Below are 128,297 nucleotides of genomic sequence, written 5' to 3'. Positions count from 1 at the left end.
CGAAATCAATTACTCCCTATAATAAAAAAGAGAAGTGATTTATGATATAAAAATAGGAAAAGTTTATATAGAGCTGAGGATCTAAACAATCAAATTCAAGCCTACTTCAAAAATTTTACTAGAAGAGGTTGTTTTGATGCCTAAATATCCTCAAATTGATCATACCGACATCAAGATGCATGGACATAAAAAAAAAAAAAAATGGATATCAAGTTTTGGAAATAGTGTATTTTGTAACACATTTTTGAACCGTCAATTTTAAAGATTTTTATAGATCTCTCGATTTATGAAAACTATTTTTTATGCTTTAAATTATATAAGGAAAGATGAAAATATCTTTTAAGGTTATCACAAATATTTTCAGTGTTGAAACCACATTTTTTGAAAAATAATTGACAAAGACTTAAGAAAGGGATTGTATAACTGTGAAACTATTTATTTTATGTATTAGGTCACAAGTGCACATAACCATCCAATGTAAAATTTGACAGCTTATCACCAAGTTTGAAACTTTTCTTTTGAATTTTGTGCTTAGATATCCAACGTTCAAAAAATAATTGTGGTCCTCATATACCAAATATAAATTGGTCTTATTATGTACTTCTCCATTAACAAAACAAAAATTATCTAAATAACCTCAAACTCAATTTTAGTATCCATGAAAGTTAAATAAAATAAAAAGCAAAAAATTACCTCGATGCATTATTCTCTCGGGGTTAGATTCCTCAAGATTGTAAATTCAAAAGTTAAATCGTAGGCTTTCTTTTGCCACCATATTGGTGTACTCTTGGATGCTCATCTTACACATTTACTTCAACGTTTTTTTAGCTGAAGTATATAATTCATAGTGTATACTCTTTGGTCGTTCATAAGTATGTTGTCCGACTTTATTACATGGATAAAAGTGGCCTTGCAGTTCATTTGATCTCTTTCCTTGTTTTCTTTTTTTGAATTTTGGATGGTGGAAATCCTCCTTCGTAAACAATCACTTATTGGTGATCCATTGTAATTTGCTCCTGTTAGGTTGCCATTGGAAACGCCTCTCTTTATGTATGAACTGTGCAGAAAATTTTTATCCCTAAGTTTTGCTTGGAGCCCATTAGCATAATGAGCAACCTTTTGTCCGGTGTTCTTAAAAGAAAATTTGTCCTTTTATCCTAATGCTTCTCATTATATTGAAGAAAGAAAATTTTGTCTTTTTATCTTAATACTTTTCATTATATCGAAGATTTTAGTGGTCTTGAAAGAAAATTTGTTCATGTCTATGAGAAGGTCAAACTTTTTTAATTATTTTTCAACTTCTCTAAGTAAGAAATTTTGGCCTTTTCATTATAAATGTTGACCTTGTTCCACGTGACCGCATCCTAGAGCTTGGTTGCAATAAGTTTGACTTTCGTTACAAAAATTTATTCCACTCAAAGAAACTTTCACCCAAACTCAACTAGTTCATAAAACTATTGATCCAGAGCTTACAAAAAAGTTGAGGGGATGGACATCTCACAAATGATCTACAAGTCGTGGTTTTTGCCTCAAAATTTGTTAGTTTGTTCATTAAGTATGATATCAAGCCGTAGAGCCGGCCATCGAGCTTGATTCATCCCTAGGTCAAGCTTTGGTCCTGGATCTACTGGGTTGTGAGTAGGGTTGGGGCATTTATAGCAGAAAATACCTTGATATAACGTCCCAACCTCCATTCCCACTAATTAGCATATCAAAAAAGAAAAAAGAAAAGAAAAAAGAAAAAAGAGAAACAAGAAGGTGCTTCAGTTGAACTCAAAAACTTTCCCTTTTGTCGTTTAGGAATCATCATGGAAAGCTCGCCTGTGTACTTGCTAAAGCTCTTGCAGGTGCATCAACTGAAGGCACAGAGGGCGTCGGGCCTACTAATGAAAGCACTACGGATCACCTTCAATCCTCACATAGGAATTAATCGAGACACCTCCATTGAAAGATAGGTGAAACATATGTTAGTCTCACCTGCTTGGCAACTTAGTTTGCATGATCCTCCACAGCACCTTCAACTGCGGTTTTTTCGAATCCCACAAAAATCTCCAATTAGGACACTGCCCTAGGTGCTGTGACCCTGCGGCTATTGAAAGAAGGACTAAATGTGATATTGCAGGAGGATATATATATATATATATATATATATATATATATATATATATATATATATATATATTTTTTTTTTTTTTTTCTTTTTTTTTACCCCTTTTCTTTTCTTTGGGAAACATATCACTTATTACAATAACTCTTGCTTCAAAGAAAATAAAACTAACAAATTCAAGATCTTAAAAACCTTGATGTCACTAAACCAATTTTTTTTAATCAAATAAAATAACCACAATTCTTATGCTTGAGAATATAAAGACTATATAATTAAATATGGTAAGAAACAAAAGAGAGTGCCAAAGATTGCCTCGACCTTTTTATACCCCGCACCGAGTCACCACCATTCGATGGTGCTGGATCAATGATTAACCTTAATCTCAAACAGGGAAAGTAAAGACCAAAACCCTCTAATGGAATTATGAACTCTTCTATTACAAATCTCAAATCCTTAGGTGAATCTCCTTATCAACCTAGTTTGAGAGAGATATGCTTCTTTTTTCTTCTACAACCCTATAGTCTAAAACCCTAATGAAAGATGAGAAATCATGAGAGGGTTGAGAGAGCCTTCATGAGAGAGATATCAAAGATGAGAAAGTGGGACCTGCCCCTTTGGGTCTCTTGAGAGAGAGAGATAAACTTTCTTGAGAGAGATATTCTAAGTGAGGCATGCCTCCATTGTGGGATATAAGAGAAAAAGATGGAAATTAGGTGTAAAAGATAAGGTGTATAGATTTGGGTAGGGATCAATCCTTTTTTATAGTGCTTGAACAAGATTAGTGTTCTTTAGGGTTTTTCTTGATTTGCCTCTTCTTGTGAGATTAAATATGAACCATTGATCTTGGGTAACTTGTGGAGTGAGAGATTTGAACTCTCAATTCTATAGATGGGCCATCAACATCATAGAAGGTGCTAGAACCTTATCCTTATTCCCAAACCATTTCTAATCAATAGAAATTAAATAAAATAATTGCATTCATAATATAGTGCTTATCAAAATTATGCACAAGCCTTATCATGCTTTCCAAAAATCCTTTGAAAGCTTCCTCAATGAAATTTTTTTCCAAAACACTTCAAAGCTTTCTCTTCAACCCAAAGCTTGAACTAACACAAGGAAAGTCTTATTAGGGGGCGTGCCACCCTAAGTGGTACTTCATAGGCCCCATCCACATGTAATGGAGCCCATTAACATATTGGGATTCTCATGCAATGTTAAAATTATTAAAATTAATAATATGATTTTTAGAAATCCATGAAATCAAAGTTGAATGTTTAAGTCAATCTAAAATCACTATCTCTCTTTTTAAAAATCCAATTTTGATAAATAAAATATCCAGAGATTTAGAAAAATTCAAACAACAATTCTAAAAATCACATATCATTAAAACTCACACAATTAAATTTATTAGATGGAAAAAAGATCCATATGGTCTAAGAATTAAACAAATAAACATTGGGGCACTTCACCATCAACTGTGGACTACGGTTCACACTTGCTTTATCAAACCGACCTAGTATTTCCCATGACCCACAGTCCATGCAAGGCCTCATTAGTGGGTCACCAAAGTCTGGGCAGTGAGCCAATGGGTCATAATCACAATTTTTGGATTTCAGGTTCTCCCCTAGAGACATACTAAGGTCACTTTGACCTGATGCGACCACAGCTCCTATGGCGCATAGAGGTATCTCTCGCATATTCATAAACTTCACCCTGAAAGATGGTTCGCTTTCTTGAAAAGGACAATCATATATGCATGCCATGTCATGGCTTGCGAATGAGGCTGTGCTCCCATATCTGAAGGCCACCATCATACACAAGAGTCACACAGTCCCTTGGCTCACTCATCCGTGCATACTCTGACCTCATTAAGGGATGACCTATTAGAACATTTATCGGATAATTTTCTATGCCTAGAGGTAACATATGTTTTTCCCAACTGACTGGCTTACCTCGTCAAGTTCAGTTCAGTATCAGCAAACATCATTTGCTTAGTATGATCCACACATGACCACAATCCCACTGAGTTCATATTCCATTATATCAAAAATATTTATTACAAGCACACATAAGGCCTTTAATGACCACATTCATCTAAGTGCCATATTGGCCGATTCAGACATCCCCTAGGAAAGGAAGTCTTTCCCCATTCAATTTGATAAGGATGGGAATGAGTCCTTGACTTGAATTTGATCATAGTGTCGCAATGAGAATGATCAATAAGAACCTGGTGCGGAACACATCTCACGTTGTTGGCTCCTCGTTCAAGAGGCTCACTTCAGAATAACAATGATGAAATTAGCCCTAGCTGTTACAGAGAACCATGAGGCTCGACAGAGATATGAGGCTTAATATAAGAAACCTAGCCATGGCTGTAAATGAATTCTTGATGCTGAAGGGTGAGACATCAAGAGGACCTTATCACAAAGCTTGTGCTCCACTTGGTGAACTTTTCCACGATTACCCATAACTGTCCTTAGAGAACAGTGTTTCATGATGCAGCTTGACAAAGCCGCAACCGAATAAAACATCTTGGTAAAGGAGATAACTAATCTTGAGATGAAAATGTAGGTGATGAGGCACCATTAAGATGACCTTATCGCAAAGCTCGTGCTCCACTTGGTGAACGTTTTCACGATTACTCGTAACTGTCCTCAGAGAACAATGTTTCATGGTGCAACTTGACAAAACCGTAGCCGAACAAAACATCTTGGTAAAGGAGATACCTGATCTTGAGATGAAAATGTTGGCGATGAGGTACCATCAAGAGGACCTTATCACAAAGTTCATGCTCTATTTGGTGAACTTTTCCATGATTACCCGTAACTGTCCTTAGAGAACAGTGTTTCATGGTGGAGCTTGACAAAGCCGCAGCCGAACAGAACATCTTGGTAAAGGAGATACCTGATCTTGAGATGAAAATGTAGGTCTTGAGGTACAAGGTCAAGGAAAATGAGGTTACCATGGCAAGGATAGGGTAATTATTTCATCAGGAGAGGGGAAGAAATTTGTAAGAGTGCAACTTGTTGAAATCCCTGCCAAGCAACTATGTTGGACATAGCAAAAATTGCAACCATGGCAAATCCTAGGACTGAAGATGTCTTGGGTGCTACTGAAATTAAGCAACAAACCCTACTTCACCATTCATCCTTAGACTTTCTTATTTTATTTAGTTTTTTCCATTGGCTTTGTAAAGATCCTTTGTTTTGGCAAAAATATTTACAAGCACTGTATTTTACCATAGACCAAATAGTATTGGCCTGTTTGTCACCTTGGAAACATCAATTATGCCTTTGATTCATATCTTGGATATGAATCTTCTAGGAGATACAAATGCAGGTTACTGCATAAATATTGTTTCTATGACTCTGTAATTGATGCATCATCTAAACCCTACCTTTTATGACCTGTTGCATTTGGTGCTATAAAAAATCATCCACATAAAGAAATCCCATAATTTGTGGAATTGAGATATTCCTATATTATATTGGATTGAGATATTCCCATAGGGATTGAGATTGATATTTGATAAGTTTCATTAAAGAAATAGAAATCCAAAAAGAATAAGACTTTTGCATGGATATATCTCATGGTATTTTGATATATATATGTAATATCAGTAGGAAGGTTATATATATGGGATGAAATTGTAGAGAATTTGTGTGCCCTATTTGGGTCACCATATGTGAATGATGGTTCTTCTGGAGAAAGAGGGAGCTAGAGCCTAATGTGCATAAGATGCAATTTTCTCTTAGAGAGAAGAAAACTTCTTTTGGACAGAAACATTGTGATGATGTCTCTTTAGGACTCTCGAAGATTGAAAGGCTTATTTGTTTTTTGTAGAGAAGTAGTTTCCGTAGAGGTTTTGAGTTGTTTCCCCTTCTAGTGAGATAAAGTTTCGTTTGCTCTCAAAGTTAACATTGATCTAGCTATGGAATAGAGATGAGAGATCGGTATGATGCCGTTTAGGAGAGCAGGTTTAAAAAGGTTTTCTTGACTATGATTTTGTTGAGGTTTGTTCCAAAATCTTTGATGTAACTTTCTTTGGTATAGTGGATTTCTATTTACCGTGCCCGTCGATGTAGCCCTCTTGGGTGAACCACATAAATCTTTGTATTCTTGTTGTATGTGCTTCATTATTTATTTCTCATACTTTATTTGTCAAATATTAACCCATCAGCATGGTACTGTTTGGGAGAGTAGGTTTAAAAGGGTTTTGTTCGAATGTAATTTTGTCGAGGTTTGTTTCAAAATATTTGATGTAACATTCTTTGGTATAGTGGATTTCTGTTTGCCGTGCCTGTAGATGTTACCCTTTTGGGTCAACCATATAAAGCTTTGTGTTCTTGTTGTATGTATTTCATGATTTATTTCTCATACTTTATTTACCAAATATTAACCCATCGAGTTTAAAGCTTCTGCACGCACAACAAGTGGTATTAGAGCTGTGGTTTGGGTTTTCGGTATGGCAGTAAAGGTAAAGGTTTCGAATGCAAGTTTTGAGGTGGAAAAATTTGATGACAAACACTATTTTTCTTTAACAATGATGAAAAAAATTATTTGGCTAATGATGAAGAATCCATGAAGCTATCCAATAGATGTTGTCATGGTGAGCTAGTGATTTTGATATCAAGATAGAGATTGTTAGATTTGGTGCTATAAAAAATCACCCACATAAAAAAATCTCATATTTTATAGGATTGAGATATTCCCATATTATGTGGGATTGAGATTGATATTTGATAAGTTTCCTAAAAGAAATAGAAATCCAAAAAGATTAAGACTCTTACATGGATATATCTCTTGGTCTGTTGAAATATATATTAATAAGAAGTTTATATATGTATGAGATGAAAGTGCAGAGAATTTATATGCCTTGTTTGGGTCACCATATGGGAATGGTGGTTCTTCTGGAGAGAGAGAGAGCTAGAGCCTTCTGTGCATAAGATGCAATTTCCTCTTAGAGAGAAGAAAACTTCATTTGAACATAAACATTGTGATGGTGTCTCTTTAGGAATCCCGAAGATTGAGACTTATTTGTTTCTTGTAGAGAAGCAGTTTCCATAAAGACTTGTTTGTTTCTAGTGAGATAAAGTCTCGTTTGCTCTCAAAGTTGTTCTCTTCCTTGACATTAGTCTAGTTATGGAATAGAGATGAGAGATCGACATGATACTGTTTGGTAGAGCTGGTTTAAAAGGGTTTGCTCGATTGTGATTTTGTCGATGTTTGTTCCAAAATCTTTGATGTACCTTTTTTTAGTATAGTGATTTCTGTTTGCCGTACCCGTGGATGTAACCCACTTGGGTGAACCACGTAAATCTTCGTGTTCTTGTTGTATGTGTTTCATGATTTATTTCTCATACTTTATTTACCAAATATTAACCCATCGGGTTTAAAGCTTCCGCGAGCACAACAAGTGGTATCAGAGCTGTGGTTTTGGTTTTCGGTATGACAGTAAAGGTTTCAAATGCAATGTTCGAGGTGGAGAAATTTGATGGCAAACACTATTTTTCAGCAAGAATGAGGAAAGAATTTATTTGGCGAAAGATGAAGAATCCATGACGCTGTCCAATGCATGTTGGCATGGTGAGCGGGTGATTGTGGAGATTGTTGGATTTGGTGTTATCCAAACTCACTCACATAAAGAAATCTCATATTTTGTGGGAATGAGATTCGAATATTATGTGGGATTGAGATATTTTCATAGGAATTGATATTGATATTTGATAAGTTTCTTAAAAGAAATAGAAATCCAAAAAGATTCAGACACTCGCATGGATATATCTCTTGGTCTTTTGAGATATAAGTAATATCAATATGAGTTTTGTAAATATGGGATTAAAGTACAAAGAATTTGTGTGCCCTATTTGGGTCACCATATGTGAATGGTAGTTACTATGGAGAGAGAGGGAGCTAGAGCCGCCTGTACATAAGATGCAATTTCCTCTTAGAGTGAAGAAAGCTTCATTTGGACAGAAACATTCTGATAGTACCTCTTTAGGACTCCCGAAGATTGAGAGGCTTGTTTGTTTCTTGTAGAGAAGCAATTCCATAGAGATTTTGGGTTGTTTTCCTTTCTAGTGAGATAAAGTTTCATTTACTCTCAAAGTTGTTCTCTTCCTTGACATTGGTTTAGTTATGGAATAGAGATCAGAGATCGGCATGGTGCCATTTGGAGAGCAGGTTTAAAAGGGTGTGCTTGACTGTGATTTTGTCGAGGTTTGTTCCAAAATCTTTGATATAACATATTTTGGTATAGTGGATTTCTGTTTGCCATACCCATGGATGTAGCCCTCTTGAGTGAGCCATATAAATCTGTGTGTTCTTGTTGTATGTATTTCATGATTTGTTTCTCATACTTTATTTACCAAATATTAACCCATCAGGTTTAAAGCTTCCACGGGCAAAAGCTCTGATACCACTTGTTGTGCGCAGAAGCTCTAAACCCGATGGGTTAATTTTTTGGCAAATAAAGTACAAGAAATAAATCATGAAATACATACAATAAGAACACAAAGATTTATGTGCTTCACCCCAAAAGGGCTACATCCATGGGCACGACAAACAGAATATCAAACATCGACAAAAAATCCAAATCTAGAAAACCCTTTTAAACTACTCTCCCTTCTGTCTCTTTACTTTTGACAACCATTACCGACAACACCAGATAGAGACGCAAAAGCCACGAGAAACTTACTTTCTCACTAACTAAAAAGAGAATAACCCAAAATCTCTATGGGACCCACTTCTTTACAAGAAACAAACAAATCTCTTAATCTTCGGGAGTCCTAAAGAGGCACCATCACAATATTTCTGTCGAAAGGAAGCTTTCTTCTATCTTTTAGAGAAAATTGCACCTTATGCACAGGAGGCTGTAGCTTCCTCTCTCTCCAGAGGAACTACCATTCTTATATGGTAACCGAAATAGGAAATATAAATTCTCTATACTTTCATCCCATATATATAAACTTCCTATTGATATTACATATATATCAAAAGACCAAGAGATATATCCATGCAAGAGTCCTATTTTTTTTGAATTTCTATTTCTTTTAGGAAACTTATCAAATATCAATCGCAATCCCTATGGGAATATCTCAATCCCACAAAATATGAGATTTCTTTATGTGGGTGATTTTGGATAGCACCAAATCCAACATGAGTACGGTTTCTCTTCATGTGGTCACCTTAGAGTAGACAATTATTCTGTTAAATTCATAATAAATATGGTCATATTTTTTATATATATTGGATTCTGATTATTGATAATTTCTAGTTTTTTTAAGGGAATATTACATATAGCTCCCCCAAATTGGACTTGCTAGACAACATCTTCCTAATCAATTTTTTTATCACAACTTTTACTTAAAACAAACTTTTATAGCAAATACCCCCAAGTTAAAAAGTCATAGTTCTTTGGATGAAAATGCCCTTGTTTGTATATATGGCTTAACATCCCCGTGGGACGCTCAATGACCAAAAACGGTCCAACACATATTCCTCCCGGATCGGTACCCATGTCAATAGGCTCATTGCCAGACCGCAACAAACATGTGCCCGATCGATGGTATCTATTGTTGGGCGGACCGAGATCAATACACCTACTGCCAGACCACCATACAACTTTGCCAGACCGACGACACATTTTGCTGGACGGAAAACACACAATGCCGGACCTAGTGCACCTCCTGCTGGACTGAGTGCACACTACGTCGGACTGAGTGCATAATATGCCGGACCGAGTGCATACTAAGCTGGACTGGGGCGTGGATACTTAGGGGAGGGTATTTTGAACTTTATTTAACCTTCTTTTTGGATTGGAGGGTACTTGCTAAAATGTTTGTTTTCGAATAAAAGTTGCAATAAAAAATTTGATTGGAGAAAGGTTGCCTAGAAAGTCCAATTTGTAGGGGCATATGTAATTTTTCCTTTTTTTAATTTTAAATTATTTTAGAAGAGTAAATTTGGTAATTACTCTATTTTCCTCTTTTATTGATCTCTTTCCTAAATTCTTATATTGGTCTCTAACTGGAAAATTAAAGGCTTGAGTAAGATAAACTTATGGGCCGTTAAGACGGTAAAACTCACTAGAATAAGCGAAATTATTGAACCAAACGAAACATCAGACAATGAAACCAAAGACAGATAAAGCCCCCAAACTATTAAGCTGCTCCAAACCATAGAAAGAGCGGCGAGCCCAAGAAAAAGGTCAGATTAAGATAGGCTAGATTCTAGCAAGTATGCAAAAGAAACCTAATATATATATATATATATATGGGAAATGATGAGGTTAGCTCACTAGCTCACAACTATATATGAGTCCAACTGTCTAGATTGAATCTAGGCCGATCTAACGGTCACGACCTTATTTTATATTTTAATTTTAAATTTTTTTTACAATTCAAATTATTTGAAGTTTTAAGTGTGTATTTTTTAAAAGTTGAATAATCCAATAAAAATATCAAACAAATAATTTACAGAAAATATATTTACCAAAATACCCTTAAAACATTTTAGATGTATTTTAATCAAATTAGTTTTTTCGAAATATTTTTTAATATTTTTATTTAGTGCATCTTGATGAAAAGAATGGACGTCTAAAATTTTATGTGATTTATATTTGTAAAAAAAAATTAAAATTAAAATACGAGATGAAGTCGTGACCGTCAGATCGATCCATATTCAATCTGAACCGTTGGGCTCATATGTAGTTGTGATTTATTGGGCTAACCTCAACATCTTCATATATATATATATATATATATATATATATATATATATATATATATTCTATAAATAAGTAATGACTATTGAGTGTCTAATATCACATATACAAGTGTGTTTTCCATAATGCAAACGATCGATATCTTGTAGGCTTGCTTGGGTACCTAGATTGGACTCTCCATGATAAAGCTTGCCCTTATCCTTTGTTTGGGTAACACATTCACACGTGGATAGTTGAATCCCGGAGAGTGGCCAATCGACGTTTTTGGGAAAAAAAAAAGTGGAGAATGCTATTCCTCCAATATAGGTGGAATAGGGCTATCCATGGTTTTTTGGATTGGCTAATTCTTGTCGGACTTGAAATTTTACAATTCATTCAAGTTAATTTGAAACATTGAGGTCTGTGAATCACAAAGACATCTTTTTTTAATATTATATTATATAGTGCATATAATATAATAAATTTTTATAATATCTATAATAAAATATATATTAATAACATAAATACATAAATATGTAATTTATATACCATAATATAATATGTAATAATTGGTTGGACCTAATTTTTCTTCCCGCGTACGGTAGGAAAAATCCCCTCTCAAACAACCGCGGAGGGTCCGCGCACGTTGCACACGTGCTCTCCTGTGCAAGGATAGGAACCAACAAAGAGAGAGATTTTATGACAAATGTGCGTTTAGGTGCTTACCTCATCGTTTTGGGGTTCGGGACACACCCGGGAAATTTGCCCTCTTAGAACAATTACAAAGCCCTCCAATTGTCTGCTAGCGCGGTTTGGACACAGACTCTCCTCATGCTTTTCAACTCGTTACTTCGTTTTTTCACGCTAGAAACTGCAATATGGACTCGATTGTACTCCTCTATATTGGCTTGCTCGAACGAGGGTTGGCTGACAAAAAGAAGGGATAAGGGAGAAAGGTGATGAGAATTCCCCCCTTCGCGTAAAATGCTATACGCTCGAGTGACTAGGGCAATCAAAGGATTAGAAGTCTTTTGACTTATCGGCCCAGGAAGACTCCTCCTGAGTGATTGAGGGAAAGAGCGTATGCATCTCTCACAACTTAACTCGACTCTACGGAGAGGAAGTTAGAGTGATGATATGAGGGTTGGAATCCTTAGGTTGACTCTGAAAGGTATAGGGTCGAGCATATGTCGGATAATAGAGTGCTATACATTACTGCAGGTTTGTTGTGTCTACGCTAGAGATGCGAGGGGAAAGAGACGAGACCGTGCGTTCTCCGCGAGCACGGGTTACTGCATGGGGCGATAACAAGTGAAGAGAGAGCAGAAAGAAAGAAGATGGAGAGAGAGAATGGAGCCATACGACTAGCAACAGCTAGGGATAGTTTCTCTCTCTGAAAAGTTTTCTTTCTTTTTGGCCTTAGATCCAAGGGTTAGGAGCAAAAGACAAGTACAAACGAGCTTGATGCCTTTATTTCATTAATGAATGATTTGGCCTTTTTACAATTGACCGAACAGGGGTGGATGCTCAAAACTAAGATTAAAAACAATTGAAAGAAATTACCTTAGAATTTTGAATTTAGGAATAAAGACCAAAATACCCTGAAACTTTTGTGCTAATGATGAAACCATCCATATCTGAGGGGCCTTTCACCATTGCCAGATCTTGGAAGCTTTTTTGAATGCTTGTGGCAGTGATTGAGACGATCAATCATCATAGTCTTGACGCTTGTTTGATTATGAAGAGTTTGATGCCTTTTGATTGTCGTGAGACAGACTTTTTCCCAAGAGGTAGAAATCCGGCTAGATCGTGAACTTTGGCCATCACTGCAACGCGATCCATGGTGTTTTGAGTCTTTATTTTGATTGTAAATTAAAGAGGAGACTTCCACAATTGTTTTGCCCCAATTTTATCCGTTTTGGTTCTTGCTTGAAATACTTTCTGATTTAGGGAGATCGTCAGAAAAAGGGATTCCAGAGACCGGTCGATCGTGCTTTCTTCATCCTTGGAATTTGCGATTTATCTGACCTTAGATTGAAGTAACAGTTATACCAGTTTGCAGCCCTTCTTGATATGATCTCATCGGACTTGTCTTTACAACAATCTGATGTACAGATCTTGAATATATTGCTTCACGAAGTTTGATTTGTCTTTTCTTCAAAAGCTCTGATTTCCATGGTTTCAAGTTCGACTTCTCTCTAGAAAAACTTTGAATCAGGATCATGTCACGACGAGTGCCATATGTCAAAATGACCGGGTCATCGAGACCTATCTTGTGTCCGAATTTGAGCTTGCTCTGACTTCAATCGAGCGACATGTAGGTGTTTGCAGGTCATCCCGAGATGCGAAGATCACAACTTTCATGATTAGGGACTGGTTTGGTGAGGCTACACCGCAATAGTATACAATCTACTCGTTCAAGGTAATTTGGGCCCAGAATGTTCCTAGGATGTCCGATTGAACCCAAATTTGGTCCTTAAGGGTTTTTCGACGTTCTGGATGCAACAATGGTGGTTTAGTACTGTTTTGAAGCCCCTAGCTCAATGTTGTAGTTGTAAGGTCTCGTTGTGGCGTGATTGTACTTTTTCCAACGTTGCCTGGTGTTAGGCTTATTCTGCAGTGTTCCTTTAGTCAGGCGGTGTCTTAGGTATCAGTAGGACTAGGTTGTCACTGGCCCTCTTCTTATTTGCTCCAAGGATGTAGGTACATCAAAAATGACGTACAACTATAATGTATTTTATATTTATTTTATACTTTTCCACCCCTAAAGAGATAATAGTTTCGTTATATAATATAATACATGATATTTTATATAATATAATATATGATATTTTGTATCAAATATGATGCAAGTAATATACAAAGGGTGTGGTTTGTATAGGGCTTAGGCTCTAAACAATCAAATTAGAGCCTGCATTCAAATAGTGTCGAAAAATGTGGTTTCACTATTGAAAATCTTTGTGATAGCCTTAAAATATATGTTCATGTTTATTATAAAGTTTAAAGCTTCAATAATAATGTAGATTGAATGATCTATGAAAACTTGAAAATCTTAAAAATTGACAGTCCAAAAATGTGTTACAAAATTCATTATTCCCAAACTTGAATTCCATTTTTTTCTCCTGTCCATGAATCTCGATGTTGAGATCATCAATTTGAAGCTACTTTGGCCATCAAAACAACCTCTTCTAGTGAAATTTTTGAGGTAGGCTCAAATTTGGTTGTTTAGAGCCTCGGCTGTATATAAACTTTTTCCATATATAAATTATATATAATGTATGTAATATGTATACTATATGTAGAATGTATTAATTATATAACATATATGTAGGAAAAGTCTTAAAAACGCTTATAGGTGAATTGTTACAGTGTTTCGTGCCCGTCACGGACATGCTATGTCCGTAACGGTTTTTCCTAAAAACCGCCACAGAACAACGGGAGCCGTGGCCGTCCCCCTGTATGTTTTGCGACAATTTTGTGTGAAAAAATCCTGTCACGGATATTCTATATATGTGATGGATTGCCACGGATATGCTATGTTATGTCCATGACGCCATTTAATCCACGCCGTCCGAAAAAATCGGATGGCGCCGAGCCTATGAGAAAAAATACTGTTCATTTTTGCTTAGTGGCGTTTTGTAGTCTCTTCCATATATATATATATATATATATATATATATATATATATATATATATATATATATATATATATATATATATATATATATATATATATATATATATATATAAGGTTGCAACAGTAAACAATCCAATTAAGGCACACCTTAAAATTTTATCATAACATGTAATTTTATTGAAAAAATTCTTAGTATTATCTTAAAATCTATTTTCATACCTAATTAGAAAATTTTAAATTCCAAAAATGGTTGAAATCAATAAGATCTATAAATATATGAAAATCTTGAAAATGGACGGTCTAGATAATATGTTGCAATATGCACTAATTCCGATATTCAAAAACTTTTTTTTTTTTATTTTTTTTAATTTCATAGATCTTGATGTCGAGATGATTGATTAGAGGGTTTTTCAACATTAAAATCATAATTCCGATAGATTTTCGAGGTACATATGTGATTCTACATTTTAAGGTTGCAACCTTACGGAAACCACACCCATATATATATGGGTGTGGTTTCTATGAGGTTGCAACCTCACCTTCAAATTTTATTTTTATCATTACATATAATTTTGATGTAAATTTTTTTTAGGATTATCTCAAAATCCATTTTTATATCTAATTATAAAATTTTAAATTCCAAAAATGGTTAAAATCAAGTAGACCTATAAACATATGAAAATCTTGAAAATGGACGGTGTAGATAATATGTTGTAAGATACAGTATTTCTGAGACTCAAAATCCTTTTATATTTCAAAGTTATACATTTCGATGTCAAGATGATCAATCACATGGTTTTTCAACATTAAAACAAACTTTTTCGATGGATTTTTGAGGTGCATCCGTAGTTCTTTGTAGTTATACAGTTTAAGGTTGCAACCTTATATAAATTTTTTCTTCTATATATATATATATATATATATATATATATATATATATATATATATATATATATATATATAAGGAAATGCTAGCGTAGGACACTAGCCTACAGCCAGTGTTTGCAAAATCGAATTGGAATGGTTAACCGGGCATGGGGTTGGGAGCGGTTTGAAACGAAACCGGACTAATTGGGGTGGTTAACTGTTCAAGTAGATTTTTTTAAAAAAATGGGTAAAAAACTCCCAAAAAAATAAAAATAAAAATAAAAAATAGAAATACTTAGATTAAGTGTATAATATCTTATTACATATATTTATCTTACAAAAAATAAAATTGAAACAACTTTTTATAAATCAATATTTGAATACTATGGTCCTGTACATGAAAATATCTTAGGATATTTTTTGAAGATATTTTTGTCATGTAGCATCTTCTTCCAAGAATTAACATATTCATTCCAAACCTTACATGAAAAACTTTCCAATTTCTTTTGAACAAAAATCGCTCACATTAGGAATGAAAGTTTATGTATTTTTTTGCAAATAACAAAAGTAGCTTGATGGTATTAAATCAAATAAAAATGTGAACTAATTATGACAAGAAATAGAAAGAACTTCTTCCATATAGTTAGATAAAGCATAATTCATAAAATACTTTTTAAATGAAGTTAAATAAGGCATACTTCACAAAAAGTACATGTCATGATATGCAACAAAATAAAAATTCAATGCACATCGGTTCTTATATGTTCTTATATGTATCTACCATATTCATATTAGTGTGTTGTGCATTGATTTTATTAAACAAATAAGAACAATAGAACAAATAATTTGATCAAAAAATAATTTTATTAAGCAAAATAGAAAAACACTTCCCATATTTATCATAAAACATCATTTTATTAAAAAACCATAATTTTATCAAGAAATAATTTTACTAAACAAAATGGAGAACCACTTCCCATATTCATCATAAATCATATTTTTATTAAAAAACCATAATTTTATCAAAAAAAATAATTTTGTTAACCAAAATAGAAAAACAGTTCCATATTCATCAAAAAACATAATTTTATTAAGCAATATAGAAAAAAACACTTCCCATATTGTTAAAAAAACATAATTTTACTAAGCAAAATGAATTTTCTTTTAGAAAAATCAATTTATGAAAATGTGAGGGATGATTTGAAATTAAGATCACCTTTGTAAAACTCTCTCTCTCTCTTTGGAATCGGGCCAGATCGGGATTGCCTAGTGACCGATCCCGAGTTAGTCAGTTGATTTTTAGCCATTAGCTATTGAAGAAATTATTGAAAGAATGGCGGAAATTTTCTAAAACCTCAAAATCTGCCATTTCGATCCTAGAGACTCGTTTTTTTTCAATGTTTCAATCCAAATTTTTTGTTTTATAGATTATAGATAGTTATTTACAACAATAAATCATGAAAAAAGGACAAAAGAAAGGGAAAAAGACGGATAAAAAAAATAAAAAATTGGATTCAAGAATAAATAACGGTCTCGATTTCAAAATAACAGCGGTAATGGGTATGATGTCAAATTTTTTTTTAAGAATTCATTTTGTTTGCCGCCGCCAACGTCTTTTGTTTGAAGAATGAGCAATGATCCAATGCAACGGTTGTATCATAGTATAATGCAACGACACTCCTAGAAAACCATGTTTGTGGTATTTCTTTGACCTCAAATTTTGCACACACACTATTTTCATCTCGATAAATAATCCCCCAAAAAAAAAAAAAAAATTCAATTTGAACTATAGATGTGGTTAAAATGAGTCCCCTCCAAAAACGAATCTAGACCATTCATTTTGTGAATTTCAAGATCTTAGCATTTACAAACTTAAAATCATTTTTTTTTAAAAAAAAATTGTTCATAATAAAGCAATCCAAAAAAATTGAAAATGAAAAAAGATCCTTCTAAGGCCTAGATCTAAGGATCTCACCAAAATGAACGGCTTATGTTAATTGGGCCAAAAAATACTTTCTAGGTTTTGTTTTCAATTTCTTTTTTTTTTGTAATTGTTCATTAGAATGAAAAGAGTGTATATTTCAAAATTTGGATCAAACAAATGAAAATAAGATGATTTTTTAAAGTTGTTGCATCATATTACTATACGTTTTTTGTTTTAAGAATTAATTTTGTTCGTTCAGAAACTTTACTCGGCCACCGGAATCGAATTCATTTCTTGAAAGAAAATAATCAACTCCTCACCGGAATCGAACTTGGAACCTCAAGAAGTCTTTTACTATACGTCTTTTGTTTTAAGAATTCATTTTGTTCGTTCAAAAAATTCGCACGGCCACCGGAATCAAATTCACGTCTTGAACTCCCCACCGGAATCGAACTTGGAACCTCAAGAAGTCTTTTATTTTGACCCAAAAACCAAAACGCCATTCACTGTATAGTAAATAAAAAGACGGGCCTATATTATATACAACTTAATATGTTTTTCCATTTTCTTTTTAAAAAAGAAGGGTCAAATCGATTTTTTTAACACTATTTTAATATTCTTTACATTGCTCACTTTTATATTTTCCAATCTTTTTCAGAAAATTTTAAAAATACCTCTAGACACAAATCGATTCGTTAAAATCCATTTTTTTCATTAATTTTCAACTTTATTTGAGTGTATTTTGTTTTAATCAAATTCTTTATATGCTTTTCATATTTTAGTTTTTTTTTTAGTATCTTTTAAATTTTTTTAGAACTTTTTTTATCTCTCGGAACTTGCCCGGTTAGAGCGGTTGAATCGGCTGGTTTACCGGTTAGGCCGGTTAAATCGCTTTCGAGCCCATTTCCGATTAACCGTTCCGATTCGATTTTACGAACACTGGCCGGTTCGACCTCTAACCTGCTAGTTTTGGGCAAAAAGCTTTTTGGGAGTATACCCTAGGCTACTAGTACCCCTTAACCGGCCATAAACGGAGTCGGAACATTGCGGTTCCGATAACCAACCGGTTTTGCAAACAATGCATATAGCTATATATAGGTTTGACAGATGTGACCTCAATTTGTATTTGAATTTTAATATTTTTGTTACAAATCCAAATCATATGAAATTTTAGACGTATATTATTCTCAGCAACGTACACCTAATAAAAATATTAAAAAAATAGTTCACAAAATATAAATTGATCAATATACCCTTGTAATATTTTGGGGGTATTTTGGTCAATTTTTTTCATGAAATATTTTTTGATTTTTATTATATTCTAATACTTCTAAAGGACACACGCTCAAAATTTCAATTGATTTGGATTTATATAAATATAAATAAAATTCAAGTACGAAATACAATCATGATCATTGGATCAACCTAGATTGAATCTAGGCCGTTGGAAAAATATAAATTGATCAAAATACCCTAATAATATTTTGAGGGTATTTTGATCAATTTATTTTTCATGAAATATTTTTTTGTTTTTTATTGGATTCTAATATTTTTAAAGAACGCACGCTTAAAATTTCAACTGATTTGAATTTATATAAATATAAATAAAATTCAAGTACGAAATTCAATCATAATCATTGGATCGACCTAGATTGAATCTGAGCCATTGACCCTATATGTAGTTATAGGCTAGGGAGCCTACACTAGCATTTCCCATATATATAATACTATATTATATATAATATATAATATATACATATTAATTATATAACATACAATAGTATATAAATATTATATATTATATAATACAATTATATTAATAAAATAAATATAAATATATAACACATGTCATAAAATATAACATAATACAAATTATATTATAGAAAAAATTACAAATAACGCTAAGATTAGACTTTCTATACAAGTTAGCCCCAACCAAACATTTTTTCTTACTTTTTACCCCAAAATATACTTTCTTAGTAAATAACCCCAACCCAAAATAAAAATTAAAAAAAGTCTAAACTACCCTCCGTTATTTCTACCCACACCTCTCTCCTCTTTTCCACGAAAAGGTGGTCCAACGTATCCTTTGGACGGTCCAACAATGTAATGTCGGTCCAATAAATAACAATGGCAGTCTGACAATACAAGTGGTGCTCCAACACTGACAAAGAACGGTCCGACAATAGGCCCATGTGGTCCGACACTACCAAAGAGTAGTCCGATAACATGCCTATGCGGTTCAGCAACACGCTCATGTGGTCCAGCAATGGGTCCAAAGTGCGGTCCGACAATGTCAAAGAGCGGGTCAACACTATTTTAGTTTAACGGGGTCTGGCAATCTCAAAAAGCGGTCCCGCAACCCTTGTAAGCCCACATGAATGTCTGCCCAAAATTAAAATGTTATGTACAAAAAAGGGTATTTATGTCAAAAACAAGTACCTCTTTTTTACTTGGGGATGTATTGCTAGAAAAGTGTATTTTGGGGAAAAGAGTGAGAAATTTTTTTTGTTGGGGGTAATTTGCTTTACTTGGGAGTGTATTGCTAGAAAGTCTGGTCTTGAGGGTTATTTGTAATTTTTTTTATATATAACTTTTACTGTTAGATATTTATATTATAGTACAGTATATTATATACATCATATTTAATTATATATTTATATAGGGTGTGGTTTCCAAAAGGTTGCAACTTTAAACAATCCAATTAAGGCACACCTCCAAATTTTATCATGACATGTAGTTTTGGTAAAAAAACATTCTTAGGATTATCTCAAAATCTATTTTCATATCTAACTATAAAATTTCAAATTCCTAAACTGGTTAAAATCAAGTAGATCTATAAACATATGAAAATCTTGAAAATAGACAGTCTAGATAATGTATTGCAAGATGCATTATTTCTTGGACATAATATATATATATATATATATATATATATATATATATATATATATATATATATATTATTGTTTATTATTTTATTTTTTCATATTCATACATATGATATCAAGATGATCAATTAGAGGTTTTTTCAACATTAAAACAACATTTTTTGATCGATTTTTGTGGTACATCAGTAATTCTACATTTTAACGTGGCAACCTTATATAAAAATTTTCCATTTATATAATATGTATAATATATTTATGTTTTATACTATAGTATTATATATTTCCTATATATATATATATATATATATATATATCTATGTAGAGAGAGAGAGAGAGAGGGGGGGAGAGAGGGAGAGAGGAAATATATAATACTATAGTATAATGCATAAATACCGGGTGTGGTTTCTACAAGGTTGCAACCTTAGACAATCCAATTAAGGCGCACCTCCAAATTTTATCATAACATGTAATTTTGGTGTAAAAAATTATTAAGATTATCTGAAAATCTATTTTTATATCTAATTATAAAATTCTAAATTTTAAAAATGGTTAAAATCAAGTAGATCTATAAACATATATAAATCTTGAAAATCGAAGGTCTAGATAATGTGTTTCAAGGTGCACTATTCTGGGATTCAAAATATATTCTTTTCTCATATTTTTACATCTCGACATCAAGATGATCAATTAGACAGTTTTTCAACATTAAAACAACCTTTTTTGGGTGGATTTTTTAGGTGCATCTTTAATTCTACATTTGAAGGTTGCAACCTTATATAAACTTTTTCCTTATATAATATGTATAATATATTTATGTATTATACTATAATATTATATATTTCCTCTAATTTTATATGCTATAATATAATATAAAATAATATATCATTTATATAAAATATTATTTATATATTACATATTGGTTATTATTGCAATATAATGTATCTGTTAATAAAATATTATGATAACATGTGGAATATTGTTTCATGCTGGCTAGACCACATTTCTACATATGCGGTCCAGAAGGGTAAAACATCTATCTTAAAGATGGATTCAAGTAGGTGGTCCATCTAAAAATAATGGAAACTAACAGTCAAAATGTTTTCTTAATAAAATTATTATTTTTAGTTTTTAAAATTTATTTATTTTTCATATTCATGATCTCCATGTTAGGGATTACATGCCCTTAAAAATTAATTAAACAAATCCATCTCAAAAATAGATTTTTAAGAGGTGCCGTATTTCTACATGTGTGGGCTTGCCCCGCATGCTAACCACGTCCATAATATATTATATTGTAAGTAGTGAATAGTGAATGGTGAGTAGTGGATTTGCATATAAAAACAAATGCACAAGGAATGTTTCCCTACCTTAATAGGTGTGGTTTTATTTTACAATGAATTAGACCATTTCATGGTAAAAGCTTTTACCATGATATTTTATTTGGATATGCATTTGCATGAACCAAACATATGCAACGCAATTTACATATGTAAATATTTCTTGGGGAATCTTTTATGCATGAACCAAATGCACCCTAATGGAATCTTTGGAATATAAGATATCTATACATTAGGATATAATGGAAAGGAATAAGAAAAAAAATAAGGATTTCATCTTAGTTAAGAAATAATATTGAAGTTTGGAATCAATGGGAAAAGTTGATCAATATAAAATTAAATGTAGGGTAATAATATAAAAACTGCAATTGAATATCCATAGATTCACATCTTCTAGGCAATCGAAATAGTGGAGATTCGTATTCCATGTTTTTTATCAGGTGCTATCAGATGCCCCTATCCCAAGGACAGACAAATTCCAGGATAACCCAATTCCAGAAGAAGCTTATTCTTAGGACAACCTTCTTAAGGTACCCAATTGGGCCCATATAGAATAGAATTGGATTCTATAGAATTAGATCCTAACCAAGAATCATTTCTAACTGACTTTGAATCTTATTCGTATTCGTAAACTCCTATTCTTTATCAACACACATATACAAACAGCCAGATCTATAAACTTGAATCATCACAAAGATTCTTATTGAAATTGTGTGGCTGAGAAAAATAAATAAAACCTATCAGTATATAAATAAGGAGTTGGAAATGGTCACCAAAGGTAAATGGTCTCTTTAAACATAAAAACAGAGGAAAAAAAAATGGTCTCTTGATGTTTCTAACTCGTCAAGGATTCATATTGAAATTTATGTTTCCAACTCATCCAAGAATCCTTGTGAGAAAAAAAATAAGGATTTCATCATTATATAAAGATACCATTTACCTTTGGTACAAGGTGGTTACAATTAATCTTGACCTTAGGATGTGAAATTGGGTGGCTGCATTTATTTCATTGACCAAACTCAAAGTTCAAAAGAAATTTTCTCAAACTTTGTGACATATCCAAACCATCAAATTTCACATCGGATGATTGTAAGTAATTGTGATATCCCTAAATGGTCTCATTGTATATATATATATATATATATATATATATATATATATATATATATATATATATAGAAAAACACTACGTAACGCCTATAGGTTAAAATGATCAGTGATTTCGCCTACCCTTATCACCGTCCAAAGTTCATTGCGCGGTCACCGTTATCCAATAGTATTTCATTTTTTATTTTTTTTCTACAAATCAGAATGATTTAAAATTTGGAGAGTGTATTCATCAAATATAGAAAAATCTTTGAAAAATATAAAACAAATATTTTATACGAAAATATTGGCCAAAATACCCTTGAAAGTTTCAGAGGTATTTTGGTCAATTTGTTTTTCACAGATAATTTGTTTTATATTTTTATTAGATGCGCCTCAGTAAGATGTACACACCCTCCAAATTTCAGGTCATTCCAATTTATAGAAAAAAATGAAAAATAAACCATTACTAGATAATCGTGACCGCGCGATTAAATATAGATAATGATGAGGGTAAACGAAATCAATATTTATTTTCGCCTAAAAGCCTTGGGAAGACTTTTCCATATATATATATATAATCTTCTTAGGATGAAACTCGATTAACAAATTATTTAAACTTTTGGTTTATATAAAAATAATATAATATAGCATATATAACTTTAATTATTTATTATCAAAGTTTCTAATAAAAAATTGTTCTATATTTTTTACAACGTAGAAGAAAGCTATTCTATAGCGGGTCATACCAGGTCATTAACACCTAAGCAAGTCTAGGCCCAACCTCAAGCCTACCAGACTCTAGGCTGTCAGCACAGACCCGCCCATTGCCCCCCTAAGTTCTTTAGCTCACGTCCCTCTAACTCCATCGTGGACATTTGGAAAATTTCCGTCAATGAGTTGGAAACATAAAACTATGATGAGATTAGGGTTCAAAGACGGGGACGATTTTCACTAACAACATTGGTGGACTGAATTTTTGGGCAATCAAGAGAGTCAGGTTAAAATGGAAACTCTATTTTATTCTTGAGAAATAACTAAGAAGAATATCTTCAATATTTATTGAACGTACTCTATCAAGGAAAGAAATAAAATAGTAAGACAAATAGTTCCTAAATATAGGTATTAAATTATTTAAAGATGGAGTAATTACTCGTTTTCTAAAATACCCGAAAATTCTATTTTTCAGTATAAATATATATCAAAGTTATGCCTCTTCTTGGGTCTGTTCGCCATGGAAGGGTTAAGGAAGAGGATGGTTCTCTTGCTACTGTCAATGACCATTGCCAAGTTCCATTTTGGCACGTGTGAAGCTAAACAAGGCCAAGCCCTTATGCAGCACATGAATGCCCAGTTTGTAGGAAATGTGGGGGTTGAGAACTGGGGCTCTTTTGATGAGGTCACACGTGTGTTGCCGCAACATGGGTTGAGAGAGAGAGATGAGATTGTTGGTGGTTTGCCTGGTCAGCCTGAGGGTGTCGAATTCAAGCAGTATGCCGGCTATGTGACTGTCGACGAGAAAGCGGGGAGGGCGCTCTTCTACTATCTCGCCGAGGCCGTCAACCCTCTCTCCAAGCCTGTCCTCCTCTGGCTCAATGGAGGTATTTCTCTCTGTGATGCACACATGCCCATATACAAGTGAATGCACGTATTGCGCATCCCATATTCCCTCAGGTGGACACAGATTTGACCCAGCTCGAGTCTAAGTCGTTTGGACCCAATGGGCTGGACCCAAACCCGACCCACTGGGTCCAAACATGGACCTAGATGTCTCATGAGCAATTGGTTCCTTGTCTGTCATTGTCTAATCATATTTTAGAATTGTTATCTTTATTAGGAACTAAACTAGTATTTTAAAGTTAACTATCGGGATTAGGTAAAGTCAATTCGGATTGGGAATCAATGAGGGAGCTAAGAATAAGCCTGATTTTAATTAACTTGCCCACTTCCGTCAAAATTTTGATGAAATCGGTCAGGGATAGTCTTAGTTCTCACTCATTATATTTTTTTTTGTTTTCAATTTTTTAAATTAAGATATATTTTTTAGATCGATTCTTAGACTAGCGAATCAGCCCCGTTCACTAACCGAAATTCGAAACGAGGCTTCTGGCAGATCCAATTTTAGAAACCCCGTTGCAAATAGAATCTTCAAATCCCACATGTAGCACTTGCATGTTTTCGGAAGTATACATATTTGGAATAATTTAACCGATCCATTTTTTCCAAAATTCACTAGAGCCGAAATCAGTCGAGAATCGCAAATGACGGCACAAGGCACCTTTGGAGGCTCTGCTTTGCCGCAGATCCAACTCAGGTTTCGCCTCGAACCTCCCCTTGAAATTAGTCTATATATATATATATAAATAAATCGAACTAGAAAAGAAACTTTCCTTTTAGTACATTCTCTTTTGTCCAAACTTTGGAGTAAGATGCACATTCACATAAAGAGAGAATCTGTCTTGGAGATTATTATCTTCATTTGAAACTTTTAAAAAATTTGTTTTAAAAATAAGTACAAAATTGTTACTTTTAAACAACGAAATCACAGTCATTATTGACCATTATGTTTGAAATCAAGTGGCTACGGGGATGTGCTCAATTGGGTACAAAAAATTAAATAAAATTTCTCGAATTGTATGACATACCCTTATGTAGATTTCACATCTAATAATTGATTGTGACTTCTTTGTATTAAAAATAAATAGTCTTATAATCAAACAATCCATCTTTTTAAAAAAAGCTATATATTGTAAGTAGAAAAGTAGAGATATGCATGACACATACTTCTTTCTAATGTATTATTTAATATTATATGGCACATACTTCTTGCTAATGTATTATATGATATTATATATAATACATGTGAAAAATTTCAGTCAATACAAAGCAAACATAGGAAAAACAACGTGAAATAAAAAGAAGGTAGAATAAGGGCATTTTGATTTGGAAATGGAAGCAAAGCAAGATTTTCATCATAGTGCATTTGACTTCAACATACGTTAAAACTCATTCAATTATTATCATATCCTTAAATTTTTGTATTGCCTCTTTACCCTCTCTTCAAGTCAGTCAGTGTTGAGAAAAAGATAAATTGATGGACTGCACAGGAATATGCAAATAAGAAGTGCTAAAAACATTACATGACTATGTCAAGGAAAAGTTCTTTTCATGTGCTAAATTTAAATTTAATTATGGAAATTAAGAAATCAATTTTTTTACATTGGAATCAGTTTTGTGGAAAGGATTTATATAGGATTTAGAGAAAGGTGAGGTTTTGTAAAAGGATGGCACCTTAAACAATCAAAGTGGGGCACCCAAAATTGATATTTAAAGACGCAGTTCAAGTGCGATGATGGTTTATAAATCTATTTTCATATATAATTATAAAATCTAAATTACTTATTTAGAATGAGTTGATTTATAAACACTTGAAAATTTTAGAAATTGGCTGTCCAGATAATACATTGCAAGATATGCTATTTTTAGCACTTGAAATTCTTTTATTTTTCGAGATGATCAACTGGAGGTTTTTTGTGTCAAGGGGCGCCTATGACATGATATTTTATTAGTCTAGGTTTATCTTAAAGAGCGCAAATCTTCTAAGACAGGGGTTGTAGATAAATAATGCATAATAGGGTTTACAAATGCCTTTTAGTATAGGGTACGGTTTGCATAGAGTCGAGGCTCTAAACAATCAAAGTAGAGCACACCTCCAAATACTGCAGAGAAATGTAGTTTCAATACTAGAAATATTTATGATAGCCTTAAATATGCTTTCATCTCTAATTATAAAATTTAAAGCTTCAAACACAGTGTAGATCAATCATATCTATGAAAACCTGAAAATCTTGAAAATTGATAGTCCAAAAATGCATTACAAGGTGCACTATTTCCAAAACTTGAAATCCATTTTTTTGTCATGTCCATGCATCTTGATGTCGAGATGATCAATTTGAGAATATTTTTCATATACATGTATCTTGATGATCAATTTGAGAATATTTGGGCAACAAAACAATCTCTTCTAGTCACATTTTTGAGGTGCACCCTAATTTGATTTTTTAAAGCCTAGGCTCTATATAAACTTTTCCTTTAGCATAATATATTATCATCTTTGTAGCTGTGACTAATGCATGGTGTTTCCCATTTCCACACAAACCCTAAGCATTTTTATGGATTTGCATGAAGCCTTAGAACTCTGATAATCAAACACTAGAGGGAGCATCAGTGAGACAAACTCACTCTGCAAAGGAGACCAACGAAATTCCATGGAAGTTAACCAGAGTGTGAAATCAAAGATTGGATGAATGTATAATAATAAAGTAAAGAACTCAAAAATTCAGCATTGGAATCATATGAGTATGTGTATTATGCTCCCTCGGAAGCATACTGTAAATTTACTCCCTGGTAAAACATTTACTTGGGAGATTTTCCTTTATTGGAAATATCAGATCTATCTAATTATAACTAGATAATTATCTTCTAAGAATTGTTTTTTGGATTTTGAGTTCTTTAATATCTGGATCATTAACTATTTTGGAGATTTTTCTTGATTGGAAATATTGGGATCTATCTATTTATAATCATTTCTGCCAATAATTGGATGGTTCGAGTGTAATCTTGGGAGGTGGCGTTTTTTAGGCAAGAATTAAATTTTGTTCTTTGAGGTTGGTTATCGGGTTGTCGAGACCATATCCCCAAAATTTGGGATAAAAAAGATATTCCTAGTGTATGTTTTACCCAAGGGAATATATGAATAGTATACTTCTGAGAGAGTAGGAAATGTTTTGGCAAAACATATATGCCAAAGAAATAATTCTCTGGTTTGTGGAAAAGGGAGCATGTACGTGCTCTCATTTTTGTATCTATATAAGTTCTGTCTTCAAATAAATATATTTTTAAGATATGTTTATATATGATGTGATTTTCGAATGTATTTTCTGTATATCAATAGAAGGGAAATACATAAATATACACAGATAAGTTACATGATTTTCTCCAGGAATTTGGGAGGTAAATCCGGAGAGATAAAATACACGATTTTCTTTATGAATTTGGGAGGTAAATCTGAAGAGATAAAATTGACTTTTGAATAAGTCTAATACTCCTCCTCAGGTTTGAGCGTGGAGGTCCTTGATGCCCAACTTGACAAGTAGGAATATGAAATTCTCTCGATCTAACTCCTTGGTAAAGATTTCAACCACCTGGTACGAAGAACCAATAGAACATAGTTGAATAAGGCCTTGTTGATGCTTTTCTCGTACAAGATAGCAGTCCAGTTCCATGTGCTTTATGTGTTCATGATAGACTGGATTAGCTGAAATATGAATGGACACTTGGTTGTCGCAATAAAGAGTCATAGGCTCATTATGAGAAATGCCAAGGTCTTGAAGGAAATTTTGAGCCATTGAAGCTCACAAGAAACTAATGCCATGGCCCTATACTTGGCCTCCGTAGATGAATGTGAAACTGTGCTTTGTTTTCCAAAAAATTGGAGAGGCGTTGAGGAAAGTGCAGTATCCCATAGTAGACTTACGAGTCATCGGACAACTGGCCCAATCATAATTACATTAGGCTGTGGCATGAAGTGAGTTGAAAGCAGATAGTAGAATACCTTGGTCAGGACTGTCTTTCAGATATCTAAGTAATTTGAGGGCCTCAACCATGTGAGGTTTGCCAGGGTGTTGCATGAATTGACTAAGAATGTGATCTGAACACACAATATCTGGCCTTGTTATCATCAGATAAATGAACTTCCCCAGAAGCTGACGATATGGAGAAGGATCGTCACGCAAATCACCATTTGAATTGTTAAGTTTTAAATGTTGTTTCATTGGCAAGTCACTAGTGCGTGCTCCACGAAGTCCCACTTTTTCAAGTATATCTAAAGTGTTTTTTCTCTGTGTGAGATAAATACCCTTAAATGAATAAGCCACTTCAATCCCCAAGAAATATTTTAGGGGAGCAAGTTCTTTGATATGGAACTTACTATGTAAATACCACTTAATAGTCTCAATGGAATCAACATCATTACCGATGATTAAAATATCATTGACATATACAAGAATAAACACAGAGTGGGACCCTAAAATCTTGGTGAAGAGCGAGTAATCTACCTTAGATTGTCGAAAGCCAATTATATGTAAAGCAGATGAGAACTTAGCAAACCAATTTTTTGATGCTTGCTTAAGGCAATATAAATATTTATTTAAACGACAAACTTAGTGCTCCCTAGTCCCGAAAAATCGGGAGGAATCTTCATATAGACTACCTCGATGAGATCCCTGTGTAAAAAGGCGTCATGAACATTGAGTTGTTCAACATATCATCCCTTTATAATGCTTAGAGCAAGCAAGCAACAGACCATGACCAATTTTGCCACTAGCGCTCATGTGTGAGACAGTGCCGAAGGATGTGGCAACGGTTGTCAGCCGGTGCAACTGAATTTGAGGTATCACGACTAGGATTCATGGCACGTGTAAGGGATTTTCTCTTAGCCGACGCTGGCCTTTGAAAAACTCAACCGGCATTGAGGTGTTGACAATCTGAACCGACACTAAGTGCTGAAAGACTCAACCAGCGCTAGTTGTTGGCGCTCAACCGACGCTGAGCATTGAGAAGCTCGACCAGCGCTGAGTGTTCAACAAACTCACCTGGCGCTAATTGTTAACACGTAATCGACACTGGGTATTGAGGACCTCACCCGGCGCTAAGTATTTGACAAACTCACTCGGCGCTAATTGTTAACACCCAACCGGCATTGGGCATTGAGGAGCTCACCCGACGCTAAGCGTTCGAGAGGCTCAACCGGCGCTGAGTGTTGGACAGACTCAACCGGTGTTGTTCTAGTGCCTTAGCAACTTTTTAGGAGTGAACCACTAAGTCCTTTGTAATGGCTAGTTCTTCTTACCAAATCCCCGATGTGAAGAGGCTCCCAAGGGAAGGGGAAATCTGCTCCTATGATTTTACGGGTGAAGTTTTATCAAGGGGCGAACCCATTTGGCTAACACAGCTAGCGTGCAAACTAGAATGGCCCCTTAGTGTTACATTCATTTCTGACCCCGTATGCTTTGAAGTGCGAGATGCAATGATGGCAATGTTTGTATTGAAGAAGGGATGGCACTTCTTCATTGTATGCATCAGAACATAGCTTCCGGGGAGAATTTGCCCACCTTAGGGCGAAGGGATTACTTAGGTGGTCAGTAAAAGGCCTCTAGATTCACGGAGAGCACCAATATTTGAAGGGATATGCTTCCTGGACTGTCAAGGTATTGGCTTCGTATGGAAGCATTCTTGAGCATGCTTCACTATTAGCAGTAGTCTGGTGTTTGGGCAGCTACTACGACTGTTGCTCTAATACAACAAAGGTATTGCTGAAGACATGGAGCCATGTGAGCAATACTTGGTTTCTTGGTCATGGTGAAGTGGGAATCTCTTTACTGGATCTTCACTTTATTGAAGGTCTCCTGATACTCAGGGCTGTGTATGACGAGTTTGTGCCCTCAAACTCAGTCATCTCCGATAGTGTTAACTTGGGAGATGAAGAGCTGCCGGCTAGTCTTCCAAAGATCTTTGAGGCCTACCAGTCTATTATCAGTCGCTCCACCAATTGCAAGGTCACATTTATAGAATGGGTGAAATTCTTTTATGGGGATTATCCTTAGAGCGATCAGAGTACTTCGAAGGGAAAATTGAAGGCAGTTGCAAAAGAGACACCTCCCATATATCAACTCGAGACTGGCGATGACCGTGTCTTCTTGGCCGCCCCTGGCCTTATTCTTGTGCAAATTTGTGTTCCCTAGCTGGGGGGACGACATTCGTCCAAGGGTATTATACGTGGCCTGTGACATGGCCAGAGGGCGTGAGTATGCCCTTGCTCAGCAAGTCCTGTGCAACATATATCATGGCTTAGGGGCCATCACCCGTGGAAAATCCTATGGCTTGGGGGCCCTTTTGAAAGATTTGATAGCCCTTTTGAACAAAGGGATAACTAATAAAAATACTTAGTTTCTCACGGTAATCAAATTTGTCATGGTGATGAATATTATATGCAAAGCACAAGCAACCGAAAACACGAAGATTATAGTTGGGTTTGGCATGGAATAAAATTTCATAAGGGGACCGATTATGCAATAGAGGGGAAGGAATGATGTTGATTATATAAGCAATTGTGAGGACATAGTCTCCCCAAAATTCAAGGGAAAGATTTGTCTGAAACCGTAAAGCTTATGCAACTTCAAGTAAGTGATTATGTTTACGTTCCACTACACCATTTTATTGTTGTGTAGCAATACAACTGTGTTGATGTATAATTCCTTGATTTTGTTGAAATGATTTATATTTTTGGAGAAAAATTCACTCCCATTATCAGAACGAACAATTTGAATTTGGGAGTGAAATTGATTTTTAATAAGAGTAATAAACATTTTTGAATAAAAATTAACTTGAGATTTGTGTTGCATGAGATATGTCCAAGTAGCGCGTGAGTAATCATTGACTATAGTAAGAAAACATTCACCACAAAAAGAAGGAAAATAATATCCTCCCCAAATGTCTACATGAATCAAACAAAATGGAGCATTAGAAGTAATGCTACTTAAAGAAAAATGTAGTCTAGTTTGCTTTACAAGGGGACATATATCACTCAATTTATTCTTAGAAATTGAAATATAAGGAAAACTAGATGCAAGATAATGAAGGCGAGAAGAGGAAATATGCCCTAAACGCCAATACCACAAATCGATGGTTGGGGAAGAGTGGTGAAGGCGGCAGGCAAGAGTGGTCATTGGAGGATGCATAATCCACCTTGTTCTTTAACCAATCCAATCGTCGTCTTCATATACAGGTCCTGCAAGACACATGAGTTAGGGAAAGAAGTTATAGAATAGTTGAGATTCTTTGTGAGTTGACTCACATATAAGACATTTTTCTTGAATGAAGGAATACAAAGAACATCATGTAAGGCCAAAGAAGGGGCCAGATGTAATGAGCCAACATGAGAAATGTTATTGTGCTGTCTATTTAGTAAAATAACAAGTTTAGATGAAGCAAGAGGGGTAGACTGTGATTGTAATGAAGGATCACCAATCATGTGGTCAGTAGCACCAATATCGATAATCCAATAAAGGGGAAGAGACATTAAAGGAAAAATGGTGCTTACCAGAAAGATTGGCTGCAAAATTGGAGCTACTAAGGATAATTAGAGATAAAAGTATGTGGTATTGTTTAGGCGTGAAAGGCATTGATTGAGTGGAGGAGGCATCAAGGTAAAAGATGGGCGTGTTGACTAGTGGGCCCCGCATTGGAATGTGCTTGAGCAGTTGTAGCTAGCGCGAAAGTCTGACATTGTGGCTGAAAAGGAGGATATTACTGTTGTTGTTGACGTCCACTCGTTATTGTTGTCGGTTGTTACCTCTATGTTTTGGAAAACCATGGAGTAACCAGCAGTTTTGGAATAGGTGATTATCACGCCAACAATGAGTGCAACCTCCTCCTTACTGTTGTTGTTGTGTTGAAGAAGGTTGAGGGCTAAGACTGCTCTTGTGAGTAGTAGCCATGGCAGAGGTCTCAACCAATGTTTTTAGTTGAACATGCAGAGTGCGGTGCCTTTCCTCCTGCAGCAGTAGATTATAAGCTTTGTTTACTGACAACAAAGGATCCATGAGAAAGATCTGGCTACGAATCGAGCTGTATGAGTCGTTGAGACCCATAAGAAATTGCATCAACCATTGTTGGTGCTCAAAATAAGTTGGAGATTTGGAGGCGCCACAGGAACATGGTGGAGTAGAAGAGATAGAAGAAAGTTCATCCCAGTTGGATTTGAGCATACTAAAGTATGTAAGAATTGAAGAATTGTCTTGCTGCAGATTGGCAATGCAATGAGTCAATTAAAAAATTCTCAATGCTTGGCTTTGAGAGAATCTTTCTCGCAATCAACCTAAACATCATGTGTTGAAACACCGTTGTTGATGCTGTCAAAAATGTCTCTAGAGACAGCATTAAGTAACCAAGATATGACCATATCATTGGCCCTATCCCATTGGTTACACATAGAAGAATCTACATTAGGTCGAGGGAGAGAATCATTTATGAAACCTAATTTGTTTTGGCATTCAAAACCATACACATATCACACGACCAGTTATAATAGGTTGTCGCCCATAAGAACTTTGGAGACAAGAACAATCCCATGACTATTCGAATAGTGAATGTAATATGGGGAAGATGCATAAGCATCTGCAGAGATTCCAAAAAGACCATTAGAAAGCTCTATTTCAGAAGATGGAGGTGGTGGGGATTCATGAGAAGAACCCAATGGGAGAGTGGGTCCTGTCATTGCGCTTGAAGAGGAAGGAGAGTAGAGAAAGATAGCGAAGAAGATGTGCTTGTTAGGCTTGCTAGATGCAACTAGATCAAGAGTCTCGACCGTTCACGTAGTGACTTAATCTATAAGATGCACAAAACTCTTCGTTGCACCCAAGAAATATGCACTCTCGCTTCAACTTATTCCGTCGATAAGATGAACAGAGGGGCTTCTAATGAGAAGATACTCAATAATAGAATTAATTTGAAAAGGAAAAGCAACTTGCTTAGAGAATAAACAATTGGCATCAAAACCTGTTTCTATTACTTGCAAATGATGCTATAAATTGCTTGCGAATGAGAAGATTTTGCTTGCGAGTTTCTATTTGCTCGGAACTCTTGGTTGTACCTAATTACTCGAAAGGGAGTGATAGGATGGAACAATTTGCTTTGACAAGATTGGCTTTGAAGATACATTTTCTAGAGCGAGAATGTCACACCCCAAGATTTCTAACATACCCGAGGTGCAACAAACTATTCTTATACTAAAAAAAAATTCGAATTCCTATTAATATATCTTGTAACAAAACAAATTTTCTATTAATTAAAATTTGTACAAAGTTTGCTCACAACCGGTATTAACATGAAGGCTAGGTATACATCTGTTGATAGAAAAAACATTTACAGTGATCAAGTTAAACAAAAGTTACAAAGGAGAATTTAGTTATGACACGACTGCATCTTCTTCACAAGCTGGTCCTGATGTGCATTTAACTATGAGACTGCAATTACCGTGAAAAATATTTACCATAGTTTGGTGAGTTTGGCTACTCAGTAATAGTTTGGTGAGTTTGGCTACTCAGTAAGTGATTATCATGGTCCTAAAAATAATCATGATTGGAAGATATAAACATTTTCTGAAGAACGTATGTAAAAAAAAAACAACCCGAGGAAGAATTTTAAGCGAAAGCAGCTATAGATAACAATTGCACTTTCACAATAAATATAATCCAAATGATGAAAATGTATATAAACATTTTAACAGAGATGCATAATTCAAAGGATTTTACAAAATACCCTACTAGCGTCCCAAGTACGTCACCTATATACCCCACTAGCGCCCTGATGGGTCCAAACAAACCTCACCGGCGTATCGGATGAGTCTAAATAGCCCCTATCGGATAGGTCTAAACAATCCCTGCAGGTCCAAACATACCTCACCGGCGTCCCGGATAAGTCCAAATAGTCCCTACCGACGTAACCAGATAGGTCCTAACAATCCTTGTAGGTCCGATCATACCTCACCGGCGTCTTGGATGAGTCCAAATAGTCCCTAACGACATAACCGAATAAGTCATAATGATCCCTGTAGGTCTATTTATACTCAAATTATCTCTAAAACTCTTTAATTATCAGAAAGCAACAATATCATATATGTAAAGTATCATTGAAAACTTTAGCATGAATTCACTTGAAGCAATTTAATAACAATCACTTCCATTGAAATATCTCTAAGTAGCCATTTAAACATTTTGTGCAATAATTTTTGAAAGGTAACAGTTCTGAAGGACATTCTTGAAATCTAACATGACAACCGTCTAGTATTAATAGATGAACTTTTATGAGAATCCAAAATTAAATACGCAATTATCACAATTTATGGAGTTGCCAATTTGTAAATAATTCTTTCATAGGCAATACTACAATCAAGTGTAGAAATATCAGGTTTTCAAACAATGCGGCTATTATTTGCATATGAATTTTACAATGTCTAAATATTCAAAATAGTAGGAGGAAATCTCACAATTTTACTAAAAGTGGAAATATCACATTTATTTCTAATAATTTATAGTATAAAAAATTCTGAACAATAGACAGGAAAAATAAATTTATTTCTAAGAATTTACAGCATTTAAAATTCCTAATAATAGATAAAATATCATAATTTTACTAAAAAGATTATTTTTCAAGGAAATGAAGTCTCTTAAGCATAAAATTTACCGTGTCTAAAATTCATGACAATAGACAGAATAATCATTTCACTTTATAAAAAAAAACGGATTATTCTTCGAGACAATGAAGTCACTTACCTATAATATTTGAGAGGGAACTTTCGATAAAATTCAACTAGAGAGAGAAGGAGTTCACTACGTTTGTAAGAGGGAGAGCAAGAAAGGAAGCTCTGTAGGGGGAGAGTCCTTACCCTCTTTCTATTTAACTCCTTAAAATTTATTATTATATTACTTTATTAAACTCCACCTCATACATGAGGTGTAGTACTAACATCAAATGTGTAATGTTTAAAACCGACGTCCACCAAAGGACGTGGCAATTGAAAGAAAAAGGTGAAGGGTAAAAGGGCATAAGAGTAGTGATGGTCCCTAAGGACCATAATGCCTATATGGACCATCATACTATAAAGAGTTTTTTTTGTTTTTTTTTGTTCTAAAAATTAAGGTTGTTACAGAGAAACTATGCTAATAGGATGGAATAGGCTGTGAAAAAGGTGAAGGGTAAAAGGGCATGAGAGTAGTGATGGTCCCTAAGGACCATAATGCCTATATGGACCATCATACTATAAAGAGTTTTTTTTTTTTTTTGGTTCTAAAAATTAAGGTTGTTACAGAGAAACTATGCTAATAGGATGGAATAGGCTGTGGATCATCAGTGCTCTGATACCATGATAAGATGTGATTTTCAAATGTATTTTTTGTGTATCAATAGAAGGGAAATACATAAATATATACAAAGAAGTTACACTTCTTTTTCATGAATTTGGGAGGTAAATCTGGAAAGATAAAAGAGTTGTTGGGCATGGTTGGTTCTATTATGTTGTAGAGAACTCTCTTTATTAATTAATCAAGAATATACAAAACCCTGTATAAATATACTACTAGTAATAACTAAAGATAAATACCAATGGTTATGGATAATTACTAACTAATCTTATTATAGTCAAGAGACACCAAATTAAGAGATATATACCCATACATATATATATCCATACTGATATGTATTCATAATGATGTATATCAATACTAACAATATATCCATACGCTAACACTTCCCCTCAAACTCAAGATGCTTTGACACAAGCAATTGGAGTTTGAACAATATGTTGCAAAAATGAATGAGTTAGATCTTTAAGTCTTCACGTGCATAGATCACTTGAACAACAAGCATAGAATGGCATTTGGAGGAGCCAACAGAACTTGAGGTAGATCCGTGACAGATTCAGCAACTCGCAATCCGAGACAGATTCAACAACTTGCAGTCCAGAACGCAAGCCAGAACAGAGACAAAGGTTGTTTTGCAAAGAGTCGAAATACGACTTAGTAGATAGTCGAAACAGACTTGGTAGAGAGTCGCAACAGACTCGGTAGAGAGTCGAAACAGACTCGGTAGAGAGTTGAAACATGACTCGGAGGCCTTTGGCAGTGCTTCTTTAGTCTATGAGTTTCTCTCACTAAACTGAGTGTTGATTGATTCAACCATGGATGAAGAAAAGAGATGAAGTTTTGACAGTGTTAATTGATTCAACTATGGATAAAGAGGAGAGCTAAAGTTTTTACATAGAGAGATAAAATAGCAAAGTGTGTTTCTGTACGCTCATCATATGACAACGGTGATGGAGGTGCTTGGAAAGTGTCGGGTATTGTGGAATCCAAAATCGTATCAACCAAAAGCCCTAAATGAAATGCAGAAGCAGTACTTTGGGGAGATTCAATGTATCATGGCCTTATGAAGATGGATAATAATAACATCTTGGTACCCCACTAGTGACTTCATCACTTTTAGGATAGCAGTAGCACCCACCCATACTCCGTTGATTTGCTTGTAGGATTGTTGGCCACGTGGGAAAACCATAGGATTGACTATTTCTTGATTGAAGAGGAAAGAAGCTAAAGATACCGATTGATAAGATTCAAGAAACAAAGGTTAGGGTTTCATTTAAGGAGAAGAAGCCAAAAGACAGATTTCTTCTGCGTCTTCATATCTGAGGTCGGAAGAGAGAGAGAATCAGATATCTGAGGTCGGAAGAGAGAGAGAATCAGATATCTGAGGTCGGAAGAGAGAGAGAATCAGAGCCATCGTCAGAGGTAGAGAGTTGTAGAGGGTAATGAAATTTCTCGACCTCAGATCTGAGGCTTCAGATCTGAGGTCGGCGAGCCCAGATCTGAGGTCTGTTGAAGAGACTACAGCTCTGATGCCATATTAGAAACTTAGAATATATTAGAGAACTGTCTTTATTAATTAATCAAGAATATACAAAACGAACTGTCTTTATTTATTAATCAAGAATATACAAAACCCCATATAAATATACGGCCAGTAACAATTAAAGATAAATAACAACGGTTATAGATAATTACTAAATAATCCTATTATAATAAAGAGACACCTAATTAAGAGATATATACCCATACAAATACATATCCATAGTGATATGTATTTATAAGGACGTACATCAATACTAACGAGATATCCATATGCTAACAGGTCATACATTTTGTATTTACATGTTTTTAATATGAATTGCAATATTAACCAATAAATCATATTGTATAAATAGTTAATGATTGTTGCTCATAATAATGTGTATATGATTTTTTCATTCATGTGGTTGAGAGTATATGATTTTTTTATTTATGGGGTTGAGATATTGGAGATGACCGCAAATTTGTAAATCATAATCAATATACTATTGGTAGTTGATTGTAATGATTGGTTTATTTGGATATGCTTTACTTGGTTTCTCGATCGTTGAGTTAATTCAAATTTAATTTATAAAAATTTAAATCATTGTTAAGTTAATTCAAATTAAATTAATAAAAATTTAAATTTGATGATGAAATTGAATTAGATTCCAATAAATTTAAATTTGGCGATCCAGGTTAAATATCTAATATATGAAGTTAAGTGCTTATAGATTTATCGAGGTTTTGCTTGCTTAATGTTTGCAGAAAAATTCATTTTTCGTTGGAGTGCGAGGGTTGCAATATGATTAAAATTTTCAAATGGTTTAGGCAGAAATTTAAGTGCGTTGTACCTAGAAAGATGATAAGATTAAAAATATATTTTAGGGTTGTAGTAACTAAGAGATTATATATTACGAGATTATTTACTTTTTTGGTACAAAGAGGTCACAATCATTCTATTTCAATTTTAACAGTCAATTATAATTACGATATCATTGTATAAAAAATAATGGTCTCAATATTTACATTCCAGATATTAATCTTAAAATCAAATGTAAGAAATGGTAAATAAAATAAATAAAGAATTCAAATATCCAACATAAAGAATAGTTTATAAATGTCTATGCACTGTTGTTATTTTTCGTGCATAGAGCAGTTCATGCATTTTTTAACAAATGAATATAGTTTGTGTTAATATTGGACATCAATTCAATGAGCTTGTAGATTTGCTACGCATAGTTGGTCTTACATTTGGCTTCTACATGTTTTTAGTATGGATTACGTTAAGCAATAAAATGAATTTTATAAATAATTAATGAACTGAAATTTTCTAAAAAAAATACATCTCTTAATATATATATATATATATATATATATATATATATAGAAGATACTACCATTAGCCCAAAGGCTAACAAGAACATATGAGCGCAACGGCCGATCTTACAATCACAACCTCATTTCGTACTTGAATTTTAAAATTTTTTCTACAAATCCAAATCACTTAAAATTTTAGGCATGTGTACTTCTCATCGAGTCGCACCTAATAAAAATATAAAAAACATAATCCATAAATAAATTGACCAAAATACCTTGAAACTTTATAGGAGTATTTTGGTCATTTTATTTCATATAAAATATTTTTTTTTATAGTTTTCGAAGATTCGCCTATTTTTTATGAACAGGCACCTAAAATTTCAAATGATTTGAACTTGTAAAAAAAAATTAAAATTCAAATATATTGAGATTCGTGATCGTCAAATCTGCCCAAATTCAATCTGGGCAGTTGGCCTCATATCTTCCTGTTAGCCCAAGGGGTAACAGGAATATTTTCCTATATATATATATATATATATATATGGGAAATGCTAGCGTAGGTCGACTAGTTTACAACTATATATAGGTTCAACGGCCCAGATTGAATCTCGACCGATATGACGAATACGACATCATCTCGTATTTTAATTTTAATTTTTTTTACAAATCCAAATCATGTGAAATTTTAGGTGTATATTCTTCTCATCGATGCGCACCTAATAAAAATATTAAAAAACTGTTTTGTAAAATATAAATTGACCAAAATACCTTTGCAATATTTCGAGACAATTTTGATCAATTTATTTTTCATGAAATATTTTTTGATATTTTTATTTGATTATAATAATTTTAAAAAATACTCGTTCAAAATTTCAAATAATTTGGATTTATATAAAACAATTAGCCTAGTGGGCCTACATTAGCATTTCTCTCTCTCTCTATATATATATATATATTAACGTTATATGTTGTTTATATTGATGAGTATATATTCTCATTAAAATATGTTTCATCACTATTCTTAATATCAATTTTTATTGAGATAGTCTAAGCTTTTCAAAGAGTGGATGCAACAATATCAATTGCTTTAAGGGGTTGTCCTCGAAAACGTGATTCTACTCGAACAACTATTTAGAGAAAATAAACATACTCGGATTGCGGTAAGATTAAAATACAAATGGGGTGAGTTGGCCGACTCACCTATTACCTTACGGGAAGTCAAAAAATATTATATCCACTGAAATTAATGTGGACAACAGAGAGAGGAATTAAAAAAGCTACTTTTATATTTTTTGCAATTTTTTTTTCCCAAATTTACATGATTGTTGTAGAGAAGCCTAAAATTTTATAACAAAAAATACATCTTTGAGATAGATTTTGGAACGAGATCACAGAAGAAGAGGTTTGTGGGCTGACTCACCAAATACTTTTCCAATATATATTGACGCCAATATTGAAAGAAATGCATTTGGAAGGAAGATTGAGTGGAGATTATATATTAGAGGTGATTTGAAATTTTTTAGCCCTTACGTTCTGAACGTCAGAATTCTTGCATCCGATTCTATATTAGGGTCAAAGGTCGCACCTATTACTGTCATTTAATAAATAGTCTATCTTTAAAAATTTAATAACCATTATTTAAAGGAAAAGATATTGCCAGTCCTTAGTTGATGGAAGACAATAAGCCTAACAATCCATATTAACTTTGGGCCAATCTAATAGTCATAATCATATTTTATATTTAAATTTGAATTATTTTTTAACAGATTTAAATTACTTGAAATTTGGATCGTCCACTCTTCTCATCAAGACTCATCCAATAAAAATATTAAAAAACATATTCACAAAAACTAAAGGAAAATGGTTTGATAGGACTGAAGCCCCATTACAATAAGTAAAGCCTCACCTCATAACTCATCCAATAGTACAATTAAATTATTGAAAAACCTTTACGTCGATCATCTCAACTTGAACATTATGCTTGTGAAAAAATTCAGATTTCTAGCTTTAAAAATATTGTATATTATAATAAATTATTTAGACCATCCATTTTTTCCTAAAAATAAGTGTCTACAGATCCGCAAGAATTCTATTATTTTTTAGTTTCTAATTTTATTGTTGGAGCTAGAAATTGATTTTAAAACCACAATGGAGGTTTTCTTTGCGAAAGTGCTTTTCAGACTAGAATTTGAAATGAAGATTTATTTTGTTTTCATAAAGCCTTGGCCCTATAGAAACCTCATCCAAAACTCAATTAACTAAACTACCCCTATTAGGGGTAATTTTGGTTAATTTGTTTGACAAATTACTTTTTTTTAATGTTTTTATTAGGTTCATCTATTTTCAAGAGAAAACGCTCAAACTTTCAAGTGGATTGAATTTGTTAAAAAAAAACAAAATTACAACACAAAATGACCTCGTGATTTTTGGATTGGCCTAGATTCAATTTGTGCCATGAGAAAAACTTATGTAGACGCTACCTAAAATTCACAAGTTTTTCTCCTGCCTTAGGAACCCTAGATTTAAGTCAAATAACCTTAGATCTACCAATTCCAGCAAACATAGACATCCAAAAGGAGATGGTGGCGCAAATCATATTTAATTTTAGCTAATTTAATCTTTAATTTAGCTTTATTTTCTGTATTTTCTGTTATTTCTTAGTTTGTAATGTTTCAAATAGTTTTTATTGCAAATACACAGATCTAGAAGCTAACACTGCCAGTGGACCTAAGAAAGAATCATATCCAAATTGTTATGTGTCATTCTTGGGGCCATAATTCAAGCAGCCCCACTTTCTATTGTTTTTTCAAATTTAACTTAGTCTCGCTAAGATTTGAGCAGATCTCATCCTAGAGATCGGTGCGGATCGGAGTGTAAACAGTTTGGTACCCACCATATTTCTCTTACTTTACTTCATGATTTGTCACAGGTGCCTGGTTTTAAAGTAACGATATGAGTTTTAATCTCTTTATTCTAAAGTATTAATGAAAATGTCTTTCTCCCCTACTAATTTACTAAAAAAAAAAAAATTGATGAATGTAACCGGCCTAGGACCCTCTTTAATCAAGCGAATTTTCATGTGAAGCAATACCTTGTATTATACAAACAATCAATGAACTCAGCAGTTATTAAGAAAAAAAAACCATGCTGCTTCATATTGATGTGTAGATGTTTTCATTAAGATATTTTCTATTTGGTACCGTTGGCAGTAAAAGGGCTAACTGTTTGGAATTACTCGATTTTACACTAGCGGGCTCTAGGGTGTGGATGGTTTCTTCAAAATTAATGTTAGTAAAAGCTTCAACACAAAACAATAAACTTTATATATAATTTACCCAAGAATTTCCCAGAAAATTTTTGAAAATCAATTGAGTAATTATGCATGGTTAACCTAAATGCGTGCGCTCCAGCGGTGCCTGGTTAACCTTGTTCAAATATATTGACCCACATTCTTCTTCTTGTCCTTTAAACAGGTCCAGGGTGCTCGTCTCTTGGATATGGAGCCATGGCAGAGTTGGGACCTTTCAGAGTCCACAGCAATGGCACGACTCTTTACAGGAACAAATATGCTTGGAACAATGGTAGAATTAACCTTATTTTCTGAATTTCTATTAACTATAAATCCTGATAATCTCAGAATCATTCAAAAGGCTTTCTTTGAAATTCACAATTATCAATTTTAAGTGCGGATCGTCTATGAATGATGCATGTTGTTCGCAAATAGCATTATTTTGTTTATCTTGGAACCATGGAATTTCGTATCTAGTAATGTTTTTAGGCACACAAGCAGGTTTTTTAGAGCTATCTTACTTCTAGAGTCCATAATACAATGCCTTGAACTATGAGAAAAAACACTCTAGATAGGTTTGTTACTCAAGAGACCAAATGTAAATTTTGATCTTACATGAGTATATGAACTTGTCAAAATAATTGGGACAATCACTATGATGACATCAACAGCAGAGTTTGTTGAAGATTGATGTCTTGTATTCTGAGGAAATATATCTGTCACGGTTCGGATATATCCGTACATGAGATTAGATATATCTGAGACTTGATATATATATATATTTGTACAAGGGTATTTCGGTAATTTGTACCATCTAGATATATATCGTTACGATTGGGGGTTCATCCAAAGTTAAGGGTTAAGGGAAAAACATAGATCCCTTTGTAATTAGATAAAAACAGAGAGCCGTGAGGAAGAGAGAAAATGTTAACCCTAGTCTCCATTGTCAGTAAAGAGACTCTAATCTCCCATGGACGTAGGCACGTTGCCAAACCAAGTATATATTTGCGTTGTGGTTGGTTGTCTATTTCTTTTGTGTTTTTTTCTTCTTTTTTTGTTTCATGGATTGCTTTTCATTTCTACAGAGTCTATGTATAAGACACCAAAACCCAAAACTTGGTAAAGGGGGGATTGCTATTGCATTGACGACGAACTCGGGAAAGTTACTGATGTAACTCAAATTAGTATATATCATAACTCGGTGAGTTTCGGACGGACTCGGTGTGTCTATTAGTACTCACCTAGTTGGGCACCTTTCTTGAAATACAAGGGGTGCAGAAATATTACCCCTTTTTCCTCATTTGTCTTCATTGAAGTATCTAATGTCAAGAAATATGGTTTCAATATTGGAAATCTTTGTAATAATATATTTTTATATTTATTTATAAAATTTAAACCTTCAAAGATAGTATAGATCGACATATCTATAAAAAAATAAAAATCTTAAAGATTGATGGCCCAAAAATACGTTACAAAATATACTATTTTCAAAACTTGAAATCCATTTTTTCTCATGCCCATGCATCTTGATGTTGAGATCATCGATTTGAAGATATTTGGGCATCAAAACAATCTCTTCTAATGAAATTGGTTAGGTAGGCTCAAATTTGATTGTTTAGAGCCTCAGCTCTATATAAATTTTTCCTTCTCTAAGGGCTCATTTGGATACCTGGAAATATATTGCCTGTGAAATATATTACTGACGTAAACATTACTGTATAATACATTACTTGTAAATGGATTGTTACTGTTTGGGTAGTATTTCGATGCAACCTGAGAAATACATTGTTATTTTTTGGCTATGTCTGGAAGAAATATAGGAAATGCATTACCCACATTTTACCAGTACAGGCCTATAAACTATCATTTCTTTCTTTTTTATCACAAAATTCCACTAAAATGCAGAATTATCATTTCCTTCTTTTTTGTCATAAAATTTCACTAAAATATTGAATTAAAATAATCATCACACCATTCCAAAAAGATTTCTAATAATAACATTATCACCATTCCAAAAAGATTTTTAATAATAACTTGTACCATTTTAAAGTCACTATTTCTTCCTACTTATTTTAAGTGCATTTGGCACTTATATGCAATCATATGTTTTCTAACTTGACATTGGTTTCAACATGATAAGTCATTAGAACAATATGATTGGAATAACATGATTTTATTATGATAAGTCTTATTTTTATTTATTTATTTATTATAGAAGTCTTTCAAATGTCTCTCTATATAATTTCAAATAAGAAATAAATTTATGAAATTAAATTCAAAATCTGTAGGATACGAGTTAAAAAATGGGAAGAAGTTTGATTAGCAAACTAGAAGGTTTGGTAACTGCAGTATAAAATTTTGAGGTATTGGAGGAGACTAAAAAAAATGGATTTCAAGTTTTGAAAATAGTGTATTTTGTAACGTATTTTTGGACTGTCTAGTTTCAAGAGTTTCATAGATATCTACACTATTTATGAAGCTTTAAACTTTATAAATAAAGATGAAAATATATTTTAAGACCATCACAAAGATTTCTAGTATTGAAACCACATTTCTCGACACTATTTGAAGGTAGGCTCTAATTTGATTGTTTAGAGCCTAGTCTCTATACAAACCTCACCCTTATTATATTTTTATTTTTATTTTCAATAAAGTTTCCCCTTTTTGTGTGCATTTGGGTCGACTTAGGGAACTAAATGAGTCCACTCCAAATTTGTCAACTCGCTCCAAGCTCATGTAGAGTTTTGGCGGGAGCACGATTTTATAAACGTTGCATGTGAGACGATTGAAATGTGCGTCAATCATTTATGTTTGGTACTATTTCCTATAGTTTTAATTCAAATGGTCAAGTCAAACCGCAAATCAGTTTTATTTCAAAAAGTTGGCGGAAAAAATAGGGTAAAAATTATAGATCACCAAAAAAATAAGATAAATTATAAAATCATGATATTTCAAATTTGGTTAAAAAATAATAGAGTAAAAAAATAGTATATGTAAAAATAACAAAATATAGGATTATACTTTGCAGCTATTGTATAGATATATTAAAGCTATTAAACAATAATTTTATAGCTTTTCTGGAGTCATCAGAGTAATACTTGAATATTTTTTGTTGAAACTTTTAATAAATCCAGCAACAATGTTTACTTTGCTGTTACGACATAAAACATATCGTAAATTTATTGAGAGTATTCAATGAAACAACACCACCAATACTAAATACAAGAAAAAATTAGCAAATAACAAGAATTACGAACCAAGGTAAAGACTCAAATATGTTAAATAGTGGTACATCCGAAATGCTATGTTGTATATGTCAATGAAATGAAAACTAATTAATGAAATATAAAATTAATCAAACTTCTCTATGCATAAAAACAACGCAACAAAATGTTTAAACAAATTCAAATCGCGCACTTAATTCCTAGCGACCGAAATATTCCATATCATTGAATCTCTATCTTGCTCTTTGTAGAGATGTTATGGTTTTCAACAGAGAGAGAGAGAAAAAAAAAATTAGTGGGTTAAACTCTTCTTCTAATTCTATTTATTATTTTTAGATATACGATTATTTTGATTACCTTTTTTTTGGGAATATATTCCTTGTATTTTTTCGTATACTTTTTTAAGGGAACTCATTGATAATATTTTTTTTTATGGAATCTTAAGTTAAATTAAGATTTTTAATTTATCCCATTGTTAATGTAATTATCTTTAAACCAAAATTCATTAATATTCAAGTAACGAAGAAATAAAGTTATAGGGAAAAAGTCTTTTTCAAAAGGTTTCTTTTGAAAAAAGGTCGATTTTTTAATATTTTTTGAAAAACTTGGAGTTCTTAATGGATTTTAAGAAATCAGCGATTTTTTGAAAATCATGTTTTAAACAGAGACATGCCAAATATGTGTCAAACTACCCCCATGCAAATTTAATTAAAAATAAGATTAGAAGTTCATGTAATCTACATTTGAAGCTGTAAGTACATGGGTGCAGTGGCAAATTTGTTGTTCTTGGAATCTCCTGCTGGCGTTGGCTTCTCTTATTCCAACACCAGCTCCGACTATGATCTTAGCGGCGATAAGAGAACAGCATCTGATGCTTACACTTTCCTGATCAACTGGTTCGAGCGATTCCCAGAATACAAGAACAGCGATTTCTACATCTCAGGAGAGAGCTACGCAGGTCACTATGTTCCACAGCTCGCATATCAAGTCCTTTGGCACAATCAGATGGCCACAAAAACCATCATAAATCTCAAAGGCATCGCGGTGAGCTCCAATTTCTGTATTTGATTTTTCACACACATACACAAAGACTGAGTTGTGTATAAGTAATTGCAGATTGGTAACCCGTGGATTGACGTTGCGATTGACACACTAGAATTTTATGAGTACTTGTGGACCCATGCGATCCTCCCAGACGAGATCATCAACGCCATCAATAGATATTGCAATTTCTCACTTAACAGGCAATCCATACCATGCTCTGATACCCTCTCTCAATTGGACATTTCTTCCATTGACATGTACAACATCTATGCCCCTATCTGCAACACCACCAACAAACACAAGCCTTGTGCTAGTGACCAGGTATTAATTCTCCTCACTTCTCTTTTTTCCCCTAGTGATTACTTCCTTTTTCACGTAGGGTTGATGTCCCTATAGTAGTATTACTATGACAGTTGCCAATATTTGAGGACACTCAATATTTGAGGATACCTGGCTATATAGAAGACAACTAAATATTGCGAGGCGCTCAATTTCTATTAGTTGTTGTCAAGGATCGACACTTTGACATATAGCGACGCGTGAGGATGCCTAATTATATTATATAAATTCCCCATCCAATTGTCAGTTGATAATTAGTAAATATTTTATTTTATACATTCTATAAAATATTATATTTCATTCAATAGGTTATAATTGTGTGTCCCTATTAAACCAAAGTACTGGACACCTTAAATACATGATTCTTTTGGTCTCTACTAATAAATGGCTGGTTGTATGCAGGAATATGATCCTTGCACAGATGACTACGTGGAAATGTATCTAAATCTTCCCCAAGTCCAAAAGGCACTCCATGCTAACGTTACTGGGCTAGAGAATCCGTGGTTTGCATGCAAGTATGAGTTTTTTTTTTTCCCCTTTATTTTTTTGTACTTCTTTATATTAAAGAAGCAAATTATAAAGGAAAGTTCTTGATATTCACACTAATGCTAAGTTGTATTATTGTGGACCACAGCTTTTAAAACTAACGATTATGCAAGGATATCCAACACTGGTCAAAATCACCTATAGATACCATTTTTAAGGAAAATTTTAATTTAAGGTTGCAACTATAAAATGTAGAATTAAGGTACACATAAAAAATCCATCGAAAAAGGTTGTTTTGATGTTGGAAAGCCCTTTAATATCTCTTCTCGAGGTCAAGATGGATGCATATAGGAAAGAAAGAGATTTTGAGTCCTAAAAATAGTTCATCTTACAATATTATTTGGACCATCCATTTTCAAGATTTTCATGTGTTTATGATCCACTTGATTTGAATCATTTTTAAAGTTTAAAATTTTATAATTAGACATATAATGGACTCTTAAGCCATCTTGAAAACTTTTGACACCAAAATTACACGTTAGGCTAAAATTTGGAAGTGCGCCTTAATTTGATAGTCTAAGGTTGGTCTTATCCTATTTTGTTTTGCTGGACCGTATGGTGAGAACACAACTAATAAGGCAGAGATGTTAGCAGTTCTTCAAGGATTAAAATTTTTAAAGAAGAAGAACATTCAGCATCCTTGTGCTATTGAAGGAGATTCTTTTAATGTTATGGTAATAAGGTTAGAGGCCACCATGACGTTTGAGATCATATTTGGTCGGAAGCTATGGATATGGGGGAAGGATTGTGTATTTCTTTTTGACAAGTCCTTCAAGAGGCTAATGATGTTGTTGATTCTTATGCGAAGAGGAAAGTTCTTTTGAGCAATAAAACTATGGAATATTGTCAAAAAAAAAATTGCAACCTTTTTATAATGATTAGATAAACAGAGAAAATAAAAACTTTATCAAAATAACCTAACGTGTTATGTGCCAAGCACGTAGTGAGTGCCACACTGATTGTCATAGAGGAATTGGTATAAATATTAAGGAGTTTTATGTGATCGCTTCATATCAATGAAGATGAAGAGCAAGTTCATAGGACAACTATGAGACCAACTTTGTTTTATGGAGTGGAATATTGAGTGGTCAAGAAACAATAGATTCATAGAATGAGTGTAGCTGATGAGAATATTTAGATGGATGACTGGTAAGATAAGAAATGATAGAATACAAAATGAATATATTTCCGAGAATTTAGGTGAGGTACCAACAAACGATAAGATGACAGAAAGTAGATTTTAATGGGCTGGCCATGTACAGCGCAGATCCAGTACAATAACTATTAGGAGGCATGAATAAGTTCAAGTAGAATGCTATAAAAAGGCAAGGGATTGGCCCAAAAGGGCACAGTTGAAAATAGTGACAAAAGATATGAGGATTATGACTTTAATAAATGTATGACCTTTAATAGAGCAAATGACATATTATGATTCATGTAGCCAACCTTTGTTAGTTGGGAAAAAGTTCAGATGATATTAATGATTATCAAGAAATTGCTATAAATAGTTGTGTTAAACCCTTACTGGATGGGTTGCTGGTAATGTGCAAACAGAAGAGAAATCAACAAAAAAAAATAAAGCAAAATAGAGCTCTACTCCCACAATTTTTCCTAAGATAGCATTATCACATACGTGTGTGTACGTGCATGTACATGAAGCATGAACACAGTCCTTTTGACACTTTATTTTATGTAAGTGATTACTGTTTAATTGTTTTATCCACAAATATTTGTGAGTCACTGTATTTGGATAATGACCCTCTATGAAAAATACCTTAAAATTCATAGGTTAACATTTAATAACTATATTGCTTCCTTAGGAATTTTTCCACAGGATCATTTCCCTTTCCATTTTAGCTTGAGTGGGTTAGCAGATGACATTTAACTGTGCTACATCTCAAGTTCAATTTCTACTACTGAACTACCCAAAAAAAATGGGTGGTTATAATCACCTACTATTAGTGCATGGCATATTTTCCGAAGACCCTATTTAATTTACTAATTGACTCAGTCCACTTTATTAAGACAGGATCCTTTGGGATACAATTATAGGTTTTTTATTTTCAGTTTTTTGAGTAGTCCATTTACTTAGAAATTTGTTAAAAGTCTTTGTTTTTGTCATATGTCAAAAATGTGCAGGGATATGGATTTATCCAAACTCTGTCAAGTTTGCGCAATGTGCACCATTGATCTTTAGTGTCTGTTTTTCCAAATGAACAGTAGATACATTACTGGTTCTTCTACCTTTCATCTTGCAACATGTGAGCATAGTATGCTGAATACTCCTTACTGAAATGTGGCAGACCTTTTCTCATGCATATTCAGAAATTTGCCATTTCCAAACAAGTTTTTGCCCTCAACATCAACCATACAAAATAGAAATTCATGTGTTCTAAGGTGAGTAGCAAAAACAATATGCTACTAGTTCCTCAACGGGAGTAGTAAGGATGGACTTTAGTGCCCAATGCTGACATTGGATGGTTTACAGACTGTTAGCATGATGTTTGGAAGTAAAACGTGAGCGTAACATAATTTTCCTTAATTGTATCATCAAACATAGTATACTTTTTCTTATCTGTATTATTAATTACAGTTTCTTCTGTCTTGGTAGTGGGATGAATCTGTATTGGAAGGATGCACCACTTACTGTACTTCCCCTAATAAAGAATCTCACAGCGAATGGCATCCGAGTGATGCTATACAGGTAATTTGCAACTTGAAATAAGCACTACGTGAAAGATAAATGTTTTGCTAGTCAACAGCCACGCTTCTGATACGGTAAATCCTATACATTTCGATTCAATGAATTAACAATTTTTTTAAAAAAGTAAAGAGTCTTATAAGCTCTTAAACACTTAATTCCAGCAGGAATTTTATAGAATCCTTAGCACACAAAGCAGCTTAAAATCTTATATATTCTTCTTTCATCATTTTCAAATCCTTTGGGCAAGTTTGGTAGGATTAGTCTCATCTATAGTACTTTGTTTTATCAGCTCTAGTAATTGTTTTGCTGCATTTTTCAAACAAAAAGTTTTCAATATGTAGTGGACTAAATGTCTCTCTGCAGTGTTCAATGAAGGGTATATTATAAAAATATATTTAATCATGATTGATCCATCCAAACTTAATAAAATGTCTAGGTAAATTCTTAAAATTCTCAAATATAATATTCTTATATTTTTTTGTGCTAAATAATTGATAGTTGTAGCTACGGTTTGCCCCCCTCTCTCTCTCTAAATAATTTGCAGTTGTAATTATCTTTGAGAGAAAGCATCATGCACTGAAACAAATAAAAATAAAATAAAAAATTAAATTGTTCATAAGCATGTAGTCGTTTGTTAAAACTACACAGTGTTTCTCTAGAATAAATCTTGATCTGACCATTGTTCATGCATATTCTAACCAAGGAAGATAATTAAGATTAGGTGGAAAATTTTCTATTTTCTATTTGGTGGAAATAGGTGGGGGGCCTTAATTCCTACAGATTTACCTGAAAGAAGAATTTTTAAGAAGTTTTTTCATTCTTCTAAATATTAACCATTTTTTATGTGTATGCAGTGGAGACGTGGATGCTAGAGTTCCAGTGACAGGTACAAGAAAGGCAACAAAAAAGCTTAACCTGGATGTTCAAACTCGTTGGCTCCCATGGTACAACGAAGGCGAGGTAAAAGTGAACTACATTCTTTTTATGATTTTGTTGCATAAAAGAGATAAAAAGAGAGGATTAAGAATGGACACAAGGCCTAGGTGGTGTGGGTGGGGAGGTGCTACAACATCACCTCTTGAGTTCTACTCTCTCTTGAGTTCTATTCTACCTTATTTTTAATAAATAAATAAATAAATAAATATATATATATATATAGTAAGAGAGAAAGAGATCTTTCTTTGAAATGCCCCTGAAAAATAGTGGGGGTAATTTGGCCATTTTAAATTATATTTCTATGTGTGCAATATTGTCTGGTATATACATCCAAAATTTCATCTTAATCCGATTTATAGAAAAAATATTTAAAATTAAAATAGGAAGTGGATTCTATTAGCCCACAGGCTAACTGCTACAGTGTCAGCCAATGGCCCAGATTCAATCTGGGTTGATCTGACAGTTACAATCTCATTTGGTATTTGAATTTTTATTTATTTTTCTAAAAAATTAAATATCTTAATATTTTAGATATTCATTCTTCTCATCAAGGTACATGTAATAAAAATATAAAAAAAAAATTTCGAAAAAATATAAATTGACCAAAATACCCCAAAAATATTCGGGGGTATTTTTGTCAATTTATATTATGAATTATTTTTTTTATATTTTTATTAGATTCTTATATTTTTTAAGATTAGGCGCTCCAAATTTCAAGTGATTTGGATTTGTAACAAAAAAATAAAAATTCAAATACTAAATAATGTCATGATCATTAAATTGGCTTAGATTCAATATGGGCCATTGGCTGACACTATAGCTATCAGCCCGGGGGCTGACAGGATATTTTCATATATATATATATTAGCCCACTAGCTCATATGAACATATGAGCGCAACGGCCCATATTGAATCTGAGCCAATCTGACGATTACAGGTGTCCGGTAGTGATGGAATTTTATTTATTTTTCTACATATAGAAGTCGCTTAAAATTTTAGGTATATGTTCTTCTCATCAAGGTGCACCTAATAAAAAAAAAAAAAAAAATATTATTTGTGAAAAAAATAACCAAAATACCGTATTTTGATCAATTTATTTAATGTAAAATATTGTTTTGATATTGTTTGAAGATTCACCTATTTTTGATGAACACACACCTAAAATCTCAAGTGATTTGGATTTATAAAAAAAAAAAACTTAAATTCAAACACTACCGGATATTAGTGATCGTCAGATCGGCCCAAATTCAATCTGAAACGTTGGACTCATATGTTCTTATGTGCTAGTGGGCTAATCCCATCTTTTCCCATATATATATATTCCAGAAAGAATTTTAGAAAATCCAAATGGTAAAATAGAAATTCAATTTACCAACAATAGAAGATATAACAGTAAAGATGATTCTGAACTAAAATCATCCACTAAACCTATAATAGAATTACCAAGAAGTTCTACTTCTTCTATAAATCCAAAATTAGAAAGTTTATATAGGACAAGAGAAAACGTTGTTATCCCACAATATAGGTCAGTACAAAATTTTGAACAAAAAATAACTGACTCAAAAATAGATTTTCAAGTCTTAACTCTTCAAGAAGAAAAACGACTTAGTAAACAATTTATAGAACAAGATTACTTATCTGAAGAAAATAAGGAAATAAGAACTTGGTATAAAAAACATTTTCAACCTAGATTAGTAGAATTATTTCATATAAAGTACAATAAGGCACGAAAAAGAGAACGATATAATAAAGGATTTTTTGTATGGTTAAAAGAAATATGTAGAGAAAGAAAAATACATATTCTTAATTTTGAAATAAATACAATACATAACATCTTTGTACCCTTTATAATGAGATAGGGTTGGACATCTTAAGAATAGCTACATTTGTTATCTAATTTAAGATGTCCAACCCTATCTCATTATTCACAAGATGGCTTCGAGGTTGGTGGGATTTCCATTTACCTGAAAATCCAAAACAACAAATTTTAAATAATACTCGCCAATGGACTGTTAAAAATGAAAATAATCAAGATGTTCTCCAACCCTATCTCATTATAAATGGTACAAAGATGTTTTCTTTTCCAGACTATTGAGTAGAGAAGATAGCCAGCAGGACCATTGGAAAGAAAAATTTATTGCTGGATTACCATATCTATTTGCATAAAAGGTAAAAACTCGATTAAAAAATAAAAATAGAAGAATAATACCATATTCTATTTATACATTAGGAGAATTATCTGCCGAAATATGTGTAGAAGGATTAGCCCTATGTACAGACATGAAATTAAAGAAACAATTAGATAAACAGAAAATGACTGGTAAAAAAAAATTAGGAGACTTCTGTGAACAATTCGGATATCATATAGAGAAATCTAAAGATAAATTTCATAAAAAGAAAAGATATAAGTGAGAAGGAAAAGAAAAGAAATCTTATAAAAAACATAAAAAGAAAAATTTATAAAAAGATTCTCTCCAAAATACAAATATCATAAAGTGCAGAAAAGTTGGCCATTATAAAAGCCAATGTATAGTAAAAAAGAAAATAGATACAATAATCTTACAAGAATCCAAGACATAATAAGTTTAATGATTCATTATTAGGCATGGTAGAATCTAGTCTATGTAGTGGTCCAGTATACTTTAATTGCTTCCCAAATTATTCTATATCATTAAAAGATCCAAATATTCTTAAGGTATTAACCCTAAAACTAAAAACCTAAGGTTTCAATATGATCCCAAGATATCAAAATTTAGCCATAGTATATAGAATATATTACAAGGTTATGACCACATTATGCCCCAATGTGTTACTACATGATACAAGAGGAAAAACAGTATTTTTCCAAACCAATATTGAAAAATCTAATACTATTATACCAAAAACCATAGAATGGTCAGAAATTACCCTACCTGAATCATGGTCAATATATAATGAAAATCATCAATACCAAACCCCAATAATAAATAATATTCCAGAAAGAATTTTAGAAAATCCAAATGGTAAAATAGAAATTCAATTTACCAAGTGATGGAGGTGGTTTAAATAAAACATTTTTGGTTTCTTTTATAGGTATAGGTTTTAGCATATTTTCAATTCTGGATGTCTGTCTTCCTAAAGATTACATATATAAATTTGTATAGTTATTTTGTTCTATTACATGTGGAATTAATTCAGCTTTATGTACTATTTCTCCTATAGTCATTTTATATGGTGTAGCTTTTGTTTCTAATTTTAATTCTGGTTTTGATCCTTTTATAACAACACTTTTCTCAGGAGGGTGAATACCTGTCATTGTATTTTCATCGGTTGTTTCGTATGAAGTATATTGACTTTGTATTGTATTTATTTCAAAATTAGGAATATGTATTTTTCTTTCTCTACATATTTTTTTTAACCATACAAAAAATCCTTTATTATATCGTTCTCTTTTTCGTGCCTTATTGTACTTTATATGAAATAACTCTACTAATCTAGGTTGAAAATATTTTTTATACCAAGTTCTTATTTCCTTATTTTCTTCAGATAAGTAATCTTGTTCTATAAATTGTTTACTAAGTCGTTTTTCTTCTTGAAGAGTTAAGACTTGAAAATCCATTTCTGAGTCAGTTATTTATGGATCAAATTTTTGTACTGACCTATATTGTGGGATAACAACGTTTTCTCTTGTCCTATATAAACTTTCTAATTTTGGATTTATAGAAGAAGTAGATCTTCTTAGTAATTCTATTATAGGTTTAGTGCATAATTTTAGTTCAGAATCATCTTTACCGTTATATCTTCTATTGTTGGTAAATTGAATTTCTATTTTACCATTTGGATTTTCTAAAATTCTTTCTGGAATATTATTTATTATTGGGGCTTAATATTGATGATTTTCATTATATATTGACCATGATTCAGGTAGGGTAATTTCTGACGATTCTATGGTTTTTGGTATAATAGTATTAGATTTTTCAATATTGGTTTGGAAAAATACTGTTTTTCCTCTTGTATCATGTTGTAACACATTGGGGCATAATGTGGTCATAACCTTGTAATATATTCTATATACTATGGCTAAATTCTGAGATCCTGGGATCATATCGAAACCTTGGGTTTTTAGGTTTAGGATTAATACCTTAAGAATATTTGGATCTTTTAATGATATATATATATATATATATATATATAGATGGGAAAAGATGGAATTAGCCCACTAGCTCATATGAACATATAAGTTCATATGAGCCCAATGGCCCAAATTGGATTTGGGCCGATCTGATGGTCACAGATGTCTGTCAATATTTTAATTTTAATTTTTTTTTACAAATCCAAATCACTTGAAATTTTAGAGGTGTGTTCATCAAAAATATTTGAATCTTTGCAAACTATCAAAAAAATATTTTATATGAAATAACTTACCAAAATCCCCGTAAAATGTTTCAGGGGTATTTTGATCATCTTACTTTTTAAGAATAATTTTTTTTATATTTTAATTAGGTGCGCCATGGTGAGAAAAACACACGCCTAAAATTTCAAGTGATTTGGATTTATAAGAAAAAAATAAAAATCCAAATACTTATGAACATTTGTGACCTTTAGATCGACCCAACTTGATCTGGGCCGTTGAGCTCAAATGTTCATATGAGCTAGTGGGCTAATCCTAGCTTTTTCTATATATATATATATATATATATATATATATACATATATAGGCAATGATTTCATGCAACAGTTGTATAGTAATATGATGCAACAACCTTTAAAAACCATGTTATGGCTATTTGTTTGATCCAAATTTTTAAATATACACTCTTTTCATTCTAATGAGTAGTTATAAAAAAGAAAAATTTGAAAACACAACTAAAAAAATAGTGTTTTTGGCCCAATTAACATAGGCCGTTCATTTTGGTGAGATGCTTAGATCTAGGCCTTAGAATGACTTTTCATCTTCAATTTTTTTTTGGATGGCTTTATTATCATTAGATGAACAAAACGTGGTTTTCTAGAAGTCTCGTTGCATGATACTATGATACAACCGTTGCATGAAATCACTGGCCTATATATATATATATATATATATATATATATATATATATATATATATATATATATATATATATATATATATATATATATATATATATATATATTTTTGTATGACCCAAAATTTTGCACACACACTCTCTTCATCTCAATAATCAATCCCAAAAAAAAAAAAGTTCAATTTGAATCTTAGATATGGTCAAAATACTTGCCTTCCAAAAACAAATCTAGACCATTTATTTGGTGAATTTCAAGGTCTTAGCCTTTACAAACTCAAAATCATTTTTCTCTTTTTTAACATTGTTCATTTAATGATAATAAAGCCAAAAAAAATTGAAAAAGAAAAAATCATTCTAAGGCCTAGGTTGATTGGGCCAAAAAACTATTTCTGAGGTTGTGTTTTCAAATTTTTCTTTTTTGTAACTTTTCATTAAAATGAAAAAAATGCATATTTCGAATTTTGGATCAAACAAATGGCCATAACATGGTTTTTAAAGGTTGTTACATCATATTACTATACAACCGTTGCATGAAATCATTGCCCATATATATATAGGAAGATACTACAAAACACCTATAGGTAAAAATGAACAGTGATTTCGTCTACCTTCATCACCTTCCAAATTTCATCTCACGGTCACGATTGTTCGGTAGTGTTTCATTTTTTATTTTTTTTATACGAATCAAGTTGATATGAAATTTGGAGTGTATATATATATATATATATATATATATATATATATATATATATATATATATATATATATATAAGTCTTCCAAATACCTATAGGCGAAAATGAGTAGTGATTTCATCTACCCTCATCACCGTACAAAGTTCATCGTACGGTCACGATTGTTTGATAGTGTTTTATTTTTCATTGTTTTTTTACATGTCGGAATGCTTTAAAATTTGGAGCGTGTGTTCATAAAAAATAGGCGAATCTACAAAAAATATCAAAAAAAATATTTTACATGAATCAAATTGATCAAATTACCCCTAAAAAGTTTTGCCGTATTTTGATCAATTTTGTTTTCTCGAATTATATTTTTATTAGGTGCAATCACTAAGATGTACACACACTCTAAATTTCAGATCATTTTGATTTGTAAAAATAAAAAATGAAATACTACCAGACAATTGTAATCGTGCGATGAACTTTGAACGGTGATGAGGGTAGACGAAATCACTGTTCATTTTCGCCTAGAGACATTGGGGAAGACTTTTCTATATATATATATATATATATATATATATATATATATATATATATATATATAAAATGAGAGAGAGAAAGAGGTATTTATTCCAATCTATGCTATTGCATATATGCAGGTTGGAGGGTATAGTGTGATATACAAAGGTGGCTTAACGTTTGCAACGGTTAGAGGGGCAGGCCATGAGGTCCCTAGTTACCAACCCGCGAGATCCCTCACCCTTATTAACGCTTTCCTCGAAGGAAAACCCCTACCTTCATCTTAGACACTTCACAATGTAACAGAGGCTTCAAAGTTACTTTACTTTCAAAAGTAAGCGAACAATGTTTTCATTTCTCTAATGGTTCAATGTTGAGTGATTTATTTTGGGTGCTCCAAATTAGGTTAAACATTTAATTTTGGAGACAATGTTTTTTGAGATCATATATAATGGACCATTTAGTACTAGTAAACAATGATACTCCATTTAGTACTAGTAAACAATGGTACAAGTGCAAAAACTGATTGAGTTTGTCATTTCACTGCACAAGATCTGAGGAAAATGTTTTTAGTTTTGAAATGGGGCTGTGATGTCCTATTGGCCGTCTGATTTTACATCTAAAATCATACAATATGGATTTGACTTTAAGCTTAGTCAATGATACATTTTGATATCTCTTCTAGAAATATAGTTTATTGTTTGCTTTTATCGTGAGAAATGTTCTCATCGACAACTTCATCTTTTTTTTTCATTCTTCTAAGGCCTATCCTCCCTCTCAAATATTGCTTTTACATCGGCAAAACTCACATAGAGATTGGGTGGTGCACACGAATAGGCAAATAAGATGTGCAAAAAACAATACATGACTATGTCGAGGAAAAGTTCTTTTTTAAAAAAAGAGTATGTCAAGGAAAAGTTCAAAGGATGAACGATATAGGAACAGGAAAATAAAGATGAGCAGGAAAAAAACAATTACATGACTACGTTAAAACGTTAGATAATTTTTTGACATAAACTCATCTTCTACGACCAAAAATGTTCTCTTTCATAAGGGATACGTTATAGAAAGATAAGAGAACCCCAGATCTTTGGAATTAGAAGATGTGTAGAGATCTGTTCATTACTTTAAATAATTTTTTATATTTGTTCACTTAAATAAGAGATAAGGGATAGGTAGATGCAAGTCGCATACAAATTTATACTTTCCTGTATTTTAAATCTCTAAAAATAAGTCCATCCTTTTCTAAAATTTGCGCATGCAATTACTCTCCACAATCTTTTTCTTATTTTTTTTTTCAAACCTCCGAAAATCTTAACCGACTGGAATTTGTCTCCTATTTGTCTTTTTCAAACCTCCTAATATTTGAACCTACTAGAACTTGCCTCAAATTTATGGGGGAGAGTCCACCCATTCGTAAAATTTGGGCATGCAAATCCTCATCAATTTTTTTTTTATCCCATCTTTTGTAGCATGTCTTACCATTCCTAAAATTTGGGCGTGCGGCAAAAAATTTTCAATTACTGTAGCAAGTGCTCCTTTTCTAAGGGCGTGTTTGATAACATGAAGCAAGTTCATGTACTATAAATTGGAAGTTTCTCTTTGTTAGGAAGATAGAAGTTATTATAAAAAGTAAAGTACGTTGGATTGAGACAGAGAGAGAGAGTTTTATTGATGGGTGAGAGCAGCGTCCCAGAGAAAGATATATTTGTACGACAATTGAAGCAGATGTTGCATGATAAACTTCGTTGCACTTCAAAATTGAAGCAATCTGTAGACAATGTCAACCACAATCTCAATTCAATATTCTGTACCAAATCACTAGCTTCCTAATCAATTGTATTAAAATAGAAATGAATATATATATATATATATATATATATATTCTTGACTATTGTGGGTATACAATTTGTTGAGTCTTTTTATAATTATGAAGTGGAATAGGTGTTCAACTCTCATAAGTAGGTAGCCGATGACTTTCTTCTTAAACTGAATACACACTCTCTCTCGCTCTTTTGCTATTCTCATACACACATACACATGTACACTCATATCTATTGGCAGTCATGGTAATTATGGATTTGGTTTCTTATATTCTATTGGACTGTGTCTATAATAATTTCAACACAAAATACAAACACACATGCACAATTAATGCATCCATATACAAGCAGTAAGAAACCAGCCCATTCAACAATAACTTGTAATAGCTTGAACACTACTTAGACATACATTCACTACTGATGCATCCACATACCAACCTCAAAAATTTATCTCATTCAACAATAAAACAACATTATTGTTTGTCCCACATTGTTTCCAACATTAAAAAAAAAAAGATTTAGGCAACAATTAGAACTTTAATGAAAGCAATGACTAGATGCTTAGGAAGATAGTCTTGAGATGCTGAGATGCCTTGAAGAAGACATCAACACCAATTTCTTCCCCCTTCCACATGGCTTCAATCCGAAGCACCTGTGCCAAATATCTTGAAGTATACAGGTAAATACTTGCCTCTGTACTTTGTCACATAAGTAAACTCCTGTAAGGAGAACACACGTGTGTATTGAATTTGTGTTAACATTGCACCTAAACTTGTAAAACCACAAAGAAATAGACAACAAATGCGTTTCAACTCACCGTTGTACACTGATTCTATATGGCTAGTTCGGCAGTCACCATTCGATTAGCCTTATCCCAGCCAAAAACCTGGTGGTCTCAAAATGCTTCTTACTTCCTTGTACATTGCTACAAACTGCTTGACCTTACTCTTCAGCTATTCCATGTCATAAAAGTTCCCATAATTGCTTACCATATACTCTGTCATCCGGTTCCATGTGCCTTTCTTGAAGCCCCCCCACATTTCTTGAAGCCCCGACTTTCTTGACCTCTTTCAGCAAGAGATCAATGAATTGGGCCTCCTGTACAGGGCTCCACTGGCTCATATTGTTATGGTAATCTTTCACATTTATAATAAAGCCTTGTTAGATTGATTTCTTTAAACTAGATGGCACTAAATATTAAGCATAAATAAATAAAAAGTACAAGGCATTATAGCTTAACATAAATAGAGAAAATACAAAGAAAGTTAGAACAAAGTACCACAATGAATTTTAATAATCATTGGAAGCTCAAAGTACAATCTAGTAACCAAGTTCTACAACAACGAGAATGCATATCTATATCATCTAGATACTTTAAAGAGAAACAATGACAGCAAAATTCATATAGAGCTTAAGGAAACTCAATGCGTTGAATAAACCAAAACTTTACAAAGAAAAACCATCATAGAATTCGACATAAAAAATTAGAATAAGAATGCATTGACCACAATTCAACACACTGAATTGTTTAGCATTTAGCACACAAAAGGTTCCCAAGGATGCAAAAAAAGACAATGCTGGAACCATAAGTAAAACTTAACAAAAGAGAGCATAATAACAAAAATCTAATCAAATCCTATAAAACAAAGCAAGATAATTAGTAAGGGACTATTCTTCAAGCATAGGTTTCTCTAAATTCAAACATAGATAACACAGATTCATTATACAAAATGCATGAAACTGCATATTCCTTCACAAATGCCTTAGTCACTACCTTAATTCCTCCATCCCTGCAATGGGCTATAATAAAGAAAACTATTGATTCAACTCCTGGCTCTATCGAGAAGTGCAGGCCCAGAAGCACTAAAATCATAATACTTAGAATTCTAACTTCAATAAGGTCAGAATACAACTCATCAAAAAATGCATTATATGTGTAGTCAAGAACACCTAATAATAATCATATAAACCGATGCCATCCCAACACTACAACATTTATAATAAAAATTCTAATCATGTTTTAGCATTTCTCTATTGAACTAAAGGCCCATAATTTTCAGGTGACAATAAGTACGAATTCAAAAGTTTTCGAAGATTAACAACTGCTGAAATATACAAAGAGATTTGAGGAATGGGCAGTCAGAGATGATGAAATAACAACAAAAACAAATAAACCCAAGGATTTTGCAGTCAGAAATGAAGAAAATAGACAGAGAAATATTCATTCAATAATAATGTGTGTGTGTGAGAGAGAGAGAGAGAGGGATCAATGTACATGTAAATGGAGCTCGTCCACAATATTGAGGGAGTTAGCGATCTTCCCGCATGCTGAATATCGGGGCTTCTATAGAGAGAGAGGGGCGAAGGTAGAAGAGCGGCCTACTGAATATTGGGGCTTTTGTAGAGAGAGAGAGGGGCTGAATATTGGGGTTTCTGTAGAGAGAAAAAGGGGCTAGTGAATATTGGGGTCGTTGTTCCTGTAGAGAGAAAGGGGCGAAGGAAGAAGAGGCCTTTTTTAGAGAGAGAGGGGCCAAGGATTGGGTTTCTATAGAGAGAGAAAGAGAGATGGGCCAAGGGAGAAGAGGGCTTGTAGAAAGAGGGAGAGGGGTGAAGGGCGAAGAGAGAGAGAGAGAGAGAGAGAGTTTTGTCACAGAGGAAGCGGCTAGGGTTTTTGTCTCTCACAGAAACAAAGCTTCCGTAGGGAAGAAAAGAGAGACAGAGAGCTTTGTCAGAGAGGAAGTAGTTAGGGTTTCTGTCTCACAAAGAGGAGGCGGCTAGGGTTTCTATTAGGATATAGATATTTCGGGTTCATATTGATATACATTATTATGGATGTATGTGTATATATCTCTTGATAAGATTAGATATCTAGAAGATAAGAAGAGCTCAAGTCAAAGTTACTTGATCATCAAGTTAGTTGGTGATAAGGCCTCCTACTATTTACCTATATCTCCAATAATCATATCATATTTATTTCCTATAATTGTATGATTATCCTCTATATATATATATATATATATATATATATATATATATATATATATATATATATATATATATATATATATATATATATATATATATATATATATATATATAAGTACTTATTCAAGGTAAACAATCATTTAAAATGGTGAAGATGTAGCTAGTTGGGCTTTGGATTCATGGACGTAAGGCTTTGGTCTGAACCACGTAAATGTTGTGTTCTCTCTTCTTCACTCTCCATTCTCCATTCAATATATGTGCATGTATGCTCCCACGAATCTTAACACGGTATCAGAGCAAGGCTCACAATTTAGTATTTCATCGATGCAGATTTAGTATTTCGTCGTCGATGCATATTTAGTATTTCATCTCTCAAACATCCAGCCATTATTTTTTTTTTAACAAAAAAAAAAACGAAAGGGCAGCAGCAGAGCTGCTATGCATAAAGGAGTTGTGGATCTAAGGTTTGTGGAATTCTCGAGGTTAGGGTTTTTGTGTGGTGAAAGAAAAGCTCGAATCCGAATCCTGAAAGGACTGGTTGGTACCTCCGATTGATTGTTTTGGTATCTGGCCAGGAAGAGTCAAAGGCTGCAATATCTCCCGTTATGGATGGTGTCTTAAGGGTGTTTAAGCATGTGGCTGGAGTGAATGAAGGTGAAGGTGATGCAGCTTCTAAAGTTGGCGTATGCTCAGTGCGACTGTTGGTTGCCTCATCACAAGCTATCAATTGGATCGGAAAGGGGGGAAGTCTCATCAAATTTGTGCAGGAAAGCTGTGGTGCATCAGTGCACGTCCTATCAAAAGATGAGGTTCCCTTTTATGTGACTTCTGAAGAAAGAATGTAGAAATCCATGGATAGTTTCCAAAGGTTCTCAAAGCTCTTGAAGCAGGTGTGGGACACCTCCCCAAGTTTCTGGTTGATCACACTGTCATTCAACTTTTTGAAAAGAGCGTCACATATGGAGAACTGGTTATGAGAAGAATGAATTGCAGGCAGTAGTTTCTGATGATGTTCCTAAAGCTCTTGCAAAGTGGCATGATATGGGAATCAAGGTGTATATATACTGCAGCGGTAGTAGGGAGGCTAAAAGGGTTATATTGGAGAATACAAAATTTGGAGACTTGAAAAAGTATCTTTATGGATTCTTTGACACAATGGTTGGAAACAAGAGAGAGAGACAGTAGCAGTGCCCCAGAGATCGTTGTATAGAGAGAGTTCCAGGTGCATCCTATTCGATGATCAAATCTTTCAATCCTAGTCGATAATGAAGTTTTTCATTACTTGATCATTTTTAATGATTGAGTTTTTGTTACTCAATCCTATTGGATTACTCCATCCTGTGTGATGATCGAGTTTCCTAGATCCTGTGTGATGATCAAGTTTACTCGATCCTATCTATTCTGGATGCTCATGTTTAATGATTGAGTGTTTTGTTAATCGTGTTGGATAATGGAGTTTTTCGTTGATCCATCATGTGAAATGATTGAATTTCTTTCCGTTATTCTATCATGTCTATTGATCAAGTTTTTCGTTACTCAATCCCGGATGTTCCCGAGGCTTGTTGATCTGCCACAACAATCTATGCTTGTTGTTCAAGCAAATTGATCAATTTGAAGATCACTACTCATTTCTTAGTATTGTTCAAACTCCAACTACTTTGTCTCAAAGCATATTGAGTTTGAGGGAGAGTGTTAGGATATAGATATCTCGGGTTCATATTGATATACATCATTATGGATGTATGGGTATATATATCTTGATAAGATTAGGTATCTAGAAGATAAAAAGAGACCAAGTCAAAGTTATTTGGTCATCAAATTAGTTTGGTGATAAGGCTTCCTACTAATTACCTATATCTCTAAGAATCATATCATATTTATCTCCTATAATTGTGTGATTGTCTTCTATATATAGAGGTACTTATTGATGGAAACGATCATTCAAAATAGTGAAGTTGTGGCCAATTGGGCTTTGGATCCATGTACATAAGGCTTCGGCCTGAACCACGTAAATGTTGCGTTCTTTCTTCTTCTCTCTCCATTCTCCATCCGATGTCTGTGTATGTATGCTCCCACTAATCTTAACAATTTCTGTACAGAGAAGAGAGAGAGATAGAGAGAGAAAAATAGAAAAGAGATAGTTTTATCAAAGAGGAACCGAGAGCTTTATCTGTAGAGAGAGACAAAGAAGAGAGAGCTTTATTAGAGAGAAACAGAGAGCTTTATCAGAGGAAGCAAGGGTCTGGCGGGTTTTTCACATGAGGAACTTCCCCATCGAACTTCTCATTTTAAGTTCCAAATCAACGGAACTTTGTTTAAGCCTAAAGTGGGGGAAGATCAATAGTAACAGATAACTTACCATTTTAAACTACTAATATTTATCAAACACGGAACTGCTACAGTAACAGGTAACTTCCAAGTTCTTGGAAACAACTTCCTGTTATCAAACACGCCCTAAAAGTTATACGTGCAAGTCCATCCCCAAAAGTTTTCAAATCTCCCAAGACAAATGTATTTCTAATTTTCTCAATCTCACCCTTTTTAAAAATTTGGAAGTGCACGTCCTCCCAAAATTATTTCCTATTTTTCATTTCAAACCTTGAAGTAAAATTTGGAAGTGCATGGCTTCCCAAAATTATTTCTTATTTTTTAGTACAAACCTCCTTAAACTGATATCTAACAGATTTTACCAATTTTTTATTTATTTTAAGATCAATCTATCATCTCGGTAAGGGTAGTCTCGTTCACACAAAATCCCTACATATGAACACTCACTCTCTCTCTCTCTCTCTCTCTCTCTCTCTCTCTAAGCTCGTGGGTGGGAAATACCCCTCCTATTTATTGTCACTATACAAAGTTTGTAGATAAATAATGCCAATATTGCAATTATATAATAATATAATTCATTAATAATAACTAATATGATTAGATTAAATTATTTTTATGAGGAAAAAAATTATATAAGGTTGCAACCATAAAATGTAGAATTAGAGATTTACCTCAAAAATCCATTGGAAAAGGTTGCTTTAATGTTGAAAGCCCTCTAATTGATCATCTTGACATCGAGATGTATGAATATGAAAAAAAAATAGATTTTAAGTCCTAAAAATAGTGCATATTGCAAGACATTATTTAGACTGTCCATTATCAAGATTTTCATATGTTTATAGATGTACTTGATTTTAACCATTTTTAAAGTTTAAATTTTTATAATTAGATATGAAAATAGACTTTCGAATAATCCTAACAATTTTTAACACCGAAATTACATGTTATGATAAAATTTGGAGAGGCGCCTTAATTGGATTGTTTAAGGTTGCAACGTTATAGAAACTATACCCTTTATATTATGTTAGTCTTATACATTTTTTAATTAATATAGTATATTAATTATTACAATAGAAATAAAAAATATTAAGAATATTAACTATTATTTTTACTGAGCCATGAGTATTGTGCTACTTATATAAATAATCATATATATATATATATATATATATATATATATATATATATATATATATATATATATATATAAGGTTACAATTATTTGTTTCATATATATTTTCTTATTTTCCAAAGGATTGTTTAGTATTACAAGCCATTGTAGGCTTTTTCTTTATTATAATTATGATGGGATTTTGAGATTATAAGAGATTAAGTGAAATATTTATAATTTACATTACAATACTATGCTCACAATTATATAAATTTGTATATAATTATCTATTTTTTACAATATAACTCATCAATAATAATTAATTAATGTGAATTAATATATTTTTATATTGAGTGTTAGTATTCCTTTTTAATGTGTTGTAGTAGTAACTAATTTAAGAACTTAACATACTTATAATTGAATTAATTATAATCACAATAATATCTCCAAACGTTATACGTCGTCATTTAAGGTAACAGTCCTCTTGTTCAACTATAGGATTCATTAGAAGTCTATTGCCTATTTTTAATGTAGTATCCAAATTTAAGTTAGTAAAACTTATAAATCACGCATGTACCTCTCAGCATTAGTGAGACATCATTATTATTTATTTTATGTAAAATTTAGTTTAATCTTTTTAGTACATACTATATTTTTGTAACTTAGATTTTGTAAATTAATTTTGCTGAGGAAATATCATTAACATAAATATTAAATTATGCATGATGGTTAAAAAAACACTTGCAATACTAGTAATAAAGTAAAGAATTGGAAATATTCCGCATTAAAAACATATGAGCCTGTATATTATGCTTGCTTGGAAGCATATTGTACATTTACTCCCTCGGAAAACATTTACTTGGGAGACTTTTCTTGATTCGAGATTTTGGGATCTATCTAATTATAACTAGATAATTATTTTCTAAGAAACAAATTTGGATTTTTAGTTCTTGAACATCTAGATCATTCTTGCCAAAAAGTGGGTGGTTCTAGTGTAATCTTGGGATTCGACTTTTTTAGGTAGAGAGTGAAAATTAAACTTTTTTTTTTTAGGTTGGTTATCGGGTTGTTGAGATCATTTCCCCAAAATTTGGGATCAAAAAGATATTTCGGTGTGTTTTACCAAAGGGAATAGATAAATAGTATACTCCAAGGGAATAGGAAATTTTTTCGCAAAATAAATAAGCCAAAGAAGTTATTGTATGGTTTGCGGGCAATGGAGCATGTTAATGTTCTTATTTACCCATTTTTGTGTCTAAAGAAGTTTATATACTTTTGTCTCCAAATACGTATATTTACTTAGGATATGTTTATATCGGACATCGTTTCATGTATATAGAGTTGTTGGGTCATACATTTGGCTTTTACATGTTTTTAATATGAATGGCAATATTAACCAATAAATCATATTGTATAAATAGTTAACGAATGTGGCTAATAAAACTGCATATAAGATTTTTTTTTATTTATGTGGTTGAGATATTGGAGAGATCGCAAATTTGTAAATCATGTTCAATATAAAATGTGGTTGAGATATTGGAGAAGATCGCAAATTTGTAAATCATGTTCAATATAAACTGATGATTTATGTGGTTGAGATATTGGAGAAGATCGCAAATTTGTAAATCATGTTCAATACTTGGTCGAGATATTGGAGAAGATCGCAAATGTCGAGATATTGGAGAAGATCTCAAATGTGTAAATCATGTTCAATATAAACTGATGAGGGTGATTAGTAGTTAGTTGATTGGAACCATTTTGAGATATGCTTGTCTTCCTTTCGTCAAGCTAGGGTTTGTCTTCCTCTCGTCAAGCTTGGGTTTGCTCCTAGAGTTAGGAGCTTTCGGTTTCCTTAACATATTCCTTTTTTTTTTTTTAAATGTAAAGTCTGGATTAATATTGATAAACGTGCTCGCCGCAATTTGCATTATTGAGCTTCTTTCAGTTTCTCTAACATATTTCCTTTTCATATAAAGTTTGAATTAATATTCCTAAACCACTAAAGTTAGCTGGCCTCAATTTGCTAACCTTCCTTTTTTGTCTTTAATACAAAACTTAATATTTATAATTTCAATCCTTTTTTTTTTCTTTAATGCAAAGCTTAATATTTGTAATTTCCATTCCTTTTTTTCCTTTAATGTAAAGTACAATGGATTGCAATATGATTAAAATTTTGAAAACATTTTTTTGAGTAAATGCATAAATTTATCACTTAGGTTTTGTTTGTCTAATATTTCCAAATTGAAAAATTCCTTCTTTTAAGTACAAGACGGTTGCAATATGATTAAAAATATGCAAGTACTTGGTAAGTATTTAAAGATTTATCAATTATGTTTTGCTTGCTTAATAGTTAGTAATATAATTAAAATTTTGAAAACTTTTTTGGTTAAGGCCAATTTTTAAAGGGGTTGGGTTTTCATGTGATAAAGCTTCTACGCAGAAAGTTAAGTTACCTAGAAAGATGATAAGATTAAAAATATAGAGATTGTGTAAAACGAGACTATTTACTTAGCCATTGGATGTGAACAATCACATAGATGAAAGTGAGTCACAATATTCGAGAAATTTTATTTTGTATTTTATGTCCAAACAATAACACATCCTCAACCACCCTATTTCAAATCTAACGATTTATTATAATTGCGGTCTTCATGTAAAAATAAATAAAAAGTATTATTTCCATATATTAATCTTAATATCAAATACAAGAAATGGTACATAAAATAAATAAAGAATTCAAATATCCAACATAAAGAATAATTTATGGATGTATATGCACCTTTGTTATTGTTTGGAGTATAGAGCAGTTTATGCATTTTTTAACAAATGAATATAGTGGTTTAGATATGTTAATATGGACATCAATTCAATGTGCGTGTAGCTTTGCTAGGCATAGTTGGTCTTACATTTGGCTGCACATGTTTCTACTATAAATTATATTGTCAAGCAATAAAATGTATTTTGTAGATAATTAATGAACTGAAATTTTGTGTGTATACAATATGTTGCTTTATTATTGCAGCAAGATTAAAATATATATGTACACAGTTTTGGTGAGTCAGCCGACTCACCTATTACTATACAGTCCCTTGTATAGTAGATGGATGTAAGAAAATATTAGATCCACTAAAAAGTTAATATGGACAGAGAAAAGGAAATTCAAAAGACTATTTTATATTTTTTTTTAAAAAAAAATTCTAAATTTAGATTATTATGGTTGATATTATCAAAACCTAAAATTTTATATCGGAAATAAATCTTTGAGATAGATTATGGAGGGAAACTGCACCAGAATACCTTTCACCATCAATGGTAATTTTTTTGCTCTCATTCAGTAACTACTTTCTATGCGAAACATTTCATCAATATTATTAAAAGAATGGAGAGTTTCAAGTCAGCCTACTAGTTGGTAGCTACAATAAATGTCCAAGGGCCCAGATTGAATCTACGTCAATCTAATAACCACGATTATATTTCATATTTTAATTTTAATTTTTCTACAAATTTAATTCATTTGAAATTTTGAGCATCTACTTTTGAAAAATAGACGAACTTAATAAAAATCTTTACAAAATAAATTACAAAATTATAGAGGTATTTTGGTCAATTTATTTTTTATGAATATTTTTAAAATATTTTTATTCGGTGTGCTTTGATGATAAAAGTGGACGCTCTAAATTTCAAGTGATTTGAATTTGTAGAAAAATAATTAAAATTCGAATACAAAATACAATCATGACTATCAGATCAGCCCAAATTGAATCTAGGTCATTGAGTTTATACTATTCCATCAGCTAATGGGCTGACAAGAGCTTCTTGCTTAAAATAATGGGTGTTTATGCATAAGGTTGACCCCCCAACTTTGTCATGAGATGCAATTTTAATGTCAATTTTTTTTTAGGATTGTGCAATAATCTATTTTTGTCTCAAATTATAAAATTTTAAACTCCAAAAATAATTCAAATCAAACAGATTTTTAAACGCACAAAAATATTGAAAATAGATGGTTCAAATAATGTGTTGCAAGATGTACTATTTTTAAGACTTGAAATCCGTTTTGTTCTTCATAACTATGCATCTCGATGTTTCGATGTTGAGATGATCAATTAGATATTTTTACAACATTAAAACAACCTTTTCAAAGGATTTTAGAGGTGTACCTTACTTCTATATTCTAAAGTGTCAACCTTGTATGAATGCTTTCTTAAAATATTTAGTTAGTTTAATAATAATTTAAACAAATCGAGTTTTAGGAGACCTTAAAGTCATAGTAAATACTAAATATTAAGTTCCCATAATAATAGGAGAATTGTAGTGAAAGAAAAGAAATAGGGGACTCTTTAAGGGACGTTGGATGAGTAGCAGTCACAATTTTTATAATGATTTTGGATAAGACTTGGCATAAAAAAATTAGGAAATTAGCTCTCTTATAAAATAAAAAAAGTCATTCTCTCTATTTCTAGGACGAATTTCTTTATAACTCCTGAGATAAATAACATCATTCTAATCAATTATTTAATAATCATATGTCCTAGTCTTAGTTAAAAAAAATCACTCACTATTTTTAGGGCGAATTTCTTTATAACTCGTGAGATAAATGAGATCATTCTAATCGATTATTTAATAATCATTGGTCCTAGACTTGGTGTCTTAGATTGATCCCTATATCCATAGCAGTATTGGTATTATTTATAGTTCAAAAATTGATGAGTCGACCTAATAACTCTCTTTAAATGTCCTTGGCACCATTCGCAATGCAGTTATGTCAGCCGATTGTTGGACTCCATCATACGAATGGCAGTTGATGTGCCATTTCATTTGATGAATCTGAAAGGGGAGGTTGTCAACACCGTTTGTATCAGTCCGTACCTAACACATGACACAAGTTCTTATATTGAGGTTGTATCTATCTTTTAACTATCAGAATCCTGGCGCTAGTGGTGCCTTCGGCGCCATTGGCACTGTCGTTTCGTGTGTTGTCTTGTTAGCCCGGAGTGTCTGGATCAATCTTCCTGTGTTGGCATTTGGAGTAGTGCCTATTAGGAATGGTGTTAGAACGTTTTGCTGCAGACTGTTTTCAGTTTGGTAGTTCTTGATTCTGATATGTCGCTCATCCTCGGAGGCATTCTTCAGTGTTCCGTGCTTTGCCAAGTGGTACCTGTTGAGGTGAAAGGTTTATGGTTAGGTTAAGGGGGTGTTCAGGTTTTACGCGAGGTTGCCCGAGTTATTCGGGTGTCTCACAGTTTCTCTTATCGAGATCGGGGTGTCTACAGCTGTTCTTTTTTGTCGTTGTCCCGCATGTGTGAGACAGCATGTGTGAGACAGGGTGGAAAAGAAATAGATATTTGTGAGACGGAATCGGTGATGGGGCACACAAATGGTGTGAAAGATTTTAGAGGTTTTGAAAGAAAATTGGTTCATGTCCTCGAGAAGAAGAAACCTTTTTAACCATTTTTCAACTTTTCTTAATAAAAAAATTTTGGCCTTTTCAATGCAAAGTTCCGGTTGTTGACTTTGTTCTACAAAACCGCACTATATAGCCTTGGACCTTGCTTGCAATAAGTTCGCCTTTTTGCCCCAAAAATCATTCCATTAAAAAAAACTTTCGCCTGAACTCGCCTAGTTAATAAAACTATTGGTGCAGAGATGAGGGGATCGACATGCTGCAAATGATCCACAAGTCGTACTTTTTGCCTTAAAATTTGTTAATTTGATTATTTTGTACGATATCGGCTCATAGAGCTTGATTCATGCACAGGTCAAGCTTTGGTGCAGGATTTACCTGGTTGGGAATAGGATTGGGGCGTAAGTGGTTACTTACGTTAACGTAAGGTCCCACCCTCTATTCCCACCATTAACATATAGAAAAAAACAAAAAACAAAACAAAAAGAGCATTCTCTTAAGAAAATCAAAAGAATCAGGCGAAAATGGAAACTTTAATTACTCTTATGAAAAAAATAGAAAGCCATTCGGTAACAAGAAAAATATCTTCAATATTTATTGATCATTCTATCAAGTAAAGAAATAAAATAGCAAGCCATAATTCCTAAATATAGGTATTAAATAATTTAACCAGCACTTAAATTACTCCTTTTCTAAAATACCAGAAAATTCTATTTTTCCTTAGAATATATATCAAAGTTATGCCTCTTCTTGGGTATGTTCGCAATGGAAGGGTTAAGAAAGAGGATGGTTCTCTTGCTACTGTCATTGGCCATTGCCAAGTTCCATTTTGGCACGTGTGAAGCTAGACAAGGCCAAGCCCTTATGCAGCACATGAATGCCCAGTTTGTAGGAAATGTGGGGTTTGAGAACTGGGGCTCTTTTGATGAGGTCACACGTGTGTTGCCTCAACATGGGTTGAGAGAGAGAGATGAGATTGTTGGTGGGTTGCCTGGTGAGCCTGCGGGTGTGGAATTCAAGCAGTATGCTGGTTATGTGACTGTCGACGAGAAGGCGGGGAGGGCGCTCTTCTACTATCTGGCCGAGGCCGTCAACCCTCTCTCCAAGCCTCTCCTCCTCTGGCTCAATGGAGGTATTTCTATCTCTCATGCAGACATGCCCATATACAAGTGAATGAACTTTCTCAACATGTCATATTCCCTTAAGGGGCAATGGGCCCGGCCCTGACCTGACCCGATAGTTGACACGGACCTGACCCAGGTCGGGTCTAAATCATTTTGACCCAGATCCGGCCCAAGTTTTGGGTCGACCCTATCTCATGAGCCATTGATTCTTTGTCTCTCAATTTCGAATCATCTTTTACAAATTGTTATCTTTATTTGGAACTAAACTAGTATCTCAAAGTTCATCTATCGAGATTTGGAAAAGTTGATTTTAGATTGGTAATCGGTGAGGAACGACCTAGCTCCTTGTGGAAACTAAGAACAAGCCTGATTTTAACGAACTTGCCTATTTCTATCAAAAAAATCTAACCAAAAAAGAAACTTTCCTTTTATTACCTTCCCTTTTCCAAACTTTGGAGTAACATACACATTCACATAAAAAGAGAATTTGTCATGGAGATATTATTATCTTCATTTGAAACATAATCTTTGACCCAAATTTTAGATAATTTTATTTTGGAAATATGTATGACAATGTGTACTTTTTATACAATGAGGTCACAATTACTATTAACTATTACATGTGAAATCAAATGGCTAGGGGGTGCGAACCAGCACAAAAAATCAAAATAAAATTTCTCGAATTGTATGACATACCCCTAACTATCAGATTTCATATACAATGACTAAGGTTGATTGCGACCTCCTCGTATACAACCCTTATTTTTTATAAAAAAAACTATGCATGTATTGTAATTACAAAAGTAGAAATATGCATAACACACTTCTTGCTAATATTTCTTATAATATATATACAACTCCGTTTTGTAAACAAATATCACTAATAAAACCTGCTGGGCTTAGTCTTCGCTATCATATACCAATTGTTGGTTATCCACATCATTATCTTAGGACACGGTTTCTATGCGGCCAAGCCCACATATGTAGAAATGCGGGCATATTAATAAATCTATTTTTGAGATGGATTTTTGGACTTAATTTTTAAGGACATGTAAGATATAACGATCATGAATATGAAAAAATATGTAAATTTTAAAAACTAGAAATAATAATTCTAATAAGAAACCATTTGGACTATTAGTTTCCATTGTTTTTAGATGGAACACCCACTTGCGTTAAGATGGATACTTTACACTTTTTGGACCGCATATGTAGTCATGCGATCCAGCCCGTATGAAACAATTTTCTTTTATCCTATGATTATTTTGCTATATCGCTAAAATCTTTGTATACATAACGTTGATAACCCATGTGCAATCAATTTTGAGGAGGAAAATTTTTATCACATAATGTATTATATTTATATATTAATGCATGTGAAAATTTTCAGTTAATACAAAGCAAACATAGGAAAAATAACGTGAAATAAAAAACTAAGTAGAATAAGGGTATTTTGATTTGGAAATGGAAGCAAAGTAAGATTTTCATCATAGGGCATTTGACTTCAACATACGTTAAAACTGATTCCAATTACTATCATATCCTTAAATTTTTTTTATTGCCTCTTACTCTCTCCTCAAGGCAGAAAGTGTTGAGGAAAACTTAAATTGATGGACTGCATAGGAATAGGCAATTAAGATGTGCAAAAAACAATCCATGACTATGTCAAGAAAAAGTTCTTTTTCAGTAGTAAATTTTAATTTAATTATGGAAATTAGAGAGCATATCAAGTTTTTACATAGGAATCAATTTTGTGGAAAGGATTTATATAGCATTTAGAGAAGGGTGAGGTTTTGTAAAAGGTTGGCACCTTAAGCAATCTAAGTAAGGCACCCAAAATTGATACCAAGCAGTTTAAGTGCCGAAAATCCCCATGATGGGCTACAAATCTATTTTAATATTTAATTGTGAAATTTAAAACTTAAAAGATAGTGTAGATCGAGCGGATTTATAAACATTTGAAAATATTTTTTTTCCTTTAGGGAATATCTACTTTGACATCATATATTTACTCAGTCCAGGTTTATTTTGAAGAACACGAGTGTTTTCAGACAAGGGTTGTAGATAAATAATGCATAATATGGGAAGGCTTTTTAATACATATTATCATCTTTGAAGTTGTGACTAATGCCTGGCTTTCCCCATTACCACACAAACCTTAAGCATTTTTATGGAAGAGTAAAGAAATTATATGGAAGTTAACCACAGTGTGAAATCAAAGATTGGATGAAAGCTGGAGTGGTCGAATTTGAACACACCAGTAGAGAAGAATAGCATAACCATATTACTAATGGATGTGTTGCACGTAGAATAAGTACTAAGATAACAAAAAAAAAAAAAAAGGCAAATTAATCTTAATATTAAATAGAGAACACAGTATAATAATAAAGTAAAGAACTGCAAAAATTCACCATTAAAAACTTATGAGCCTCTATATTATGCTCCCTCAGGAGCATACTCTAAATTTACTCCCTAGGAAAAACTTTTACTTGGGAGATTTTTCTTGATTTGAAATTTTGGGATCTATCTATTTATGACTAGATAATTATCTTCCAAGGAAAAAAATGGATTTTGACTTCATGAATGCCTAGATCATTCCTGCCAAAAATTGGATGGTTTCATTATATTCTTGGGATGTGACATTTTTTAGGCTGAGAGTGAGAACTAAATTTTTCTTTTTTCTTTGATGTTGGTTACCGCCTTGTCCAGATCATATCCCCAAACCTTGGGATCAAAAAGATATTCCTAGTGTATGTGTTTTGCAAGAGAATAGATAAATAGTATACTCCCGAGGGAGTAGGATATTTTTCGGCAAACATATAGGCCAAATTGGTAATTATATTGTTTGTGAACAAGAGAGGACGTAAATGCTCTCATTTACCCTTTTTTGGTTCTATAGAACATTTTTGTCTTCAAATAAATATTACTTATTTGGGATATTTTAAAAGACATCCATCCAGTGTGCATAGAGTTGTTGGGCATGGTTGGTCATACATTTGGCTTGGGCATGTTTTTAGTATGAATTGCGATATTAACCAATAAATTATATTGTATAAATGAACGTAGAGTTTGTTATAAAACATTTATCTTGCTCATCTTGCTTATAAATTATTGCTAAGATTTAAGATTTTGCTATTTGTATGGTTGAGATATTGGAGAAGACCACAAATTTGAAAAATTATCATATCGAACAATCTCCAATATATCTATATTAATTTTTAAATTTTGTTTGTTTTGGTTCTCCAAACGGAATGTAATTCGAGTATATTCATTTTTAAATTTTGTTTGTTTTGGTTCTCCAAACGGAATGTAATTCGAGAGGAAATGGAATTAATCATAACGTCTAGGAATCAATGAAAAAATGTAAATATTTTTGTTCAGAATAATTTATCTTTTTTATTCAAGTTATTATTTCTCCTGTCTATTTGAAAATATGTGGGTTAAGGAATGAAAGGTGTGTTACTCTGTTTTCTTTTTCCTTATCGTCTCCTTAAGTGTCTCTCTCTTTTATTCTTGATCAATATATATAAATTCTTATCACTCTTTTGTTTATAATAAGGTTGATGGTTCTTGAGTAGTTCTTAATGGACTAATATATTAGATATAGATATTATTAAGATCTAATATCTTAAACTAATATAATGGATATTAGCATTAATAAGATCTTGCATAAATTTATTTATTAGTTTTATTTATATAATTTAAATTATTTATTTAAATCATCTTCATTATTTTAATTGTATGTCAAATGTAGTCGTGTTAATTAATAATATATGAAAAGTAATATTTACAATCACATTTATAATTGATTAATAAAATATTAAATCGTGAAGATAAATGTATAAAATTTTCTCTCTAAAAGTTCAATAATAAATATATTTCAGTGATTAATATTAAATATCACGTGCAACACATGTGCATATTACTAGTATTTATTCGGCGAGCCTTGATGAGAAGAGTGGACGCTCCAAATTTTTAGAATAAAATTTAAATTCAAAATCCAATCATGACCATCAGATAGGCCAGATTTAATCTGGTTCATTGGGCTTATACGATTCCATCAACTAGTGTGCAGACAAGATCTTTTCCCTTAAAATAATAGGTGTTTATGCATAGGGTGCGGTTTGTATAGAGCCTTGGCTCTAAACAATCAAATTGGAGCCTACCTTTAAATAGTGTTGAGAAATGTGGTTTCAATATTGAAAATCTTTGTGATAGCATTAAATATATCTTCATCTTTATTTATAGAGTTTAAAGTTTCAAAAATAGTGTAGATCAACTGATCTAAGAAATCTTGAAAATCTTGAAAATTGATGGTCCAAAAATGCTTTAAAAGATACACTATTTCCAGAACTTGAAATCCACTTTTTTCTTATGTCCAAGCAACTTGATGTCGAGATGATTAACTTGAGTATATTTGAGCATCAAAACAACGATCTTCTAATAAAATTTTTGTGGTACGCTCTAATTTGATTGTTTAGAGCCTCGGCTCTAAATAAACTTTTCCCTTATGCATAAGGTTTCAACCTTAGACCATCAAAGTAAGGTTTTCATGGTGCGTCAAAAGACCTTGGGGTTAACATGCTCTACTTTCTCTCTCGAGATAGGGTCCCATTTTATTCTTGAACATGTACTCGCTTTTTTAATAGCTTAATAATTTAATATAGAGATGGAGAAGAAATTATTTTTTAGTAGTAAGCCCGTCAATTTTCATTTTCTTTTGTTGCACATTCATTTTAGCCAAAAGAAATAAAAAATTTTATGTGAACATTTAAAAAATAAAGCATCTTTAATATACATTTTGAGAAAAGACATTTTCTTTCTGGCCAAGCTTTCTATGCTTTTCCTACTACATAAAACTTATATGTTTTCCCCTATCCAAATGTCCATTCTGAATAGATGGCTGAGATGACTCAAATCACAATGTCATGTCTCTAAATATTTTATTTTTAATTTTGTCTTTACAAATTATTTTGACAACAAATTTTGAACGTCCACTCCTCTCTTAAATTCACACATGTAAAAATATTTTCAATAAATAAAATGATCAAAATACCCCTGAAAGATTCAAGGGGTATCTTGATCATTATATTCTATCGAAGAAGTCCTTTTAATATTTTATTTAGGTGCACTCCGTTTAGATTATGGCATGTACCAAACTTCATATTCATATAATTTGTTAAGAAAAAACTAAAAATAAAATACTTTAAGGTGTTGGATCTAGATCAAATGGTCAGTGACTCACTTGATCTAAATTGGACGGGTGGACAGGGGAAAACATATATTTTGAATGCAGTAGGGGAAGTATAGTAACCTTTCCCTTTCTTTCCCGGCTGTTTTTGCCTATGTTTTTAGTAATCCAAACTTAAACAAGAAAACTGTGGGTGACAACTTAAACCAGCTAACTTAAACCAGCTATTTTTTAGTATTACTCACTGTGTTTCTAGTGTTAAAATAAAACTATCATTGAAAATATGGATGGCCAATGCAGCCATGTTATCTATGATTCCTAGAGAGATTACTACCTTTTTCGTCTTTTGTTATCATTTTTCTTTAAAATTAATGTTAATAAAAGCGTCAACAGAGAAAACAATAAACTTTAAATATAATTTACCCAATAATTTCCTGAAATTTTTTGAAAACCAGTTGAGTAATTATGCATCGTTAACACAAATGAGTTGTGGTCTGGTGGTGCCAGGTTAACCTTATTCAAGTATATTGACTCACATTTTTCTTCTTCTTCTTCTTTTTTGCACAGGTCCAGGGTGCTCTTCTCTTGGATATGGAGCGATGTCAGAGTTGGGACCTTTTAGAGTCCACAGCAATGGGAGGACTCTTTACAGGAACAGATACGCATGGAACAATTAACCTTGTTTTGTGAATTTCTATGAACTATAAACCCTGATAATCTCTCAATCATTCAAAAGGCTTTCTCTGAATTTTACGATTACCAATTTTAAATAGGTATTGTCTATGAATGATGCATGTTGTTCACAAAAAGCATTATTTTTGCTTATCTTGGAACCACGGAATTTCGTATCTAGTAATGTTTTTAGCCAGACAAACAGGTTTTCTAAAGCCATCTTACTTCTAGAGTCCAAAATACTCTAGATTGGTTTGTTGCTCAAAAGACCAAAAGTAAAGTTTGTTGGAAATTGAGGCCTTTCATGCGCTTTTATGGTATTGGCATGGAAAGAGCCAATATAAACATTACTAGGTCTTCAGTAGACTAATTAATCTTAATGGAAGTTTTAACGGTTAGGTTGTAGCTTTTCAAAACTCCTGTTAAGGTGAATAAAAATAGGAGTTACAATTTTGATTTTGTATAGTTGAGATTCAAATTGTAACTCCTATCTTTATTCACCTTAAAAGACATTGGGAGTTTTGACAAGCTATCACTTGGTTGTTAAAACTCCTGTTAGAAATAATTAGGCCGATAAAAACCTAGTAGTTGTTAAAACTCCTATTAAGAATAATTAAGCCGCTAAAAATTTAGTAATATTTATATCTATGCATGGTTCTTTTCATGTCAATACCATGATATTGTTAACTAATATGTTTATGCCCATAATAATTGGAGTTTTTGAATAAAAGAGTAAAGGCCATAATTCCAACAAATTTTGCTCATATAGAAGTATATCACTTTGTCAATATAATTAAGGGATATGACTATGCTTATCCATTAGGACAACCACTACAATCACATCAACAGCAGCAACGTCTATGTACGGAGCACCATAACTTGGGTAAATGATGAATGCTTTTCCATTGGGACAATCACTACAGTCACATCAACATAGCATCCATGTACGGAGCACATAACTTGGCTAAAGGATGATTGCTGCAGTATTGAAGACAAACTCAAGAGAGTTACCAGTGTAACTTGCCTTAGTATAACCAAACTCGGAGAGTTTCTTACGAACTCGGTGTGAGTCTATTAGAACTCACCGAATTCAACACCTTTTTTCGAAATAAAAGGGGGTGCACAAATCTTACCCCTTTTTCCTCATTTGACTTCATTGAAGTATCCAATCAGGTGTGCTTATTGTATATTTGAGAAAAAAAAACGATTTTATGGATATGAGGATGAAAATTATCAATCTAGATTATTAGGTTTTGGTCATATTCTAAAACTTGTGATTGCTACTCAATTATTGCTTGATCTGGGACAAAAATTTGTTTTGTTATCGAAATATGGGCTTGTTTCTCATAAAAGATCAATAAAAATATTGAATTTATGAGATTTGGATTCCAGAGTATTATTTATCCCAAAAATTTCGAGAACTCGAAATAATTAAGTTTCACCTTGAATCTTGAGTCTGATTAGAGGATTTAGATTAGGGAGCTCAAGTACCCTCTGACAAACATTGCTAGCATGAATTTGCACCATTTGCAAAGATTGGAGGATAGGACTCAAAATTTTGCTTGAACTTTTATTTTTAGATTTATATTTATATAAGGGTGGGGTGTGTATAAGGCCAAGGATCTAAACAATTACAGTAAAACACACTTTCAAATAGTGTGGAAAAATATGGTTGCAATACTGGAAATATTTGTGATAGCTTCAAAATATATTTTCATCTTTAATTATAAAATTTAAAGCTTCAAAAATAGTGTAGATCGAGCAGATCTATGAAGATTTGAAAATCTTGAAAATTGACAGTCCAAAATGTAATACAAGATGCACTATTTTCAAATTATGAAATCCATTTTTTTTAATGTCCATGAATCTTGAGGTCGAGATGATCAATTTGAGGATATTTGTGTATCAAAATAACCTCTTCTAGTAAAATTTTTGAGGATATTTGCGTATCAAAATAACCTCTTCTAGTAAAATTTTTGAGGTGCATCCTAATTTGATTGTTTAGAGTCTCATATTTATATAAACTTCTTCTTTTATATAATGGATTTTATTTTTTACTTTAACACTCGAGATAATAATATTTATTTTTAAATTTTTATTTTTATTTATGTTTAATAAATTTTACTCTTTTCCATAGCGTTTGGGCCAACTCAGGGAACTAGACGAGTCCACTCTAAACTCGTCAAATCGCTCTAGGCTCAAGTAGAGTTTTGGAGGGAGCACGGTTTTAGAAACCTTGCATGTGAGACGATTGAAATTTGCATCATTCATTTACGTTTGTTACTATTTCCAATAGTTTTAATTCAAATGGTAAATCAAACTACCCCCATACAAATTTAATTAGAATTGAAGATTAAAAGATCATGTAATCTATATTTGAAGCTGTAAATACATGGGTGCAGTGGCAAATTTATTGTTCTTGGAGTCCCCGGCTGGCACTGGCTTCTCTTACTCCAACACCACCTCGGAGAATTCAGAAAGTGGTGATGAGAAAACGGCATTTGATGCTTACACTTTCATGCTAATTCGAACGATTCTCAGAATACAAAAACAGGGATTTCTACATCTCAGGAGAGAGCTATGCAGGGCACTATGTTCCGCAACTCGCTTATCAAGTAGTTCGGCACAATCAAATGGCTGCAAAAACCATCATAAATCTCAAAGGCATCACGGTGAGATCTAATTTCCTTATCCGACTTTTCGCACACATAGACTGAGTTGTGTATATGTGATTGCAGATTGGTAACCCATGGATCGACGCTCCGATTGACCGCCTAGAATTGTACGAGTACTTGTGGAGCCATGCGATCCTCTCGGACGAGACCATCAATGCCATCCATAAATATTGCAATTTCTCAGTTAACACCACCAGTCAACCCAAACCATGCGACGACGCCCTCGATCATGCGGAGTCAGACATTTTTGACATTAACATCTACAACATTTATGCCCCTAACTGCAACACCACCAGCAAGCACAAGCCTTGTGCAAGTGACCTGGTATTAATTCTCTCTACTTCTCTTTCTTCCCAGTGATTACTTCCTTTCTGCATAGGGTTGATGGCTCTATAGTAATATTACTATGACACTTTGTCCTTTGATTGGTGTTCAAATGTCAACACATGTCAACAATTTGCCACTATTTGAGAACATCCGGCTACGTAGAAAACTAAATTTTCATTTGGTGCTCAATTTCTATTAGTTGGTATCAAGTGTCGACACTTCGACATATAACGACACTTGAGGATGCCTACTGGTATCATATAAATTCCTCATCCAATTGTCAATTGATATTCAGTGAAAGTTCTATCCCATAAAATATTATATTTCATTAAATAAGTTATAATTGTGTGGATGGGTTTATCCCTAATAGACCAAGGTACTAAACACCTTGAACAATTATAGACTCTTAAACACTCGCGACAGTGTCTATGAAACTCCATTCCCTGTCTTCTCTACTAATGAATGAGTGGTTGTATGCAGGAATTTGATCCTTGCACAGATTACTACGTGGAAATGTATCTGAATCTTCCCCAAGTCCAAAAGGCACTCCATGCTAACGTTACTGGGCTAAAGTATCCATGGCTTTCATGCAAGTATGAGCTTCCTTTTTCCCCTTTTTATTTTTGTATTTCTTTATATTAGAGAGCAAAATATAAAGGAATTTTTTTTACAATTTGGATTTTGTATAGTTAAGATCCAAATAGGAGTTACAATTTGGATTTTGTATAGTTAAGATCCAAATTGTAACTCTTATCTTTATTCACCTTAAAAGACATTGGGAGTTTTGACAAGCTATCACTTAACTGTTAAAACTCCTATTAAAAATAATTAGGCCACTAAAAACCTAATAGTTGTTAAAACTCCTACTAAGAATAATTAAGCCGCTAAAGACTTAATAATATTTATATCTATGCATGGTTCTTTTCATATCAATACCATGATATTGTTAACTAATATGTTTATGCTCATAATAATTGGATTTTTTGAATAAAAGAGTAAAGGCCATAATTCCAACAAATTTTGTTCATATAAAAGTATATCACCTTGTCAATATAGTTAAGGGATATGACTATGCTTATCCATTGGGACAACCACTACAATCACATCAACAGCAGCAACGTCTATGTACGGAGCACCATAACTTGGGTAAATGATGATTGCTTATCCATTGGGACAATCACTACAGTCACATCAACAGCAGAATCCATGTACGGAGCACCATAACTTGGCTAAAGGATGATTGCTGCAGTATTGAAGACAAACTCAAGAGAGTTACTAGTGTAACTTGCCTCAGTATAAACAAACTCGGAGAGTTTCTTACGAACTCGGTGTGAGTCTATTAGAACTCACCGAATTCAACACCTTTTTTCGAAATAAAAGGGGGTGCACAAATCTTACCCTTTTTCCTCATTTGACTTCATTGAAGTATCCAATCAGGTGTGCTTATTGTATATTTGAGAAAAAAAAACGATTTTATGGATATGAGGATGAAAATTATCAATCTAGATTATTAGGTTTTGGTCATATTCTAAAAGTTGTGATTGCTACTCAATTATTGCTTGATCTGGGACAAAAATTTGTTTTGTTATCGAAATATGGGCTTGTTTCTCATAAAAGATCAATAAAAATATTGAATTTATGAGATTTGGATTCCAGAGTATTATTTATCCCAAAAATTTCGAGAACTCGAAATAATTAAGTTTCACCTTGAATCTTGAGTCTGATTAGAGGATTTAGATTAGGGAGCTCAAGTACCCTCTGACAAACATTGCTAGCATGAATTTGCACCATTTGCAAAGATTGGAGGATAGGACTCAAAATTTTGCTTGAACTTTTATTTTTAGATTTATATTTATATAAGGGTGGGGTGTGTATAAGGCCAAGGATCTAAACAATTACAGTAAAACACACTTTCAAATAGTGTGGAAAAATATGGTTGCAATACTGGAAATATTTGTGATAGCTTCAAAATATATTTTCATCTTTAATTATAAAATTTAAAGCTTCAAAAATAGTGTAGATCGAGCAGATCTATGAAGATTTGAAAATCTTGAAAATTGACAGTCCAAAATGTAATACAAGATGCACTATTTTCAAATTATGAAATCCATTTTTTTTAATGTCCATGAATCTTGAGGTCGAGATGATCAATTTGAGGATATTTGTGTATCAAAATAACCTCTTCTAGTAAAATTTTTGAGGATATTTGCGTATCAAAATAACCTCTTCTAGTAAAATTTTTGAGGTGCATCCTAATTTGATTGTTTAGAGTCTCATATTTATATAAACTTCTTCTTTTATATAATGGATTTTATTTTTTACTTTAACACTCGAGATAATAATATTTATTTTTAAATTTTTATTTTTATTTATGTTTAATAAATTTTACTCTTTTCCATAGCGTTTGGGCCAACTCAGGGAACTAGACGAGTCCACTCTAAACTCGTCAAATCGCTCTAGGCTCAAGTAGAGTTTTGGAGGGAGCACGGTTTTAGAAACCTTGCATGTGAGACGATTGAAATTTGCATCATTCATTTACGTTTGGTACTATTTCCAATAGTTTCAATTCAAATGGTAAATCAAACTACCCCCATACAAATTTAGTTAGAATTGAAGATTAAAAGATCATGTAATCTATATTTGAAGCTGTAAATACATGGGTGCAGTGGCAAATTTATTGTTCTTGGAGTCCCCGGCTGGCACTGGCTTCTCTTACTCCAACGCCACCTCGGAGAATTCAGAAAGTGGTGATGAGAAAACGGCATTTGATGCTTACACTTTCATGCTAAATTGGTTCGAACGATTCTCAGAATACAAAAACAGGGATTTCTACATCTCAGGAGAGAGCTATGCAGGGCACTATGTTCCGCAACTCGCTTATCAAGTAGTTCGGCACAATCAAATGGCTGCAAAAACCATCATAAATCTCAAAGGCATCACGGTGAGATCCAATTTCCTTATCCGACTTTTCGCACACATAGACTGAGTTGTGTATATGTGATTGCAGATTGGTAACCCATGGATCGACGCTCTGATTGACCGCCTAGAATTGTACGAGTACTTGTGGAGCCATGCGATCCTCTCGGACGAGACCATCAATGCCATCCATAAATATTGTAATTTCTCAGTTAACACCACCAGTCAACCCAAACCATGCGACGACACCCTCGATCATGCGGAGTCAGACATTTTTGACATTAACATCTACAACATTTATGCCCCTAACTGCAACACCACCAGCAAGCACAAGCCTTGTGCAAGTGACCTGGTATTAATTCTCTCTACTTCTCTTTCTTCCCAGTGATTACTTCCTTTCTGCATAGGGTTGATGGCTCTATAGTAATATTACTATGACACTTTGTCCTTTGATTGGTGTTCAAATGTCAACACATGTCAACAATTTGCCACTATTTGAGAACATCTGGCTACGTAGAAAACTAAATTTTCATTTGGTGCTCAATTTCTATTAGTTGGTATCAAGTGTCGACACTTCGACATATAACGACACTTGAGGATGCCTACTGGTATCATATAAATTCCTCATCCAATTGTCAATTGATATTCAGTGAAAGTTCTATCCCATAAAATATTATATTTCATTAAATAAGTTATAATTGTGTGGATGGGTTTATCCCTAATAGACCAAGGTACTAAACACCTTGAACAATTGTAGACTCTTAAACACTCGCGACAGTGTCTATGAAACTCCATTCCCTGTCTTCTCTACTAATGAATGAGTGGTTGTATGCAGGAATTTGATCCTTGCACAGATTACTACGTGGAAATGTATCTGAATCTTCCCCAAGTCCAAAAGGCACTCCATGCTAACGTTACTGGGCTAAAGTATCCATGGCTTTCATGCAAGTATGAGCTTCCTTTTTCCCCTTTTTATTTTTGTATTTCTTTATATTAGAGAGCAAAATATAAAGGAATTTTTTTTACATTCACACTAATGCTAGGTTGTATTATTGTGGCCTAGAGCTTTTATAATTAACGGTTATGCAGGGATATCCTACACTGTTAAAGATCACCTCTATATATATATATATATATATATATATATATATATATATATATATATATATATATATATATATATATATATATATATATATATATATATATATATATATATAGATATATCATAGATCCTTCGGAAAAAATAATTTAAGGTCGCAATTTTAAAATGTAGAATTAAGGTACACCTTAAAAATCCATCGAAAATGGTTATTTTGATGTTGGAAAACCGTTTCATAGATCTTCTCAAGATTGAGACGTCTGAGTATAGAAAAAAAAAGATTTTGAGTACAAAAACTAGAACGTATTATCTAGACCGTCCATTTTCCAGATTTTCACGTGTTTATAGATCCACTTGATTTGAACCATCTTTTAAATTTAGTGTAATAAATAGTGGCCTATAGGAATTGGGGTTGAGCTTGATTGGTTAGCAGCTGACATTTTGCAATGCTATATCTCAAGTTCAATTCCTACTGCCGAACTACCCAAAAAAATAGGTGGTTATAATCACCTACTATTGGTGGATGGCATACTTTCCCGGACCCTATTAAATTTACTAATTGACTCAAACCACTTTATTGAGATAAAGGAACCTTTTGGGATACAATTATTGATTTTTTTTTTTCAGATTTTTTATTGAGATAAAGGAACCTTTTATCCAAACTCTGTCAAGTTTGTGCGATGTGCCCATTCATCTCCGCTATCTGTTTTCGCGGATGAGTGGCAGATGCATTACTTGTTCTTCTGCATTTCAACTTGCCGCATATGAGCATAATATATTGAATGCTCCTTACTGAAATGTGGTGGACGTTTTACATGCATAATCAGAAAAGAGATTGTCTACAAAGAGACCATTTATTTTGTATACAAGGACGTCACAATCATTTTTTTCCTTTAAATTTTAGAATGGATGGTTATAAGAGTGTCAATTAATAGTCATAAAGTTCCAAAAAAAAAAATTCGGACTTCATGAATCACTCCAAGTCATCCAATTTGCCATCTAATATGTGAGAATAGTTGTGACCTCTTTGTAATAAAGATAAATGGTCTATTTGTAGATTATCCCTTCAGAAAATTGCCATTCCCAAACAAGTTTTTGCACTCAACATTGACAATACAAAGTAGAAATTCATGTGTCTTAGGGTGAGTAGCAAAAACAGTGCACTAGTAGTTCCTCAACAATGCCACTTTGGGAGTAGTAAGGATGGACTTTAGCCGCATACCATATGGAAGTAAAACGGGAACGTAACATAATTTACCTCAATTATATTACTAACATAGTATCCTTTTTCTTATCTGTGTTATTATTTACAGTTTCTTTTGTTTTGGTAGCGAGCTGAATTGGAAGGATGCACCATCTACTGTACTTCCCCTCATAAAGAACATTATGGCAAATGGCATCCCGGTGATGTTATACAGGTAAGTGTATGATTGTATTTTGTTTTATTATTTTTTATGTCTGGATCTCAGTTGCTAAACATGTGTGCAAATTTGTGGTCAAACTTGATCAAATGTCTAGGTAAATTCTTAAAATTCTCTGATATAATATTCTTGCCTTTTGTGCTAAATAATTGCAGTAGTAGTTACTGTTTGTTTCTCCTACTTGTAGTTATCTTTTAGAGAGAGAATCATGCACTTGAAAAAAATGTTTGTGCGTAAGCATAGAGTCCTCTGTTAAAACTACAAATTGTAGCAACTGTTTGTTTCTCCTACTTGTAGTTATCTTTGAGACCATCATGCACTTGAAACAAAAAAATTGTACATAAGCATGGAGTCCTATTAAAACTACAAATTGTATTTCTCTGGAATAAATCTGGATCTGACCATTGTTCATGTTTATTCTAACCAAGAAAGATAATTGAGATTAACTGGAGAAATTTCTATTTTCTATTTAATGGAAACGGGTGGGAAACATCGATTCCCACACATTTACCTAAAAGAAGAATTGTTAAGGAGAATTTCTTTCATTCTTCTAAAAATTACCTTTTTTGTATGTGTGCAGTGGAGACGTGGACAGTAGTGTTCCAGTGACAGGTACAAGAAAGGCGATAAAAAAACTTAACCTGGATATTCAAACTCACTGGTACCCATGGTTCAACGAGCACGAGGTAAAAGTCAACCAGATTCTTTTTATGATTTCGTTGCATAAGAGCGATAGAAAGAGAGGATTAGGAATGGACACAAAGCCTAGGTGGTTAGGATGGGGAGGTGCTAGAACATGACCTCTTGGGCTCCATTCCATCCCTTTAATAAGGGGAGAGAAAGAGAGATATTTTTCCTCCTATTTATGTTATTGTATATATGCAGTTTGGAGGGTATAGTGTGATATACAAGGGTGGCTTAACATTTGCAATTGTTAGAGGAGCGGGCCATGAGGTCCCTAGTTACCAACCGGCGAGATCCCTCACCCTTATTGATGCTTTCCTCAAAGGGAAACCCCTACCTTCATCTTAAACAGTACATGATGTAACAGAAGCTTCGAAGTTACATTATTTTGAAAAGTAATGCAAATATTGTTTTCATTTCTCTAATGGTTCAATTTGTTGAGTGTTTTGTTTTGGGCACTCCCAATTAGGTTAAACATTTTATTTTTGAGAGTCCCAAGCAATGACAGTGTTTTATGAGTCTATATATAATGGACCTCTTAGTACTGCACAAGTGCAAAAACTGATAGCCTTCAGTTTGTCATTTCACTTCACAAAATCTGAGGAACAGGTTTTGGATTTTGAATTGGACCTGATGTACCATTGGCTGGCTGATTTCACATCTAAAATCAAAGAGGAAAGGACAGGTCCAAAGAGAGCTTGATAGCCTAATATGCAGTATTAACTATGACGAGGATGACATACGTAATTCTTCTCGTGCACACTCTAAGCCGGTGTCCACTGTGTCTGCTGGTTCCTTTGGGATCACCAAGCACAAGAAAGGGTATGTTTCTGAATGAAAATTTTATGTTGGAATGTTCGGGGTCTCAACGGTCCTTTGCGCAAAAATGATAGTCGATCTTTTTGTCGTCACAAAAAGCCATATGTTTGGGTTATTCAAGAGACAAAAATATGGGCCTCGAATTTTCAAACAACTTTAGAACTATTTGGGGGAGGAGGTCCTTGGATTTTATAAGCTCTAAGGCTATTGGACTTTCTGGAGGCATCTGGATTTTATGGGACCTTTCTTTTCTGCAGGCTATTGATTTTATCATCTCTTTTAAACATATATCTGTTTTGTTTAAGGATTTCAGATGGTGTTTGATTGTTGTTTATGGCCCCAATAGATCAGATGAAATACCTTTATTTTTTGAGGACCTATCTAATGTCTTCCTTTAATTTAATGTGTCATGGTGTATTGTTAGTGATTTCAACATTATTCGATAGCCCTCTGAATGCTCCTCTAATCCACATTTGTCTTCTTGTATTTAATAGTTTTATCCAAAGTCTTGAACTTGTGGATATTCCTTTGATAGGGGCAAAATTCACTTAGTCAAATCACAATTCTGATGAGCCTATTTTAACCAGATTGGACAGATTTCTGGTTACCCAAGATTTGAGCATTGCTTCCCCAAAATAAGCGTCAAAGCTTACCTAAAGTATCTTCTGACCACCTTCCTCTGTTGCTTAACACATATGGCTCTCCACATCGGCCTTTGCCTTTCAGATTTGAAATCTCACTTGACTGACATGTCTCTAATTGAATTAGTCTCACTCAACCATAGATCCTTTAAAGAACCACTTGCATTGCCTCACTTAGGGATCTCCTAAGACTGGAAGAGATACATAAGAGACAGAGATCGAGAGTTCGATGGGTAAAGGAGGGATACATAAACGCTAAATTCTTTCATGCTATTGCAAATGTAAGAAGAATAGGTAATTCTATCCAAAATCTTAAAATCTAAGGGGTTGATTGTGAGAACTCTTTAGAAGTGGAAGCAGCGTTAACTCATCACTTTAAGCAGTCCTCTATCTCAGAAAAAATATTGAATTTGTCCATTGATAATGTACCTTTTGTTAGACTCCCTCTTGAAAAGGCTTTTTAATTGGAAGAATATTTGAATTGGAGGAGATAAAGGAGGTTGTCTTTGGCTTAGGCAGAGATAAAGCCCCTGGACAAGATGGGTTCTCGTTAGCCTTTTTTCAAACCTTTTGGGATCTCTTAAAATATAATCTTGTAAGTTTAATAGATGAATTCTATTAGAGAGGAATGATTAATATTATCATGAACTCTACTTTCATTGTAATAATTCCTAAAAGATCAGTTATTCAAGAGGTGAAACATATATGTCCAATTAGCTTGCTGGGCAGTTTGTATAAAATTATAGCCAAGGTTTTGGCTAATAGGCTTCGTCAGGACTTACATTTGATTATTCAAGGGCCACAATCTGCTTTTTTGAAAGAGGGATAGATAATGAACATTGTTTTTGTGGCTCAAGAATGTATTCACTCAAGAATCAATGATAGAAAGCGGGGTTTAATTTGTAAGTTGGATTTTGAAAAAGCATTTAATAAGGTGGATTGGGAAGTGTTACAGAGCATGATGGGTAATATGGGCTTTAGGTCTCGTTGGAGGTTGTGGATTGAATGGTGCCTAAGTTCCACTCATTTTTCGTTGTTGATAAATAGAAAGGCTATTGGTTTCTTTAAAGCCTCTAGAGGGCTTAGACAAGGGGACCATTTATCACCATTCCTATACATTTTGATGGGTGAACTTTTCAGTGTCATGTTAAGGGAGTTACTTCCAAGGGATATATTTCTGGTGTGAAAATTGGAAATAGAGGTCTTATGGTGTCCCATTTGCAATATGCATATGATACCATTATATTTTGCGCTCCATGTGAAAGGGAAGTTACTAATTTTTTGTTTTTTCTTAAATATGCAGAATTGTCATCAGGCTTGAAAGTCAATCTAAGGAAGACTAAGCAGATTGGGATAGAATGTCAAAGCAATCTAATGGGCAGGCTGGCAAAGCTTTTGGGTTGTGGTACAGAAAAGTATCCTTCTAAGTATTTGGGCATTCCTTTAATGGATGTTAAACCTTCAATAGCAATATGGGACCCAATAATAGAAAGATTTCAAAAAAAGTTGGACCTTTGGAAGGCCAAGACCCTTTCTTTAGGATGAAGATATACCTTAATAAGTCTACGCTATCCAATCTTCCAATATGGTACATGTCTTTATTCCGAACGCCTATGCAATTATCAAACGCCTTGAGAGGCTAATGAAAAACTTTCTATGGGGAAATGTGGATAAAAAAAAGAAACTACATTTGGTGAAATGGGAAATAATTTGTAATTCGGTTAGAGAAAGAGGTTCAGGTATCAGAAGATTGGATTTCATGAACTCTAGTTTATTGACTAAATGGTGGTGGAGGATGCACTCTCAGCGAATAGCCTTTTGGGTGGAGGTTTTAAGAGAAAAATATGGAGAGGATATCCTCATTGTTTTCATTGGGGGTCCAAGAAATAAGTCTAATTTTTTCTTTTTATAGAAAGTCATTAATTAATGTAGCGAGACTTATTTGAATCATATCAAGAAGGCGGTTGGTGATGGAAATCAAACCCTCTTCTGGTTTGATAGATGGTTGGGTGATGATCCTTTGAGACTCCAATACTCGAAGGTTTTTACCAAAGTTTTGAACCCCTTAGCTACTATTAAAGTGGTAAGTGGGGGGTATTTCTACTCACTTTATTTGGTCTTTTCCTTATAGGTACAAGAGGGTCTCAGACATTTTCATTGAGGCTTATTAAATTTGATGAATAGGCTGTAAAATGTATACATTTCACCCAATAAAGAAGAGTCCATTGTTTTGGGAATGCACTATGTCTGGGGATTTCACTGTCAAATCTACCTATAGTTTGTTGTTTGGATATCACGAGTGTGCATCAGATCCTTGGATGCGAATGACTACTAAGATCAATGTCCCCATGAAAATTCAATTGTTCTTCTAAATCCTTTGTCAGGAACGTCTTGCAAGAAGAAGGGGCTTCACTATCGTGAATGTGTGTATCTTGTGCAAAGCTGACAATGAAAGTGGCTCTCATCTTTTCTTGGAGTGCCCCTTTGCATTGAATATGTGGAGCTGGGCCAGTCAATTGTTCAACCTTCAAGTGCCCATTCCAAGAAATACTAGACCTCTTTTTCAGCAGTGGATAACATCGGGGATTTCTAAGATTGGTTCTATCCTTTGGAGGTCAGTTTGGGTGAGCGTGCTTTGGGGAATATGAAAGGAGCAAACTATAAGAGTCTTCCAGGGAGTGGTATTGGAAGAAACTATCATTAAATCAAACATCTTAGCATTGGCTGCATAGTGGTTTTCTACTAATAAGGATTGTGCAGGTATTCCCAATGGCTTTATAATATTGAATCCTTATGAAATAGCTAATCTTCAAAGCAAAAGGGCAACCCAGAGCACCGTATAGATTCATCCTCCTTCAAATACCTATAAGCTCAACTTTGACGGAAGTTCCTTTGAAAATCCTGGGACGACAGATTTTGGAGCGCTTATCAGAGGTCATCTTGGACGAATCCTATTGTCTTACTCTGGTCCTTGTGGTAATACAACAGTTAACGAAGCAAAAGCTAGAGGTTTATTGGAGGGAATTAAATTGTTCTCAAAATTGGATGGTGGAAAGGTTTTTGAACGGGATTCAACAAATATTATAGCATGGTATAAAAGAGAAGTGACAGTTCCTTGAAGACTCTATTCTATTTTTCATAAAATTGGTGACATTCTTCAGTCTATTGAGTTTGGAATGCACCACTACTACCGTGAAGCAAATGCTAAAGCGGATTCTTTAACCAAGGGAGGTGCTTTTCAATCCTCATTGATGATTATCAATTTCTTGTGATGTTCTTTTATGTAGCTTGATCCCCTTGTAACTCTATTTGTTTTTAGTTAATAATAGTCTCATGTTAATATTTTAAAAAAAAAATTCACATCTAAAATCATACAGCATGGATTTGATTTTAAGCTTGGGACAAGTCATATGATATTACTTCTAGAAATAGAGTGGTTTTTTATGTTGCTTTTATTGTGGGCAATGTTATTATTGAAAACTTTATCATTTTTTTCATTCTTCTAAGGCGCTACTCTCTCTCTCTCTCTCTCTCTCTCTCTCTCTCTCTCTCTCTCCTATTGCATACACAACGGCAAAACTATAAGTTAGAATATTGATCTAGGAGCATCTTAAAAATATGCATAACCAAATAAAACCACGTGGCAACCAACAATAAGCAGCTAGAAGTTGTTTATTCTCCTTGTCAAAGCTCAATGACAATTTATTGCAATAAAAAGTCGATAAAAGATGACGTATGGATCGAAAAACATTTGCAGTATTATATAATGGTTCACTTTTTCTAAAAATTTACATAGATGTCCGACATTTTTCTTTTTTATTTTTCCTAATTGAACCCCTAGCCTAATATTACAAACATCAAATAGTTTTTTATTTTAATGTTTTTATTTACTTGGCCAAATGTCATTAGGGCAGTCCGATGTTTAAAACATCCAACAGCCTTAAAGTTCCATCCCGATCCAATGTTTTGAAACATCCAACATCCAATAAAAATATTTTTCCAATGTTTTAACTATCTCTATGGCCTCCTTATTTTCATACCATTAGCTCTTAAACCTGAAAGGTCATCCTAGAGTAAATGCACATGATCTGAAGAAAACTTTAAGAGAGATTTTGAAGAAATAAAAGGAAATTCACTTTCCCATGATTTAGAATTGAAAAATCCATCAAGCCTGGACATAATTAAGTCGTCTATATAGTTATTAGACCAAATATAATTAGTTCCCCAGATTTGCATATCTATCAACTCATGACACAAAATAAAATCATTAAAAGACTTCATACAAATGTTAGGTGTCCCGTCCCATGAGGGAGGGGCACCGGTGATAGGAATCTTCTGTTACTACATTACTTTTGAACTGCAATAAATTAATACTTCAAAATCGTGCTTGTGAGTTGAAATTCAAAAGGGATCATAAATCTTCAAGGAGATCTTATGCACTTTGCATTGCCTAAACTCAAAACCCTCAAAACGGAGAGTTCTCTAATAAAAGAAAACCTTATCAACCATAGAACAATAATAAAAGACAGAACTTTGAAAATAAAAACAAGAAGCTTATGCACAATGGACCACAGGGTGCATGTTTTATATGTGTGAAAGTGAGACACTTTAAATCCCAGTGCCCAAACAAGGTGCACCCAGAACACCCAACCATGGTTGTGAGTCTCATGACTACTTGTGTATAGTGATTAATTGTTTGATTATTAATGCGTGTATTGATGATTGGTGAGTGGACTCTGGGGCCATTAAATACATAACTAGGTCTAGAGAAGGTTGTGTGGAATTTAATGAGCTTAAAGCCAGAGGACATATGATCTCTATTGGCAATGATTCCAAGCATGATGTATTCCGTATTGACACTTATACGTTTGCCATCCCAAATGGGAATTTCTTACTCTTTGATACTCTTTATGCCCATCCTATGTGTTGTAACATGATTTCGATTAGGACATTGATGTTAAGGGATATGAAGTCGCTTCAAGAATGGGAAGGTTTCAATTGGAGTTCATAGGAAAGTCATTGTATTGGGGAAAATCCGAGGGGATATGTAATTGGTTGACAAAATAAATGAAATTCATCTTTTTTTTTCTTACTTGAATGTGTACGATGATGAGACTTCTTTTATGTGGTATATGCGTTTGAGTCACATTAGTAAAAATAGATTTTTTATTAACAAGCCATGATTCTGAAAATGGCAGATTTAGATTTTAAAAATTATGAACTATGTCTGTCTGGAAAAAAGACTAGAAAACCCTTCCAATATTATTGTGTGCATGCTAATATTTGTGAGCCACTTAATATAGAAACACATAGGGGTATGAAATACTTTAGTTCATTTAACGATGATTATTCAAGATTTGGTTACATTAATCTATAGAAAATTTGATGCACTTAATATGTTCAATGATGAGTCATACTAACTTGTCCTCAACCTTTTGGGGTGAAGCATTGCACACTACTATATATATCTTAAGTAGAGTTCCCTCAAACTTCGTAGATAAAATGGCTCACGAGTTGTGGATTGGACATAAACCACGATTGGATCATTTAAACATTTGGGAGTGTGATGCTCATATTCATATCTGAGCCATGGGAGATCCAAGTTGCATGCTAAAACTAGAAAATGCTAATTTATAGGGTACTCTGATACCGCTAAGGGTTATAGGTCTTATAATCATGAGGCCAAATCTTGGGTTGAGTTTAGGGATACACATTTCTAAGAAGAACATAACAAAATAGGCAAACCTACTCTTGTAGATATACATAAGTTTGATAAAGATAAAGGAGTGAATGAAAACATAGAAAATTTTAAACTTAATGTAGAAAATATTGATAACTACATGGATAGTGGGAGCCATCCCTTTGAACCTACTATTATAGATGATAGTGTGCCTAAGAGGAGTTCTAGAATTAAAAGTATATCATATCATTTAGAACAAAAGTTATATTTGCAGAAACACTTCAGGTTAGTACTATGCCTTTGTCAGGTAAGATACTTCTTAACCTTTTGCTTACAAAGAAGCTATTAATTCTGATGAATGAAATTTTTGGATTGATATTATGTATGAAGAAATGGATTTCATAACTAAAGATCATGTCTGGGATTGGTAGATTTGCCTAGTGGAAGAAACTCATTGGTTGTAAATAGATTTTAACAAGAAAATACCAGGCTAATGGTAATATAAATAAATATAAAGCACGACTTGCTGCTAAATAGTATAACCAAAGAGAAAGTATAGATTTTGTTCATACTTTTTCCCTTGTAAAAAAATCTCATTCTCATTTTTTACAAATCCAAATCACTTGAAATTTTAAAGGTGTGTTCATCAAAAATATTTGAATCTTTGCAAACTATCAAAAAAATATTTTACATGAAATAACTTACCAAAATCCCCGTAAAATGTTTCAGGGGTATTTTGATCATCTTACTTTTTAAAAATAATTTTTTTTATATTTTAATTAGGTGCGCCATGGTGAGAAAAACACACGCCTAAAATTTCAAGTGATTTGGATTTATAAAAAAAAAAAAAAAATCCAAATACTGATGAACATTTGTGACCTTTAGATCGACCCAACTTGATCTGGGCCGCTGGGCTCAAATGTTCATATGAGCTAGTGGGCTAATCCTAGCTTTTTCCATATATATATATATATATATATATATATATATATATATATATATGGGCAATGATTTCTTGTAACAGTTGCATAGTAATATGATGCAACAACCTTTAAAAACCATGTTATGCCCATTTGTTTGATCCAAATTTTTAAATATACACTCTTTTCATTCTAATGAGTAGTTATAAAAAAAAAAAATTTGAAAACACAACTTAAAAAATAGTGCTTTTAGCCCAATTAACATAGGCCGTTCATTTTGGTGAGATGCTTAGATCTAGGCCTTAGAATGACTTTTCATCTTCAATTTTTTTTTGGATGGCTTTATTATCATTAGATGAACAAAACTTGTTTTTCTAGAAGTCTCGTTCATGATACTATGATACAACCGTTGCATGAAATCACTGCCCTATATACATATGTATATATATATATATATATATATATATTTTTGTATGACCCAAAATTTTGCACACACACTCTCTTCATCTCAATAATCAATCTCAAAAAAAAAAAAGTTCAATTTGAATCTTAGATATGGTCAAAATGCGCGCCTTCCAAAAACAAATCTAGACCATTTATTTGGTGATTTTCAAGATCTTAGCCTTTACAAACTCAAAATCATTTTTTTCTTTTTTAACATTGTTCATTTAATGATAATAAAGCCATCCAAAAAAAATTGAAAATGAAAAAATCATTCTAAGGCCTAGGTTGATTGGGCCAAAAAACTAATTCTGAGGTTGTGTTTTCAAATTTTTCTTTTTTGTAACTTTTCATTAGAATGAAAAAAATGCATATTTCAAAATTTGGATCAAACAAATGGCCATAACATGGTTTTTAAAGGTTGTTACATCATATTACGATACAACCGTTGCATGAAATCATTGCCCATATATATATAGGAAGATACTACAAAAAGCCTATAGGCAAAAATGAACAGTGATTTCGTCTACCCTCATCACCGTCCAAATTTCATCTCACGGTCACGATTGTCCGGTAGTGTTTCATTTTTCATTTTTTTTATACGAATCAAGTTGATATGAAATTTGGAGTGTATATATATATATATATATATATATATATATATATATATATATATATATATATATATATATGAAAAAGTCTTCCCAATACCTATAGGCGAAAATGAGTAGTGATTTCATCTACCCTCATCACCGTCCAAAGTTCATCGCACGGTCACGATTGTTTGGTAGTGTTTTATTTTTCATTGTTTTTTTACATGTCGGAATGCTTTGAAATTTGGAGCGTGTGTTCATAAAAAATAGGCGAATCTACAAAAAATATCAAAAAAAGTATTTTACATGAATCAAATTGATCAAATTACCCCTAAAAAGTTTTGCCTTATTTTGATCAATTTTGTTTTCTCGAATTATATTTTTATTAGGTGCAATCACTAAGATGTACACACACTCTAAATTTCAGATCATTTTAATTTGTAAAAATGAAAAATGAAATACTACCAGACAATTGTAATCGTGCGATGAACTTTGGACGGTGATGAGGGTAGACGAAATCACCGTTCATTTTCGCCTATAGACATTGAAGAAGACTTTTCTATATATATATATATATATATATATATATATATATATATATATATATATATATATATATATAATGAGAGAGAGAAAGAGGTATTTATTCCAATCTATGCTATTGCATATATGCATGTTGGAGGGTATAGTGTGATATACAAAAGGTGGCTTAACATTTGCAACGGTTAGAGGGGCAGGCCATGAGGTCCCTAGTTACCAACTCGCGAGATCCCTCACCCTTATTAACGCTTTCCTCGAAGGAAAACCCCTACCTTCATCTTAGACACTTCACAATGTAACAGAGGCTTCAAAGTTACTTTACTTTCAAAAGTAAGCGAACATTGTTTTCATTTCTCTAATGGTTCAATGTTGAGTGATTTATTTTGGGTGCTCCAAATTAGGTTAAACATTTAATTTTGGAGACAATATTTTTTGAGATCATATATAATGGACCACTTAGTACTAGTAAACAATGATACTCCATTTAGTACTAGTAAACAATGGTACAAGTGCAAAAACTGATTGAGTTTGTCATTTCACTGCACAAGATCTGAGGAAAATGTTTTTAATTTTGAAATGGGGCTGTGATGTCCTATTGGCCGTCTGATTTCACATCTAAAATCATACAATATGGATTTGACTTTAAGCTTAGTCAATGATACATTTTTATATCTCTTCTAGAAATATAGTGTATTGTTTGCTTTTATCGTGGGAAATGTTCTCATTGACAACTTCATCTTTTTTTTTCTTTCTTCTAAGGCCTATCCTCCCTCCCAAGTATTGCTTTTACATCGGCAAAACTCACATAAAAATTGGGTGGTGCACACGAATAGGCAAATAAGAAGTGCAAAAAACAATACATGACTATGTCGAGGAAAAGTTCTTTTTTAAAAAAAGAGTATGTCAAGGAAAAGTTAAAAGGATGAACTATATAGGAACAGGAAAATAAAGATGAGCAGGAAAAAAACAATTACATGACTACGTTAAAACGTTAGATAATTTTTTGACATAAACTCATCTTCTACGACCAAAAATGTTCTCTTTCATAAGGGATACGTTATAGAAAGATAAGAGAACCCCAGATCTTTGGAATTAGAAGATGTGTAGAGATCTGTTCATTACTTTAAATAATTTTTTATATTTGTTCACTTAAATAAGAGATAAGGGATAGGTAGATGCAAGTCGCATACAAATTTATACTTTCCTGTATTTTAAATCTCTAAAAATAAGTCCATCCTTTTCTAAAATTTGCGCATGCAATTACTCTCCACAATCTTTTTCTTATTTTTTTTTTCAAACCTCCGAAAATCTTAACCGACTGGAATTTGTCTCCTATTTGTTTTTTTCAAACCTCCTAATATTTGAACCTACTAGAACTTGCCTCAAATTTATGGGGGAGAGTCCACCCATTCGTAAAATTTGGGCATGCAAATCCTCATCAATTTTTTTTTTATCCCATCTTTTGTAGCATGTCCTACCATTCCTAAAATTTGGGCGTGCGGCAAAAAATTTTCAATTACTGTAGCAAGTGCTCTTTTCCTAAGGGCATGTTTGATAACATGAAGCAAGTTTATGTACTATAAATTGAAAGTTTCTCTTTGCTAGGAAGATAGAAGTTACTATAAAAAGTATAGTACGTTGGATTGAGAGAGAGAGACTGAGAGAGAGAGAGAGAGAGTTTTATTGATGGGTGAGAGCAGCGTCCCAGAGAAAGATATATTTGTACGACAATTGAAGCAGATGTTGCATGATAAACTTCGTTGCACCTCAAAATTGAAGCAATCTGTAGACAATGTCAACCACGATCTCAATTCAATATTGTGTACCAAATCACTAGCTTCCTAATCAATTGTATTAAAATAGAAATCAATATATATATCTATATTCTTGACTATTGTTGGTATACAATTTGTTGAGTCTTTTTATAATTATAAAGTGGAATAGGTGTTCAACTCTCATAAGTAGGTAGCCGATGACTTTCTTCTTAAACTGAATACACACTATCTCGCTATTTTGCTATTCTCATACACACACACACATGTACACTCATATCTATTGGCAGTCATGGTAATTATGGATTTGGTTCTTATATTCTATTGGACTGTGTCTATAATAATTTCAACACAAAATACAAACACACATGCACAATTAATGCATCCATATACAAGCAGTAAGAAACCAGCCCATTCAATAATAACTTGTAATAGCTTGAACACTACTTAGACATACATTCACTACTGATGCATCCACATACCAACCTCAAAAATTTATCTCATTCAACAATAAAACAACATTATTGTTTGTCCCACATTGTTTCCAACATTAAAAAAAAAAAGATTTAGGCAACAATTAGAACTTTAATGAAAGCAATGACTAGATGCTTAGGAAGATAGTCTTGAGATGCTGAGATGCCTTGAAGAAGACATCAACAGCAATTTCTTCCCCCTTCCACATGGCTTCAATCCGAAGCATCCGTGCCAAATATCTTGAAGTACACAGGCAAATACTTGCCTCTGTACTTTGTCACATAAGTAAACTCCTGTAAGGAGAACACACGTGTGTATTGAATTTGTGTTAACATTGCACCTAAACTTGCAAAACCACAAAGAAATAGACAACAAATGCGTTTCAACTCACCGTTGTACACTGATTCCATATGGCTAGTTCGGCAATCACCATTCGATTAGCCTTATCCCAGCCAAAAACCTGGTGGTCTCAAAATGCTTCTTACTTCCTTGTACATTGCTACAAACTGCTTGACCTTACTTTTCAGCTATTCCATGTCATAAAAGTTCCCATAATTGTTTACCATATACTCTGTCATCCGGTTCCATGTGCCTTTCTTGAACCCCCCCCCACATTTCTTGAAGCCCCGACTTTCTTGACCTCTTTCAGCAAGAGATCAATGAATTGGGCCTCCTGTACAGGGCTCCACTAGCTCATATTGTTATGGTAATCTTTCACATTTATAATAAAGCCTTGTTAGATTGATTTCTTTAAACTAGATGGCACTAAATATTAAGCATAAATAAATAAAAAGTACAAGGCATTATAGCTCAAACATAAATAGAGAAAATACAAAGAAAGTTAGAACAAAGTACCACAATGAATTTTAATAATATTGGAAGCTCAAAGTACAATCTAGTAACCAAGTTCTACAACAACGAGAATGCATATCTATATCATCTAGATACTTTAAAGAGAAACAATGACAACAAAATTCATATAGAGCTTAAGGAAACTCAATGTGTTGAATATACCAAAACTAGACAAAGAAAAACCATCATAGTATTTGACATAAAAAATCAGAATAAGAATGCATTGACCACAATTCAACACACTGAACTGTTTAGCATTTAGCACACAAAAGGTTCCCAAGGATGCAAAAAAAGACAATGCTGGAAATGTACATATACTTACCCTGTACTATTGAACCATAAGTAAAGCTTAACAAAAGAGAGCATAATAACAAAAATCTAATCAAATCCTATAAAACAAAGCAAGATAATTAGTAAGGGACTATTCTTCAAGCATAGGTTTCTCTAAATTCAAACATAGATAACACAGATTCATTATACAAAATGCATGAAACTACATATTCCTTCACAAATGCCTTAGTCACTACCGTAATTCCTCCATCCCTGCAATGGGCTATAATAAAGAAAACTATTGATTCAACTCCTGGCTCTATCGAGAATTGCAGGCCCAGAAGCACTAAAATCATAATACTTAGAATTCTAACTTCAATAAGGTCAGAAAACAACTCATCAAAAAATGCATTATATGTGTAGTCAAGAACACCTAATAATAATCATATAAACCGATGCCATCCCAACACTACAACATTTATAATAAAAATTCTAATCATGTTTTAGCATTTCTCTATTGAACTAAAGGCCCATAATTTTCAGGTGACAATAAGTATGAATTCAAAAGTTTTCGAAGATTAACAACTGCTGAAATATACAAAGAGATTTGAGGAATGGGCAGTCAGAGATGATGAAATAACAACAAAAACAAATAAACCCAAGGATTTTGCAGTCAGAAATGAAGAAAATAGACAGAGAAATATTCATTCAATAATAATGTGTGTGTGTGTGTGTGAGAGAGAGAGAGAGAGAGAGAGATCAATGTACATGTAAATGGAGCTCGTCCACAATATTGAGGGAGTTAGCGATCTTCCCGCATGCTGAATATTGGGGCTTCTATAGAGAGAGAGGGGCGAAGGTAGAAGAGCGGCCTACTGAATATTGGGGCTTTTGTAGAGAGAGAGAGGGGCTGAATATTGGGGTTTCTGTAGAGAGAAAAAGGGGCTAGTGAATATTGGGGTTGTTGTTCCTGTAGAGAGAAAGAGGGGCGAAGGAAGAAGAGGCCTTTTGTAGAGAGAGAGGGGCCAAGGATTGGGTTTCTATAGAGAGAGAAAGAGAGATGGGCCAAGGGAGAAGAGGGCTTGTAGAAAGAGGGAGAGGGGTGAAGGGCGAAGAGAGAGAGAGAGAGTTTTGTCACAGAGGAAGCGGCTAGGGTTTTTGTCTCTCACAGAAACAAAGCTTCTGCAGGGAAGAGAAGAGAGACAGAGAGCTTTGTCAGAGAGGAAGTAGTTAGGGTTTCTGTCTCACAAAGAGGAGGCGGCTAGGGTTTCTATTAGGATATAGATATTTCGGGTTCATATTGATATACATTATTATGGATGTATGGGTATATATCTCTTGATAAGATTAGATATCGAGAAGATAAGAAGAGCTCAAGTCAAAGTTACTTGATCATCAAGTTAGCTGGTGATAAGGCCTCCTACTATTTACCTATATCTCCAATAATCATATCATATTTATTTTCTATAATTGTATGATTATCCTCTATATATATATATATATATATATAGGTACTTATTCAAGGTAAACAATCATTTAAAATAGTGAAGATGTAGCTAGTTGGGCTTTACATTCATGGACGTAAGGCTTTGGTCTGAACCACATAATGTTGTGTTCTCTCTTCTTCTCTCTCCATTCTCTATTCAATATATGTGCATGTATGCTCCCACGAATCTTAACACGGTATTAGAGCAAGGTTCACAATTTAGTATTTCATCGGTGCAGATTTAGTATTTCGTCGTCGATGCATATTTAGTATTTCATCTCTCAAACATCCAGCCTTTATTTTTTTTTTAACAAAAAAAAAAACGAAAGGGCAGCAGCAGAGCTGCTATGCCTAAAGGAGTTGTGGATCTTAGGATTGTGGAATTCTCGAGGTTAGGGTTTTTGTGTGGTGAAAGAAAAGCTCGAATCCGAACCCTGAAAGGACTGGTTGATACCTCCGATTGATTGTTTTGGTATCTGGCCAGGAAGAGTCAGAGGGTGCAATATCTCCCGTTATGGATGGTGTCTTAAGGGTGTTTAAGCATGTGGCTGGAGTGAATGAAGGTGAAGGTGATGCAGCTCCTAAAGTTGGCTTATGCACAGTGCGACTGTTGGTTGCCTCATCACAAGCTATCAATTTGATCGGAAAGGGGGGAAGTCTCATCAAATATGTGCAGGAAAGCTCTGGTGCATCAGTGCACGTCCTATCAGAAGATGAGATTCCCTTTTATGTGACTTCTGAAGAAAGAATTGTAGAAATCCATGGACAGTTTCCAAAGGTTCTCAAAGCTCTTGAAGCAGGTGTGGGACACCTCCCCAAGTTTCTGGTTGATCACACTGTGAAACCACGATTGTATTTCATATTTTAACCACGATTGTATTTCATATTTTAATTTTAATTTTCTACAAATTTAATTCATTTGAAATTTTGAGCATCTACTATTGAAAAATAGACGAACTTAATAAAAATCTTTACAAAATAAATTACAAAATTATAGAGGTATTTTGGTCAATTTATTTTTTATGAATATTTTTAAAATATTTTTATTCGGTGTGCTTTGATGATAAAAGTGGACGCTCTAAATTTCAAGTGATTTGAATTTGTAGGAAAATAATTAAAATCCGAATACAAAATACAATCATGACTATCAAATTAACCCACATTGAATCTGGGTCATTGAGTTTATACTATTCCATCAGGTAGTGGGCTGACAAGAGCTTCTTGCTTAAAATAATGGGTGTTTATGCATAAGGTTGACCCCCCAACTTTGTCATGAGATGCAATTTTAATGTCAATTTTTTTTTAGGATTGTGCAATAATCTATTTTTATCTCAAATGATAAAATTTTAAACTCCAAAAATAATTCAAATCAAACAGATTTTTAAACGCACAAAAATATTGAAAATAGATGGTTCAAATAATGTGTTGCAAGATGTACTATTTATAAGACTTGAAATCCGTTTTGTTCTTCATAACTATGCATCTCGATGTTGAGATGATCAATTAGATATTTTTACAACATTAAAACAACCTTTTTAAAGGATTTTAGAGGTGTACCTTACTTCTATATTCTAAAGTGTCAACCTTGTATGAATGCTTTCTTAAAATAATTAGTTAGTTTAATAATAATTTAAACAAATCGAGTCTTAGGAGACCTTAAAGTCATAGTAAATACTAAATATTAAGTTCCCATAATAATAGGAGAATTGTAGTGAAAGAAAAGAAATAGGGGACTCTTTGAGGGACGTTGGATGAGTAGCAGTCACAATTTTTATAATGATTTTGGATAAGACTTGGCATAAAAATATTAGGAACTTAGCTCTCTTATAAAATAAAAAAAGTCATTCTCTCTATTTCTAGGACGAATTTCTTTATAACTCCTGAGATAAATAACATCATTCTAATCAATTATTTAATAATCATTTGTCCTAGTCTTAGTAAAAAAAATTACTCTCTAGTTTTAGGGCGAATTTCTTTATAACTCGTGAGATAAATGAGATCATTCTAATCGATTATTTAATAATCATTGGTCCAAGACTTGGTGTCTTAGATTTATCCCTATATCCATAGCAGTATTGGTATTATTTATAGTTCAAAAATTGATGAGTCGACCTAATAACTCTCTTTAAATGTCCTTGGCACCATTCGCATTGCAGTTATGTCAGCCGATTGTTGGATTCCATCATACGAATGGCAGTTGATGTGCCATTTCATTTGATGAATCTGAAAGAGGAGGTTGTCAACACCGTTTCGTACTGACACTTGACGTGTCAGTCCGTACCAAACGCATGACACAAGTTCTTATATTGAGGTTGTATCTATCTTTTAACCAGCTTTTAAAAAATCGCCTAGTCGAACCGGACTCGCCCGGTTCGACTTGAAATTCACGAAAAAGGTACCGGATCGGTTCAAAAACCGGGAATCGTCCGGTTCTAGAGAGAACCGGACGATTTCGCACAGTGACTCACCGATTCACTGTGCTGAATCGACGAGTCCGTGAAGAACACGGGTTGCACAGTGTTCTTCACGGATTTTTTCAAATTTGTCATTTTTTTATCATTTTTTTTGTTTTGTTCGGCATGTGATCTGTTTTACAGGCTGTAAAAAGCTTTATTCAGCTTTTTCAAGTATTAAATGGTGGAAAAATTGGTTGTTTTTGGATCAAGAAAAATTCGACGTTCAGGGTTTCCGCCATTTCTGAAATTTCATGCCAAATAGGGCATGAATCTTTCAAAATTTGTAGTCATATTGATCTTAAAGCTATGAATCAAAAGCTTTTGTTACTAATTTGTGATAATCGTTGAAAAAAACAGAGTTTTTTGGAGATTGAAGGCTTCGGTTCACAAAAACAGGTAAGAACTTTGGGTTTTTTTTTTTTTCCGCCATTTGATTTATTTCACGGCATATTTTGAACAAAATGAGTTCAATAATTAGGGTTTTTAATCTTTATTGTATTTAGTATGATTTAAAATTTTCAATTTTATGTAATCTGATCAATTACAGCAAGAAATTTGACATGAACAGTGAGATGTCTGCGGAACCAAATTCCGCTGTTTTTTTTTTTTTTTTCCGCCTTTTGATTTTGTTTTCATGATATATTTGAAATAATGTGTTAAAAATTTAGGTTTTTGATTCCTTATATTGTTGTTTATTAGAAAATATAGTCAATTAGATGTAATTTATTCACTTGGAGGTGAATTTTTGAGTTAAAATCGCTTATGTAAAACGACTCTGTGAAGAACAATTTCTTTTTTTTTTTTTCTTTTTTTTTTTTTTTTTTTTTTTTTGTGTAGCCCATGATAGAATTTTTTGTAATCTATGATCGAATTTTTTGTAATCCATGATCAAAATGTTTGTTTTTTTTTCTTGTAATCCATGATCGAATTTTATTTTTTATTTTTTATTTTTGTAACCCATGATAGAATTTTTTGTAATCCATGATCGAATGTTTTGTAATCCATGATCGAAATGTTTGTTTTTTTTTGTAATCCATGATCGAATTTTTTGTTTTTTGTTTTTTATGTAACCCATGATAGAGTTTTTTGTAATCTATGATTGAATTTTTTGTTATCCATGATGTAATTGTTTTTTTCTTTTTTTGTAATCCACAATCGAATTTTTTGTTTTTTTTTGTTTTTTTTTTTTGTAATGCATGATCGAATTTTATGTAATCCATGAACGAATTTTTTGTAATCCATGATAGAATTTTCTGTAATCCATGATCGACTTTTTTGTAATCCATGATCGAATTTTATGTAATCCATGATCGAATTTTTTGTAATCCATGATAGAATTTTCTGTAATCCATGATCGTCTTTTTTGTAATCCATGATCGAAATGTTTGTTTTTTTTACTTGTAATCCATGATCGAATTTTTTGTGTTTTTTTTTTTTTTGTAACCCATGATTGAATTTTTTGTAATCCATGATCGAATTGTTTTTTTCTGTTCTTGTAATCCACGATCGAATTTTTTGTTTTTTTATGTTTTTTTTTTTTTTGTAATCCATGATCGAATTTTATATAATCCATGATCGAATTTTATGTAATCCATGAGCGAATTTTTTGTAATCCATGATCGAATTTTTTGTAATCCATTATCGAATTTTTAGAAAATTTATGATTTTTTTTTTTTAATCCATGATCGAACTTTTTGAAAATTTGTTAATTTTTTTTTTTAATCCATGATCGAATTTTTTGAAAATTTGCTGTACTTTTTTTTTTTATTTCTTTTTATCCATGATCGAATTTTTTGAAAAATGATGATTTTTTGAAAAGATGTGAAAATCGTGATAAAGTTTTGATTATCATGATGTATTAAACATTTAAACCCAATTTTTAATTTTTATTGTTTGAGTTTGCTGCAATTTTTTTTTTTTTTTTTTCAAGATCGAATTTTTTGAAAATTGATGATTTTCCGAAAAGATGTGAAAATCGTGACAAGGTTTTAATTATCATGGGGTATTAAACCATATTTTAAATTTTTATTGTTAAAGTTTTTGTTGAAAAAATTGTATGTTGATGGATTATTTATGCAAAAAAATGTATGTTATTATATTTTCAATACAAAACTGTATTTTTTTTATCTGTTGTTCATGGATTTTTTAGTTGGAATGACTGATGTTAGCCGGCTCTTTGAAGAATTGTTTTTATTATTAATTTTTTAATGCAAAAAATGTATGTTCTTGATAATTGAGTTGTAGCCATGTTTGGAGCTTGCATTTTGTATTATTCTAAATGTTTGTAATTGATATGTACGAAAATTTTATTGTCAAAAAAGGTATTTTGCAATAACAAATAACAACGAATATGACTACATGAACTACCGCAACATATTATCACTACATATGGTGATTATTTTTCTTTTTGAACTGTCAGGTTAATTTAAACTTTTTACATCTTAAAACAGTTGAATCATGTCAAGATCTACAGAAGACCCTGCATGGCAACATGGGGTCAGACTTGATCCCAACAAGAAAGACAAAATTATTTGTAATTACTGTCAAAGAGTGATAAGTAGTGGGGTACATAGGTTCAAGCAACACTTGGCAGGGGTTAAGGGAGAAGTTTCTGCATGCACTAGTGTCCCTAGTAATGTAAAAAAACAGATGGTGGCAATTCTTAATACTAGCAAAGGTAAAAAAATTGCCAAACATAGGATGAATGAGGAGATAGCTAGTTTATATACACCATCAAGCAGGAATGATACAGAAGAGCAATATAATTATGACCTAGAAGAGCAATATAATAATGAGCTGGACATGGCCACAAGATTGAGTTTACATGAACAATATCAGAGGGAATGTGGGTTTAGAATGCCTAGTGGGTCTAGCTCAGACATGCATGGTGGGCCTAGCTTCGATATGCATGGTGGGCCTAGTTCAGATATGCATGGCGGGTCCAGCTCGAGCATGTATGGCGGACCCAGCTCAAATATGTATGGAGGGGTTGGTGGCAATATGTATCAAGAAGAATCAGTTGTTGAAGAAATTGTTTCTAAGTTACCTAGAAGTGCTAGTATTGCAGGTCATGGTCGTAAAGACCCATTTCTCTCAAAGCCTAAGTCACAACAGATGACCCTAAAAGGCATGGTTAAAGGTACAAGAAACATGTTAGGGAGATATGTTGGTAAATGGTTCTACGATAAAGGGATTCCCTTTGATGCAGCCAATAGCCCATAATTTCCACCTATGGTTAGTGCAATCCAGAGAGCCGGGCCCGGGGTAAAACCCCCGACGGCATATGAGCTCAGTGGGCCAATATTAGATGAAGAGGTAGAGGAAGTTAAAAAGTGGATTGAAGGATATAAACAGAGTTGGCCAAGGACAGGAATTACTCTCATGAGTGATGGTTGGTTGAATAAAGTTAACAAAAAGGAGTTTTTAAACTTCTTGGCCTATTCCCCAAAAGGTACAGCTTTTTTGTCTAGCAAAGACGTATCAGGGACGAAGAAGGATGCAAACTTCTACGTACGACTATATGATCAGATAGTGGAGGAGGTGGGGGATAAGCATGTAGTCCAGTTTATTACGGACAATGCACGTGCATGTGTTTCTGCGGGCAGCAAGTTGATGGATACGAGGAAGCATCTAGTATGGACCCCGTGTGCTGCACACAGCATCGATCTTATGTTAGAGGAAATCGGTGAGATCAAAATTGTGAAGGAGACTCTAGATGAAGCAAGGTTGGTGTCGAGATTTATATACAACCACTCGAAAATATTATTTCTGTTTAGAGAACACTCTAAAAAAAAAGAGATAATCAGGCCTGCCATAACCCGCTTTGCGACCGATTACTTAGCTGTGGACTCCATTCGACAATCTAAAGGTGCATTAAAGAGATTGTTTACTTGTGAATAGTGGTTAAATGACCGCCTCTCGAAGTCCAGTACCGGTATAAAAGTGGACAACATAATCTCAAATAGGCTGTTCTGGTCTCGATGTTCCAGTGTTGTAGAGGCCACTGCCCCTTTGGTCACGGTGTTAAGAATGGTGGATGCTGATAAGAAAGCTACCATGGGTATCCTTTATGAAGGTATTGAGAGGGCGAAATCAGCTATTGGGGAGAAGTGTAATTTTGCTAGCAAAGTGATCGAGATTATAGAAAAGAGGTGGAACACCAAAGTCAGACGTCCAATTCATTATGCTGGTAAATATATATTTATATCATTACAATGTTTCAGTTTAAATCATTTTTTTATGAAATTGTAAATGACATTTTTCTACCTATATATTTTTTAAGTTACTACTTCAACCCAAAATTTTTCTATTTGACACCTGAACAACCCCACAAGATTATGGAAGGGGTCAGATACATTATTGCAAGGTTGGAGAGAAGCCATCGAAACCAAGTAGCAGCAATACAAGAGGTATTATTTAATGTTTGGGTAAGAACTTCATTGAGTTGTTATATTTGTAAGGAATAATGCACTAAAACGTAATATATTTGTTTTAGCTTGCTATGTATAGGGATGCTATAGGATCCTTCGGAACTAGACTTGCCAGAAATTCTCGAACTATGATGGATCCAGGTTATCCCCTCGCTAATATTTTGTTTATTCATATATTTAATCTTATGAATTGTTCTTGCCCTTACAATGCTTTTTACATTTTAATCCAGCTGAATGGTGGGAGATATATGGTACTGATGCACCTCACCTAAAGAAGATAGCAATCAAGGTGCTCTCCCAGACATGTTCTGCTACTGGCTGTGAGCGCAACTGGAGTACGTTCCAATGGTAGCACACTACTAGGAGGAATCGACTCGCTTCTGAGAAGCTTCATAAACTAGTCTACGTTCATTATAATTTAAACCTTAGAGTGCGACAAATAAGAAGGAAGCTTGAAGACTATGGGCCGATAGACTTAGACACAATATTTGTCACAAACACAGCAGACCGATGGGTAGTAGAAGAGGAGGAGCCAGTGTTGCACAAGAGAGCGTTCCTTGAGGCTATCGGTGATGAAGATATTGAAGAAAGTGATGAGCGGCATGAAAGAGGAAGCAGCCAGCCAATGTATCCACAATATGTCGGTGATATTGCACCTAATGAGGGAGAGTAGGAAGGGGGTCTAAGAGAAAATGAGAGAGATGATGATTCTGAGGCCACCCTATCCCAGCCATATTATTCACATATCGAGTCCCAACAGCAACAGTGTTGGGATGGGCACGACAGTGCAGGTGAGCATGAAGGATGGACAAGCTTCGGGGATTTTGGATTGGGAACACAACAAAACACTAACACTCAGAGATTTGAAAATAGTCAGACGCCCGCTAATATCGATGATTCGTTTTTAGATCGAATCAATGAATTGTCAAACGAATTCAATCAATGGCACCAGCGTGACCAAGAAGAACAACAACGTCGCCTATCATTTTATTTTTAGATCGTATGTTACTAATTTTATGCTTTATTGTAGTCCATGTATGTTGATATACTTATTCCATGATAATTCTATGTTTATCCTTTTGTGTGATGTAAATTAAATGTTGAATGGCGGTTCATGCAGGGGAAGAACATATCAATATTCGCATATTCATTCAAAAACATGAAAATTCTTAATGGAGTACCCTCATTTTTTATTGAATTCCTAAAAAACAATATTTATAATGAATTTTAATAATTTTTTCGGATTTTTTTGAAGCTTTATTCTGACCGATTCACCCGATTCCGATCCGGATCGCCGATTCGCCGATCCGGATCGGTTTTTGGAAAGCCCGATCCTGGTCACCGATCCGGTTTTTAAACCATTGCTTTTAACTATCAGAATCTTGGCGCTAGTGGTGCCTTCGGCGCCATTGGCACTGTCGTTTCGTGTGTTGTCTTGTTAGCCCGGAGTGTCTGGATCAATCTTCCTGTGTTGGCATTTGGAGTAGTGCCTATTAGGAATGGTGTTAGAACGTTTTGCTGCATACTGTTTTCAGTTTGGTAGTTCTTGATTCTGATATGTCGCTCATCCTCGGAGGCATTCTTCTTGTTCCGTGCTTTGCCAAGTGGTACCTGTTGAGGTGAAAGGTTTATGGTTAGGTTAAGGGGGTGTTCAGGTTTTACACGAGGTTGCCCGAGATATTCGGGTGTCTTACAGTTTTTTTTATCGAGATCGGGGTGTCTACAGCTGTCCCTTTTTGTTGTTGTCTCGTATGTGTGAGACAGGGTGGAAAAGAAATAGATACTTGTGGGACGGAATCGGTGATGGGGCACACAAATGGTGTGAAAGATTTTAGAGGTTTTGAAAGAAAATTGGTTCATGTCCTCGAGAAGAAGAAACCTTTTTAACCATTTTTCAACTTTTCTTAATAAAAAAATTTTGGCCTTTTCAATGCAAAGTTCCTGTTGTTGACTTTGTTCTACAAAACCGCACTATGTAGCCTTGGACCTTGCTTGCAATAAGTTTGCCTTTTTGCCCCAAAAATCATTCCATTAAAAAAAACTTTCACCTGAACTCGCCTAGTTAATAAAACTATTGGTGCAGAGATGAGGGGATCGACATGCTGCAAATGATCCACAAGTCGTACTCTTTGCCTTAAAATTTGTTAATTTGTTTATTTTGTATGATATCGGCCCATAGAGCTTGATTCATGCACAGGTCAAGCTTTGGTGCAGGATTTACCGGGTTGGGAATAGGATTGGGTCGTAAGTGGTTACTTACGTTAACGTAAGGTCCCACCCTCTATTCCCACCATTAACATATAGAAAAAAACAAAAAACAAAACAAAAAGAGCATTCTCTTAAGAAAATCAAAAGAATCAGGCGAAAATGGAAACTTTATTTTACTCTTAAGAAAAAAATAGAAAGCCATTCGGTAACAAGAAAAATATCTTCAATATTTATTGATCATTCTATCAAGTAAAGAAATAAAATAGCAAGCCATAATTCCTAAATATAGGTATTAAATAATTTAACCAGCACTTAAATTACTCCTTTTCTAAAATACCAGAAAATTCTATTTTTCCTTAGAATATATATCAAAGTTATGCCTCTTCTTGGGTATGTTCGCCATGGAAGGGTTAAGGAAGAGGATGGTTCTCTTGCTACTGTCAATGACCATTGCCAAGTTCCATTTTGGCACGTGTGAAGCTAAACAAGGCCAAGCCCTTATGCAGCACATGAATGCCCAGTTTGTAGGAAATGTGGGGTTTGAGAACTGGGGCTCTTTTGATGAGGTCACACGTGTGTTGCCTCAACATGGGTTGAGAGAGAGAGATGAGATTGTTGGTGGGTTGCCTGGTGAGCCTGCGGGTGTGGAATTCAAGCAGTATGCTGGTTATGTGACTGTCGACGAGAAGGCGGGGAGGGCGCTCTTCTACTATCTGGCCGAGGCCGTCAACCCTCTCTCCAAGCCTCTCCTCCTCTGGCTCAATGGAGGTATTTCTATCTCTCATGCAGACATGCCCATATACAAGTGAATGAACTTTCTCAACATGTCATATTCCCTTAAGAGGCAATGGGCCCGGCCCTGACCTGACCCGATAGTTGACACGGACCTGACCCAGGTCGGGTCTCAATCATTTTGACCCAGATCCGGCCCAAGTTTTGGGTCGACCCCGTCTCATGAGCGATTGATTCTTTGTCTCTCAATTTCGAATCATCTTTTACAAATTGTTATCTTTATTTGGAACTAAACTAGTATCTCAAAGTTCATCTATCGGGATTTGGAAAAGTTGATTTTAGATTGGTAATCGGTGAGGAACGACCTAGCTCCTTGTGGAAACTAAGAACAAGCCTGATTTTAACGAACTTGCCTATTTTCTATCAAAAAAATCTAACCAAAAAAGAAACTTTCCTTTTATTACCTTCTCTTTTCCAAACTTTGGAGTAACATACACATTCACATAAAAAGAGAATTTGTCATGGAGATATTATTATCTTCATTTGAAACATAATCTTTGACCCAAATTTTAGATAATTTTATTTTGGAAATATGTATAACATTGTGTACTTTTTATACAATGAGGTCACAATTACTATTAACTATTACATGTGAAATCAAATGGCTAGGGGGTGAGAACGAGCACAAAAAATCAAAATAAAATTTCTCGAATTGTATGACATACCCCTAACTATCAGATTTCATATACAATGACTAAGGTTGATTGCGACCTCCTCGTATACAACCCTTATTTTTTATAAAAAAAACTATGCATGTATTGTAATTACAAAAGTAGAAATATGCATAACACACTTCTTGCTAATATTTCTTATAATATATATACAACTCCGTTTTGTAAACAAATATCACTAATAAAACCTGCTGGGCTTAGTCTTCGCTATCATATACCAATTGTTGGTTATCCACATCATTATCTTAGGACACGGTTTCTATGCGGCCAAGCCCACATATGTAGAAATGCGGGCATATTAATAAATCTATTTTTGAGATGGATTTTTGGACTTAATTTTTAAGGACATGTAAGATATAACGATCATGAATATGAAAAAATATGTAAATTTTAAAAACTAGAAATAATAATTCTAATAAGAAACCATTTGGACTATTAGTTTCCATTGTTTTTAGATGGAACACCCACTTGCGTTAAGATGGATACTTTACACTTTTTGGACCGCATATGTAGTCATGCGATCCAGCCCGTATGAAACAATTTTCTTTTATCCTATGATTATTTTGCTATATCGCTAAAATCTTTGTATACATAACGTTGATAACCCATGTGCAATCAATTTTGAGGAGGAAAATTTTTATCACATAATGTATTATATTTATATATTAATGCATGTGAAAATTTTCAGTTAATACAAAGCAAACATAGGAAAAATAACGTGAAATAAAAAACTAAGTAGAATAAGGGTATTTTGATTTGGAAATGGAAGCAAAGTAAGATTTTCATCATAGGGCATTTGACTTCAACATACGTTAAAACTGATTCCAATTACTATCATATCCTTAAATTTTTTTTATTGCCTCTTACTCTCTCCTCAAGGCAGAAAGTGTTGAGGAAAACTTAAATTGATGGACTGCATAGGAATAGGCAATTAAGATGTGCAAAAAACAATCCATGACTATGTCAAGAAAAAGTTCTTTTTCAGTAGTAAATTTTAATTTAATTATGGAAATTAGAGAGCATATCAAGTTTTTACATAGGAATCAATTTTGTGGAAAGGATTTATATAGCATTTAGAGAAGGGTGAGGTTTTGTAAAAGGTTGGCACCTTAAGCAATCTAAGTAAGGCACCCAAAATTGATACCAAGCAGTTTAAGTGCCGAAAATCCCCATGATGGGCTACAAATCTATTTTAATATTTAATTGTGAAATTTAAAACTTAAAAGATAGTGTAGATCGAGCGGATTTATAAACATTTGAAAATATTTTTTTTCCTTTAGGGAATATCTACTTTGACATCATATATTTACTCAGTCCAGGTTTATTTTGAAGAACACGAGTGTTTTCAGACAAGGGTTGTAGATAAATAATGCATAATATGGGAAGGCTTTTTAATACATATTATCATCTTTGAAGTTGTGACTAATGCCTGGCTTTCCCCATTACCACACAAACCTTAAGCATTTTTATGGAAGAGTAAAGAAATTATATGGAAGTTAACCACAGTGTGAAATCAAAGATTGGATGAAAGCTGGAGTGGTCGAATTTGAACACACCAGTAGAGAAGAATAGCATAACCATATTACTAATGGATGTGTTGCACGTAGAATAAGTACTAAGATAACAAAAAAAAAAAAAAAGGCAAATTAATCTTAATATTAAATAGAGAACACAGTATAATAATAAAGTAAAGAACTGCAAAAATTCACCATTAAAAACTTATGAGCCTCTATATTATGCTCCCTCAGGAGCATACTCTAAATTTACTCCCTAGGAAAAACTTTTACTTGGGAGATTTTTCTTGATTTGAAATTTTGGGATCTATCTATTTATGACTAGATAATTATCTTCCAAGGAAAAAAATGGATTTTGACTTCATGAATGCCTAGATCATTCCTGCCAAAAATTGGATGGTTTCATTATATTCTTGGGATGTGACATTTTTTAGGCTGAGAGTGAGAACTAAATTTTTCTTTTTTCTTTGATGTTGGTTACCGCCTTGTCCAGATCATATCCCCAAACCTTGGGATCAAAAAGATATTCCTAGTGTATGTGTTTTGCAAGAGAATAGATAAATAGTATACTCCCGAGGGAGTAGGATATTTTTCGGCAAACATATAGGCCAAATTGGTAATTATATTGTTTGTGAACAAGAGAGGACGTAAATGCTCTCATTTACCCTTTTTTGGTTCTATAGAACATTTTTGTCTTCAAATAAATATTACTTATTTGGGATATTTTAAAAGACATCCATCCAGTGTGCATAGAGTTGTTGGGCATGGTTGGTCATACATTTGGCTTGGGCATGTTTTTAGTATGAATTGCGATATTAACCAATAAATTATATTGTATAAATGAACGTAGAGTTTGTTATAAAACATTTATCTTGCTCATCTTGCTTATAAATTATTGCTAAGATTTAAGATTTTGCTATTTGTATGGTTGAGATATTGGAGAAGACCACAAATTTGAAAAATTATCATATCGAACAATCTCCAATATATCTATATTAATTTTTAAATTTTGTTTGTTTTGGTTCTCCAAACGGAATGTAATTCGAGTATATTCATTTTTAAATTTTGTTTGTTTTGGTTCTCCAAACGGAATGTAATTCGAGAGGAAATGGAATTAATCATAACGTCTAGGAATCAATGAAAAAATGTAAATATTTTTGTTCAGAATAATTTATCTTTTTTATTCAAGTTATTATTTCTCCTGTCTATTTGAAAATATGTGGGTTAAGGAATGAAAGGTGTGTTACTCTGTTTTCTTTTTCCTTATCGTCTCCTTAAGTGTCTCTCTCTTTTATTCTTGATCAATATATATAAATTCTTATCACTCTTTTGTTTATAATAAGGTTGATGGTTCTTGAGTAGTTCTTAATGGACTAATATATTAGATATAGATATTATTAAGATCTAATATCTTAAACTAATATAATGGATATTAGCATTAATAAGATCTTGCATAAATTTATTTATTAGTTTTATTTATATAATTTAAATTATTTATTTAAATCATCTTCATTATTTTAATTGTATGTCAAATGTAGTCGTGTTAATTAATAATATATGAAAAGTAATATTTACAATCACATTTATAATTGATTAATAAAATATTAAATCGTGAAGATAAATGTATAAAATTTTCTCTCTAAAAGTTCAATAATAAATATATTTCAGTGATTAATATTAAATATCACGTGCAACACATGTGCATATTACTAGTATTTATTCGGCGAGCCTTGATGAGAAGAGTGGACGCTCCAAATTTTTAGAATAAAATTTAAATTCAAAATCCAATCATGACCATCAGATAGGCCAGATTTAATCTGGTTCATTGGGCTTATACGATTCCATCAACTAGTGTGCAGACAAGATCTTTTCCCTTAAAATAATAGGTGTTTATGCATAGGGTGCGGTTTGTATAGAGCCTTGGCTCTAAACAATCAAATTGGAGCCTACCTTTAAATAGTGTTGAGAAATGTGGTTTCAATATTGAAAATCTTTGTGATAGCATTAAATATATCTTCATCTTTATTTATAGAGTTTAAAGTTTCAAAAATAGTGTAGATCAACTGATCTAAGAAATCTTGAAAATCTTGAAAATTGATGGTCCAAAAATGCTTTAAAAGATACACTATTTCCAGAACTTGAAATCCACTTTTTTCTTATGTCCAAGCAACTTGATGTCGAGATGATTAACTTGAGTATATTTGAGCATCAAAACAACGATCTTCTAATAAAATTTTTGTGGTACGCTCTAATTTGATTGTTTAGAGCCTCGGCTCTAAATAAACTTTTCCCTTATGCATAAGGTTTCAACCTTAGACCATCAAAGTAAGGTTTTCATGGTGCGTCAAAAGACCTTGGGGTTAACATGCTCTACTTTCTCTCTCGAGATAGGGTCCCATTTTATTCTTGAACATGTACTCGCTTTTTTAATAGCTTAATAATTTAATATAGAGATGGAGAAGAAATTATTTTTTAGTAGTAAGCCCGTCAATTTTCATTTTCTTTTGTTGCACATTCATTTTAGCCAAAAGAAATAAAAAATTTTATGTGAACATTTAAAAAATAAAGCATCTTTAATATACATTTTGAGAAAAGACATTTTCTTTCTGGCCAAGCTTTCTATGCTTTTCCTACTACATAAAACTTATATGTTTTCCCCTATCCAAATGTCCATTCTGAATAGATGGCTGAGATGACTCAAATCACAATGTCATGTCTCTAAATATTTTATTTTTAATTTTGTCTTTACAAATTATTTTGACAACAAATTTTGAACGTCCACTCCTCTCTTAAATTCACACATGTAAAAATATTTTCAATAAATAAAATGATCAAAATACCCCTGAAAGATTCAAGGGGTATCTTGATCATTATATTCTATCGAAGAAGTCCTTTTAATATTTTATTTAGGTGCACTCCGTTTAGATTATGGCATGTACCAAACTTCATATTCATATAATTTGTTAAGAAAAAACTAAAAATAAAATACTTTAAGGTGTTGGATCTAGATCAAATGGTCAGTGACTCACTTGATCTAAATTGGACGGGTGGACAGGGGAAAACATATATTTTGAATGCAGTAGGGGAAGTATAGTAACCTTTCCCTTTCTTTCCCGGCTGTTTTTGCCTATGTTTTTAGTAATCCAAACTTAAACAAGAAAACTGTGGGTGACAACTTAAACCAGCTAACTTAAACCAGCTATTTTTTAGTATTACTCACTGTGTTTCTAGTGTTAAAATAAAACTATCATTGAAAATATGGATGGCCAATGCAGCCATGTTATCTATGATTCCTAGAGAGATTACTACCTTTTTCGTCTTTTGTTATCATTTTTCTTTAAAATTAATGTTAATAAAAGCGTCAACAGAGAAAACAATAAACTTTAAATATAATTTACCCAATAATTTCCTGAAATTTTTTGAAAACCAGTTGAGTAATTATGCATCGTTAACACAAATGAGTTGTGGTCTGGTGGTGCCAGGTTAACCTTATTCAAGTATATTGACTCACATTTTTCTTCTTCTTCTTCTTTTTTGCACAGGTCCAGGGTGCTCTTCTCTTGGATATGGAGCGATGTCAGAGTTGGGACCTTTTAGAGTCCACAGCAATGGGAGGACTCTTTACAGGAACAGATACGCATGGAACAATTAACCTTGTTTTGTGAATTTCTATGAACTATAAACCCTGATAATCTCTCAATCATTCAAAAGGCTTTCTCTGAATTTTACGATTACCAATTTTAAATAGGTATTGTCTATGAATGATGCATGTTGTTCACAAAAAGCATTATTTTTGCTTATCTTGGAACCACGGAATTTCGTATCTAGTAATGTTTTTAGCCAGACAAACAGGTTTTCTAAAGCCATCTTACTTCTAGAGTCCAAAATACTCTAGATTGGTTTGTTGCTCAAAAGACCAAAAGTAAAGTTTGTTGGAAATTGAGGCCTTTCATGCGCTTTTATGGTATTGGCATGGAAAGAGCCAATATAAACATTACTAGGTCTTCAGTAGACTAATTAATCTTAATGGAAGTTTTAACGGTTAGGTTGTAGCTTTTCAAAACTCCTGTTAAGGTGAATAAAAATAGGAGTTACAATTTTGATTTTGTATAGTTGAGATTCAAATTGTAACTCCTATCTTTATTCACCTTAAAAGACATTGGGAGTTTTGACAAGCTATCACTTGGTTGTTAAAACTCCTGTTAGAAATAATTAGGCCGATAAAAACCTAGTAGTTGTTAAAACTCCTATTAAGAATAATTAAGCCGCTAAAAATTTAGTAATATTTATATCTATGCATGGTTCTTTTCATGTCAATACCATGATATTGTTAACTAATATGTTTATGCCCATAATAATTGGAGTTTTTGAATAAAAGAGTAAAGGCCATAATTCCAACAAATTTTGCTCATATAGAAGTATATCACTTTGTCAATATAATTAAGGGATATGACTATGCTTATCCATTAGGACAACCACTACAATCACATCAACAGCAGCAACGTCTATGTACGGAGCACCATAACTTGGGTAAATGATGAATGCTTTTCCATTGGGACAATCACTACAGTCACATCAACATAGCATCCATGTACGGAGCACATAACTTGGCTAAAGGATGATTGCTGCAGTATTGAAGACAAACTCAAGAGAGTTACCAGTGTAACTTGCCTTAGTATAACCAAACTCGGAGAGTTTCTTACGAACTCGGTGTGAGTCTATTAGAACTCACCGAATTCAACACCTTTTTTCGAAATAAAAGGGGGTGCACAAATCTTACCCCTTTTTCCTCATTTGACTTCATTGAAGTATCCAATCAGGTGTGCTTATTGTATATTTGAGAAAAAAAAACGATTTTATGGATATGAGGATGAAAATTATCAATCTAGATTATTAGGTTTTGGTCATATTCTAAAACTTGTGATTGCTACTCAATTATTGCTTGATCTGGGACAAAAATTTGTTTTGTTATCGAAATATGGGCTTGTTTCTCATAAAAGATCAATAAAAATATTGAATTTATGAGATTTGGATTCCAGAGTATTATTTATCCCAAAAATTTCGAGAACTCGAAATAATTAAGTTTCACCTTGAATCTTGAGTCTGATTAGAGGATTTAGATTAGGGAGCTCAAGTACCCTCTGACAAACATTGCTAGCATGAATTTGCACCATTTGCAAAGATTGGAGGATAGGACTCAAAATTTTGCTTGAACTTTTATTTTTAGATTTATATTTATATAAGGGTGGGGTGTGTATAAGGCCAAGGATCTAAACAATTACAGTAAAACACACTTTCAAATAGTGTGGAAAAATATGGTTGCAATACTGGAAATATTTGTGATAGCTTCAAAATATATTTTCATCTTTAATTATAAAATTTAAAGCTTCAAAAATAGTGTAGATCGAGCAGATCTATGAAGATTTGAAAATCTTGAAAATTGACAGTCCAAAATGTAATACAAGATGCACTATTTTCAAATTATGAAATCCATTTTTTTTAATGTCCATGAATCTTGAGGTCGAGATGATCAATTTGAGGATATTTGTGTATCAAAATAACCTCTTCTAGTAAAATTTTTGAGGATATTTGCGTATCAAAATAACCTCTTCTAGTAAAATTTTTGAGGTGCATCCTAATTTGATTGTTTAGAGTCTCATATTTATATAAACTTCTTCTTTTATATAATGGATTTTATTTTTTACTTTAACACTCGAGATAATAATATTTATTTTTAAATTTTTATTTTTATTTATGTTTAATAAATTTTACTCTTTTCCATAGCGTTTGGGCCAACTCAGGGAACTAGACGAGTCCACTCTAAACTCGTCAAATCGCTCTAGGCTCAAGTAGAGTTTTGGAGGGAGCACGGTTTTAGAAACCTTGCATGTGAGACGATTGAAATTTGCATCATTCATTTACGTTTGTTACTATTTCCAATAGTTTTAATTCAAATGGTAAATCAAACTACCCCCATACAAATTTAATTAGAATTGAAGATTAAAAGATCATGTAATCTATATTTGAAGCTGTAAATACATGGGTGCAGTGGCAAATTTATTGTTCTTGGAGTCCCCGGCTGGCACTGGCTTCTCTTACTCCAACACCACCTCGGAGAATTCAGAAAGTGGTGATGAGAAAACGGCATTTGATGCTTACACTTTCATGCTAATTCGAACGATTCTCAGAATACAAAAACAGGGATTTCTACATCTCAGGAGAGAGCTATGCAGGGCACTATGTTCCGCAACTCGCTTATCAAGTAGTTCGGCACAATCAAATGGCTGCAAAAACCATCATAAATCTCAAAGGCATCACGGTGAGATCTAATTTCCTTATCCGACTTTTCGCACACATAGACTGAGTTGTGTATATGTGATTGCAGATTGGTAACCCATGGATCGACGCTCCGATTGACCGCCTAGAATTGTACGAGTACTTGTGGAGCCATGCGATCCTCTCGGACGAGACCATCAATGCCATCCATAAATATTGCAATTTCTCAGTTAACACCACCAGTCAACCCAAACCATGCGACGACGCCCTCGATCATGCGGAGTCAGACATTTTTGACATTAACATCTACAACATTTATGCCCCTAACTGCAACACCACCAGCAAGCACAAGCCTTGTGCAAGTGACCTGGTATTAATTCTCTCTACTTCTCTTTCTTCCCAGTGATTACTTCCTTTCTGCATAGGGTTGATGGCTCTATAGTAATATTACTATGACACTTTGTCCTTTGATTGGTGTTCAAATGTCAACACATGTCAACAATTTGCCACTATTTGAGAACATCCGGCTACGTAGAAAACTAAATTTTCATTTGGTGCTCAATTTCTATTAGTTGGTATCAAGTGTCGACACTTCGACATATAACGACACTTGAGGATGCCTACTGGTATCATATAAATTCCTCATCCAATTGTCAATTGATATTCAGTGAAAGTTCTATCCCATAAAATATTATATTTCATTAAATAAGTTATAATTGTGTGGATGGGTTTATCCCTAATAGACCAAGGTACTAAACACCTTGAACAATTATAGACTCTTAAACACTCGCGACAGTGTCTATGAAACTCCATTCCCTGTCTTCTCTACTAATGAATGAGTGGTTGTATGCAGGAATTTGATCCTTGCACAGATTACTACGTGGAAATGTATCTGAATCTTCCCCAAGTCCAAAAGGCACTCCATGCTAACGTTACTGGGCTAAAGTATCCATGGCTTTCATGCAAGTATGAGCTTCCTTTTTCCCCTTTTTATTTTTGTATTTCTTTATATTAGAGAGCAAAATATAAAGGAATTTTTTTTACAATTTGGATTTTGTATAGTTAAGATCCAAATAGGAGTTACAATTTGGATTTTGTATAGTTAAGATCCAAATTGTAACTCTTATCTTTATTCACCTTAAAAGACATTGGGAGTTTTGACAAGCTATCACTTAACTGTTAAAACTCCTATTAAAAATAATTAGGCCACTAAAAACCTAATAGTTGTTAAAACTCCTACTAAGAATAATTAAGCCGCTAAAGACTTAATAATATTTATATCTATGCATGGTTCTTTTCATATCAATACCATGATATTGTTAACTAATATGTTTATGCTCATAATAATTGGATTTTTTGAATAAAAGAGTAAAGGCCATAATTCCAACAAATTTTGTTCATATAAAAGTATATCACCTTGTCAATATAGTTAAGGGATATGACTATGCTTATCCATTGGGACAACCACTACAATCACATCAACAGCAGCAACGTCTATGTACGGAGCACCATAACTTGGGTAAATGATGATTGCTTATCCATTGGGACAATCACTACAGTCACATCAACAGCAGAATCCATGTACGGAGCACCATAACTTGGCTAAAGGATGATTGCTGCAGTATTGAAGACAAACTCAAGAGAGTTACTAGTGTAACTTGCCTCAGTATAAACAAACTCGGAGAGTTTCTTACGAACTCGGTGTGAGTCTATTAGAACTCACCGAATTCAACACCTTTTTTCGAAATAAAAGGGGGTGCACAAATCTTACCCCTTTTTCCTCATTTGACTTCATTGAAGTATCCAATCAGGTGTGCTTATTGTATATTTGAGAAAAAAAAACGATTTTATGGATATGAGGATGAAAATTATCAATCTAGATTATTAGGTTTTGGTCATATTCTAAAAGTTGTGATTGCTACTCAATTATTGCTTGATCTGGGACAAAAATTTGTTTTGTTATCGAAATATGGGCTTGTTTCTCATAAAAGATCAATAAAAATATTGAATTTATGAGATTTGGATTCCAGAGTATTATTTATCCCAAAAATTTCGAGAACTCGAAATAATTAAGTTTCACCTTGAATCTTGAGTCTGATTAGAGGATTTAGATTAGGGAGCTCAAGTACCCTCTGACAAACATTGCTAGCATGAATTTGCACCATTTGCAAAGATTGGAGGATAGGACTCAAAATTTTGCTTGAACTTTTATTTTTAGATTTATATTTATATAAGGGTGGGGTGTGTATAAGGCCAAGGATCTAAACAATTACAGTAAAACACACTTTCAAATAGTGTGGAAAAATATGGTTGCAATACTGGAAATATTTGTGATAGCTTCAAAATATATTTTCATCTTTAATTATAAAATTTAAAGCTTCAAAAATAGTGTAGATCGAGCAGATCTATGAAGATTTGAAAATCTTGAAAATTGACAGTCCAAAATGTAATACAAGATGCACTATTTTCAAATTATGAAATCCATTTTTTTTAATGTCCATGAATCTTGAGGTCGAGATGATCAATTTGAGGATATTTGTGTATCAAAATAACCTCTTCTAGTAAAATTTTTGAGGATATTTGCGTATCAAAATAACCTCTTCTAGTAAAATTTTTGAGGTGCATCCTAATTTGATTGTTTAGAGTCTCATATTTATATAAACTTCTTCTTTTATATAATGGATTTTATTTTTTACTTTAACACTCGAGATAATAATATTTATTTTTAAATTTTTATTTTTATTTATGTTTAATAAATTTTACTCTTTTCCATAGCGTTTGGGCCAACTCAGGGAACTAGACGAGTCCACTCTAAACTCGTCAAATCGCTCTAGGCTCAAGTAGAGTTTTGGAGGGAGCACGGTTTTAGAAACCTTGCATGTGAGACGATTGAAATTTGCATCATTCATTTACGTTTGGTACTATTTCCAATAGTTTTAATTCAAATGGTAAATCAAACTACCCCCATACAAATTTAGTTAGAATTGAAGATTAAAAGATCATGTAATCTATATTTGAAGCTGTAAATACATGGGTGCAGTGGCAAATTTATTGTTCTTGGAGTCCCCGGCTGGCACTGGCTTCTCTTACTCCAACGCCACCTCGGAGAATTCAGAAAGTGGTGATGAGAAAACGGCATTTGATGCTTACACTTTCATGCTAAATTGGTTCGAACGATTCTCAGAATACAAAAACAGGGATTTCTACATCTCAGGAGAGAGCTATGCAGGGCACTATGTTCCGCAACTCGCTTATCAAGTAGTTCGGCACAATCAAATGGCTGCAAAAACCATCATAAATCTCAAAGGCATCACGGTGAGATCCAATTTCCTTATCCGACTTTTCGCACACATAGACTGAGTTGTGTATATGTGATTGCAGATTGGTAACCCATGGATCGACGCTCTGATTGACCGCCTAGAATTGTACGAGTACTTGTGGAGCCATGCGATCCTCTCGGACGAGACCATCAATGCCATCCATAAATATTGTAATTTCTCAGTTAACACCACCAGTCAACCCAAACCATGCGACGACACCCTCGATCATGCGGAGTCAGACATTTTTGACATTAACATCTACAACATTTATGCCCCTAACTGCAACACCACCAGCAAGCACAAGCCTTGTGCAAGTGACCTGGTATTAATTCTCTCTACTTCTCTTTCTTCCCAGTGATTACTTCCTTTCTGCATAGGGTTGATGGCTCTATAGTAATATTACTATGACACTTTGTCCTTTGATTGGTGTTCAAATGTCAACACATGTCAACAATTTGCCACTATTTGAGAACATCTGGCTACGTAGAAAACTAAATTTTCATTTGGTGCTCAATTTCTATTAGTTGGTATCAAGTGTCGACACTTCGACATATAACGACACTTGAGGATGCCTACTGGTATCATATAAATTCCTCATCCAATTGTCAATTGATATTCAGTGAAAGTTCTATCCCATAAAATATTATATTTCATTAAATAAGTTATAATTGTGTGGATGGGTTTATCCCTAATAGACCAAGGTACTAAACACCTTGAACAATTATAGACTCTTAAACACTCGCGACAGTGTCTATGAAACTCCATTCCCTGTCTTCTCTACTAATGAATGAGTGGTTGTATGCAGGAATTTGATCCTTGCACAGATTACTACGTGGAAATGTATCTGAATCTTCCCCAAGTCCAAAAGGCACTCCATGCTAACGTTACTGGGCTAAAGTATCCATGGCTTTCATGCAAGTATGAGCTTCCTTTTTCCCCTTTTTATTTTTGTATTTCTTTATATTAGAGAGCAAAATATAAAGGAATTTTTTTTACATTCACACTAATGCTAGGTTGTATTATTGTGGCCTAGAGCTTTTATAATTAACGGTTATGCAGGGATATCCTACACTGTTAAAGATCACCTCTATATATATATATATATATATATATATATATATATATATATATATATATATATATATATATATATATATATATATATAGATATATCATAGATCCTTCGGAAAAAATAATTTAAGGTCGCAATTTTAAAATGTAGAATTAAGGTACACCTTAAAAATCCATCGAAAATGGTTATTTTGATGTTGGAAAACCGTTTCATAGATCTTCTCAAGATTGAGACGTCTGAGTATAGAAAAAAAAAGATTTTGAGTACAAAAACTAGAACGTATTATCTAGACCGTCCATTTTCCAGATTTTCACGTGTTTATAGATCCACTTGATTTGAACCATCTTTTAAATTTAGTGTAATAAATAGTGGCCTATAGGAATTGGGGTTGAGCTTGATTGGTTAGCAGCTGACATTTTGCAATGCTATATCTCAAGTTCAATTCCTACTGCCGAACTACCCAAAAAAATAGGTGGTTATAATCACCTACTATTGGTGGATGGCATACTTTCCCGGACCCTATTAAATTTACTAATTGACTCAAACCACTTTATTGAGATAAAGGAACCTTTTGGGATACAATTATTGATTTTTTTTTTTCAGATTTTTTATTGAGATAAAGGAACCTTTTATCCAAACTCTGTCAAGTTTGTGCGATGTGCCCATTCATCTCCGCTATCTGTTTTCGCGGATGAGTGGCAGATGCATTACTTGTTCTTCTGCATTTCAACTTGCCGCATATGAGCATAATATATTGAATGCTCCTTACTGAAATGTGGTGGACGTTTTACATGCATAATCAGAAAAGAGATTGTCTACAAAGAGACCATTTATTTTGTATACAAGGACGTCACAATCATTTTTTTCCTTTAAATTTTAGAATGGATGGTTATAAGAGTGTCAATTAATAGTCATAAAGTTCCAAAAAAAAAAATTCGGACTTCATGAATCACTCCAAGTCATCCAATTTGCCATCTAATATGTGAGAATAGTTGTGACCTCTTTGTAATAAAGATAAATGGTCTATTTGTAGATTATCCCTTCAGAAAATTGCCATTCCCAAACAAGTTTTTGCACTCAACATTGACAATACAAAGTAGAAATTCATGTGTCTTAGGGTGAGTAGCAAAAACAGTGCACTAGTAGTTCCTCAACAATGCCACTTTGGGAGTAGTAAGGATGGACTTTAGCCGCATACCATATGGAAGTAAAACGGGAACGTAACATAATTTACCTCAATTATATTACTAACATAGTATCCTTTTTCTTATCTGTGTTATTATTTACAGTTTCTTTTGTTTTGGTAGCGAGCTGAATTGGAAGGATGCACCATCTACTGTACTTCCCCTCATAAAGAACATTATGGCAAATGGCATCCCGGTGATGTTATACAGGTAAGTGTATGATTGTATTTTGTTTTATTATTTTTTATGTCTGGATCTCAGTTGCTAAACATGTGTGCAAATTTGTGGTCAAACTTGATCAAATGTCTAGGTAAATTCTTAAAATTCTCTGATATAATATTCTTGCCTTTTGTGCTAAATAATTGCAGTAGTAGTTACTGTTTGTTTCTCCTACTTGTAGTTATCTTTTAGAGAGAGAATCATGCACTTGAAAAAAATGTTTGTGCGTAAGCATAGAGTCCTCTGTTAAAACTACAAATTGTAGCAACTGTTTGTTTCTCCTACTTGTAGTTATCTTTGAGACCATCATGCACTTGAAACAAAAAAATTGTACATAAGCATGGAGTCCTATTAAAACTACAAATTGTATTTCTCTGGAATAAATCTGGATCTGACCATTGTTCATGTTTATTCTAACCAAGAAAGATAATTGAGATTAACTGGAGAAATTTCTATTTTCTATTTAATGGAAACGGGTGGGAAACATCGATTCCCACACATTTACCTAAAAGAAGAATTGTTAAGGAGAATTTCTTTCATTCTTCTAAAAATTACCTTTTTTGTATGTGTGCAGTGGAGACGTGGACAGTAGTGTTCCAGTGACAGGTACAAGAAAGGCGATAAAAAAACTTAACCTGGATATTCAAACTCACTGGTACCCATGGTTCAACGAGCACGAGGTAAAAGTCAACCAGATTCTTTTTATGATTTCGTTGCATAAGAGCGATAGAAAGAGAGGATTAGGAATGGACACAAAGCCTAGGTGGTTAGGATGGGGAGGTGCTAGAACATGACCTCTTGGGCTCCATTCCATCCCTTTAATAAGGGGAGAGAAAGAGAGATATTTTTCCTCCTATTTATGTTATTGTATATATGCAGTTTGGAGGGTATAGTGTGATATACAAGGGTGGCTTAACATTTGCAATTGTTAGAGGAGCGGGCCATGAGGTCCCTAGTTACCAACCGGCGAGATCCCTCACCCTTATTGATGCTTTCCTCAAAGGGAAACCCCTACCTTCATCTTAAACAGTACATGATGTAACAGAAGCTTCGAAGTTACATTATTTTGAAAAGTAATGCAAATATTGTTTTCATTTCTCTAATGGTTCAATTTGTTGAGTGTTTTGTTTTGGGCACTCCCAATTAGGTTAAACATTTTATTTTTGAGAGTCCCAAGCAATGACAGTGTTTTATGAGTCTATATATAATGGACCTCTTAGTACTGCACAAGTGCAAAAACTGATAGCCTTCAGTTTGTCATTTCACTTCACAAAATCTGAGGAACAGGTTTTGGATTTTGAATTGGACCTGATGTACCATTGGCTGGCTGATTTCACATCTAAAATCAAAGAGGAAAGGACAGGTCCAAAGAGAGCTTGATAGCCTAATATGCAGTATTAACTATGACGAGGATGACATACGTAATTCTTCTCGTGCACACTCTAAGCCGGTGTCCACTGTGTCTGCTGGTTCCTTTGGGATCACCAAGCACAAGAAAGGGTATGTTTCTGAATGAAAATTTTATGTTGGAATGTTCGGGGTCTCAACGGTCCTTTGCGCAAAAATGATAGTCGATCTTTTTGTCGTCACAAAAAGCCATATGTTTGGGTTATTCAAGAGACAAAAATATGGGCCTCGAATTTTCAAACAACTTTAGAACTATTTGGGGGAGGAGGTCCTTGGATTTTATAAGCTCTAAGGCTATTGGACTTTCTGGAGGCATCTGGATTTTATGGGACCTTTCTTTTCTGCAGGCTATTGATTTTATCATCTCTTTTAAACATATATCTGTTTTGTTTAAGGATTTCAGATGGTGTTTGATTGTTGTTTATGGCCCCAATAGATCAGATGAAATACCTTTATTTTTTGAGGACCTATCTAATGTCTTCCTTTAATTTAATGTGTCATGGTGTATTGTTAGTGATTTCAACATTATTCGATAGCCCTCTGAATGCTCCTCTAATCCACATTTGTCTTCTTGTATTTAATAGTTTTATCCAAAGTCTTGAACTTGTGGATATTCCTTTGATAGGGGCAAAATTCACTTAGTCAAATCACAATTCTGATGAGCCTATTTTAACCAGATTGGACAGATTTCTGGTTACCCAAGATTTGAGCATTGCTTCCCCAAAATAAGCGTCAAAGCTTACCTAAAGTATCTTCTGACCACCTTCCTCTGTTGCTTAACACATATGGCTCTCCACATCGGCCTTTGCCTTTCAGATTTGAAATCTCACTTGACTGACATGTCTCTAATTGAATTAGTCTCACTCAACCATAGATCCTTTAAAGAACCACTTGCATTGCCTCACTTAGGGATCTCCTAAGACTGGAAGAGATACATAAGAGACAGAGATCGAGAGTTCGATGGGTAAAGGAGGGATACATAAACGCTAAATTCTTTCATGCTATTGCAAATGTAAGAAGAATAGGTAATTCTATCCAAAATCTTAAAATCTAAGGGGTTGATTGTGAGAACTCTTTAGAAGTGGAAGCAGCGTTAACTCATCACTTTAAGCAGTCCTCTATCTCAGAAAAAATATTGAATTTGTCCATTGATAATGTACCTTTTGTTAGACTCCCTCTTGAAAAGGCTTTTTAATTGGAAGAATATTTGAATTGGAGGAGATAAAGGAGGTTGTCTTTGGCTTAGGCAGAGATAAAGCCCCTGGACAAGATGGGTTCTCGTTAGCCTTTTTTCAAACCTTTTGGGATCTCTTAAAATATAATCTTGTAAGTTTAATAGATGAATTCTATTAGAGAGGAATGATTAATATTATCATGAACTCTACTTTCATTGTAATAATTCCTAAAAGATCAGTTATTCAAGAGGTGAAACATATATGTCCAATTAGCTTGCTGGGCAGTTTGTATAAAATTATAGCCAAGGTTTTGGCTAATAGGCTTCGTCAGGACTTACATTTGATTATTCAAGGGCCACAATCTGCTTTTTTGAAAGAGGGATAGATAATGAACATTGTTTTTGTGGCTCAAGAATGTATTCACTCAAGAATCAATGATAGAAAGCGGGGTTTAATTTGTAAGTTGGATTTTGAAAAAGCATTTAATAAGGTGGATTGGGAAGTGTTACAGAGCATGATGGGTAATATGGGCTTTAGGTCTCGTTGGAGGTTGTGGATTGAATGGTGCCTAAGTTCCACTCATTTTTCGTTGTTGATAAATAGAAAGGCTATTGGTTTCTTTAAAGCCTCTAGAGGGCTTAGACAAGG

The 128,297-nt window shown here is 33.3% G+C and overlaps 3 protein-coding genes, 1 long non-coding RNA gene and 1 pseudogene across 13 annotated transcripts; 4 read left to right on the top strand and 1 right to left on the bottom strand.

The window, feature by feature from the left end:
- Window positions 1-23,420: 23,420 nt before the first annotated feature.
- LOC18442803 (serine carboxypeptidase II-3) lies at window positions 23,421-57,212 on the top strand. 3 transcript variants are annotated; one of them, XM_088852419.1, is made up of 8 exons: window positions 23,421-24,154; window positions 41,845-41,952; window positions 45,654-45,928; window positions 46,001-46,249; window positions 46,670-46,782; window positions 49,425-49,517; window positions 50,372-50,477; window positions 56,815-57,212. In XM_088852419.1, exons 1-8 carry the CDS (start codon window positions 23,788-23,790, stop codon window positions 56,959-56,961), a joined length of 1,458 nt encoding a protein of 485 aa, XP_088708545.1. In that variant the 5' UTR covers window positions 23,421-23,787; the 3' UTR covers window positions 56,962-57,212. The 3 variants fall into 3 exon arrangements, 2 of the variants coding, with proteins under 2 accessions (XP_088708545.1, XP_088708549.1); XR_016044867.1 differs by having other exon boundaries at window positions 23,561-24,154; window positions 46,129-46,249; window positions 56,815-57,148; XM_088852423.1 differs by lacking the exon at window positions 49,425-49,517 and having other exon boundaries at window positions 23,527-24,154.
- A 13,689-nt stretch (window positions 57,213-70,901) lies between these two features.
- LOC148783540 (serine carboxypeptidase-like 40) lies at window positions 70,902-77,388 on the top strand. The gene is made up of 2 exons (XM_088852413.1): window positions 70,902-71,457; window positions 77,208-77,388. The coding sequence occupies exons 1-2, from the start codon at window positions 71,082-71,084 to the stop codon at window positions 77,315-77,317; spliced, it is 486 nt and encodes a 161-aa protein (XP_088708539.1). The 5' UTR covers window positions 70,902-71,081; the 3' UTR covers window positions 77,318-77,388.
- A 2,318-nt stretch (window positions 77,389-79,706) lies between these two features.
- Window positions 79,707-91,326, top strand: LOC18430595 (serine carboxypeptidase 24). Of its 7 annotated transcripts, XM_088852380.1 has the most exons (9): window positions 79,707-79,984; window positions 80,051-80,311; window positions 80,795-80,907; window positions 82,981-83,255; window positions 83,322-83,582; window positions 84,066-84,178; window positions 85,664-85,750; window positions 86,334-86,439; window positions 86,639-86,998. In XM_088852380.1, coding segments are annotated over exons 3-9 (990 nt in total). In that variant the 5' UTR covers window positions 79,707-79,984; window positions 80,051-80,311; window positions 80,795-80,906; the 3' UTR covers window positions 86,786-86,998. The 7 variants fall into 7 exon arrangements, 6 of the variants coding, with proteins under 6 accessions (XP_088708506.1, XP_088708502.1, XP_088708510.1 ...); XR_016044844.1 differs by lacking the exons at window positions 79,707-79,984; window positions 80,051-80,311; window positions 80,795-80,907; window positions 86,639-86,998 and adding exons at window positions 89,201-89,312; window positions 90,282-91,326 and having other exon boundaries at window positions 82,717-83,255; XM_088852396.1 differs by lacking the exons at window positions 79,707-79,984; window positions 80,051-80,311; window positions 80,795-80,907; window positions 86,639-86,998 and adding exons at window positions 82,719-82,888; window positions 89,201-91,326.
- Window positions 91,327-98,325: 6,999 nt separating this feature from the next.
- Window positions 98,326-99,028, bottom strand: LOC148783539 (uncharacterized). The gene is made up of 2 exons (XR_016044501.1): window positions 98,709-99,028; window positions 98,326-98,610 (listed from the first exon to the last, which is right to left on the bottom strand). It is a non-coding gene; the product is annotated as an uncharacterized LOC148783539 (long non-coding RNA).
- An 11,203-nt stretch (window positions 99,029-110,231) lies between these two features.
- Window positions 110,232-126,170, top strand: LOC110006626 (serine carboxypeptidase II-3-like; annotated as a pseudogene). Its single transcript, XR_016040919.1, has 10 exons — window positions 110,232-110,787; window positions 116,539-116,633; window positions 119,382-119,642; window positions 120,126-120,238; window positions 122,293-122,587; window positions 122,654-122,914; window positions 123,398-123,510; window positions 124,972-125,058; window positions 125,642-125,747; window positions 125,947-126,170. The product of XR_016040919.1 is annotated as a serine carboxypeptidase II-3-like (transcript).
- Window positions 126,171-128,297: the final 2,127 nt, after the last annotated feature.

The sequence above is a fragment of the Amborella trichopoda genome, chromosome 1, assembly GCF_054954075.1.
Source record: "Amborella trichopoda isolate Santa Cruz 75 chromosome 1, AtrichopodaSantaCruz75HAP2 v2.0, whole genome shotgun sequence".
NCBI lineage: Eukaryota > Viridiplantae > Streptophyta > Magnoliopsida > Amborellales > Amborellaceae > Amborella > Amborella trichopoda.
The sequence above is the reverse complement of the archived record's forward strand: the minus strand, read 5'-3'. Positions and strand labels throughout refer to the sequence as shown.

What these genes read in the sequence shown, in the direction of transcription:
- LOC18442803 (XM_088852419.1), top strand. Translation starts at nt 23,788, where the DNA reads ATGGAAGGGTTAAGGAAGAGGATGGTTCTCTTGCTACTGTCAATGACC. An exon ending in TAAATCTCAAAGGCATCGCG is followed by an intron (nt 45,929 to 46,000) that starts GTGAGCTCCAAT and finishes AAGTAATTGCAG; the next exon opens with ATTGGTAACCCGTGGATTGA. An exon ending in ATCCGAGTGATGCTATACAG is followed by an intron (nt 49,518 to 50,371) that starts GTAATTTGCAAC and finishes ATGTGTATGCAG; the next exon opens with TGGAGACGTGGATGCTAGAG.
- LOC18430595 (XM_088852376.1), top strand. Translation starts at nt 82,971, where the DNA reads ATGGGTGCAGTGGCAAATTTATTGTTCTTGGAGTCCCCGGCTGGCACT. An exon ending in TAAATCTCAAAGGCATCACG is followed by an intron (nt 83,256 to 83,321) that starts GTGAGATCCAAT and finishes ATGTGATTGCAG; the next exon opens with ATTGGTAACCCATGGATCGA. An exon ending in ATCCCGGTGATGTTATACAG is followed by an intron (nt 85,751 to 86,333) that starts GTAAGTGTATGA and finishes GTATGTGTGCAG; the next exon opens with TGGAGACGTGGACAGTAGTG.
- LOC148783540 (XM_088852413.1), top strand. Translation starts at nt 71,082, where the DNA reads ATGTTCGCAATGGAAGGGTTAAGAAAGAGGATGGTTCTCTTGCTACTG. An exon ending in CCTCCTCTGGCTCAATGGAG is followed by an intron (nt 71,458 to 77,207) that starts GTATTTCTATCT and finishes TTTTTTGCACAG; the next exon opens with GTCCAGGGTGCTCTTCTCTT.